The sequence below is a fragment of the Chrysoperla carnea genome, chromosome 4, assembly GCF_905475395.1.
Source record: "Chrysoperla carnea chromosome 4, inChrCarn1.1, whole genome shotgun sequence".
NCBI classification, from domain to species: Eukaryota; Metazoa; Arthropoda; class Insecta; order Neuroptera; family Chrysopidae; genus Chrysoperla; species Chrysoperla carnea.
In genome coordinates, this window is record NC_058340.1 from 75,485,067 (window position 1) to 75,588,549 (window position 103,483).

General features: G+C 28.4%; 3 protein-coding genes and 1 pseudogene across 5 annotated transcripts; 2 read left to right on the plus strand and 2 right to left on the minus strand.

Moving 5' to 3' along the window:
- Positions 1–1,986: 1,986 nt before the first annotated feature.
- Positions 1,987–3,656, plus strand: LOC123298552. The gene is made up of 3 exons (XM_044880582.1): positions 1,987–2,385; positions 2,803–2,925; positions 3,301–3,656. Exons 1-3 carry the CDS (start codon positions 2,117–2,119, stop codon positions 3,521–3,523), a joined length of 615 nt encoding a protein of 204 aa, XP_044736517.1. The 5' UTR covers positions 1,987–2,116; the 3' UTR covers positions 3,524–3,656.
- A 1,091-nt stretch (positions 3,657–4,747) lies between these two features.
- Positions 4,748–6,629, plus strand: LOC123298417. Of its 2 annotated transcripts, XM_044880413.1 has the most exons (4): positions 4,748–5,413; positions 5,812–5,934; positions 6,210–6,455; positions 6,595–6,629. In XM_044880413.1, exons 1-3 carry the CDS (start codon positions 4,896–4,898, stop codon positions 6,436–6,438), a joined length of 870 nt encoding a protein of 289 aa, XP_044736348.1. In that variant the 5' UTR covers positions 4,748–4,895; the 3' UTR covers positions 6,439–6,455; positions 6,595–6,629. The 2 variants fall into 2 exon arrangements, with proteins under 2 accessions (XP_044736348.1, XP_044736347.1); XM_044880412.1 differs by lacking the exon at positions 6,595–6,629 and having other exon boundaries at positions 6,210–6,552.
- A 2,392-nt stretch (positions 6,630–9,021) lies between these two features.
- On the minus strand, positions 9,022–64,155 carry LOC123298157 (zinc transporter ZIP1-like). 2 transcript variants are annotated; one of them, XM_044880073.1, is made up of 2 exons: positions 17,009–18,204; positions 9,022–9,997 (listed from the first exon to the last, which is right to left on the minus strand). In XM_044880073.1, the coding sequence occupies exons 1-2, from the start codon at positions 18,141–18,143 to the stop codon at positions 9,900–9,902; spliced, it is 1,233 nt and encodes a 410-aa protein (XP_044736008.1). In that variant the 5' UTR covers positions 18,144–18,204; the 3' UTR covers positions 9,022–9,899. The 2 variants fall into 2 exon arrangements, with proteins under 2 accessions (XP_044736008.1, XP_044736009.1); XM_044880074.1 differs by lacking the exon at positions 17,009–18,204 and adding an exon at positions 63,015–64,155 and having other exon boundaries at positions 9,660–9,997.
- On the minus strand, positions 55,506–55,686 carry LOC123299380 (annotated as a pseudogene).
- Positions 64,156–103,483: the final 39,328 nt, after the last annotated feature.

Genomic DNA, 103,483 nt, shown 5'->3' on the forward strand with positions numbered 1-103,483 from the left:
GCGCCAAATTCTACTACTAAACAGACCACAGACGTAAAGAGACAAACAAATGAAATAAAAAAAGCAGCTTGATATTTTTCCAAAAATAAATTTAAGTCCAAAACAAAACAAGTGAAGCTGAAGTCTTTTTGATACTTATGGATATATTTTTTGTAATTTAATATTTAAATAAAAAAAAAAGTATAATAGTCGTTAGTAATATATTTTTGACATTTTTGTAACCATTTTGTAAAAATATATATTAAAACTTATTAATAATAATGAAACGAACAAAAAAAAAACAACCTAGGATCTGTTTTAGGTTTAATTTCACATTTAAATGCTAGAGGGTGTGATTCGAAAACATACAATTTCCTGTGACATGTAGTATGTCGCTAGAATGTTTTTTTAAAGTCTTTTGGAAATGTTGATTCTTTTAAATTTGGAAAGGAAGGGGGCCAGGTATACAGCTATGCAAGGAAGGTACTATTCGGGTATTAAATTTTGTGCAAACAAATGGAAAACCATAGGTAGGATCATGATAAAATTAGACAAGGTATGTTCGATGGAGGTCGAGTTTTGATTCAGTTTGCGCACGTACCCAGTCGACTCCATCTTAACTTGTTCCTCCTTTCTTTTTATGAGACAACTCGACATTGCAAATATGTAAACAAAACATTGCGAAATAGATCAAATTATATGAGGATAGAAATTTGACACATGAATAAAATTTCGATGCGAAATAAAACCCAAAACAGATCTATTTATATTTTGTGATATTTGAAAAGAAAATACTCCAACTTTTATTTATAAAATTAAATTAATAATAAATATTTATATTTTTTTTTGAAAATCACAAAATACTTGAAAAGATTTTTTTCTAAAAAGCCAAAAAAGAAAACTTTTAGAATATTTTTTGTTGACTGATATTTGAGTAGTCTCGTCTGAATGGACGTTGTGATCTTTTTTAATTAAAGTAAACTTTTTGTAATTTATAAACAGACTGTATTTATTATATTATAAATATTAATCATCACATCATCTTACAGACTTATATAAGTCAATGTTTACAGACTTATATAATCAATAAGTCTGTGTTTCATTCTCATCATATCTTATGTATAAACTGGCTAATCATTGTTTATAATTTTTTTTTGTTTTTAGTTTAATATTTTGATTTCTTTAATAATTTGTCGTTTGCTCAAACATGATTGTAGGTACCAGACCAGCTTTAGATATTTCTAAATAAAAATAAATATAAGCTTTTTGTATGTTCAATTAAATGGATCTCATCTCAATAGTTTTTAAATAAAGAACTTAATGCAAATTTTTGGGTTAAATCGTTTATCATTTACCATTTTCAATCTCTCTAAATCCAAAATTTTCAACATGCTAAAATGTATTCAACAGTAGCAGATTTATGGTAATATATCGGACACTAGCATCAATAGACATCCGGGAGTTCCATTTGCGAGCTGCAAGTTGCTCCTCAAAGAGGAGATCTTAAAAAAGGTCAATCTTAGATGTAGGGAGGAACGTACTTGTGTTACTACAAGATAGATATAAGTACAATCGTAGGCGTACCGAAGATCTTATATCACTTCCAAGGACCTCTATTAGCAAAATTATTGCGGCTTCTACAGGACTATGGCTAAGTGGCAGGCACGCTGAATGCCTGGACCTGACAGTGTATCATGATTATTGCAGGAGCTGTCACAGTGAGAAGGAGGAGGAAACGATGTCTCATCTTGCCTGTCATTGCCCAGCTCTTGCCACGAGAAGGTAAACTCACTTGAGCCAGCTTTTCTTTGACGATCTCTCCGATCTGAAATCCGTTGACGTTGAAGTTTAACCTCACAAAAACATTTTTTATTTAAAACATTATTTCGAAAAGAACATTAAACATCGGACTAACAATGGAATAATTCGTATATAATAATGTCAGATTATCCAAGTGGTCGTGATTAAACATACTTGAGAGTCACAGTGACTTGTGACATACCCGCTTATGTCACATAATGTAACTCCGCTAGTTTATCAAAATTGTATCACGTTTTTTTATTTAAATCGTTTAAATGGAGGGTTTTATTTTTAGTTTACGTTTAAAATAAACATTTTAAAATTATTTAAATGAATTATGGCAAGAAAAGGTGACAAAGGTTCAAAATTTGTCAATTATGGGGATGAAATCGACTATGATGGTACAACAAAACCAGCAACCAGAAAGGGTTCACCGTCAGCAAAAACACAAAGTACATATAATGGAGAGACGACTAATGGTTATGGCCCCATACGTCCAACCAAAAATAAATTTATTTTAAAGTTTTATGAAATTGCTAGCTTACAAGGACGTGTCTCATATTTTCTACTCTCGTTTTATATAATCAATCCAAGACATTATGACAGGTACATGAAATATGGTCAATTTTTTGTTAATCTTCGGAGAAATATTTGCCTTACGAGAAAGGTGTTCGTTAAAAACAATTTTCATTCCCTTGTTTTAATTTTGGATACATTTTTTTGGATTACGATTTGGGAATACGATTGGGGCATTGTTACACTAGATATCCTCAATTGCGAATTGTAATGCCAATACGAATGGTAACGAAAAATTAAGGAACAAAAACTGCCGGAACCGAGGTTTTAGTTCGTTGTCTTCCTATTTCAAGCATAAGTGCGCCTAATGCCTTACCTAAGTAATGCCTTTAAATTTACACATTCAAGCACTCTTGGTTGATCTTTATTGGAGCAGCCACGTTTTACGAATCTTGTTTCCCAAAAATTTTCCAGGAATTAATAGTTGCTTGTATTATTTGATTCTAGTTGGTTTGGTGATACCATTCTATATCCATATTTATTGGCAAACTGTGTTTATGGTTATATTTTTGTAATATTTACTCGAATTCATTTTATGACCATGCCAATACTTCCCAGAATGCTATGGAGGTAAGTTATTCATGTCACCTAAAATTTGTTTTGTTTAAAATAGAACACTCTGTAATTGAGGCGAGTTTGGCCCAAAAATAACGAAAATCGCATTCATTTAAACGCGAAGCTAAATAATTTTAAGTTATTGGATTAGCAATTCCTCGGATTTAATCTGATTCTGGGTAAGCTTAAGGGAGTTCTTTCGCCGCACAACTTTTTAGTGCACAATTTACTTCCAGCCAGCGAAACTACCTCAAACGACCTTAAAAGAAAATTAAATAAGTAAAAAATGAAAAAGTCCCAAGCTTTGAAAATTTCCGTATTTGTTCTTTAACACTATAATCATGAGTAGAGTATTTAAACAATTAACTATATTGCTGCTTTTTATGTTAGTTTTATGGGTTCAATGATGTTTACTTATTCATCATTATTAACTTTTGAATGGATTGCCAGACATTGGGGTGCAAAATCACCAAATCGTAAAGTATACATTGCAACACTTTTGAGCTTTCTATATGGACGTGTTTATGCTGGAGCATTCTTATCATATTTAAGTTTTGTTGATAACAAATTATTATCATTTGTGCGTCGAGTTTATGGGCCAGGATTTGATTAACATCTGTTTGGATTAAAGTGTGTCTTTTTGGATCTAATTGAACCAAAACTTCTCATTCGTTAAGAATGTAACCTATTGTAATACTTCAATAATTCTACGCTAGATGGTACTGTTTTCTTTTTCAGATTGTGCATGTGCATAAGAGTATTTCAATTTAAAAATAATCAATTTTGGAATTATAAAATAATGTAAAAAAAGCCTTAAAATAAATTTATTAAAATTTTGTAATATTTTTTTAATACTTTTCGCTAAACTTTGAGCATAGTTTAGCCTGGCAAATTTTTATTTTCGTTAAGAGAATCATTTGATATGATAAAAGTAAAACCTACCGTAATTAATTTTCGAAAATGTGAAATGTTTTAAATTTTACTGATTATTTCTAAAAAACTCAGAAAGTCTTGCTCTTACTTTATTTTGCTAACTAAATTTTCATAAAATCTCTGAAAAAGTCTTCTAGGAGAACTATATTTTCGGAAGAATATTTCTTCCGAAAGAGTCTCAATTTATTAATTACCATTAATTATCATTGATTAGGATTCAAAGTTTCATTATTATTGTATAAATTGATTTTTTACGTCAAATAAAGTTAAATATATATATCATTGATTAATAATTTATTTGATATTTTCAGACTTTTTCAGAAATAGTTTTACTTCACACATATTCTTTTTCTGAATTTCAAACATAATTCGAGGATAATGATTATATATATATATATATATATATATATATATATATATATATATATATATATATATATATATATATATATATATATATAATTTCCGACAACTTTGGTTTGAAAAAATTTGTTATAAAGTCAATTAGTTTCAAGGTATTGATAATTAGCATATATTTATTTGGCCACTTTTTCCCAATTTTCGGTAAAATGGCTGAGATATCACAATTTCCGACAATTTTTGTTTGAAACTTTTTTTCATAAAGTCGTTGATGGTTTCCGACATATTGGTCAAAAATCGTTTTTTTTTTTAAATGTATAAATAGCGTTAATTATCGCAACTCCAGCACTTCCGAGACTGCGCGTTAGTAGGGTCTACTAAAATCAGATGCCAAAATCTTTCTTTTTTTTAGTTTTTTTTTTCTTTGCCTTTGAATCAGTCCACGAAAAACATTATTTTGAGCGGACTAGTATGTCTTTCTCTATTTTATCTAAGTGATCTTTATTAAACAAATTTGTATATTCACAGTTACCTGTGACATAAATTCCACTTGTCAAAAATTTTTTTTGGTCAATAATGCATCGGTTTATCAAAATTTTTATGTGTTTCTTTATCAATTAAATGGAAATGGGTTTTACAACAATCATTTTTAGTCGTTCACAATAACAAGTTAGAAATTTTAATTTCCAACCATGGCCGACGAACCTGACGCGGAAGAGGATGTTTATGATGTAGAGGAAACTGACGATCTTGGGGCTGATGAAGAAACAGAGCCAACAACTCCTACACCGCCACCTAGGCCACCAAAACAACCGGTTTATGGGACTCCAACTCCTATGGGCTATAATCAACCACCCCCGGGAGCCTATATTCAACAACCACTTCCACAGGGATATGGCCAACAACCTCAAATATATGTTCAACCAACTTCTTATAATACATCTACTGTTGTGAACTCACCAAAATCCCGCCCACGTTATGTTAATAAGTCTGTGGAGACTGAAGGAATTGAAGACGATGATAGCAGTAAGGGATCTATGATTTCAGCATGGAATTCAATGCCACGAACTTCGGTCGATGGTTCATTAGTTCATTTGCATCCAGTTCGTAATGGATTTCTAGTAAAGTTTTATCCAATTGCTACGTTACAAGGACGCGTTTCATACTTCTTAATGTCCATTTACGTTATCAATCAAGCTGTATATGACAGGTAAACTTAACAAGCCATACATTGTTTACATCTTCCATCTTTCTAAGCTTTTATAGACAAGTCCCTTTGTCCGAAAAGTTGGTCAGGACTCTTTAAAAACCATTTCTAGCCATTTTTTTTGCATCTTGTATAGCGAATTTTCGGAAAAATGGTCTTTAGTTAAATCGGCCATTCTGTAATAGATAAAAATGTCCTAGAGAAACGATTCGCAGCTTAAATTCTTTGTAAAGGATTGTCTTATCATGTGCGGCAAGAGAAAATGTTTTTTTGTTATCACTTTGTAACCTTAAATAAAAATCAGTAAATCAGGCAAATTTTTAGTTACTTACATATTTGACGAAAAATGACGTTTTCGAAATCATTCTGAAAGTTAGCTAATTTTGAATATTTGATTTTAGTTGGTTTGGTGGAACAGTTCTTTATCCATATTTATTCGCAAACATGGTTTATGGATATACTTTCATTTTATGTACACGAGTTCACTTTTTAACGATGGCAGTTCCACCCAGATTAATATGGAGGTATTTAAATATTAATTTTCATCTTGAAAGAATTTTGGAAAATATTTTGCATGTCATTCTGAACAAATGTCTCAATGGACACAAATCTCGCCAACAACAGATACTGTAAGAATGTTCATCTGTAACTTTGGCAGAGACCAATTCAATTCTGTCATCCCTGATAAAAATCCTTGATAAACGGTGAAAATTATCCCAGACACAGTGTTCTGGGATCCTTTATTTTCTAAGATTTCAACTGTAGAAGTTCCAATGCTGAATTTTTCCTTTTAAAATAGCTTTTTAGGATCGCTGATGTTCAGTTTTGCGTCATGTATTACATTCCAATGGATTGCTGACAATTGGGGTGGAAAATCACCGTATCCACGTGTATTGATTGCAACCATTTTAAGTGTTTTGTATGGACGAATGTACGCAGGCGCATTGCTATCATATCTCAACTATGTTGATAAGAAAATGTTATCTTTGATTCGACGAATTTATGGGCCTTATATATTCGATATTTGAGAATATAATTATTTCTAGTAAATATTTTTTTTTGTACTAATTTAATTGCGGGAAATACTTATCTATGAGCCATACTTGGATCATATACGGGGTGCTTTTCTTAGTTGACATATGTCAACTTAAAAAAGATCCCTGTATATTTGAAAATATTTCTAGGATTTATGGACCATATATTTAAAAATATTTCCAGGAAGTGAATGGAAAGATATTTCCCTTTTTTCTTCAAATGTTTGGAGAGAGGACTAGATTAAACGTGAAATTAACCAATGTTGATCTATAGTTTAGGGTTAAGGTTGACCATTTTTAATTCAAAAGAAAACCAAACGAAAAAATTGGAAAATTTTATTTTAAAAATATTATTTAATACTTAAAATGTAAATAAAATAATAATTTGATATAAAATGTTTAACTATAAAATAATAACTAATTATTTAAAAAAATTGTTCTTTTAATTTTCATTTAGGCTCAGTTGCACAACTAACCTTGATCTCAGGTTAAATATTTAACAATTGGATTTAATCGACATCGTTTGAAAAGTTCTCTATTTTTTATGTTTATTCACACTTGGATCTTAATATTCTCGATTCTTTCGAAAATCTTTCAGAAAATTCTAGTTAACATCAGCTTGAATTATTTCTTAAGAATTATTATGTTGTAGTGTATTATTTGTTTGCTTTTTCGCTAAAATAATCCTTCAAGGAAAAATGAAGACTGGTCATAAAAATGCAAGCTGGTATATTAAAGGGTCGGATTTAGGCTTCCTAGTTCTGCCATAATTCTAAATCCCTGATCTTTTTTTATCTTTTCATCGTCGATTAAACGTTGCAATCGCTGGTGGTGAAGCCGATTCTTAATTCATTTTCTAAGCACACGAAAGATATGTACTTGTGACACCAAACACTCAATGGTCCTATAAATATAATTTTGTGATATCCATTGACTGTGTCTTCAATCTACGTGTCATGCGCAAACTGAACCTTAACTAATATAGCAGCAAATTTAAAAAAAAATTCGTTTATTAACTAATCTTTGTTTTTATAATAAATTTTATATGGCACTTTCAAATAAAATAGGACTTGATTTTTAAAATTTTCAAATTAATGAATCTCATTTTTAGATTAAAGCCCCAAATGGCACTTTAAAAATTTCAAATCATCTATTGGTACAAAAGATGGTATAAGGTCGATTTTTATCCATCTGGTAAGCAGATGAGACATATTTTTTATGAAATTTTCAACATCTTTGTGCATGATTCCTGGTGGGGTCATTTCACCCGAAAAATTTTAGCATGTGCTTGTAGTCTATATCATTATTTTGAAAAATTTACAAAAACCTATTTTGAAATCATTTTGTAAAAACCTGATCTAGTTTGATTCATTTCTTTAATCAAAGCTCAAATAAACTCTGAGTATTTTTTTGTTTTTAAAACAACAATTACATACATTATATACACAATCAACAAAAAAAGCTTTAAACAAATAATGGGAAAGCCAGGCCAAAAAAAAATTCGTTGAATTTAATAAAGCTGATCATTTGAGGTTTGGTTATAGTAGTTGTGTAGACACACATACTGCGGTCAGTCAAGCGAACGATAGAACAGGAGTCATATTTATGCTATCGAAACGAAAAACTTATATACAAATTGTATATTGCATATAAATAACAGTTATGACTGTCAGTCAGTTAGGTGTTAGAACAGAGCTGGTCAGTCAGCCCTTATGTATGTTCATTAAATAAATAAGATTCAGTTATAATTGCCGTGGTAGTTCATTGAATTTATTAAAGCTGAAAATTGTTATGCAGGTTGTATATTGCATATAGATAACGGTTATGAAAGTCAGTCAGTTGAATGTTAAAACAGGGCTGGTCAGTCAGTCCTTATGTATGTAGTACACAACTACTAAAACCAATCCTCAAATGATCAGCTTTAGTAAATTCAACGAATTTTTTTTGGCTTGGCTCTTAATCCAAAAGCTATAGCGTTATAAAATGAATTATAGTTTGAACCATTCTACAAAAATAGGATTAATATCAGAGTGGTTTTCGTATTTTTTACTTTCCAATTACTTTTTGAGGCAATTATTTTGCGATACAATAATACTAATGATTAATTTTAGGTCTTTAAGTATTGGTCTTGTGGAAATAGTTGTTTGGAGACATTTAAAATAATTTCTATATTTTGTTCAATGGAAAGCTTGTGATAAAAATGATTTATTTATAATACATGGTTTCGAAAATGATAGCCAAAAACATCTTTTTTTTTGTAGAATAATCCACTTTACAAAAATAGTTAACAATTAACTTGATTCCGGTGGTTAGTTTTTTTTCTCTTTTAATTAAAATGCTGCCACAATTTTTTATTTATTTTTGCTTGTAATTACAGTGAAACCTAGATTATTTGACTGTGAATTGTCAAGTATAAAAAATATATCAAAATAATGTCGAATTATCGAGGTTTTACTGTATAATAATAATATATTAATATTTTTAAATTTAATTTAAAATTAATTTTATTAATAACTATATCACATTTTGTTTTTTTTTTTTTATAATCACTAATTTTTTGAATTCACAGTGATTTTATTTGAAAAAAAAAAAAGTTTAAAAAAAATTAAATAACTACAAACGTTTTAATTTTCGTTGTTAATAATACTACCACATAGTTCTCGGATTATTAATATTTATAACAATATAACTATTATTTGGAAAATAAGGGGCCTATATACATTTATAAATTGAATAGGATCTCTTTTTCTAAAGGTTCACCTCTTTGTTTGACCTCGTTCTTCAAAATTTCATTTTTGTGTCGTGGGACACCCGCTAGGACCTATGTTCCTTTTATTATAAATTAGATATTATTGAATAACAAGCATAATGAAGGAACGAAATTTATCGATTAATGACTGAAGGATCGTAAACGATACGATTTTTTTGTTATAAGTTTTACGATGTCGATTTACATTTACGAACAAATAACTTCCAATTATAGTATAAAAAACTTAAAATTTTTGTTCTGCCTTTATTGTTAGAGACCCTATTAAAAATTTTTAACAAGTTAATATTACCTTTTTTCCAAGTATAACCTAAAATATCTTTTATTGGCACTAAGTGCATAAAATTTTTGTGTTTTAAACGTTGATAGTAATTAACCACAGTCTTGTAAGGTTTCCTTTTGCAAAAAAAATTATTGCATCAAAGATTTTTTTTTATTATAAAGACAAAAACAACATTTAAATGACGTCACGTATAATATCCTATCCAAATTTTAGATAGTACCAAAGTATACAGATATTGTTGAAATTAAAGAAGCTTAGTTAATTATTCATTTTTTCGAGTTAATTATTTAAAATTCTAACTATTTCGTATCGAATACTGGCGTCATAAAATGTTGTTATATCTTTAAAAAAAAAGAACCATAAATTTTAAGGGTATTTTTTTGATATTCTCCGTCAAGAACATTTTCATTGATGCGGATGCGCCATGTGTTCTGATGATGTTAAATTTGTTGCGTTGATAATATGATCAGCATCTCCATGACTATGACTGTGTTCATGTCCGGCTGTAACAAAACATAAAAATATTATTAATAAAATATATCTGGTTTAACAGTAAAATGATGTACGATCCGTTTAAAAAAACGCCTTCAATAATTATTATACAGTGTGTTCATTTTTCAAAGTATCCACCCTTAATAACTTTTCAATTTCAAAGTCGAGGTGGGGGGGGGGTTGAAGGGATGCAATCTAGAATTTTCTAGGCACCAATTTTGAACTTCCACGTCGATATCTAAATCGATGTGCTTGCAGTCAAAACAATAATCATATCAGCAGATCAAGAGTCATTAAAGATGGATACCTTCCATCTTCTGTGCAATCTTATTCTCTAGGTACCATGTTTAAACTTCCCCCCTCGATATCTAAATTAACGTGTTTTCACTCAAAACAATATTGAAATCAAGTCAAGAGTTATTAAGGGTGGATACTTTAGAATGAACACACTGTATTAAAATTCTCTCAGACACTATCAAAATATAATTTTTTTCAGTTTGTTGCATTTTTTTGAACGGGACACTATAATTATTATTGATTGGGCTTTATGTTGTGCATTCTTAATGATTATTAACAGGATATCATTAAATTTTGTTTGGTAAAGGTTTACTTTCTAATAAAAAAGTAAAATCTAGTATTGTTTATTCAACTACAGTTCAACTTCTTTAAACTGTGTTTTTTTAACATCGATTTGTTTTTATTATGTATATGTAAGTGAGTAGTTTCTTCATCAAAAATAACTTTTAACTTTTTCGTTAAGTTCTAACACAAAGCTTGCATGTATCACAGTTTTTTACGTCAAAGTTAAAGTTAAAAATATATGAGAGTTATATATAATAAAATTTTATAAGAGGTTGTACTGTATTCGATATTTCTAGTAGAAAAAATTTAATTTATAAAAATATTTCAATGACGTCCTTTGTACAATCCTGTGCCTGTCTGATTACCGTTCAGCTGCAGCGTTGGTGTAAACAGGCTTTCTTATATTTTGTCCTAAATTTAGACAAAAACGTTTATTGATTTAATTTTCAATAATTATTTTTCCAATAATTACACAAACTATTGTTTATTATATATTCCAAAAAATTTTTAGTTAATTTTCCTTAGAAAATTTAATAAAAGTAGTTCGACCCGTAGGGCCTGTGGCTAAAATAAGCTAGAGAAACACTTGTTTTTTTGTAAAGTTTATTCGCTTTTTAGAAAAAGTTGATTTAGGGTCATGAAAAAACGTTTTAGATTTGGGGAGTGTTACGAAAAAAAATCAATGATTTATGATTTAAGTGATACAAGTTTATTACATTATAAATTTCATAAAAACGAGTGAAAAAGGAAAAAACCTTGAACTCTAAAAAAGAAAACAAGTTTTTCAAGAGGTAAATACATCACACAGGTGGTAATTTTTTTTTTATGGTCCAACGAGGGACAATTTTTAAACAGAAATTTTTAGTTTTTAGTTAATAAATCAATGTTCTAAAAATATAACATTTGATTTTAATTTTTTTTAGTTATTTTATATGCTTAGTTACACGTGATGAATACAAATCATGATGGAAATGGCCTTTAATAATCAGCCCAATAACTTTCTGATTCAATCCGTGACAGTAAAATTGCACTTACACGGATTTCGAAATTTCGCATATGAATTAATACTAGTTCACGATAGGTACAATATGGACTAGAAGTTCCAGAGTTTATCCTGGCAGAAATATTTTTTATATTTTTAATAAAATTACAAGTATTTTACAATTTCATGGAAATTAATTTGTAAGAGACCATTTTATTACAAATTTTATCTATTTTAAAGAAAATTTGCTGTGATAGCTCTTATCGTTGCAGAAAGGTCTGTCACACCGATTTGTTTCTACCGATCCTACTTCTGCTAAAAATTATATTCAAGGTTTCCTTCCAATTGTTATCGTAAAAATACGTCAGACAAAAGTTTCAGATTATGAAATTGTTTACAAAAAATGTTCAGAATACTTATTTTTCTACGAATGACCATTCTTGAGGTATTGCGACCTTTGATCAAAACCAAAAATACCATTTTTTCAATCAAAAATACAGTGTGATTAAACTTCTTTCGCCATAATAGATTGAGGAATATGCCTGTTGGGGAAACTATGTTTAAATATTGCGCCAAGTACACTACCTCATGGGTGGTGTGGAAATGTGTACAATAAACTATAAAACTTTTCCAACTTTTCGAATCACGATGTCTCAGGAATGGCGACTATTCATCGAGAAAAAAAAGTTTTCTCTTTGCTAGAAGTCAACTTGACTTTTGGCCATTCCAAATAGTTTAGATTCTAAATGGAGCAACTTTGTAATACAGGAAAGTTTAGTTCAGTCTCAATTCCTGACCATTTAAAGGTATCCAGTGTATTTCGATTCGATATAATTATTTTAATATTATATTTTTGCTAATTAATTTTTTGTAATAAAATTTAATTATTCAATTAAATATATTTTTACTTAATAAATAATGAATTATATAATATGGAAAAAAGTTATTATTATTATTATTTCCAAGAAACTTAATGGTTTATAAATTTCATATTTTAATAGATATTAATTTAAATCTGACACATTCATATGAATTCTATAATCAGTTCTATTGATAAAAGGTTAGTAATCAGGTGGTCTAAATTGGAACTACTGAAACAGCGGTTCAGTTCCTGTTTTAATAGTACAAATTTTTATCGCCAGTTGGCGAGTTGCAAAAAATTGGATTTCTGTATAGGAAACAAAAAAGGCTGTAAATTTTGCAAAATTTAAAAAACTCTCGACAAATTTTTCGGGTACGGAACCCTAAACTAGCATTTGAAACATATCTAAGAACACTCCCCATTAAATTACCTTTTTCCTTAAAGCCTTTTCCAAAATATAGTTTTTTTCCAATTTATAGTTTTTTCGGGTACGGAACTCCTAAACTCACAATTGAACATAGCTAAGAACATTCTCCATTAAATTGCCCATAAAAAAAAATCAAAATCGGTTCATCTGTTTAGACGCTAAGACGCCACAGACAGACAGACACAAATAGCGGTCAAACTTGTTTTAGTTCGGGGTTTAAAAAGCAAATCTAATGCGACTCGAAAAATATTCAAATTTCTGTTTCTGGTTACCCTCTTTTTTTGCTTTAAGCCAAGAGAGCTTAGAAATAACTGTGATTTCAAATTTTTAAGAAATAATTTCGAGGCACTTTGTTTCTCATAACACGAGACACTCTAATTTCTCATAAGTATAGGTAAATTTTTCGTGCTCAATAAAAATTTGAAATTTGATTTTGAACTGACATAATAAAATAGGTAACTGGGTAAAAATTTTTAAAATTTATAGATTTTTAACTAGTTTTAAATATTTTTTAAAATTTCGTAAATTAAAATTCATAAAAATTTTATTTAAAAATAGTATTGAAAAAATTTATCATAAATTAAAGTTTTACAATAAAAATTCTTTTTTAATAATCAATTTGAAAAAAAAAAAAACAACAAATTTTTAAAACATGAACTTGAAAAAATGCAAATGTCATAATAGAAAATTTAATGCAAGCGCTGAATCTCTATCTTATCTGAAAAATCAAAAAAATCTTGTAATTTCCCAAAAAAATGGAATTTTTCGATAACGGTTTTATTATATAAGTTTTTTCGATCGTAAAAAATCAATTTAACGATATAACGTAATAAAAAATAGTTTTTGAAATTAAACTTTTTTATATTGATTTCTAATCCAATATTGCTTATGGTTAAGCGCCTAGACTATTAATAACAAATTTTAATCACATTTAAAATATAATTAATTATAATTTAATGCCATTTTGTATTCAAAGAATTTTCTAAGGGAAAATATTTTAATTTAAATAATAGATAGCAACATTCTTTGAATAATTTTACTAATTTTTGAATAAAACCGGAATTGTAAATGTAAAATAGATCCGTTTTGATTCAGCAACAGAAAATTTTAAATTTATTTAACGATTTTTTGTGACCATTTTTAAGATCCACCCAGTCTCCAAAAGAGTTTTGTCTTTAAATTAATTTTAATTATTGTTGATCGATAAAGTAGGTTGTTTATTTTATTAATTGTAATTAATAACAACAAAATTTGTAAATAATTAAAGTTAATTATAAAAACAATAAAATTATTTAATATTTCAAATTTTCTTTTGATTATGGGAGGAACTGTAGAAATTTTTATATGTTTTTAATTTTAAGTGAGATAATTATGTAAAAGTCCTAATAAAAAGCCAAAAAAACCATCGTAATCATTTCAAATTTTTGAGTTTTTTTAAAATTTTTCAAAAGCGATACTTGACTGTCCAGAGTATAAAAAACTATTAAAAATAATAAAAAATATTTTGACTGGGTTGGGATTCGAACGCAGGTTTCCTGAGTGGCAAACCAGCACTAACAGCTCTGATCTATCAAGCGTGAAATCAGATTGGATATTTAGGAGTGACGTTCACCCGATTTCAATACTTTTTCGTCATCTCAAAAGTGCTCAAACGAGCCTAAAACGGTTTCACTTCAAAAAGTTCATAATAACCAAAGTATTTTAAAAACTTTTATTTTTTAAATATTAATTTTTAATATTTGCATTTTAAAATTTTATAACCAAAAATTTTAAAAATTGAAAAGTTGAAAATGAAAAAAAATGAAAAATTTTATAGGCCCATTAGATTGGGAAAATTTCTAAAAATAATCCGATTTAATAAACGAGAAGAATTGAGCGTGATATCTTCCAGAAAAATAAGAGCATTCCTATTTATTTGAACGCATTAATTTATATTCGAATTAAATTTTGATACATAAAAATGACCCCCGAAGAGCACAAGTCAAGCCCCATGTGACTTTAATCTTTCATCTCACGTGTCTACATTTATAAGTTGACACCTGTTGCGTAAAAAAAAAATCGATTAAATAAATGTGAGAATTGACATTTAATGGCCCAAAACTGATTAAATTACTTGATTTAATGAATCAATGATCCTAAAAAAAATATTAAAGACAGCTTATGTAACTACATAAGTTTTTAAATTAAATATACTGGATTTGGAAATACTGGAAAATCTTCTTGCCTATGGTTTCGAAAATTTATGACTAATATATTTAATACGAACAAGTGGTCAGTCGGAAGGATTTAATTATCTTATTTATTAGTTAAGTGAAAAAAGTGGTTGAATAAATTAAAATTTTTAACTGAAAAAAAAAGTTGGCGGACAGCAGTCTACCACAAAAATTTTTATCGTTTCATTTTTTTATAATTACGTGAGATAAAGATGATGTTACTATCCAAGATTCATTGTGAAGGTTGATTACCTTGGCCGACGATTTTTTTTGTTTTTTGTTACAAAATTTATTGATTATTCTGCTTTTATCAGAACATTATGACCAATAAATTATTATAAATTTGAATAAAAAAAATTTTTATATTTTTAAAGTGAATGATCACAGTATCTGATGGGTATCAATTATTACCCGACTGCGCCACACAAAAGATTGGTAATGTGTTTACCAGCTTATGTATGCATGTATGTATGTTTGTTTCTTTGCCTAGAGACCAAAGGCGAAAGCCAATTTTCATGATTCTTCCGTTAATCGGTTCGTCTTATAATTTCGTCTGTGCTATTAAAGACAGAGATGTGGATATGTGCATGCTATTAAGGAGTTTTTTAACTTAGAAACTGGATCCATATCTTTTTATACAGCTCAAAACTTGTATTGTAGCTTCTAAAAAGGTTGTCCAATTTGATTCTTTCCAGCGAGATTAGATTTTAAAAATATAAAAAAATTTATCTAATTAGCCTTTTTCCTCTGAAGATTAAAAAAAGATCCTCTAGATGACAGGGTATATTTGCACCTCCCCTAGTGCTGACATCTAGCGGATCTTTTTTTTAATCTTCACAGGAAAAGGCCTGGAATTATTAATTATTGTATGTCCGGATTTAATGATAATATGATAATGTTTATAGTTTGTCTTATGTAGTTAGTTAAAAATTTTTATTAGTATTATTTAAAAAATATAGTGCTTTATTTAGACTTTTTACTCAGAAGATTAAAAAAAGATCCGCTAGATGGCAACACTATGGGAAGGGGGTACAAATATATCCTGCCATCTAGAGGATCTTTTTTTAATCTTCAGAGGAAAAGGCTAATTCCATATTTTTAATATGGGTTATTATTTTTTTGGTATCTATTTAATATTTTATTTAAATTCATGAAAATTATCACAACAAATTAAATTTTCTAAATATTATATGAATAAAAGATACATTTCAAGGACTTCAAAAAATCTGAAATTAGTCAATAAAATTTATTTTAATTAATTAAATATATTTTGACAAAAAAGAACTTGTTAATTTTGTTTTATTTTAAATTAAAAACTTTAAAATAAAATAAAAAGATTAAAAGATTAAAATTGATAAATGCCATAATTAATTAGTTAATTATTTTTCTTTTTTTTAAAAGAAACTTTAAAAACTGGAAATTAATTAAGTACTAAAAATTTTTTATATTTAGTACCTAATTTCATTTTATTTTTTCCAAAAAAATAAGATAATAGCAAAAATCCTTAATCAGAGATCTTAGCAAAAACCCTTAAGCAGAGATTTGTTTAGATTTTAAACGAATCTTGATCATGCTAATTAAAAATTTAGCAACATTTACAACGAGTTATTTAACATAACGACAAAATGTCAAAATAATTTTAATGATTAATTTTAAAGTACATAATAATTTAATTAGATCATTGATTCGTTGACCTGACCTCAGACCTGGGCTAATGGACTGTCTAAAAATATTTGATTTATATGGCTCATAAAAAAAATCACAACAGATCAAATTGATTAATTACATTTTATGTAATTAATTAATAAAATTTAACTGAAGATCAGATCATTAACCGAATAAAAAACAAATTGATTTATAGTACTTAATAAAAGTTATGCAAAGAAACCGGTTTGGATGACATTAAAACCTTTAATGATCTAATAAATTTTTACACCTGATTGAAGAAACACTTACTCATGAATTGAAGTAAGAACATAACGGTAAATCCTAAAATGATAGCCATTAATTGCCATATCCCTTCATGATCGTTGCTCCGTTCGCGAGCCAAAACTTCAAAGAATACCACATACAACAAGGTTCCAGCAGCCATGCCTTGTAACACAGTTGCCACAACAACTTCATCGCGTGCTTCACTTGTTTCACTTAACGCAATCCCAATACCAATTCCAATTGGTGTCACTATTGCAAACGTTCCCAAATAAAGTACCATCAATGTGAACTTTGTTTTGGACGTCACTAATTCAACACCAACACAAAATGCGATTACTAATTTATGTGTAGCAATTGCTGCAAACAAGTACCAAACTTTGGTACGATTTGTTTCCAAACCAACTGCCAAACCTTCGAAGATCGCATGGAATGATAATGCCAAAACTGCTAATAATCCATGAAATGAATTTTTCATGGAATCCTCGATAATATGAGTATGCTCATGTTTCGATTGTTTTTCGCTCATTATAATCTCTGTGGATTTCATTAGATTACCACCACCATTTAATCCGGTCGTAAATTCATCCGGTCTATTGAGTGTGACCAATGATGGTCTGGAATGTTGAACAATTATTTGTGGTTCGTTGTTATTTGCTTTCGAACAGCGTCGAAGAGAAATACTTCGCTGTAACACTTCGTCATTTTCGTTGCTGCATCGTTTTTCCAAACACATATGAACAACCTCCTCTATTAAATACACAAAAAAGAATCCAGTACAAAATACAAGTTCCGCTATTGGAATTCCAGTACCGAATGTTGGAATTTTTTGTTGTTTTTCTAATTTCGCAAAACTTTCCCGTACCTCCGGTTGTAAATGTAAGAAAGTTGTAAACAATAAGACACCCCCACCAAAACATAACATTAACGAGATCAATAAATTATTTTTATGCGGATTACGTGTATGCGATAAATCGAAATATTTTTCAAGTCTTACGGGGAATATTCCTACAGTAAATGAACTTAAACCTAGTACAGTCATTGCGATTATTTTTGCCACTAATACTCCATGATTTTCATCTGTATATGTTTGATTGGCGGTAAAAAATGTTGATTGTGTATCGTTATACACAAAATTTATATTTGACGACGTCACCTCCATTGTTCGTGTTTCGATGAATATTATTTTAAATTTTTAAAAATAAACACTTTTATTGTTACACTATTTTGTTAATTCATTCTGTAACGGAAAATAAGCGTTTTTTTATAGTCTAGTCGTAATGTGCGTATAGTCTAGCCGACAAGTTCAAATTGGTGAAATATGGAAATAATGGTCATAAAAATAAGTGTGATAGCTCGTTGGATTCGGAATGATGCCTAGAAAAATGTTTCAGAAGCATTATTCAGCAAGAAAAAAAGAAGATATTACGTTTTTCGCCAATATTTCATAAAAAATTAATATTTAAACAATTTTTGGACGTGAACTTTTGTAATTTTTTGAGCTGAACAATTTGAACTTGTTGAGTAAACTAGTTACATAATAAAGTGAATTATATTTTCGGATAATAATTAAATTTTTGTTGGCTGAATAATTTTATGTTTTTGTAATTTATTTGTAAATTAAATTTTAATTAAGTGAAAACAATTGGCATTTAATCGAACAAATAAATTAATATTTTACCTTTTTGTAAAAACAATCGATTGTTATGTCAAATTTATTGTCGATAATTAAAATTTCAAAATTTAAAAAGAATTTTCAATCAAATATATGAATTTTTGAAATTTAATTAAAAATCGATTACCGTTTTATTTTAATTTAAAGAATTCAAATTAATTACTTTATTGCTTTGCCTTTATACAAAACTAGATTGATACTCGCCCGCTTCACTGGGCTTAAAAGTAAAAACCACCGCTTTACAGCTTCCACCGTCTCTTGATATACACAGTTTTCAATTTTTTTAAATGTAAAATAGTCATAATTCATTGAGTATATCAGAATAGTTAGCCATGATTTGTTTGACATTTACTATTTAAAATTTTTACAAAATTCTTTAATTTATGATTTAAAATGATGATCATCAATCTGCTCCATCTATAATCATCATTTTGAACCATAAATTAAAGATTTCTATAAAAATTAAAAAAATGGTAAATGTCAAATTGAATTTGTATTTTTATTTTTTTTTTGATATATCTTTATAAATTATAGTTCATGTGTTATTCTGATATATCAGATTGCTGTACAGTTTAATTAAAAACCATTTGCTAGTTTTCTATCTATTAAATTTTGGCTTCATTTTTGGGGATCACTTCATTTTTGGGGATCACTTCATTTTTGGGGATATAGATATGCGTCGAAAGATATTCAAGGTCAAAGATATATTGAATAAAAATTGTAGAGCATAAAATTTGTGACAAATTTTATTTGAAACATTTTTTCATGAACTGAACCGTTTTTGAGATAATGAGCGCCATAACTGATGCTGACTGACTGACTAGTCTATACAAATTCTAAGGGACTTCTAGACATGTTCGGGAAATGCGACTTTCGGCATTCGACGCCAAATTGCTAGAAACCTACGGGAAAATCGGAAAACTTCATTTTTTCATTGCAACGCTAATATGAAACGCAAGAGAGAGTATCTATTAACTGGAAAACTTGGAACATTTTAAATTATTCTTGAAAATCATTTTAGATCAATCTGAAACATTCTGTCCAATTTGATGCAGCCTTCAAAAAAATTGCGATGAATGAGAATCAATCATATTTTCAAACTCTCTTAGTCGGCTTAGTTTTTTTTTGTCTTAATTAACGTGAGTTAAAAATTAATGGTGTTAATGTAAATGAATGCTGTGAAATTGATATTGAACACAATTGAATAATGGAAGTAATTGAATTGATGTGTTGTAATAATTAAATTGATTGTTAATAAAGGCCATTACATTACAGTCAGCTCAGCTGATGAGATACGAATTCAAATGGATACAATAATTATTAATTAAAATGTCCCCCTTGTTTTTTTATTTATTTCTCGTAAATAATTTTCAATTAATAACTCTATAACAGCTATCGTCGTGTCGTATCGTATTCTATCAAAATGGAGATCATGCAAATAAAAAACATCCGTTTTTAAATCATTTTTTACAGAAACATTAACGACTTTACAGCATCCATTTATTACTTCCATATAAATATAAAATAAAAACTATTATAGATATTATCAACCTTTATAAAAGCGTTCATTAAATTTCTTTTGAAAAAATAATTTTGTATTTACTTTTTGATAAAATTTGATTTTAGAACTTAACAGAAATAAAACTTTATCAGGAAATAACACAATAAATAATGTTTTCATTATTTTTGTATAGTCTATGTCATTAAAATCATCATCATATAAAACATTCTAATAATAAGTCTTATTTAAATAAATAATACTTAGAAGATTTTTTAACTGATGTGATTTTTATGACATAGAGTATACATGTATATGAGTATGCCTGACTCACACTATGTATTTAATATCATATGTAAATACAGTGCAACCTCGATATAACGAATCTGAAGGGAACCAGTAAATATTCGTTATATCAAGTAATTCGTTAAAGTGAGGTTTGTTATATTGAGGTTAAGTTGGTCTAAAATTCGTTATAAAGAGGAAAAAAGTGTCGGAACCTCTCGCGACATGAATTACATACTATGGAGTATACTAACTGTCATATATTGGTGGGACTTTATACGTTATTTAAAGGTTTTGAATTGAAGAATTTCGTTATATAGAGGTATTTAAATTTTTTATGTAGTTGAAAATTCGTTATAAAGAGGCTGTTCGCAAAAAATATTCGTAATGTAGAGGTATATTTTATATTGACTCTTATGGACAATTCAAGGGGATTGCGAAAAATTTGTTAAATCGAGGAATTCGTTATATTGAGGTTCGTTATATTAAGGTTGCACTGTATTTATTTTAATTTGATTCTTGTATTAGAAAACCTAATTGTTATAAAAAATGAAACTATCCAAAAATATAATTCACTTTAATTACACCCAAAACGATTTAAAACTGGAATTGGAATCAATTTATTTCCAATAATATGGATTGGTGATTTTTTAGGCAGATTTTAAGGTCTTATAAATTATGACAGAAGTATATAGGTTGGACTATTTATTTAGTTTTTCCATTGTTTTCTGATTTTTCGGTCAGTGTTTTTTTATTTTCGGGATTTATTTGCAACTAATTTCCCTGGACGTTAAAACACTGAGCAAAAGCGATATTGAGAGAGCCCATCATATCAGGTTATGGGCCCAGTAAACTAATTGCTTCGTCAGCTTTAAATTGTTAAATATCTTGTATTTTTCTTATTCTTATAGGAAGGTAATCGGTTCCCCGACTCTATCGACTTTTCCTGAACTCAGCTAAACGAGACACGTCCGTAACCCGACAATTTGTTATTTTCAAAGACATGCAGCTTTATTAAGTGTCTGATCAAAGTCGACAGTGTCGCGGGAATCAATTATCTTCTTATTAAAATCAGAAAATAAACAGATATTCATCGATTTTAAGATTTCGAGGAAATTAAAAATTTTCCGGATGCACGAAAAAACTCTGACACAAATTTTTGGCTTGTTGTAAATAATTTTCTCTAGTACTTTCTTTTACAAACCCAATGAAAATAATTTGATTAACAAAAATATTCCATCGGAAATTTTGTTGAGAAACAAAAAAACACAACAAAGAAATTTATATCACAACACTTAAAAAAAAAACTAGGTTATTCGGGTTCATTAAACTACTAGACCCAGTACGGCACACGGTCCGGTCTTTACCAATCCGGTTTTTCTACACATAAACACTAAAAAAATGTGCGTTTTTTTTCTGTAAACAAATAATACTTTTACTCGCATTGATAAAAAAAATTTCTCTATTATAATTTATACACGCACAAAGTTAGATTGCAGTGCGTCGGTTGCAGCTTCTCAAACAAGCACAGATTTTTTGAGGCTACGAATAAAAATACACGTTGTATACTTTGTAACTACTGTTTAAATACTAAATGTTTTTATTTTCAAAAGAATTCTAATCAAAAATTTAATTAAAATTTTTTTTTTTTTTTTATATTGATAAAAATTATTAGAAATATTTTGTTAAATAATACAAAAGCTTGGTAATTGGAAAAATAGATAATATTGTTTTTTATAAAAATAAATTATTGTTTACATAAGTAATCAAAAGTTTCAAAAAGTCGTCATCCAAGGTATTTTGTAATAAATTTTTGTCGATAGGTTATCGAAAAATTTTCCGACAGGAAAATAATTATTTTAAAATTAATTCAAAAGTTATATGAATGAATATTTGTTGAACTTGAGTTGAGACATAGTTATTGAAATAAATACCAACGACACTCGAAATAAAAATTTGATAAGAAATTTTATTCAAAAAAATATAACTAAAAATCGTATAACAGATTTAAATTTCGCTAAATATCGATATTTTGATGGAAACGTAATCATCGTCAGTAGCTAAATTTATTCATATAACACATTATAAACATTCTTTACAAAGATAAAAATAAATATGTAATTCTTAGTATTTTTATCTTTGTAATGTGTTATATAAATAAATTTAGCTACTGACGATGGTTACGTTGCAATCGAAATATTGTTATTTAGCGATGTGTAGGTCTGTTAGAATTTTATTTCGAGTATCGTGGTATTTATTCCAATCACTTTAAAAGGTTGTTTTTACGTTTTGCATTAAAATTTTAAAATTATCCGATATAAAACTTTGTTATTTTAGACGAAGTTAAGATCATGGTCTTATACCGAGTGATCCAGCAGGGCTTTATCAAACGGTAGATAATGTTAAATAGCCGGGACACATATCGCCGGGAAAGCGTCCTTTTCTACACACAAGGTGTTGAAATTGAACAAGGACATTTTCCCAGCTGTAGAATGGAACAAAAATTCATCGTCACTTTGAAATATCCTAAAATATGAAAATAATAATAAAACAAATGAAAATATTTTGCATTACTTTCTAATAATTTTTATCACATAAACAAATTTTTCCAGCAAACGTACTTGAAATAATTGATTTTAAATAACGGTTATAGGCTTGATCGAATTAAAAAAAATGTTATTACTAAATAAAATAATCCAACCAAATAATTTGAAATACTTTTCCAATTTGGTCTATCTTAGAAAATATTGAGTATTGTTGATATTGTTGAACCCATTTTTTTAAAAGGATTTTAAGAATTATAGAAAAATCGCAGAAGGTAAAATATATTACCATTCATTTTTGAAAAAGATTTTATTTATATTTATATTATTTCATCACCTTGAACTTGGTATTTTAAATATTATTTAAATTATATTAAGAAAGTTCTTTTGTTTTATTTATTTATTTATTTTAAAACAAAACACAATCAAACACTTGCAAAAAAAAAAAAACACTAACGATATTTTAAAAAAAATAAAAATAAATGAAAAATATAAAAACAGGTGAATAACACTATTTAAAAAAAAAACAGTTGATTTTCTTAAAATAAACACATTGTTTTAATAGAAATCCAATTCTAACTGTGAAATGGAACACTACACCACGTAAACCATCTACGCGGCCAAAAAACCACACTACACGTCCTTTAATGCATCTAATTGTTTAAAGTTCTCCAATGTTTGTTTGTTTTTAATTTTAACTGAACATATAGTTCTTTTTTTTAAAGTTCTCGTTTGTTGAACGGTTTTAGTAGAGTCACACAGTCTTGTGACATGTAAAATGTAAAACTATTTTACCGACTTTTGAATATACAAGTTGTGTTGTATGCATCATTTTATTAGTATTAGTGTATAGTTACTACAACTAAACTCATGACTCCTGTATATAATATTTATTGTGGGTATATACCTTTTATGAGAGTAGGTTTTATGGTTATATTTATATAGGTGATTCATAAGTTTGTTAATAAAATCATAAATAAAATCTGAAAAGAAAGAAACAAGTCCTGTAGGTTACATAGAGATTTTTACAGTAGGGGCCTATTAAAATCTAGGCCGATTCAAATTTTCCCATTACAGGAGGTTTTCCCCGACTGTTTTAATTACTTATTTTTCTAAAGTGTTTTTATTTTTTGTGATATTTTAGTTGAAAACAATTAAAAATATCTATTAAATGATATCGATACTTATAAAAAACCTTAATTCGAAGGACAAAAATAATGTTGTTTAAATGGATATTTATTATTTATACCATGTATATATGAAATATATCAAGGTATACTAAGTTTAGTCCCAAATTTGTAACGCTTAGAAATATTGATAGTACGAACAAAATTTTGGTATAGGTGTTCATAAAATCACTTAATTACTCCAGTTCTCGGTTGTCTGTCAGTCCGTATGTCGACACGATAACTCAAAAACAGCGTGCTCAGAACGTAAAAATTGAGGCTAAGTTTAAAAATGAGCAAAATCGATCAATTGGGTCTTGAGTGCGTGTGACCCATCTTGTAAAACGCTAGAGATAGAACAAAAGTTTAAATGTTCCTTATAAAAAAATAAACAACTTTTGTTTCAAACATTTTCCAATGGGAACATCAGTTATGTGTGTGTGTGACATGTATGTATGTCTTGCTATCTAAGAATGGCTATCTCTCTTTACTTACATGACGTGAAAAAACAAACGATTGCGTAATCAACAGTATACATGGTATTTCAATAATTTACTCAGTCAATTGTTTGTTTTCACTTGTTTGTTTTTAAACTTAAAGATAAAAAAAATAATTTATTTTCCATTGATTAGAAAGAAAACTTTATCGTACAGTTCAGTACAATAAGCAATTTGTTTATTTTTTGAAAAATTATCTATAAATTGCATTTATAATTAAGTAAACAAAATACATATTATTTATTATTATAAATGCTTCTTACATAACTGCCCTTAAGTCAATATTATATATATACTTCAAATTATAGTTTTTTTTTTTTAAATTTAAATTCAAATAAATATCTACTACGTGATATTTTCAAAAAATTATGATTATGCGATTACATCACAAGTACATGTAACTGTTATCTAGTGGTATAAGAAAAACTTGAGGAAAAAGTTAATTTCAAGGCGGCTGAATTTTTATCATTTATTTTCTTATTGGAATTAAATAGTGATGAAGTACATCTCGTGCCTGAGAGCCTTTTCATTTTCTTTTTATTTAAAACCCCCGACAAATTTTTCGGATACGGAATCCTAAACTCGCACTTGAAACATTTCTAAGAACATTCTCTATTAAATTACTTTTTTCCATAGAGCCTTTTCCAAACTGGGTACGGAACCCTAATCTCGTGCTTGAAACATAGCTAAGAACATTGTTCATTATATTACCTCTCAAACGAAACAAAAATCAAAATCGGTTCATCCGTTTAGACGCTCCGATACCACAGACAGGCAGACAGACACACACACACATAGCGGTCAAACTTATAACAACCCTTCTTTTGATTCGGGGGTTAAAAATACCTTATTTTAAAATCATTTGAAGGATGTTTGAGCGTCTATGATCAAGTAATTTTGGGTAAAAATATATTTTTAACCCCCGAACTAAAAAAACGGTCTGTGGCACCGTAGCGCCTAAACTGATGAACTGATTTTGAAAAAACTATAAACTGGCGTTGATCTTTAAAATCGGCTCAGATTGAAAAAGGCTTTAAGGACATTTAATGGAAAGTGTTTTTAGATATGTTTCAAGTCGAGTTTAGGGTTCCGAACCCGAAAATTTGTCGGGGTTTTGTTAAATTTGGTAAAACTTGACGATATTAGACGAAACCTAACCTAAATTTTTAAAAATTCTTTCAGTAAAAGTCTATCTATACAAAAATTTTGAACCATAAAAAAAAAATAGTGGTGCCTTGCTCATACATCCTTAAAATTAACACTTGAACCAATATTGATTGTATTTCATCTTTCATTGTGAATATGTTTAAAGACTTCTAAATCAATCTTAACAAAATATAAATATTATAATAAAGATTGTTATATTAGATAGAACGATAATATTAACAATTAAACGAACAAAGATAGCATTATTTAGAATAGCATGAAATATAACAATTTATTGTGATAAAAATATCATATTTTATAAAGCGCTTTCACATGCATTTTATAGCACAAGCAAGTAGCAGCAGCATTTCATTTAGCGCGCACCATACCGAGAGAACGAAGTACCAAACACCGCAAACAATCTGAGTTCCAAGTACAGAAAGTCTGAGAGTACACTGTACTTTAAAAAAAACCACATTGTTGTTCCATTGACTTGTATGTAGAGTGTGGTCAATAGTGTAGCTGTTCTGGTAGTAGGTACACTAATGTTCATTTTATTGGATGAGTGCAAGTCATATGATTTGTTGTTGTACGAAACACGATTCATTGTAATGATGCTATCAAATTTATGAAGCGAAAATAAGTGCATATAGAAATTGTCCAGTTATGACATTATCTTTTAGGGCATCATCTCAAAAAGGAATGAAATGAAATCCTATATAGTCGCATCAATGGATACATGAAATAGTCAATCTTAGAAAGTCCTCAGTAACAGCTCCGATTTTAATGATCTAAAAAAAAGCCTCTTCTTTAATGTAATTTAAAATGCGGATCGATCGTCGGGACATTGATCGATCCCGAACAATGTTCCGACTGATATATCAACCCCTAGTGTAAATCGTTAATGATAGAAGTTGCGAGAGGATATTAAATTTATACTATAGGTGTCATTTGAGAAAGGATTTTTCGAAATTCATCTCGTAAAAGGCTGAAATAGATTATGAAAGTTTGTATGAAAATATATAAAAACTTTCATTTTTGATTGAGTTCACTACTTAAACGATTTTAAAATTCTTTCAACTGTAGAATGCTACATCAGTTAGCAAGGATTTTTAAAATCGGTTAAGTAGTGAACTCAAAAATGAAGGTTTGTATATATTTTCATACAAATTTTCATCCCTTATTTCACCCCTTTCTTATTTCAGGGGATGAATTTCGAAAAATCTATTCATAAATGACACCTTCAGTATAAAATCAATATCCTCTCGAAATTTCAGACTTCTATTAGAAAACCTTTAGTCTAAGAGCCCATGACAGCCAGACCTTCCTATTGTCCGTAAATATGAAAGTTTTTCTATGTGTGTCCCCAACACAGGTAAGAATGATCCCCACCCATGAAACCTGGATCGTGGTTCCTTTGGCAGGTAACAGGTAACAGAGGTGTATAAAATCTTATCTCCAATTTATTAAGTTACCAAGCTCAATAAAATAAAATAAAAAAAATTCGTAGCGCAGGAGCTGCGCTAAATAAGCGAATGCCTTCAGAGATTGAAAAATAACACATTTTTCTTAAAATCGAATATTGCATTTTTAGTTTTTCAAGAATTTTATTTCGAAAACTAAGTGCCTAGAGAAAAAATTACAAGAGTACTTTGTTGATTAAAACTGATAAAAAAATGGTCATTTTTGACATCTATTAGGTAGGATCGATAAAAATTTAAAGAAATTTTGACATCATCAGTACAAAAGCAATCTCCATTTCCTTCAGCAATTCGCCAAAAAAAGGAAACATTTAAAAAAGGCATCAAAATCGAAGCAGTTATTGAGGACTTCCTTCGATTGGCTATTTTATTTTCCCAATATGAAATGCATTTTTATCATATTTTAAATTTAAAACGACAGATGCACTCCTAAATTAATTCAATTATCTACCACTAGAGTGATTAAACGTTTGTATAAATTATTAATTATTACTAATAAATTTTTTTAATTTCCAAATAATAAGTTCATTAAACTCTTCGTAGAATAGATAAGGTAAATAAAATTTCCAAACTTTCTACAAGTAGGTAAATTTTTATCAAATCAAATTAAACACAATTAATATATAAAATTAATTATTGTACATCATATTACATATAATTAATTTTCCTTTTTATAAACATTTCTAATAAAATAAAAACACGTGACTAACTCACGTGACATATAAATTAGAAAGAAATGAAACACATATGGTTACAAAAAACACCAACATGTTATTAACCGTAACTCGAAATAATAAGTATGTAACTTTTTTATTTATTTATAAAATGCGGTTAAAATTAATGATGAATGCTGGTACAGAGTGAACCATGTATACATGTACACTGTATACGGTTGGCTTATTATTTCTTTTAATAAGTAATTTGTTTCATTTTTATGGTGAAAAAAAATTATATATTTTATTTATTTATTATCAATAAAAATATTTTTAATTGAGGTTTAATGACTTTCTATTCACAGTTATTGTACGAAACACGATTATTTACCAATTATGTCATATATATCTATATCTATATCTAAATTATTGTTTTTATTCGTTTACGCCAGAAGGAGGGTTATGATTTTATAGTGTTTGTATGTATATGCTAAACGGCTTGATGGATTTTATCTTGAGAGGTTACGTTAAATACCTCTTAATTTTGATAGTATCGCTGGCTATATCAAACGGTTCCCTATTGTCTCCTGGCGTTTTCGGGAAATTTGTTGTATAATCGGTCCAAACTTGTTACACGAGGGTTTTTGAGGTCGCTGAACATGAATATCGTGACAGAATTGGTTTCAGGTGTACTTGGTGTCCAAGAAGAACGGTATCTCCGTCGCCTTCTGGAGTTTTTGAGAAATTCGGTATATAATCAGTCCAAACTCGATACTCGGGAGTTTTTGGGGTCGCTGAAAACTAATATCGCGACAGAATTGGTCTCAAAAGTACTTGGTGCCATCAAAAAAAAAAAAAAAAATTTTAATGTTTCGAAACGTACTAATCGATGTATTATTTGAATGTGCACCTTTCTTATATTATGAAACCGAGAATATTATTCACTCTGGTCGCCAGGTAATTCGGAGATCGATTATGCCGCAATATTTGTGTTCAGCGATCCCAAAAACTCCAGGAGAAGACGGGGAAACCGTTCATACTGGGCACCAGGTATCCTGATAACAATTTTGTCGTGATATTCGTGTTCAGCGACCTCAAAAACTCCCGTGTATCAAGTTTGGAGTCATTTTCATCCCTATTAATCGAATGGTGAATTAAATATTTACGGTCAAATCAAATTAGGTCACAAAATTTCCTGACGCTCTAACGAATCGAATGCCGAAAACCGCATTAAAATCCGATTTAACAAAATCGACTAATTTTTCGAACTTTGGCCATTTTTAGTGTTTCGTTTCTTCGTCTAGTTAGAATTCGACCATTTTTCACCGTTGCCATAATAGTTTAGTTTTATTGTTCGCTCCGGTTCATTTAAGAAAGTTCATAAAAGCAACGGTAAATTATATTTTATTATTTATTGATTAACCTTGGAAATTTCAACGTAATTGGAATAAATTGGGGCAGTGCAATGATGGTTAAATGAAATGGTAACCTTAATTTAACTTATCGTGACAATGAATTATAAAATTAAAGCCTTCCAGCTACTAGGATGTGTTTAAAATTGTTTGCAACTTATAATAATCTATAATTATTATTAGATAAATGGCATGATCTATTTTTATTTTTTTCTATATAAAATAAATGACATCGTTGTTGACGCACAGACCTAAAATGTTCTTGAAATCAATTGAAGTGAATAAATAAATAATTTTAAAAATAAAAATAAGGTATATATTTATTATTTTTATTTTTTAATAAATAAATAAATGCAGTAATACAATATTAAAGCGATATGAATGAATTAATAATTTCCTTTCTAAAAAAGGATAAATACAATTTAATAATAGGTTACTTAAATAGGTACAATTCCTACTTAAGTTAATAATTCAACCTTGTAATTATAACTACTTACTAAACTGATTAAACCACAATAATTTAAGTGACATAACTATACTAAAGTCAATGTGATTATCTTTTATTAATAAGTATATGAAACACGTTGAAATATCAACTGTATTAGTTATATTAGTGTGTATGTCTGTGTGTTTGTTTGTCTGTGGCATCGTAGCGCCTGAACGGATGAACCGATTTTAATTTTTTCTTGGTTTCATATGAAAGGTAATTTAACGGAAAGTGTTCTTAGCTATGTTTCAAGTACGAGCTTAGGTTTCCGTACCCGAGAAAACTAAATAAATGGCGATGATCTTGAATATCGATTCAATTTGGAAAAGGCATGACATATAAATAATTACTATGGAAATGAATGGTCAAATAAACCTGGCTCAATTCATTTCGAAAAGTGAAATGGTAAAATAATTAAGTAATTCAAAACAATAATTCAAAAGAACAAACTCAACTCAAATATTTCAATTTCAATTAAAATATTTTCAAAAATTTGTCCCAAATAATGATAGCTCTCTAAGTATCCTTTTCATCTCACCTGATGTCCTTGACCATCACTTTGATATTGATTTAAGAAGGAGTGCTATAAGTCTAAAGTGTTTATCTGTACGTCTATGTTTTTCTCAATGGCATCGTAGTCCCTAAACGGTCGAACCAACTCGATTGAGAACATTTTATAGCAAAGTTTCAAAAAATCGGTTTACAAGGAATAAATCGCATTTGTCGGAGGTTTTTTAAATTTCTTAAATTTCACTTGTGTACAAAGTATTTAAATCTGAGGTGATGTGATGAAATTCTAGATGAAGGTTAGTGGTTAACACATTTTCTATTCTTATTTTATGAGATTTTGTGAATAGTTCTTACATGGTATATCGTCTGAAAAATTTCTTTGTATAGTCAGTCATAATATTACAGAGGACTTTAAACAGAGAACATTCAATTTAATAAATAATATTAATGATAATTAATTGATTCATTTCAAAGCAATTTCTTAACAATGATTGAAGAACGTTAACTATTATTACGCCATTGTGATAAAATTTATAAATTTTTTTATATAAAATTAACTAAAAATATTTTTTAAATTTTATAATAAAAACTGCAATTAAATTTTAATTTAATTTAATTTTTTGATTTTAATTTTATTATTATCTACATATTATCGAATATATTTATCATATAATAATATCTATTAAAATGTGTTAATTTGTTAACGAACTTTTATTTCAATAGAATTAATATTTATTGAATCATAATTAATGTAATTTAATTTTTATAACCTTGCTATATTTAAGCATTTTACTTATATATCAAAGTACACTGGTTCGAATCCCATCGTGGTCCCGTTGTAATTTTTTTTTTAAATATACAAAGTGTTAATATAAATGAGTATTGAGCAATGATTTGGCAAATTTATATTAAAGCTTTTCGACTAATTAAGAAATTTTTTAATTGAAAATAAAACTGTGAAATCAAAAATATGTAAAACTTTCATTGAACAATGAACCTTCCTTAGCCACTGATTTCTTCATGACATCCGTAATAATATACAGCCTGTATTATTATTAAACTCAAAAAATCACATGACTTCCCACTAATTGCCAATCATTTGTGTTCATTTCTGCAATATTTTTTTTATGTGAAGGGTTTTCCAATAAGAATGATATTTTTTAAGATTTGAATAAAAAACACCAACTCAACGCATATAATAGGGGAGCCCAAGAGAGCCTACATATGGAGGATTTCTTGATCCTTCCTTAGTACCTCCACCAAAAATTAGCCCTAAATATCGGTGGACGCGCGTGGGGCAGACGATCAAATTAGTAAAAACGAAATTGCGATAGGTGAATTAACTCGAGTGCGTCAGATTAAGATATGGTGGGTTAATTACATACTAAAAAATGTAAACTTCAATAATCTGAAGAAATTTTGATCGCGCTTTAGTCGAAAATAATTTATAATAAAAGCAAAGCAATATCAGTGCTTGCAGTATTTTTCTATACATGGTATTTCAACAATTAATTCAGTCAATTTTTTTTGTTTTCTCTTGTTTTTTTTTATTTATTAAAATTAAAAAAAGTATCACTCTTATTGAAAGACCTTACAGTATACACATAAAAAGAGATGAATTTCCTAATAGCTACCAGCTATTAAATAATAATAGATAGTTTTTTTTTACGCTTCTGTTTCGTAGTCAGTGTAGATGATTTTAGCAAATAGTTTCTCTATAATTGATTCATTTATTTTTATAGTTTTCATCATTATATCTCTACCATTTCGTAATACATTTATTAGAATGTGGGTCGAATCAACCAGGGAGAGAGCGGGTGAATAGGGGGTTTTTAGAAATAATAACAAACAAATATTTAAAATAAATTGTTTTGAAATCAAACAAAAAAACAACTTTGAACATTCTATTGCAATGCATTTAAATTACTATAACTATTTTCAATTTACTAGTAGTTACCCATCCGCTTCACTGGAATATTTCAACTTTAAAGACAATGACTGTCGAGTTATATAGCCTTCACCTTGTCCTCACACCCATAGCGACTTTAATTATTTGGTACGGAACCCTAATTTAAAAATAAAATGAAATACTGCCCATGATACTCTAAAAAATCTAACTTAAACTTAAAACAAGTGAAAACAAACAATTGACTGAGTTAATTGTTAAAATACCATGTATAGACAGTGTTGAATATGCAATCGTATATTTTTTTACGTCATATAAGTAAAGAAAGATAGCCAGACATACATGCATGTCATACACACATAAGTGATATTCCCATATAATACATACTATATATAATTTGCGCCTAATTTGTTCTCTCACGAGTAAGTAGTTATGTTTATGAAAAAATGTTTCAAACAAAAGTTGTTTATTTCTTTATAAGGAACATTCTTTACATTTAAACTTTTGTTCTCTCTCTAAGGGTTTACAAACGGATCTTACGGACCTATGTTGCTCATTTACGAACTCCATCTGACTTTTTTATGCCTTGAGCATGCTATAAAAATTACAGCTTGATATCTTTTTTCGTACTTAAGTTATCGTGTTGACAGACAGACGGACAGACAACCAAAAATGGACTTATAAGATTGTCTCTACCATGATTACGCACAGAGTCAATTAAAACACAAACAAAATTTAAAGTGTATATAGTGTGTCAATTTAGTGTGGTAATTAATAAAACTCATAACAAAAGGAATAAAATTTGTTTCATTTAACTTTAAAAAAGTGAGGTATTTGTAAATTTGAATATAAGTAATATTCATAAAATCAATATTTATTTTATAATTGTTTATGATGAAATAAATCATGCATCAAATCGCCTTAACCTTTTTTGTTGCCCTCTGAGTCTTTTCTTTATTTATCTATATTTTATTTATAAAATAATTAAAAAGTCATCGGAATATTATTATCAATATAATTAGTTATTGATTTGTTGCAATCAAACAAATCTTTGTACTTCATTTTTAATTCCTTTGTGTTTTTAAAATTCTTAACTATTTTTATATGGCCTGCCAATTTTTAAGTTAATTAAGTATTTCTAAATATTTCGAACAGTTTTTCGAAATAAATGTAAACATTTTTATACCATGACTGTAAATAATAAATTTTTCAAATCGGTTGGTGCCGTTTCATATTAAACTAAACAATTGCGTTTTAATTATTTAATACTTTTAAATAGATTTTTTTAAAATTAAAATAGGAAGTAATTTATTTTGTAACTAAATTCTTTAATTTCACTTTTTACACTTAATTAAAAAAATAATTTTAATAATTGATATTTCATATTCTTATTCTTTTTATTAATCTTCTTCAATTTGTTCACACTTTTTTCAATTTAGAAAATTGTGTAAAAATCATGATTTACATAATTTTTTTTATACCTATTCGTTGCGTGCAGAATCAAATTTAGCGCCACAAAAATAAATTTGCTACATCAGGCACAAGCTCTGTTTTGAGCCTCTAAGTACGATAGGTGTCGTGGGACACTCAATAGGAACTATATACCGTTCGTAACTTCTTACATTATCAATTTAGCGCTTACGTTTTGTTTAATTCTTTAAAGAATTAAATTTTATAGCTACTTTTATATATTTCTGATTAAGTAGTGAACTCAATATGTGCGCACATTACCTACATTTGGTTTGATCAGGATATTTGTTATAACCAAACATAAAATTTCTTGTATTACTTTAAATTATCTCTATTATCTTTAACTTCTGATAACTCATTTTTCACAAATCATTTTTTTTTAATGAAAAAATATAATTTTGACAGAAAAATTGACAATTTATAAAAATATTTTCGTATATCAAAATTTATGGCAAGGTGAATCGAATTGAAAAAGTTTTAGTTTCTTAGGTGACCTAGGTGAAAATGGTCGGTTTTTGGTGTCGTTGTTTTGATCTTACCTCCCAACCCGCAAACAAATCAGAACGATAATGTGCGATAAGAAACATAGTTTTCATAATTTGGTTAGGATATCAAAATTAAGGTTGTTGATCGTTGATTCTGAATTGTTTTCAAAATTAAAATATTTATTTTTCAAGGTCCTCATAATTTCAAAACGATAAAATCAAAATTATATTTGTTTTTTTTTTGTAAATTCGTTGCAATATTTTATTAATTAAAAGTTATTTAATAATCATTTTGAAAATAAATATTACACAATTACTAACATTTTTGAAATAAATTATTACATTTGAAAATAAAACTTAATAACTGTAACAAGATTTGAATTACAAAAATTATTTATTAAATTTTTATTCAAGGTTTATTGCAATTCCGTTTCTTTTGTCTTAAATCAAAATATAATCACACTAAAACAATAAAATACGTTTCAAGAACAAATAAGCAAACTAAGCTTCGACTGATTAAAGCCTTAGTGTGCCCAACTTTATTTTCAATTCTGGAAAATATTATATTAGGGAATCTTAAGCTTTCAGCTGTCACACTGTCTTTGCTTTTTTATTCTCAACAATTTACTATACAAACTTAAGTCTTGCGTCAATTTTGGGACACTCTTTTTAAGTTGACTGGGGTCATCATACATTTTATACAACGACTAGTGTGACTTTCTGAATGCGTCCAATTAAGGGTTAGTAGAAATCGATTGTATGGTGTATTGAATGCGTGACCAAGATAATTAACCGCAATCCTTCTTTAATCCCCTCTTAATTAAATAGTATTATAAATTTTAATTAATTAATTAATTTATAATTTATAATCGTTGCATAATGTTTAGTCTGTTGGTATAGCTCATTAATTTGGTATAAAAGATTTATTTTATAAACATAATTATTACATATTATTTACTTACTTACCGACCTACGTTTAATTAATTTATTAATTAAATAAACGTAATATGCTATAAAAATCATTGACTAAGTCCATAATTAAATTACATTAATTTTTAATTCTCTGTGAAAGTATAAACAAAATCAAATTATATATAACTTCCTGATATCAAGTGATTGATTTCAAAGAAAAATGAAATCGAAAATTTTGTAGTGTATGTGTATCTATCGTCGAACTTATTCACGAACAAATTATCCGATGAATTTGAAATTTGTACTGATGAAATTACAAATGGAATCGATTCTATTAAATTCGAAGTTAAATATGACTAAAGTTATACAGTTTTGAGAAGGGTAAAAATTGATCGGAAAGTTATTGGTCTAGTCTCTAACAGCTCATGAACCGGAGAAGTTTAAATAATTTATAGTACATTTAATTTAAAAAAAAATTTTTAATTCATTAATTAAATTTTATGATTACTAAAGATATTTTTGATTGAAATGATTCTGTTTCCTGAATTACCGACATTTATTTATTATAAAATTTATTATAAAAATAAGTGAAATTAACAACTAACAAAGTTAATAATGCCTTTTTTTCTTTATATTTTCTTGATTTCCCGCATTAATAATAATAATAATAATAATAATAATATGTCTTTATTCATAAGATAGTTTACAACAAAAAACTATATAAATTGAGTCAAAACAAAATTTTGGATCACATTTAAAAAAAATTCATCGACAGAATACAAACATTTATCAACTAAATACGATTTTAGTTCTTTTAAAAATATTAAGCCACTTAGATTTTTAATATTATTTGGAACTTTATTATAAAGTTTTATGACCATATTTATTGAGCCATTTTTAATTTTGGTTTTTGATGTTTTAATTTCTTTGAACTTATGTTTGTGTCTTGTTTCGTAATTGTGATTCTGTTGCTGCTCATGGAATATATAAATATTATTTTTCACAAATTTAAGGCTTTCATATACATATAGACTGTGTAAGGTTAAAATTTCAAATTTTTTAAATATAGGTCTGCAAGAAACACAACTGTTTACTCTTGCAATTGCACGTACGGCCTTTTTTTGCATTTTGAAAAGCATTTGACAGTTTGTGGAGTTACCCCACACTATGATGCCATATCTTAAAAATGGCTCAATGGAACCATGGTATATATTTATTAAATATTGCTTTGGTAAAAAAGTTCCTAGCGACCAAAGTAAATAGATATTAGAAGTAATCTTAGATATAACATGATTTACTTTGTTAAATTAAGTGACAGACCATTATCACTAGTCCAGCATTGAATTTGCTTAAGCGATGTGTTGATATATTCCTCTATCCTCTTCATATTGCTATCACTAAATATAACGGTCGCATCATCGGCGAAAACATACACGTTATTGTCTTTAAAACCATGCAATAAGGGCAAATCGTTATTATAAATTAAAAAAAGTAGAGGCCCCAACACGGAACCTTGAGGTACTCCCCGTAAAACCGTTTTAAATTCGGATAAAATTACGTTTTTCTTTAAATTTTCTTTTTGAGAAGTCCATTTTATGGTTTGTTTTCTGCTCGTTAGATACGAATTTATTAGATCAAAGACTACCCCCCTTATGCCATATGCCTCTAATTTTGAAAGAAGTAGATCGGTATTGACACAATCAAATGCTTTTGTTAAATCTAGAAAAACACCGATACTTTTGATATTTGATCATTGTTCCAAGATTTATAAATATTACGCAACATACTGTATAGTAGATGGTTTCCTGATTTACCTTTTATGAAACCAAACTGTTGAGCAGACAACAAATTATTATCCATAAAGTATTTCTCAAACTTTTTTTTTATGATTTAATAATAACATTAAAAGACGTTCCCAAACTTGAGATCATATCATATAAGTATTTACCGTTTGAAATGAATCATATTTCAAAGCCATATCATATTAAATGGCTGTCATTGGCTGTAGAAGCCACACGACAAAATCAACGCAATCATTTTCAAGGCAATTAATTCTTACTATATTTATTTTTAGCTAATGGTTGATCACCTTAAACATACCTACATTAAGGTAGTACACTCACGTACTTTCTCCTTAATTCAGAATTTTAAAAATCTTGTAGCTATGAAAGTAAAATTTGGTAACTATAGAAATGAATTTTTAAAGATTAAATGTCGGCGTGCGAAGTTTATATAATTTTTGTCGCAAGCGTTTATCTAACTTGCTTTGTATGTGGTTTAGCATATTAAGTGCAAATCGATTACGTTGCCAGGCAGATGGACAGACGGGCGGACAAACGGAAATAGACTAATTAGATGATTTTATGAACACCTATACCAAAATTTTGTACATAACATTAATATTTCTATGCGTTACAAACTTGAGACTTAAATTAGTATACCTTGATACATACTTCATTTATAACAGGGTATAAAAATACATTTTAAAGTACAAGCTTTAAAAATTTTATTAAAATAAGATACTCATAATAGCCATAATTTATTCAAATACTTAATTTTTGATTTTTACAAGTTTGATATGATGATATGATATTATCTCTATTCGGTACCGTGCTTGTACTCCTTTAAAAAAAAGTAAACTAAATAAATTGAATTTTAAAATACTGTAATTAAATCAGGAAATTTAATACTAGATAAATCTATTTAGAATTGAATTGAATTGTATTTTAATAACCTTCAAAAATTTAAAATTTATAATGCAACAATTTAATTTTAATTTTATTAAAACAAGAAAAACCCTTTCACTTTAAATTTTATTTTATTTTTATTAGACGAACAAAATGACCACAGAACTGAACCTGATTGGCTATAGCAAATTTATTCGATTTGATTGTCTTTTGTTTTTTTAATTGTATGTGGTACGTGATTCTATTGTTTTTCTTTTATGCTTTTAACAATTTTTGTTTTAAAATCATTTTCTATTGTTCAGTATTTATTATATTAATTATTAAACGGAAAAATCAAATGTAATAATAATAATTAGTTTGTATTATTAATTTTTTTTTTGTATATTGTAAATTACGGAAAAAAGTTGATTATAACAAGCCGTGGGTATGATTTAGTGCGACCCCTGAGGTCCAAACGAATAACTTCCCAGCGAAACAGTCGACCGACTCGAAAAGACTCGATCGAATTTTATGAAATTCTTTTCGGATCATATTGTAGTTAATACGCATCCATCGACACCTGATTTAAGTCGATATCATTTTTTGTTCGTGCGATATCTCTCAGGAAATAATTTTAAAAAACTCCCTCGACTTGAAACGACCCGATCAAATGTTATAAAATTCCTTTCGGATCATATTTTTATTAACACGCTTTGATCGACACTTCAACGAAGTCGATATCATTATTATGAAAGGAACATAGTTCTTACCAGGTGTCCCACGAGACCTCTCGTACTTTTATTCATTGACTGATTTGTTTAACAAAAAATTGTATTAAAATAATTGTTTATGTATGTAAACAAAGGGCTCCAGCATGGGTGTACCCGGGGAAAGTTAGGTTAAGGCAACCCTTCTTCCCTCATGACGTAGCCACACCATAGATTTTTTTGCCGTATAAGTTTATGCCAAAATACAGTTGATTTTATCAAACTTTTAGGATAAAAATTCTTAATTAACCTCTCTCTAGGCTGAAAATCCCTGTTTTGACAGCCCTTGGCAAAAAAACATTGGGTAAGCACATAAGTCTCGGCACTGCTCAATCATTCATTCAACTTACCTAACATAAAAAAAATTAACATAATAAATAACTGCAATTTTAACTACATTTATGTTAATAGAGTTGCATATACATGAAGAAATTATTCATTTTTTATAAAGATTAGTTGTAAATAAAATAAAAAATAAATTTATTTTTAGAAACAATTTGACATTTAACAAAAATATAATTAATTATCTAAAATAATTTAATAATAATTGATAATGTCAATAAAATAATTAATATCATATTTTTATGAAGTTATTTTTTTTTTCTGTTGTTAAAATTAAAAAAGAGTGTTTTTGTTACTTAAAAAATTACTGTTTTTATTTTTATTTTGAGGCCTTGAACTAAATTTATTGTAAAGTACTTAAAAATAATTATTGGTTTTATATAATCATTGAAAATGTATTTATAAATTTATTATTTTTAATATATTTTATAATTTTAAGGAGAGGTCAATGATTTTTAAATTAAATTATTTCTAGAAATTTCATGTTTCGATTAAAAATCAATTCGTATTTTTTTAGTACTTTTCGTAGATTTATCAATTGTTTTTCCAAGCGATTCATTTGGATAGAACTAATCGATTCGGTAGTAGAAAAATTGCAAGATGTATAAAACTAGCGTAAATTTTTTGCACTGTTTTTTCTACAAGTGATAAGTTTTTCCTTCGATAGTCATACAACATTCAGGAAGGCAGTTATTGAGATAACTGCATGACAAATTCATGGATCTGGAAAATTTTTAATTGCTTCACCAGCTTTAAATCAGAAAAAAATCAATGAAAATCAAAATAAAATACATTGCTTTTATAGGAAATCTCAAAAAACGACATATTTTGAAAGTTTTTGGTAATTTTTACTTGGAAAACTTTTTTATAAAAAGTAAACATATTAGAAATGATATACCAAGTGTTTTCATTGATATAAAGAATGTATGAGCAGACTAGATTTAGGGTTGAAGTTTTTTTATCTTATTTTCAATTTTGATGAGAAATTTTATTACAACTTCATGAATGTAGACGAAAAATCAGAATAAAATTTTTCGATATCTGTCTTGTTTTTTGAAATATCGAAAGCTGAATAATTAAAGAAAATTTTCAATTTTTTGAAAAGTATCTACGCCAGATATGGAAAAATTTTATTCTCTTTTTTCGTCTCTTATCATAAAGTTATAACATAATTCACCATCAAAATCGAATTCGAATCACCATCAAGTTCAGATCTTCTAAATTACAATTTTCTTGTTAATTTTATTAATAACAGGACTGGAATTTTCTTGTTTGACAATTTTTTTTTAAATAGCATGCAAATTGAAGGTCATTATTCAAGATTAGTTTAATTTTTGCTACTTCTTAATAAAAACCACCCAAAAAAAAACCCAAATGAACAATAAAAATATTTTTTCAAAGAATTAAAACAAATACCATTCATTTCATTGGCAACAGATCCGATTCATAAATTTTATATAATTATAAAAAAATCTGTTACTATCTTATTATTATTAAAATCAGTTTTGTATTTATTTTAATTATTTGTCTGTCCTTGATTTGATCAATATTATTAATAATAATTCTAATTATATTAATTAGTCCAAAAATTAATTCATTAATTCAATATCACATATATAAACACAACACAATTCAATATTTACAAATATTTTATTAATTTAATTTAATTAATAAATAATTTATTATAATTATTAATTAAATTTATGTATGCATGTGCATGTTTACTAATTTTAGCACAAATTCATAAACTTAATTAAGATGGATTAAAGCAGACGTGGATCTAGAATTAAATTTTGGTAGGTTCAAAAACAGAGACTTATTGTGGTGAAAATCTTTTCTATTTTAGTCCTTGTAGATCTACCTGGATCTTTTTGTCGTATGGGAACCCTTGTCCTAAAAAACTGTTCACATCCTTAGCTTTTTTATTTATTTTTTCCTTGTTCCAGCATAGTCAGTGTTGATTTCTTTATCACATTACACATACAAACATGTGACTCATACATAACTGATAATCAAGTATAGTACATATTATAAAATTTCCGCCTAATTGGCGCCCTCGTGGGTAAACAGTGATGTTTACGAAAAAATGTTTCAAACAAAAGTTGTTTAATTTTTGATAAGGAACATTTTTTACATTTAAACTTTTGGTCTATCTCTAACGGTTTACAAGATGGGTCCTACGGACTCAAGACCCAATTGACCTATGATGCTCATTTACGAACTTGACCTCTCTTTTTACGTCCTGAGTACGCTGTAAAAATTTCAGCTCGATATCTTTTTTCGTTTTTGAGTTATCGTGCCCATAGACGGACGGACGGGCGGACAACCGGAAATGGACTAATTAGGTGATTTTATGAACACCTATGATAAATTTTTTTTCCTAGCATCATTATTTTCAAGCGTTACAAACTTGGGACTAAACTTAATATACTATGTATATTTCATATATGCATGGTATAAAAATTAACTAACTCCACCCGTGCGACAAATTACATAATGAACAAAATTAAATTTTAATATTATTTCTCTGTTTTTTTCCTAAGTGGTACATTTTTAGACCGTGAGTCTATTTTTCGTCTGAAGTTAGGTCGATAAGCTTGAAAATGAGGGGTAAATTATGGAATTTGATAAAGAAATAAGGAATATGTATATCGCGTGGACAGGAAAAAATAAGTTAGAGAAATAATACATAAGATAGGAAAGATTTAGTTTGGGGGTGGGAGGTAAATATATCTTAAGTCAACTATGTGTTTTAGACAAAATACCATTCTTATAATGAAATTTTCTGATCAATAATTTCTTGTTTGACCCCCTCCCGTCCCCTCGACCATTAGTTGGATACGCTCTTGAGAAATAAATTAACTAAAACTTAGAAATTAAAAAAAAAAAAAATTTTAACATTTATGTTTTCTTGTTTTGTAAAAATTTTAAGATATCTTACAAAATTTATTTTGTCTTTAAAAAAACAACGAGGATAGGTACGCGAATAAGTTATGACTTACGAAAATAAATTTTCGTGGAATCATAACTATTCAGTGGTTTTTTTTCTATGATTTGATTTTAATAGGAAGAGAAACTTTTTTACACTTTGGTTATAATTATGAACACATACAAAAAAAAAACTATTTTATGTACAAAGTGATTTTAAATGGTTGATATTATAAAACGTGATCAAAGAAACCCTTTGTTAATCCTCTTTTAATTTTGTATTTTTAAAGTTATTTAAACAAAAAATATTAAAACTACATGTTGAAGTTAGGTACAATGTTGATACTTAGAATTTTGAAATTCAAAATTTTTGTCCGATGTACCCAATTTTAGTTTTCAGAGCTTTTGTACCAAAATATAAATGATAGAAGAATGAAAATTTGTAGGTATTTTGAAGTTTCTAAAATCTCTTTGTAGGTATTATTTATTTTTATAGCAGTGCGGTAGCAGGCCGCTATAATAAATATAAATTTTAATTAATTTATAAGTTTTTACCTGTATAATGAATCATTCCTACTAATTTGTTAGCTAACTACCTATAATGATTTAGTTTAGCTTAGGTTAACTATACAGGGTGATTTTTATAAAGTTTCCAACAAAAAACAATATTGGAATATAAAAAAGTTAAATTTTCTTTTTATTTTGGAGGGGGTTAAAAAAAATGTGGTTTTTTAATTTTTAACTTTAATTTTTAAAATGCAACTACCTAATTTTTGGAGCAGATTTAGATTATATGCCGCAAAAGAGTAATTCTGCCTGAAAATTTTTTTCTTATGTCTAAATTATTGCACATTATTTCAGGTGTTTTCGGGTAAAAAAATTGCACCAAGAAAATTTTCACACAATAATTGTTTGCATATTTTTTCAGTTTTTATCGAAAAGCAAGTAACTTTTGGTTACAATAGTTTTTATCCCTAAAAAAACTGTAAAATCGGGTACCGAAAATTCTAGGAAGAATATTTTTCAAATAAAAGTTGATTTTTGGGTGGCAATGAATTAGAATTTGCTTCAAAAAATAGGTATAAAAAAAACTTGCATGCATTTTTTCCTTTTCCCCGACTACTATACGGAGATTTTTTAAAAAGAAAAGAGTGGAAACTTTAAAAAAATCAGCCTGTATGTATGCATATGTATTATATGCTTGTATGCTTATTATAAAAAGATCATTGACTCCTGCATAGGTAATTAATTTGCTAGAAAAATTTCTTTTCTGTCATTCATTTTAGTTTAAGTTGTAATATATGTTAGTCTATCAATCTGCTGCTGGTTGTTTAGTAAAACCTAATCAAAAAATTTTATTGGATAACTTTCGTTTTGTTTGTTTTAAAACTTTCTCATTAAATAATTTTTGTTTTCTTTCTTCAAAATTATTACATTCAATTTTATAATTTTTTTTTTGCATAATTTTTTTTTAATTTTACCAAAAACATGTAATAATTAACAGAGTTAATTGTTTATGAACCCTGTAAACCAAACCAATAAACCGCAAGATAGTTCCTCAAACGAAAATAAAAAAAAAATCAGTTTTGTTAAAGAGATATGCAAGGATTGATTAATACTAGAGATTTCAATAAAACTTTATAAATACACTTTTTGTTTAACAAAGTTTCCAAAAATCACAAAAAATTCTTAGGTCATCAGGCTTTTTATTATTATTTTATCGTTCAAAGTCGGCTGAAAAAATGATGAATCATATACGTTATCCTTTTCAAATGGAGAGTGCGATAAAAAACTATCTAAAATACTTAGACAATCTTGTAGTTTATAATTAATACCATCAAAATATAAGGTTGTCGATGATATCAAAACAAAATTTTATTTAATTATGAGTTCATCGAAGATTCATCATTTGATGAACAAAGACGACTATAGTTAGAGTATTAATGATGGAAGAGCGATATCTATATTATCAAATTTGTAAGCATCACTTGCACACAATATATTATATATTTTTGTAGTTGCATGGTATTGTAAAGCTAAAAATAACACATTATTTGACTATTAAACATGTATTTGGTTTATATGTACGTATGGTGCAATAAACCAAAACTTATTTACAATACTGTAGGGAAATAAACAACTATAATTTTGTCAGATTTGCCATGTTTACTGAATCAATTCTATGATTGAACCTCCAATCGAAAAGTAATTTTCTAAAGAAATGTGGTAATTTTTTTGCGTTTTACAACTATCTTACAAGTTTCTTATCGTTATTCACGACACTGAAATATTTTTCCACCCTTTCGAAATGAATGATCCATTAGAAAAACAAAATTGATTTTTTCAATTTTGAGTTGCAATTGCAACTTTTTTTATGTATTCATTCCATTAAAAATTTTTAAATCTAGATTTCAGATTTTAGTTTTAAATTACCTATCTCTTACGATTTGTCATATTTTTTGTGCATCGTTAATTTAATATAAAAAATAAAATAATTATTTTACAGTTAATTAACCCTTTGTATGTCATGTGAAGTACAATAATAATGATTTAAAATTACAAAATATTTATTTTCTTTTGTATTATATTTTGTATTTACTTTTTCAATTAGAATATGAGTCATAAACAAAGTCAGATATAATAGCTAAAGTTGCTATCATTAAAGTTAAAAAATTAGCTTTGTTATTAAAAATATTTGCTCTAAAAATTTATAAATATAAAGTAATTATTCAAGGCTACATTCTACATGGAATACAATTATTTTTTACTCATATTTCAATTTTTATTTGTTTATTTTTAATTTAATTTTCATTCATTGTTTTTTTAGCGATGATAACCCGTTGATAGTCACTAATCTTTCGAAAAGTATAATTGCTGATGATCAATGTATTTTCTGGTTGTATAATTTAAGATGATTGTAAAGCTACACCTACAGTAATGTAAAAAAGTTTTGGTTTATTGCACGGTACATACATGAAACCAAATACATGCATTGTAGTCAAATAATGAGATAGTTTTAGCTTTACAATACCACGCAACTACAAAAATATATAATATATTGTGTGCAAGTGATGCTTTTAAATTTGATATTATAGATATCTCTCTTCAATCATCAATACTTTAACTATAGTCGCCTCTGTTCATCAAATGATGGATCTTCGATGAACTCATAATTAAATTAAAATTTTGTTTTGATATCATGGACAACCTTATAGTTTTATGGTATTATTATAAACTACAAGATTGTCTAAATATTTTAGATAGTTTTTTATCTGGACAGTAGACATTTCACAGAGAATATTATAGAATATAATTATTAATTTTTAATTAATTCGATGGTTTTATAATATGTAATCAATATTATATCAAAAGTATTAGGCCACGATTTACCAAGCAATAATATAAATGTGTGCTAAATTAATTCATTTTATAAAACAATATCTGCGCGGATTAGGTTTTTTTTTTTTCAAATTATAAAACAGATTAAAAGATAATAATTCTTTTGTAACAAATATTTTTAATTTTTTCGTTTAATTAAAAAATTTGAATACACGCGTGGTACGTTTTATTTAAAAAATAAATATAATATATCGCATTATTAATTAAAAATAGTATTTAAATCAATTTTTCTAAATTCATGGCTGGAATTTTTGATTGGTCACCCAACGAAACAACTGTGACAGAAGACAAAATATATTAAAAATTATATAATAATAAGATTAAAGATTAGATTAAAAACTTGTTATCTGATGATGAATTTTAATAGAATTTGAATAGAAATAATTATATAATATCAAAACAAATTAATTTATTTATAACAAATAAACAAATATCAATAAAAACCCAAGGAATATTTAATTAGGTTGATAATTTGCAAAACACAATAAAATAAACGATAAAATTTTAATTAGAATAGGATGTTTTTTTTAGGAAAGCTAGAAAAAATTTTCCCTTATTTAAAAATTTATAAATCACAGGCTATAATTAAATTAATATTGTTAAATAAATTATTATAGCAAATAAACACATTGTGAACGCATAGGCGTAGCTACGTGGGCTCGAAAATGTTTCCGTGGCTTTAATAATCCTCGATTTTTTTTGGAAATATGTTCCTTATCACATCTATGTTATCGTTCTGATTTGTTGTGCGTTCTGATTATCGGTACCTTGTTTGTTACCTAAGAAACTAAAACTTTTTCAATCGATTCAGCTTGTCATGAATTTTGCGAATATGCAAAAATATATTTATGATTTATAAAATGAGTTGTGAAATTGAGTTATCAGAAATTAACGATAATTAATTAACGATTAACGATAATAGAGACAATTTAAAGTAAGTACCAAGTCATAATAAATATCCTGACCAAACCAAATGTAATACTACACAGATATTAGGTTGACTATTAAATCAGATATATGTCTTTTTTAAACTAATATTACAATTAATAATTCATATGGTCAAAAAAAGTAAAAGTAGCTATAAAATTTAATTCTTTAATGAATAAAACAAGTATTTGACTTCTAAAATTAATACCACAAATATTCAGAAAAATATCTTGTAAAAAAGTAAGCGTTTCATTTATAATGTACGAAGATGCAAAAGGAACATAGTTCTCACCAGGCCAGCCACGACATTTCTCGTTTTTGTTTAAAAACACAATTAAATATTGGAACAAATTTTTGATGCCTTCTCTATAATTCTTTCATTAATAGTCTAGTTCACATGTACGATTTCTTCTAACTTTTTTGTATATTCTCCGAAAATTACGAAACAGGTGTCATTCGATTCGTAATTATATGTAGTATACGTAATTATATGTTAATGAACATATTGCAAAAAAAAATTTTCGATTTACTCATAAACTATGTATTTGTTTATAACAATTTTTTAAACAACAATTGTAAAAAATTTGAAAAAATTATTTTTATGTAGCTTTTAACTATAAAAAATTAAAACAATTAAAAAAATGTAAAAAAAAAATTTTTTTTCATTACTTTTTTCATTTGTTAATTTTCAAATGTTAATAACAAATTGAAAAATCAAAATTTTAAAATTTTAAAAACGGTAATTTATTTGTAAGCCTAATAAGAATAACTTCACGGAGGGAAAAAAATTCTGGGGTTTTAATTTAATAAATATCGGAGATTTTATGTTAACATTCTGTATAGAAAAAATCGTTAGTTAACAATTACATAACTAATGGAAAAATTGGGAAAAAAATTTGTAAACCACGGTTTATTGTTTATTCATGTATCTCAAAACTACATTAATTTTTTTAATTATTAATATTCATATTTTATATGTTTAAATAATTTTTTTTGATAGTAGGTCTCAGAGACAGAACGCGCGCGAGAGCCAGACTTGCCGTATTTTGCGCTATTTTCAAGGCTCTGTAAAAATTATAAATATTAGAGATACAATTTTGGCAGTCGGAACTTTATTTTAGGAAATTTTTTCATCTCTTTGGATCTTTTTTCAGACTCAGATTTTTCACTTAATTGTTTATAACTTTTACAATTTTTTTCAGCGCCATTTCGGATTTTTCAGTAAACTTTCTACATATAATTACGAATCGAATGACACCTGTTTCGTAATTTTCGGAGAATATACAAAAAAGTTAGAAAAAATCGTACATGTGAACTAGACTATAAGTTCATTTTAGTGACGCCTATGTTTTTACCATAAAATTTGAAAAAATTTACTAAAACTTTGAAATTATTAAAAAAACTGCAGGAAACACTGTTGCATAAAATTTTATGATACAATGATTTTCTTCTAATCCTGAATGCATGGAATATTATTTGAATAATCTACATTTGACCTAATAACCTAAAACGGTTGTTTATATTTACATCTATATACCATAAAAAGAGGTCTAAAACAGAAGTAGTAGTGTAATTCCATGTGTATTATTTATCAAAGCTTATTTTTTATCTTGCATCTGAATAAATCATGTAGAAGAAACTGTATTATTCATAGAAATAGCTAGGTAGATAAATTACTACACAACTGTTTTTTCTGTACCCTAGTGTACACACTTTTTACACTTAGTGTCTTAGTGATTTATATTCTGTGTACTACACCGGAGCACAAAGAACAAATTTTGTGAATCATTTCTGCTTGCATTTTTTAGTATTAATATTACATATTTTCATATAAAAATTCATAGACATATAGCGCATTACTAGACAGCTTACAAGATTCTGACGCCTTTGTTTGAATTGATGAAGGAATTAATTTTGCAAGAAACAGAATTTGATATCCATGATAATTTTTTGTATAACAAGAACTTATGAAAATTATACAATTTAAACTGATCATTTTTGTTCGATTTAACGGACTCTTAAGGGCGTTCCTCGTATATGATCAAAACATCACGTATCCTTAGGATCATCTTTAAATTATGTATATGCACGCATTCTCATTAATGTCCTTAATGAGACAATTTCTACACAATATTACATCAAGTATGTAATTTGTATTACATAAAAAATTACGGGAATAGATATGAAATTTAATTATTATATAATTTTTCTGTTTTTTGTAATTTTAAGAATGTTTTTTTTTCATAAAGTAATACATATTCTTTTCTTTACGAAGAAAAGGAGCGCCGTAGAAATTGCCTATCTTGCTTAAGAAGTATTTTTTACCAATTTCTCAGAAAATACTTAACTTAGAAAAAATCAAAAAATACTAGGCTCTTAGGAATTCAAATAGATTCAATTGTATCAAATTATAAAACGATTGTATTTTTTTTTCGCGGAATTAAAAACCAAAAATATGGTTTTTTGCGTTTTTCTCGAAAAATTTAGGGTTACTCGAAAATGTTAAAAAATGATAAAAATAAAAGTTCTAGATTTTTTTACTGTCTAGAACAATTACATTTAACTTTTATTTGATAGGACGAGTATTTACGCCGCAAATTGCAAAAAATCGTTTGCCACACCTCTTCATCGGCAAATATTCAGCTGTTTTTTACCCAACATTTGTAACCCCTTTATCAACCCTTTCCTACTAAGCTTGCCCTGTAACGAATTATTTTGTAAATTGACTGCTTTTTCAGTTAGTACGCTTAGCTAGTCTATATGTGTGTAATCTGTCTAATGCATAAAATAAATTTTACAAATTTATACAAAATGGAGAAAAAAAAATTTTTTTCCGATTTATAAAATAATAATTTTATGTTTATTTTAAATTGCTTAAAGGGAAATCCTATATTTATTTTTCATACATTTTAATATTGATTATATCTACAAGAAAATTTTATGATGTGATGAAGAAAATTTGTGCGATATGTGTTTATTATTAAAAATAATATAAACAAACAAATATTATTTAAAACTGTATTAAAATGAATAATATTTTAATTACGTAAAATTATGTTGTAATGAGAAATTATAATAAATAAATAAATTAAAATTTATTTATTTATTTTATTTGATTATTTAAACAATTATATTATTTATTTTAATTTATTTAAATTATAATTTTATTCTTCACATATTTTAATGTATAATATTTATTTATTTTTTTAAAAACATACATGCACGTGATTGAAATTGTTTTGTTTTTTTAATTTCCTTAATTATTTCAGGAAATAGATAAGATAGAAAGAAAAAAAACTAAGCAAAAAGTTTTATGGTCACTGATTTTAACTTTTCATTCTCATATTAGCAAAAATAAATAAAAATAAGAAACAATGGTAATTGAGTATTTTATCAGTTTAGTATTTTTATACCATGCATGTGAAATATATCAAGGTATACTAAGTTTAGTCCCAAGTTTGTAACGCTTAAAAATATTGATGCTATGAACAAAATTTTGGTATAGCTGTTCATAAACTCACTTAATTAGTCCATTTCCGGTTGTCTGTCTGTCCGTCTGACAACACGATAACTCAAAAACGAAAAAAGATATTAAGTTGAAATTTTTACAGCGTGCTCAGGGCGTAAAGAGTAAGGTCGAGTTCGTAAATGAGCAGCGTAGGTTTATTGAGTCCTTGGTCCGTAGGACCCATCTTGTAAACCGGTAGAGATACAACAAAAGTTTAAATGTAAAAAATGTTCCTTAAAAAAAATAACATTTTTTCGAAAACATCACTTTTTACCCGTGAGGCCGCAAATTATGTTCGAATGATTGTATAATATGTTTTATATGGGATTATCAGCCATGTGTGTGTGACATGTATACTCAATGTCAGAAAAAATGCTCGTTTTAAAACATTCTAAGTGTTACTATTATAACATAACATATGATGAGTACGCTTAGAATGTTTTAACTGTGCCTTTTTTTCTGACAGTGAGTATATATATGGCTGGCTATCTCTCTTTACTTATATGACATGAAAAAACAAACAAATCCGTAATCAACACTGTTTATACATGGTATTTCAACAATTAACTCAGTCACTTGTTTGTCCTTAGTTTAAAAATGTATGAGCACGGTAGTGGGGTCGTATCTTTGGATTATTTATCTAGACTTCGAAAACTTTATTCTAGTTTTCGAAATAAAAATTTATGAAAAATTAAAAATGCAATATTAAGAAAAGTGTCTTAATTTTTCAATCTCTGAGAGAAATCGCTTAGCTGACGCAGCTCCTGCGTTACCAATTTTTTTGGATAAATATTTCCTGTATTTTAAAGTGCAAATCTTAATCACAAGTTTATCAAATTTCTTTTTATACCGTGATTATTATTTATTAAGTACAGATAAATATTAAAAATCGTGTATCGATTGAATTCGATCAGTCAGCCAGTAATAGTCGTTTAAAGTAAATCCGGTTTTCAAAAAAACAAAAACAATTTAAAGAGACAAACGTTGAGTGATTGTTTAACAACAGCAAATTCGTGGAATTACGATTGAATTTAAAAAAAAACCGCAAGAATTAAAACAGAGAAGTTTACAATTTAATACCAATAATTCTAAGAAATGATTTTCAACAAAAATGTTCCACAAATCAAAGCTGTTTGAAAGGTAACAAACAAGCAAACAGTGCTAGTGCTGGTGCTCGTGCGAGCAGTTAGCGATTCTTGACAATTTATTATATTGATTTGCTTACTATTAAAATGTTCACGTATGTGTTTTTTTAACTGTAATTGACAGCGGTTTTTATCGACTACAACTGCTTACTTATAGGTATTTCAATACGATTTACTAGGCCGGTTAAAAGGACACTGAAAACGTGTGCAATTTGAATTCTTCATTTTATATATCTAAATCTATATTTTATATACCTTGACTTATATCAAATCTAATCGAATAATATTATAATCTATTAATTGAATCCGGGTTTTTAAGCACTTTGGTTTGTAACTTTGTAGCCCTAGTTTTCTTAGAGTCAACAAGGAATTATAAAATGGTAATTCTAGTATCAATTTTTGAAAAATTTGAATTATTTGTCTTAAAAATTAAATTAATTAAAGATAATAAAAACTATTTGGACTATTATTGGATTGGACTATTAACGAAGTCATAAATAATTATATACCATGTATATATGTAATATATATCAAGGTATACTAAGTTTAGTCCCAAGTTTGTAACGCTTAAAATATCGAGGGTACATATCGATGGTCGAGTTCGTTAATGAGCAACATGGGTCAATTGGATCTCATCTTTTAAACCGTTAGAGATAGAACAAAAGTTTAAATTAAAAAATGTTTCTTATAAAAAAATAAACAACTTTTGTTTGAAATATCTTTGATTAAACAGCCCTTTTTACCCGTGAGGGCGTCTCCAAAATACTTTCAAATATTCCGAAATTTTTGAAAGTATTTTCGGGAATTTTCTTTTGTTTTTCTAGAATGTTTCACAAAACCACTAGTTAAAGTTAATCTGAAAATTTTCAACACACTTTTTTTATAGTTTTGGAAAAAATGGACACTAAAGTATTTTCTTAAGTTGCGTCCTCACGGTTAAACAGTGATATTTACGAAAGAATGATTGGAATAAAAGTGTTTAATTTTTTTATAAGGAATAACTTTTATATTTAAACTTTTGTTCTATCTCCAATGGTTTACAAGATGGATACTTTTTTATTTGATTGAATTAGCAACAAAACTCCATTTTAAAATTGGCATATCTCGGGCAATTTTGAAGCTAGAAAGTCGAAAAAAAAAACAAAAATGCGCTATAATACTTCAGCTAGAACTTTTTTTAAATTTGATACACAATTTTTATTTTTTTTTTATTTGTAAAAAATTGATTAAAACCTTCAACTACCCCTTAAAGTGTTAAGCGCGCTCCTGAGAGATGGACTTTTTGGTACAAAGCTATTACAACCTAATAAACAACTGTGCAAAATTTCAAAGATGCATCAATTTTTTCTTTATTACCATGATGTTCTATTTAATTTTGTTGTGTGGTAATATTATTATAAATTGATATGGTTTTTAAATGCTTCTAGTCAATAGTTAAAAAACATTGAAGAATGTTGCATTGCATTGAATATATTTGAAGCATAAAATATGTCATCATAAGCTTAAAACTCTTTCATATGTCACACGTTTATGATAAAAATGTAATTTAAAGAGTGCAATAATAATGTTGTCACCTTTTTTAATGATTTAATTTTATTTTTTTTGTTTCAGTTTAATGCACTTAAAATATTTATATAAATTACTGAATCAGTGACTAAAACTAACTAACTATAACTACATGAACTAAGTGACTTCATTTGCATAATATTTTTATTATTTTAGTAGTTATAGTAATTTAAAGCAATATCATATAGAAATAATAAATATATGCTGCTGCAATCATTTTCAAGAGATCATTTAGTTCTGTCTGCATCCGTTGTACTATTATGTTTGTTAGTTCATTATTTATTTAGTTTGTTAAAAACAATTGTTTTAAATTTAATAAAAAACAATGAGTACCTACCTAATGTTTAACAAATTTTATTATTATTCTTATTATTTAAAATGGATTATCATAACAAATTTATTAATCCGGTCACTGATCAGAGTTATTCATCAATTACATAGAGGTGATTTTACAAATACAATATTTCAAAAGACAAATTCAACTTCAAATTAAAAACAAGTGAAAACAAACAATTGACTGAGTTAATAGTTGAAATACCATGTATAGACAGTCACATTACGCCCATATAATATACATACTATATAATTTGCGCTCTCACGAGTAAACAGTGATGTTTACGAAAAAATGTTTCAAACGAAAGTTGTTTATTTTTTTACAAAGAACATTTTTTGTGCTTAAACTTTTGTTCTATCTCTAACGGTTTAGAAGATGGGTCCCAACGAACCCAAGATCAAATTGACTTATCTTGCCCATTTACGACCTCACTTTTTATGTCCGGAGCACGCTGTCGTGAGCACTCAACTTGATATCATTTTTCGTTTTTGAGTTATCGTGTTGGCAGACAGACGGACAGACAACCAAAAATGGACTAATTAAGTGATTTTATGAACACCTTAACCAAAATTTTGTTCGTAACATGAATATTTTTAAGCGTTACAAACTTGGGACTAAACTTAATATACTATGATATATTTCATATATACATGGTATACAAATTCGTAGCGCAGAAGCTGCGTTAGCTAAACGAATTCAATCAGAGATTGAAAAAATAACTAAAATTTCCGAAGTTTTAACTGGATCCAACCTCAAAATTTAAAGTATAAGTCTCAAATATTCGAAAGAATTCGTAGTCGATATTTTCAAGCTATTTCGTTCACAACATTCAATCATATAAAGCACAATTTATACTTCTAAAAGCTGTTTTGCCGTAGCTTGAAAGTGTAAAAATAACAAGAGAACAAATTATTTATTTTGCATTTTATAAATAAGTGTGACGTCCTGTATTTGAAGAAGTTGAACAATCTTATGTTAAAAATTGAATTTCCTTTTTAAAATTACTTGAATGAATTAAATAATTTCCTCTTTTAATACTGATACTGATTACTTATATTACAAACAATAATAAATACCTACACTTAGGCAGCAGTTTAATTTTTTTGTACTTAATTTTAAGTAAACTTAATTAAGAGTTAAGACAACCATTTTGAAACAGTATACGCATCAATAATTTACGGTTGTTTTTAAAGTAAGAAATCTTCAAGGATATTTATTTATTATTTAACTTTCTAAATGTGTATGAATCATACGGTATATCGTTTAAAAGGGTAATACCGCATGATTCATGTGTATTCGCTCCGAGCGTGAATTTCGTTTCCATGACAACGATACACTACTTTAATTATAGAATTAATGGATGCATATATAATTGTGTGGATTGCATTGAAAACTTACATTTAAAATTTAATATTCTTGTTTCACAAATTTAAATAAATAATTACGATAATTAACATTTGAAAAATAATATTTGTACAATTTGATTTCTTATTTTCACAATTTTTAATGCATTAAGTTTAATTAATTAGTGTTTTTCAATCATTTTAATTTGACAGTTTCTATATCATTAACATGTAAAGAATTGCAAATTAGTCATAACAGCCCACTTTATCTCCAAAATTTTTCACTTAAAGCGCTGGCATCGATTTTATTATCCCTACCATGACTACGCACACAACGAATACAATGTTTATAGCTTGGCACAATTGTTTGTTTTTTAATTATGGTGACGGGAAAGCGAAGACAAATATTATTAATATCAATGACACTGGCTTTATTGGAAAGATAATTTTATGCAATTAATATTTCATTATGACTTCGGTCATGTGGCTGCCAAGGCTGCCACGTAGATGTCACAGTCTGGGTGGCCAATTTTCACATACTTTTTGCAGAAACTGTAGTCGTATTTCGTCAATAATAGGGGTATTCTACTATTTTTGAAAAAGTACTTCAAAATTTGATGACGTAATATGGGTATCACTACACGAAATAACACAAATAAGTTTGACAGATATATTCATAGACATCTGATTATAATAAATATAAATACTTATTATCTATGTATACATTATACCCAGCTGTCTACACTGAACTAATTGATGGTCTATGACTCATACCGCTATGACAACACAGCAGGGTTTTAGGTCACGTGATATACAGTTTAAAAATTACGATTTTTAATTTTAATATTTTAAAAGAAAAATGTGCTTTTATGACTCGAAATCAGAATATTTAAGTATATTTTTACATAAATTTTAACCTTTTCCAAATTTCATAACTTATTTTTGACTAACGATAATACCCTATTTTCACATATTTTTGCAGAAACTGAGGTCGTATTTCGTCAATAATTGTTAAGTTTGGTATTTTAAGTTATTTCGATGCCGTAAATTGAAACTGAAACCAAAGATATGAAATTTGATTTTTCAATTAAATCATCCTTTTACCCATGTAGGAAAGTACGGCGGGCCCAGGCTTGGCCCAGGCTTGGTCCAACTATGTAGAACTCTGGGCCAGACTTGTAAGCCAGACTTGGCCCAGGCTTGGGTAAAGTCTGGAATGATAATGCTGGCCCAAGACTGGTTACCCCGACTGGCCCACGCCTGGTTGGCAGGGCTGGGCCATAGTTAAGTTTTAAGTCTGGCCCATGCCTGGTTGGCAGGGCTGGGCCATAGTTAAGTTTTAGGTCTGGCCCATGCCTGATTGGCAGGGCTGGGCCACAGTTAAGTTTTAGGTCTGGCCCATGCCTAGTTGACAGGGCTGGGCCATAGTTAAGTTTTAAGATTATTTTATGAAGAATCCTATTTTGTGATTTATTTGACAGGGACAATCCCAGCTGTACTGCAACACTGAGTCAACCCGCGGTAGAAGAGGAGCAAGCTCCTAACAAACTACCATGTTCCAAATAATAGTTTAATATACTGGTCTCGCAATGCGAGACGTAACAGATATTAAGCTGACAAGAACAGATCTTAGCTCATTGAGCCGAGAAACGATAACATTGTACCGGTAAAAATATGTTTATATACACCTTACTAGAACATCTTATTAGTGAGAGGTTTTAAAAATAAATATTACTTTGTAAAAAGGATAGTGACTAAAAGACAGAGAAGGAGGAAGTTATATTTCCCTTGCTTCGAATATATAAATATGGCAAACCAATGTTGGCTCAAGACTGGGCTCCCTTGCGTTGGCCGTTCTATGGCAAACCAATGTTGGCCCTGGCTTGGATAATCATTGGATTGGCCAAGGCTAGGATGCCTAGTCTTGGCCCAAGACTGGGCTCCCTTTCGTTGGCCTTTCTATGGCAAACCAATGTTGGCCCAGGCTTGGATAATCATTGGATTGGCCAAGGCTAGGATGTCTAGTCTTGGCCCAAGACTGGGCTCCCTTGCGTTGGCCGTTCTATGGCAAACCAATGTTGGCCCAGGCTTGGATAATCATTGGATTGGCCAAGGCTAGGATGTATAGTCTTGGCCCAAGACTGGGCTCCCTTGCGTTGGCCGTTCTATGGCAAACCAATGTTGGCCCAGGCTTGGATAATCTTTGGATTGGCCAAGGCAAGGATGCCTAGTCTGGGCCCAAGACTGGGCTCCCTTGCGTTGGCCGTTCTATGGCAAACCAATGTTGGCCCAGGCTTGGATAATCATTGGATCGGCCAAGGCTGGGCAACCCAGCCTTGTCCCAGGCTCGGGCAATCGTTGGGTCGGCCAAGGCTAATTATTTCATCTTGGCTCAAGCATGGGCCAATATCGGGGCGCCAAAGCTGGGCTCCCCAGTACTGGACCAGGCTAGGCCCCGTCGTTCAACTATGGCGGTTCCTACATGGGTATACGTCTTTTGTGAAAAATTCATATCGATTCTTTGAAAGATTTAGAAGAAATTAACTATCAAAGTCAGTGGTTTTACCAAAACCACTTTTAAGTTACCAGTTTTAAGCACAATAGAATCAAATCTTTCCGGCGATTTCCAAAAATTTCATTTAACACTCTTGAAGATTTTTTTGGCTAAATTCTCAAATTTGTAAAAATAAGAATTTTTGTTTTAATGATAATTAACAACAATTTCTTACATTTTTGTGAATGCATATACAAAAAAATGAATAGAAATTACGTAAAATTCTAAAATTAAATTACCGTTAAATAATTTTTTTTTTTGTGTGACTAATTAAAACGAGTGTCTCCATAAATCTTTCAATCAAGGTCATTGAACAAAAAACAAAACCAAAAAAAAGATTCATTAAAATATCATATTTAATAATCTTATAATTAGAATCATTAAAAAATAATACTTTTATTGTCGATAGAGATGGTACCTAATTAAGCTACTAAAATTAATTTTTTATATTAATTATCCAAATTGTTAACCTTGCATGTTGTTAAAAATATCGTAATTTATATCAAATTTGACATAATTTATTTTTGTGGCAATTTTTAGAGAAAGTTAAAAAGAAATTGTCTTTTTTTTTATTTTACATTCAATGGTGAACAAATTTTTATTTGTTTTAATGACAATTTAAATTGTTCAATTGTTATTTATAATTCGATTTGAAAAGTTCGAGTTCAAACAATTTATTACGAAGTTTGTCAATTTGCATTGCTTAATAGATATACAATTCGATTGCTATACAATTCTCGTTTGATAAATAATTTCGTCTCCTACTTCTATGAGTATGAGAGAGTACATATACCTTAAGCAATGTGGATAAGAAAGATACTATTATATATTTGCTTTTATGTGTTTGTAACTTTGCTCAGCGGCAGTTTAATGCATTTGGTCCCTGAACTGTAGTTGAGTATGTTTTTACATGTATTATGAGTTGGTTAAATAATACAGACACACAAGCATGCATACAAACAAACATATAATAGTATCTTTCTTATACATATTGCTTAATGTATATATATCCTCTCTCATACACATGGATGTAGCATGTGAAATGATTTACCAAACTTTCTGTATATGATGCAAAAGATGGCAAAGTTTTCGAAAGTATATTTTAAGACACCTGAATTTCGAGTATTTTTTCAATGTTTGAATTAATGGATGAAGTACTAAGCACACTGGATCTGTACTAGGAAAGCAACCTAATTTCTCGCTGGCAATTTAAAATTACACTTTTTTAAATTATTAGAATAATATTTGGCGTGGTGTTAGCAAAATTGTCTGGCAATTATAATTTATAATTGCTGAAAGGTCATAAAACATGATATAAAAAAAAATTGTCTTTAATTGATTTTAAAATTAGCAATTTTTATAGCTTTTTATCTGCTCGAAACAATAATGAATCGTAATTGAAATGAAAAGGTCTATGAAATCAACTTTTTTGTGACGTTGCCACTACTAATACCAAGAGGCCTAATAAATTTTTGTGTGATATTCAAATTAGAAAATAATTGAAAAACAAATGTATAAAAGATTTTTCCCAACTTTAGAAACAAGTGGAAATGTTTCATTTCCAGTAATTGTAATGATAAATTTAATTCTTCTTCGTAAATTGAACCATATTTTGATTGACAAGTGCATATGGGGTTAGTTAATTGTCCATGATCCTTTAATATATCTTATATAAAAATTAGAAATAATCGTGCAGTGGTAGGTAATAATTGATATGCATAACATATTACACGGATAAATCGTGATATGTTATAAATAACATTTAATTTAAAATGTTTCTCTATAAAACACAAAATAGAATCACGATTAACGTTTTGCAAGACGTGCTTTAAATCTATAAACATTTTTTTATAAATGATTAAAAATATAAAAAATTTCGAAAATTTTTTTTATATTTTAGATTATCAGGGGAAGTTTTTATTCAATATTTCATAACGATTATGTTAATTATTGTGACACATTCCTGATATCTATTCTATTTTTGTTAAAGGGAATTTTTTGTTTTAATCACCATAAAAGCAAATATTATTGCGTTACCAATTTTTATTATGAAAAAAAAGTTTTTACATTTATTTCAACATTTTTTGTGTACTTTATAAGTCAAAGTCTCTCATATACGATACTTTTAATAACTTTTGTTATATTAACTTTGTACCACTTATCAAATAAGAGTGAGACTATACACTTCAACTGAAAACTCACATTACGTATTTTCATTTGAACAAATAGAAAGAAACTTTCTGCTGTGCCTAAAGCGCTTAAAGAAGTTTTCACTTCAAAAACTATCAGAAAAATTAAAAAATAATTTAGTCAACAAAAACTTTCTTGAAGAAAAAAACATAAAGAAAGCTCTTGTACAATCATTTGCAAGTTTTTTTAAAAATTTGTTTTAAGTTAAAAAGTGCGCAATTTAATTGGATCCACCTGCAAGTGAAGTAGAAGAATCTTCTAAATAATTTAAATTTAAAATTTAATAATTCTTGTGATGATAGTTTGTTTAGGCTGAATTACATAAATTAAAGAATTATAATCAAAAGTGTAATCTCATGTTTTATGATAATTTTATTGAAAATTAATTCATCATTGATTGTGAGGTGCTTTTCACCTTTATCTAATCCACTGTTGGTCTTCCTTGGGTTAATTACCAAAATCTATTTAAGTATCCCTCCATATACAAGTGTGTCGCATTTAAGATGAAGACATCCTCTCATATTTTATTTATTTAGAGGAATATCGATTTGAAATTTTGCACAGTCATACATGCTGTTTGGTCACACTTTTTAAGATACTTAACCGAAATCAGAACTTTAAATTCAGCCTTCTACAAATTGACAAATAGGGCCGATTCTTAATATTTTGTCTAGCATCAGAGATGGTTAGAGAGGCTGAGTTTAAATTTCTGATTTCGGTTAAGTATCTTAAAAAATGTGACAAATCACCCTGCATAACTGTCCAAAATTTATAATGGATAATCCTATAAATAACGAAAATATGAGAGTGTCTTCATCTTAAATACGACACACTATCACATAATTAGCTTAGCTCTGACTACGATCACCAGTTAGTAAATATTTGAGATGTATGCAGAATTATTAACTTTGTACATGGAAGTCATATGGAGATTATAAAATTTTTTTATGCAATTTTAAATTGCGTAAAAACTGATGATTTAAAATCATATTAGCAGATCATTATGCATTCAATTCTTAATAAATCTATAATAATTTTAATTATTTTAATTTATGTAAAAATGGATGGAAAAATCGGTGAAAGTTTGACGACAAATTTTATGTTTTTTTCTACAATTAAATTTTTTTTTACTTTCTAACTCTTTTATTGATAACTGAGAGTCGCAACTCCGTCAACTGGCGATAATAATTCGTACTAATTAAAACAAAAAGTGGACACGTTTTCGGTAGATTCAATTTAGACTACCAGATGGCAATACTTGAACTTGATTATTTTTATTGGTCAAATTAAAATCAAATAAACCCCACCGACTGTCGATAACAATTCGTAGTTCTAGTTTAGACAACTAGGTTACCTAATTAGTGTTTTCCAAGTGCATAAACAAAATAAAAATTCGTAGAAATTAATACCCGTTCTACGAATGGAATTCTGACCACACCTAATAATATTTACTTAATTTAAAATACTTAACGACCAAAATAGAAAAAAAAATGTTTATCGGATTAATTGAATAAAAATGAATAATACGATTTATTTGATAAAAGCATGCATACATTGTAGTGAATGAAATATTAATTAACTTAAGGATTTGAAAACATTATTTTTAAAATTTTACTTCAAAAATAAATTCCGTCGTATAAATATTTTATTATAAAGCTTAAGTTAATATAAAGCTTAGGTCAGTTTAAGTGTTAAATACATTATTTTAAAATGTAACGCAAAATATCACTTGAGATTTAACTGATTTACATCGAAAAAAATACTCGAAGCCACCATTTTTATAACTTTATTGTGTGCCATAAACTTTATTGTGTGTCTCTTTATCCAAGTCCGCATTGCTCATAGAGGAGGAAGTGAGACGGGTGGGGATACGACTCTTATTTATCTCGGTTTCTCTAATAGTAATGAAATATGTAGAAAAAAAATCTCTGTCTTAATCGTATTTTTGGTTATCACTGGTTAGGTTGTCACTGTCTTACTCGTACGTTAGTTACAGAAGTATGCGAGACTTCTCGAAGTTACGTTTGCCCATGCCTGCTCTAAATTTGAGAGTGTCGAGTATTAGGGGATATAGTATGGTTCGAGTATTACAGGAGTGTTCGAGTCTTAGGCATAGGTATTCTTATGGACATATAATGTGTATAAGAAAGATAATACAATTTTTGTTTTTGTGTATTATTTACGTATTGTCATCGTTTGTCTGTGTATTGACTTTTAATAATAAAGATTTTGAATTAAAACTTGTAAATCTCCACTATTAAAAGTCAATACAGGCAAATTGGCACCTGGTGTCCAGATTAAACGCTTCTTCGTCGTCTCCAGGAGTTTTGAGGCAGAATCCTGTCACGAATCCTGCTTGTACTGATAATATGACGAATTTCTCGAAAACTCTAAAAGGCGAGGGGGATATCGTTCATCCTCTGCACGAAGTACCTCTGAGACCGATTCTTTTGCAATATTCGTGTTCAGCGATCCGAAAAACCCCCGCGTAACTAGTTTGAAATTATTGTCTTCACTATTAACCGAATAACATAAAATAATTATAAAATTCATTTTAATTATGCTAATTGCATATTTTTTAATTTCTTATAAATCAAATTAAATCACAAAGTTTCCCGACTTTCTAACGAATCGAATGCCGTATTCAAAATTTGCATTTCAACAAATTCATTGCATCGGTTCTTGGACTATTCCATATTTTGCAAATGTCAGCGAAATTAATTATAAATATTGCATTTGCGATAACACAATAATTTTTTTTTTTTTTTTGGAATAAACAAATATTTTTGCTGCAACGATTAATAAATTGATGAGGCTTATAAACTGCTTATGTTTGCAAATAAATTCAGTTTAGTTTGAGTAAATACAAACAAGTTTTTTTTTTGACTATAGACTTGATTTTTAAAGATTATATAATTTTTATTTAAAAAAAATTAATTCTAATTTATCAATAATTTATAATTTAGATTATACCAAATATTAGAAATTTATTTGAGTGGCTGTCTATTGAAATGAAGAAAACCAGGGGCGTAGTACGTTCATTTTACAAAAAGTTCTGGGGGGGGGGTTAAAACCCAAACCCTGGGTTTCTATCTACTGATAGAATTTTCATACACTAGGAACACTTTCTGTAAGTGAAAACTGTGAAAATTTTAAATTCTATTCAATTTTTTAAAACTTGCCATCTTTTAGTAAATTCATTCAAAATCACGTCTTAAATTCACAAAGTTTATTGGTGTAGTAAAAAGGTGCCTGAAGTAAATAAGACCCAGAGTGATATATTATTCAAATTTGAAATTTCGCGGTAAAACAATGACATCACACTGCACTATTTACGCGCAATCTCTCGCGCCACCATATTGTCAGTGTCCAACGAGCTTTGTTAAACATGTTATTGTATAGTTTTATAATTTTTCGTCCTAAGAAACGGTAAGTTTTACAATATATGCCGTGTACAAAAAATTTAAATCGAGTATTTCTCAAAATGATTACTCCGGTTAAAAGTCATTTTACAAATTTTCCAAGATAACATTTTTCAATTAATGGAAATTGATAAATTCATGACGTCATAAAAAAAGATAAAAAAAGAACAAAATTTTGATAAACTGTTTTTCTAAATATTTTGCAATAGTAAAATGATTTATAAACTTTTATAGTAAAAAAAGTTAAAAAAAAACTAATGACTCTTATCATAAATTTGTTATCATTCAATAATTTAGTGAATTATCATCAAATTTAAGATTAGTTTATCCATAGACTTAAGTAATATATCTCTTATTGTATTAGGTACACATTAAGTTTAAATGAGTATTCCAATATTTTTATGTTGATGGTTTCAACTGAATTAAAGTGAAGCGTCTCTTTGTCGCGTTTCAATAATTTTGTCTCAAGTTTAAAGATTAGGGAATTTGTTGTCCAAATTTTTTCTGATTCTTAATTCTTATATTGTCTAAATTTTTTTTCTGATTTTTAAATAAAAAACGTTTTTTTAGTGAAAATTTTAATTAATAATAAAAAAAATTCGAGTTTTTTTTGGGCTTAGAAAGTAGATCATTTCATTTATTTTTTTGAGATTTTGATATGTATAAACTCTGAGAAATTTTCTTCAAATGAGTAAAAATTGGAAAATTTAGCAAATCTCTCATCATGCGACTAAAGATTACCGAATGGTTGACGAGAGTGCTGACGGGTTAACTATAAATTTTAAATAATAAGAGAAACAAAAAATTGGTACTTACTCAAAAATTGCAAAGCAAACATAACCATAAAACCAACTAAAATCGCCAAGAATTGTCTAAAACCTTGTCGTTCAACTTGTAATACTTCGAAGAACACCACATACAAAAGTGTACCAGTGGCTAAGCCTTGTAGGATCATTGATGCAATATCAGTAACATGGTCTGGATCTTCCGTAATACTTAATCCAATACCAATTCCAATACCCAAAGGACTGACCACAGCAAATACGAACACATACAAAACAGTTAATGAGATTCGAGTTTTCGTTGCAATTAATTCGACGCCCACACAGAATGCAATCACTAATTTGTGTGCTGAAACCGCGGCAAACATATACCAAACATTTGATGTGGATTTCTCTAAACCAACGGCTAAACCTTCGAACAATTCATGCACTGACAACGCCAAAACAACCAATAATCCACGTAAATTGGTAACAAATGGATCTTCATTCGATGAGGTTGGTAAAATCATGTGACTGTGCCCGATATGTTTTTGATCCAAAGTTGGACAATGTTGATCGATTGGTATTTTAATTGCAACCCCGGTTTCTGGATTCAATAAATCGGTTGTAGACATGGTAGTCGGAGTTGTTTCATTTTTCATTTGTGAGCGTCGAATCGAAATGCTACGTTGAAACACGGATGTTAACTCCGAATCACAAACATGATGTTCCCGATAATGTAAATATAAATGAACCAGCTCTTCCACGAAATAAATGATAAAGAAACCGGCACACATTAAAAATTCACCTAAATGAAAACGAAATTCGGGGAAATTTTCAACATGTTCTTGTAACTCTTCGATACTTTCATTGACTTCCGGTAGTAAGTGTTGGAATGTGGTGCACAATAAGACACCACCGCCAAACGATAACAATAATGATACAAATTTATGTGATTTAACATCACTGATTTGTTGCCATTTAAATACTTTCGATAATTTGATTGGTAACAAGCCCATAAACATTGAACTTAAAAATAATGTAAACATTGCGGTAATTTTTGCAATCATAACACCTTCTTCGGCATCTTCGGCATGTAATATATGGACATCAGAATGCGTATGGAAATCCATTTTTGGTACTCACTTTAATTTTTTTTGGATTATTTACTTTTAAAAACACTTTTCACTTTTAATATTAAAATCGATTGTTTTTTGTTTATTATTTTATAAAATTCATTTGTCTTTTGTTTTTTTAAATATTTTATTTAATTTTAAAATTTGTTAATATTTTGTTTAAATAAATTTTAAAATAAAATCCATTAGTGTTGGTGTTTTTAATTAAAAAACACAAAAAAACAACGCGGTTTTATTAAAATTGATAAAATTGAAATAAAGTGAAACTGTTTTTAAAGGCAAAACACTTTTGTTTTATTATTATTTCAATTGTTTAAAGTGATGTTTATTTGTTTTGTTGTTTTTTGTTCATGTGATAGATAAAAACAACTCTCAGTCTGTGCCGTGTTGTGGTGTTGCTTCAAACAAACACAAACTAAAAACTGATTCTGACTGACTTGACTGACTTGACGGTGGACTGTTGGACGTTTAATGAAACAATTTTACCTTTCTCACCTGTATTTATATATAAAATAAGCATTTAAACACTGCAGAGCTGTTTACTTATATATATCTAGAATAGATGCTTATTGTTAGTCCAATCAATATGTTGAAGAGTATGCAAAATTTCATAATAATAGTGATAGGATTCGAGTAGAATTTTGTGACTCGAATCACCCGAGTTTTATTAAGTCACTCGAATTGTGTTCGAGTTTTCGACTTGAGTCACTCGAGTAGGTTTATTACATCACTCGAATCGTACTGATTTTTTCGAGTAAATCGAGCTAGTTATTTACACTCTTTGGTATTCGATTTTCCCACAATTCCTACACGCATAACCAATAATAATAATAATAGCCTAGTATTATCCCAAATATTGGGCAAGGGCCTCCTCTTATGACAACCATTCTTGCCTGTTGAACGCTCTTCTTATCCAAGGACCACCTGCAAACTTTACCAGTTCATTCCTGTAAAAATAAACGCAGAAATAATAAGAAGAGAATTAGGGAGAAGTTTCTAGTGGAAGAAAATTAGAAGGAAATTGCTACCAATTCAATATCTCATAGTTGGAATAATGAGAAGAAACTTCACAATATTCATACTGGTAGGAAGACTCTCGAGTCGTACAAGAATTTTCGACTCGAATCACTTGATTAAGTTTATTACGTCAATCGAGTTGTACTCGAGTTTTCGAGTAACTCGCTAGCTATTTATACTCCTCGGAATATACTCGGTCGTATCGAGTTGACTCGGTAACTCGAGTGTAAATGAACTCGAGTCAAATTAGTTTTCATTCAAGTATTTTTTTGACAAATTCACTCGCATCACTCGAATAACAACAGGTCGCGAGATGCATCACAAACTTATGATCATATTTCAAAAGACAATTTCACATCAAATATTAGAATCCCTCTAAAAACATTTGAATCTTACTTCGATAATTCTCAATCACTTTTACTTCGAAAAATAACGATTAGCTATTGTTCAAATTCGAAAAGCGAAAACTAGAAAACTCGATTGTTAAAGATTTTTTCGATATATTTTGAAATTTCAAGTAATTACATATTTTTTTAATTTTGGCTACGCAAATTGAATTTTAACTTATTTTTGGCTATAAATTGCAGTACAAAATTAAGTATTCAAACTCAAATTCGAACAACGCAAAGTAGAAAACTCGATTGTTGAAGATTTTTCAAGTATATAAACAAATTAAATATTAAAATCGAAAGATCATTATTTCAGGTCGAGTTAATCAAATCAAAAAATCTTTCTGGGAATTTTTTCTCCATATTTTCATAACTTTCTTATTTTGGTTACGAGTTTTTGCAAATTTAGCAATACGCTTAGACAGGTTGATTGAACTAACAAAGCAGTGCACACAATATTCTAAAGTCTCTGGTATAGGTCGTTTATACTCAGACTTAATATTTTATTTAGCCATTTAAAGGTTGTTTGCTCATTTAAAAAAAAAACGTTTATGGCGTGGCGTGGTTTTTAGGCCTCTTAAGGTACTTCAATCGTCGTACAAAACGATTTAAATGGGCAACCTTTGTATACAAACAATCCATAGACTTGTTGCATTCTTAAAAAGAAGCCGTAGTAGATATGGTCTTAAAACGAAAAACCAATAATTTTCTGATTCTGAGAAAATGAATATATTTGATTTATTATCTGGCATCATTTGAGCACTTTACTTTTTCTTTACTGTACGAGTTATAAGGCTTGAAATACTCAAGGCTTTTTTTGGCTTTCTTTTATAAAGGATAAAAATAACTTTAACAAAAGTTGCAGATTTTGATGTGGGGCATCATGTTCCGACATCAGATAGGACCTAATTCTCCGGGTTGTTTTAATGGTCAATTTAGATCCTAAAAGTTAAGAGATAGAATAATACTTTAAATCAGAAAGTTTATCCTCATAAAAAAACTGAAATTTTTCATTTAAAACCTTTTTTTCGAAAATCTTTATTGCATTTAATCGAAAGTTAATACGCTAGGAACAGAAAAATGCATCCGATTGTTGTGTCCATGACTTTAACCTGAAATTCTAGTTTCAAGTCACAAGACCTTGATCTTCAAATAATCTTGAAAATTTACCTGGACGAATGAACTTTGATTGTCTTTGGCAATTTTTATCTAAAAAGGTATAAATGAATGCAATAATAATTAGCAAGCATGTAATTAGAAAAAAAATATGACCTGCCCAGAATCAAGACGAGTTTTTTTCAATATGCAACTAAATTTACCCATTTTCTTACTTTACTCGTAAGTGCCGGACATAAACGATATCGTTTTGAAAAAAGAACAATATGCACTTTCTATTGAAAAATTATTATTAAGCGATCGAACCCCCTTAATCTTTTACTAAAGAGAAATAAAAACAATTATCGTTGTATAGATAGATACGTATCTTGTTATATCGTTGCATATCTTGCGAAATTCTCAACAATTATATAATTCAAAAAACCCAAAAACTATTAAGCGTATACAGCATGTTAATGGTTCAGTATACGAACCCAGTGCTATATAAGAATCAGAATAAGGGATAACCGTGGTGTCGAATTAGCCATATTAAACTTAAAAATGTAAAACTATACTTGATACCATGATAAAATTTGAAAGTGAAATTAAAATTGGTTAATAAACGAAGAAGTTATAAGCATTCAAAGGTTGTCGATCTCTTTTTAGCAAAACAAAGTTTTATATGTAATCTGTAAGGCGATACCCGTGTATGACGTCACTAGTTTGTATCTTCTCTCTTTGTTTAATTAGGAATTGTAAACGTTCTTATCTTGCATACTAGTAAAGATTTTAAAAACCAACTTCAAGTAAGAATTCTTCATCTGAAATGATAAAAAAATTTAGTCCGATCTCCTATTGTTTGGTTTTTTTAATTTGTTCATGCATAACAAGAGTCTTTTATGATTTTTAGCAAGGCCAGACTTAAAAACCGCAAGAAGAGTTATTAAATATTAACATATTTAAAAAAAACGTATTCAGTACAAGGATTGTTTACATAAAATATAAAATAAACAATTTTAGGCAAATTGTCAAAACAAGTCATATTTTCCGGAAAATGTAGACATATGTACTATATAGAAGGTATGTACTGTATAAACCGTTTTAAGTTACCTAAAATACGATTTATGATATTATACAAGGTGGACCATTTCTATCTACTCTGGCTCATAGCTAGTTTTGTAGTTAACCAATCAAAAAATAACTTTAGCAAAAACTGCAAAGTTTGATGGAGGACATCATGTTCTGACATCAGATTAGACTTAGTTCTCCGGGTTGCTTTAAGAGCCAATTTAAATCCAGTGGCCTTTTTAATCTAAATGAACTGAAATCAAGGAACTTTTATGAATTATTTTGTTATTAAAAATGAAAAGACAAAAATCTTATTGCAATAAAAGTCAAATATTAAATGTGGGGGAAATATGACCTTAGTGCTAAGGAATATTTATTGAAGGTCTTCATCGGTGAAATATCTCTATCGGTTAAAAAATAATCAAACTTTTAAAAATTGAATTCACGTAACAACTAGATTCCTTAATGCAATTAAGGAATCTAGTTCAATATATATCTTGAATATGTATAAAGTTAAGTTTACTGGATGAAAAAGAATTGGGTTAAATTTTACGCTGTTCTTATTTACATAATGTACATTTCATACAATCTTTTCTTTTTTTTTTAAAAGGTTTTCTCTTTTTAACCACGTAGGTGTTTAGTACACTTTTTTAGTGGTGTACAACATTGAGTGTAAAATAAATGCACTGTAAATAATGGTCCCTTGAATAATAATAAAAAAACGCGCAACTTTACACTGTACACTTGGTGTAAAATTGTACACACTGCGGCAAAGTGTACCTACACTTTCATAATAAAGGTATTTATACATAAGAAAAAATGTACACACTTGTGCATCGAAACAACTGAGAATGTAGATATTTGTTAAGACCAGTCTACGAAAAAGACAGTTTTAGAATAGCATTTATGGCCAAAATGTATTTAAGATAGTATAGCAGAATCGAGACGGGAAACAGTTGTCGTTTGTTGTTTTTAGCCACAGGTTACTGTATTGGAATTCCTCACGGGTCGAGCTAGAATTTTAGTCAGACAAGACCTTTGCAACAACACCCCAACAACAACTTAAAGAATACAGTATCCTTTTCCTTTGCACAAGATGTACTTACCAATTAAATAGCCTACTTTTTATACTATGTATATGAAATATATCAAGGTATAGTAAGTTTAGTCCCAAGTTTGTAACGCTTAAAAATATTGATGCTATGATCAAAATGTTGGTATGTGTTCATAAAATCACCTAATTAGTCCATTAGTCTGTCTGTCTATTGGTGTCCGACCGAAGCTTCGGCTTCGGCTTCGGCCACCTTCGGCCAAAAAAACCACCTTCGGTCAAACAAACTGAATTCAGGCCGAAGCCGAAGCTTTGGCCGAAGGTTCTTAGCAAACGTCGGAATTGAACGAATTGTTCTAAATGTTATTATTTTGAAATAAATTACAAGGAAATTTTTTTAATTATCTTTAGATTGACTTCTAGATCAACTTCTCAAGATCATAACCTCTAAATCAACTTCTAGAGATCAACTTTAATATTAAAGTTTTGAAATCATGTTTTTAAACCTTCGGCTTCGGCTCGGCTTCGGCTTCGGCCGAAGGTTGTGGCGATAGCCGACTAATCGGCTTCGGCTTCGGCCAAAAATCGACCTTCGGTCGGACACTACTGTCTATCATCACGAGAACTCAAAAACGAAAAAAGATATCAAGTTGGAATTTTTACATCGTGCTTCGGTCGTAAAAAGTGAGGGCGAGTTTGCAAACCGTTAGAGATAGAACAAAAGTGTAAGAAATGTTCCTTATAAAAAATAAACAACTTTAGTTTGAAACAATTTTTTGAAAACATCACTGTTTACCCGTGGGAATATCAGTCATGTGTGTGTGACATGTATGTATGGCTGACTATCTCTCTTTACTGACATGACGTGACAAAGCAAACGATTCCGTTATCAACACAGTCTGTACATGGTATTTCAACAATTAACTCAGTCAATTGTTTGTTTTCATTTGTTGAAAATAAAAATATAAACTAGTTAACATGGGTTAGTAGTATTGGTTGTTTGACGTCATACGATCATAAGCAAATTTCCCAAATAACGTGGTATGGTCAGTTTTCATGCCAATGTACCTTATCGTGGTTTATTCGTAACATATACATTCCATCTGTGAACTAAAGATATCATTTTATGAACATAAACAGGATAAAAGATAAAATAATCCCTGGAGGATAAAACCCACATTTAGTAATGTTTTACTATTACGTAGGTTTTAGTTATGGCCTATATATATAAAAGAAGAACAAAGTAAAGTAAAAACGACTTCCTAGAATATAAAATTTTAACTCATGTGACTTTCTTGTGAATTTATTTGATAAATTTAATATAATGTTAGTAAACAAACAAACTATAATATTTAAAGTAAACCAGTAAAAGATTATTCTTCTGTTCTATAATGACTTATTAGAGCGGTTTAAAAGCTTAATTAAGAATTAATATCATATTAAATTTCTTGAATTATTTGAAGATTAGCTGGGAAAACTTATTTGAACAGGGCCGTGAGTTTTCAAGGAAGAATAGGGGATTGGACTTTTTTATCACTTCAGGTGAAGAATTCTCACTGGACGTACAGAAAAGTGAGGTTGGTTTTTAAAAGTCTTTACTTGTAAAATCTTTGATGTAATAATCTGCGTGAATTTGTTGTTAAATTTTGATATTGTTGACAAATTTTGACAGAATGCTCAAATGATTTCAGGATCCTAGAAAAAAAATCATAACATTCCCAAAAAAAATGCTATTCTAGCATATACAGGGTGAATCATTTTGGTTAATAACTCGTTTTGTATTCAACGGGATTGCTGTAATAGTCAATTTATATCCTTAAAAGTAAGAGATAGAATAACACTTTAAATTAGAAAGTTGATCCTCATAAAAAAACCAAATTTTTTTTATTTAAAACTTTTTTTCTAAATTCGTTAGCTTTCAGAAGAAATGCAATCGGAGGAAGTATCAAACAATTGCCTTTACAATTCCTTAACACCATAAGATTTTTAACCACAAAACAAACACAAAGAAATTGTAAAATTTGTTACAGCTTCCTAAAATCTAAATTTTATTATCTAAATGTTAAAAAATTTAGTATATAATTATGAACTTGGATAGCCCAAAGATATCTCCCAAGAAATTAAAAGTGAAATGTTTACATATTTTGTGAGGCTAATGGAACTTATTTTGTTTGACAACATATTTTTAGTTCATGAAATTCATAATAATTGGTTTGGAATATCAAAAGCTGTAATTTGATTTGCAGGATGAAATTTCAATAAAAGTTCCAAATTTTTTAATTTTAACTTATAATATTCCAAACTATTGGAAGAATTGTAAGCTATCTAAAACTTTCAACTTAATTGAACGTTTGCTAGAAAATATTGTGGGCTAAAACAGAACAAATACTGTAAGGAATAAAACGCCTATGATGATGCTAGTACCAGCAAGTGAATTGAACAGGTGTGCTTTTATTTCTTTATTCACAGAGAACATACCGTGAATAATCTATGAGTTTAACTCATGAATTTGCTAATGGATATTATCTATCTATAATAATAAAATTTTTAACGAGTTAGTACAAAATTGATTGAGAGAAATTTCTATCATATTTTAATAGTTGAAAAAATGATCCTTCAAAGTCAATCAAATAACCACCCACAAGCCAATTTTAGAGATTACTCCTTAAGAATCAGTTTTCATATAAGGTATGAAAAAAATATGTACAGAATTTAGTGATCGAATGAAATCGTTTCGTTTTTGGCAACCTATCGGACGCATTTTTCACTTCTTAGTAATGCATGTGTATAACTTATATACTTGTATGCTGTTGACAAAGCATCTATTGTTTGAAACTGACAATAACCTGGAGTACATAGTACACTAAGGAGTGTCGTCATGCATCGGAAAAAGTTTTTTTTTCTGAATGTATTTTCAACATTTTCTAGATAAGATTCAAATCTAAGATAAATTTACTCTTAAAGATCTTAGCAATTAAAGAGGTCATAATTCAAATCACGTACAGATTATTAATTTTCTAATTAAAATGAATAAAAATTTTCAAACACAAAGCATTTACCTTGATAAGTTTCTTTTATTTGTCAAAGAAGGAAATTATAAGTATAAAAAGTACCGATTATCGATTGGGATCATAAAACAAATCTTTTTATCTAAAATAAAATAACCATAAAATTATCACGTTTTTTCTTCATTTTTGTTGTTGTTGTTATTTGCAATTGTTTTTTGTTTACATAAAATGCATAAATTTTTAGAAAAAAACAAATATGATGAATAATTGTCATTAGTAATCTTTAATTGAGTTGGTACAAACTTGATTGAGAAATATTTATATTTTATGATTTAATATTTGAGTTCTGAGAAAAATGTAGCGCTTACTTTTTTATTTACGAGATATTTTCCTGAAAATTTAAGATATTAATTTTGGAAGTCAAATACTTGTACATACATATAAACCTAATACATGCTTTGTAGTCAAGTAAGGAGTTATTTTTAGCTTTACAATACCACGCAACTACAAAAATATATAATATATTGTGTGCAAGTGAGGCTTATAAATTTGATAATATAGATATCGCTCTTCAATCATCAATACTCTAACTATAGTCGTCTGTGTTCATCAAATGATTGATCTTCGATGAACTCATTTAAATTAAAATTTTGTTTTGATATCATCAATAACTTTATATTTTTATGACATTATTATAAACTACAAGATTGTCTAAATATTTTAGATAGTTTTTTATCACACTCTCTAGATTTTTTATTATAGAAATATCCAATTGAAAAGGGTAACCTATAGGATTCATCATTTTTTCAGCCAACTTTGAACGATAAAATAATAAAAAGCCCGATGACCTAGGAATTTTTTGTGATTTTTGGAAACTTTGTTAATCAAAAAATGTATTTATAAAGTTTTATTGAAATCCCTATTATTATTAAATCCTTGCATATCTCCTTAAGTTTGAAAAAATTAGCACCCGAAATACCTTAAAACTCGCAAAAGGTTCCATAAACGAGAGAAAAATAAATTTTTAAGAAATAAAATAGTTATTTGTAAAGAAAAAAGTTCTAGAATGCACTCATTGTGTATTTATTAATATTTATCGTTTATTTGTCGTTGATTAAGTCAATTATTTTTGTTTTTTTCCAAAAACAACTAGGTAGCACCTCAGGAATATCATAAAATATGTTTCAAGGTTCAAGTAATTAATTTAAACAAAATAATCTTTGTACTAACGGATTATAAAATATTCGTTTAACGTAGATAAATAATACATTTGTACAGAATTATCATACATATATATGATAATAGATTTTAAATGTCTGTTATCTGAATAAATAATTAAATTAATGAGTTACTAAGGTAGTGTTCACTGTAAAAATCATATTAGAATTATGATTCAGTCAATATAGACGAAAAAAAGGCCGGACCTGGAAAAAATTATAATAGTGACTCTGAGGTTATAGATCGTTAGGGGGGCATGTAAATAACTTTAAAAAAAATTAAGAGAATTTTTCGTTCCACTGTTTTTGAGAAAATCCAAAAAAATGGGAAAAAAAAATTTGGAATGCGTTTTTCTCGGAATCTATTGGTTTAAGGGAAAAGTTTTTCAAATAAAAAATGTCATTGGAGCAACGTCATACGAGTTAAATTACAAAAAGTAGGTGGCGTTAAAGTATCAAAAAAAGGGTTTTTCACGATTTTCATTAAGAAAAAATGATGTTTTTGTAAAAGTGTAAATGAGAAAGTTGTTTGACTCAAAATTAGCTTCAACTTTTATTTAAACAATTTTTATGAAAAACTTACCGTTTCCGAGCTATAGTAAAACAATGTATGTTTAAAATAAACCAAGAAAATAAAAAGGAAATCAAGTACTCCTTTTCAAAATTTTAAAAAACTTAACTTTCAGATTTTTTAGCAAGCTGTATTTCAAAAACGGTAAGTTTTACAAAAAAATTGTTTAAGTAAAAGTTGAATCTAATTTTGAGTCAAACAACTTTTTCATTTACACTTTTACAAAAAAATCATTTTTTCTTAATGAAAACCATGGAAAAACCCTTTTTTTGATACTTTAACGCCACCTACTTTTTGTAATTTAACTCGTATGACGTTGCTCCAATGACATAAAATGTAGCTGACAGTGTCTTCTACATTTTTTATTTGAAAAACTTTACCCTTAAATCAATAGATTCCGAGAAAAACGCATTCCAAATTTTTTTTCCCATTTTTTTGGATTTTCTCAAAAACAGCGGAACGAAAAATTCTCTTAATTTTTTTTTAAGTTATTTACATGCCCCCCTAACGATCTATAACCTCAGAGTCACTATTGTAATTTTTTCCAGTCAAAATACCAGATTTACTGTACCATTATTACATTTTTTTTTATTATTTTTAATAAAGAAATGAATCTATTGATTATTGATTGATAATATTAAAATTTATCAATCTACTTTACTAAGAATTATGTAAAACAATTAACTATTCATTGTTCAATTTGTTCACCACTTTAAATAGTTTTTAATTTATTTCAATAACAAGATATTTGTTAAATTTTGAATAAAAAAACTAGTTGTGTTTTATTTTGTAGCTGAAACATATAAGTTAATAGCTTAATACCCGTACGCTTCGCTGGGCTTAATGGTAAAGATTGGTAAAGACCACCGCGTTGTAGACTTCAAATTCCCTTGCTCTCACTTATCCCCCTTCCATAACACTCGGAATAGGGGTAGGGATTGTTTTACACAGGTAAAATATATGTACACGTTAGTTTTCAATTTTTCTTAAATGTAAAATAGTCATAAATCATTGAGTGTATCAAAACAGATGGCCATGAATTGTATTTTTACCATTTTTACATTTTAACGTTTTACAGAAATCTATAATTTATAGTTCAAAATGATACTTATGACAAATGTCAGACTATATTTTATTATATTATTATTATTATTTTTTTAAATATGTTTTTATAAATTATAGCTCATGTGTTACTCTGTTGTATAAGCTATATTAGAGTTTCAATTAAATCCATTCAGCAGATTTTGCGTGAAAACGTCACAAACAAACAATCAAACAACCTTACTTTCATATTCATAATATAATAGAGATATTGTAGCCCAAATAACTTGAAAATATAGTTCACGATTGCAATAGGGTAGTTTCTCAAAAAGTGAATGTACGAGCACTTGAGACTTCTGTTTCGAATTTTATTTATAAGTTCTGTTAGAACTTAGTAAAATTAGACGAAAATTAAGAGCAAAATAATACTAAATCTAATTATGAATTTAGTATATTTACGGTTAAATCAATTTAGGTCCGAAAATTCGTTGACGCTCTAACGATTCGAATGTCGAAAGAAAATCGCATTCAAATCCGATTTACTGTTCCAATTTTTCGAACTTTATTGCTTTGTTTCTGCGGCTATAAGTATATAATACAAAAACAGTTAATAATTTGTTTACAGTAAAGTACAGAGTTTTTGCGGTAAAATTTTTATAAAACATCATGTATCTAAGTAAGAGCTAAGTTTGTTTTTAAAGGTTACTCTTAAAATTAAAATCCTTTCACTGAGGTATATTTGTTGATGAATATATTAATTTCAATGACATGTTTCGTATAACGCTATAAATATTGCGTCGTTACTAACTTGTTTGATTATGAATAAAAATAATTCAATAAAAATAATATATTTTTATTCATAAATGCATACATACATAATTAATCAACGAACAATTATTATATATAGAAAATAATCGTATAACGAGTGATGATGCTAAGCTAAGTGATGCTAAGCTCATTAACATATCTATAAAACTATTAATTATTGTATTTTTAATAAACATGTTTTTTATCTAAAATTATATTTATTTACTGCGCTATTCATTTTCATTATATATTCGTTAATGCTTTGATTATCTTCAAGGATATTCCTTGCAAAATATTTTTAAAATTTTGTATTACAAAGGGATAAGGATACAATAGATGTTATTGATATATAATAATTTGATCATGGTCGATCTCGATCGTAAACATAAACACTCTACTTAACTTAACCCGCCAGCACTCGTGTTACCATCATCTTATCTATTTTCTAGCTAATACTCAAAGCCGACAGTAAACTGTGATATATGGCATAAGTTTTTATATGTATGCATCTTGTATGTTATCGCCATAAAGTTGCAAAATTCAATATTTTTAATAACACAGGCAAATTTGATTCGATCTTATTGGAATTTTTTTTGAAACTCACTAATTTTGGGTCATTCTTTTCAGCTGCAATATCATTTTTTCGCTAGTTATCGCTTACGTGCTTCATTCCAGGACAAGGACTCCAAATTCTTGAAACCTATTAGAGCTAGGTTAATTTTGATCACAAATTTATTTAATAAGGCTCATCGCCTAAGGACTATAATTATTATATGAGAATACAAGTGTTTAATATTTTTCCTTTATATTTAATTATAAGTTCATTTATAAAACTAGAACTTGACAAGAGTGATTACGCAACGAAAACGATACTTATGAATCAGAAGTGTATCTAATCAAAATTAAAAGGTATTCAAATAATAAATTATTATCAATTCGTTATACGAATTCTTTTTGCTAAACGAATTATCAACTAAGTTCTTAATCCATTGTAGCCTCTTTAACATTCCATACAATTTACGTCATTTATTGTTGCTAATTCGAAATTATTTGAAAAAATTGGTCACCTCACAATATGTTTCATGTGAGTCATGGGTAAAAAAAGAGGGAAAAATGAATAGTTTTACAAATAGTTCAAATAGTGTAAATCTTGTATTCATTAGCATGTTCTCCTTATACCAAATATTACAATTGGAACCTAAATAGACCAAAAAAGATGTTTTAACGTGTTTGTAAGGTAAGATTTATTAAGATATTTTTTAAACTGTTCAAAGGAGTTTGTTAATAAGAAGTTTAATTTAGTTTGTTTTTTTTAATTCGATCATACAAAAATAGCCTATATAAAAGTCTTCAACTTTAGTACTATTTGAGAAATTAGCCATCTGTTAATCATTTAATTTACCGTAATAATTACGAAAAAAGTATTTAAAAAAACTTTTAACATAAAGAAAACCGACTTCAAAAGAAAAACTTTTCCAAAACAAATTAATATGCACTAAAAAGTTAAAAAATAACGATACTGTAGTTAAAATTTTTGTTATTTTTGGAGTCGGTGTCATACAATATCATTTTTTGAAATCTGATCACTTTTCGAAAACAAGGTCGATGTAACTATTTTTAGTCATATTTTCCCAAATAGGCAATTTGAATGCGGTAAATGTAAGAAAATGCTCTAAAATACCTTAAACTAGGCAATTTATATGACTTAAATGTAAAAAAATGTTCTAAAAATATCGAAAAAGCGTCAAGCGAAATATCGAAAAGTTGACGAGCAGCAAAAACAAGAAAAATCATTTAAAATTAAATTGGAGCTATTATTTATGCAGTAACAATTATTATTTTAATATTTTTTGTATGTTTTATATTTTTGAATAAGATATTACAATTAATTTGTTTTTTATTTATAATAAGGCCCGACTCTTGGTTTCTTGTTGAACTAAAAAAAGTTCAACAAGAAGTTTTAAGTTTTACCACTAAAGTAAAATCACATTTTTAAAGTTAACATAAAAAGATAAAGTAGAAATTAAAATTCAAATGGTAAAATTTAAATGATTACAAAAACAAAATACATCTAGCTGCCATCTCTGGTAAATATATTAAACAAACCTTAATTTCGATGGTGGTGGTAAACTATGGTAAATCTATGGTAAACATACTGAACTAACTATTAATTTCGATGGCGATGCCATCTATGGGAAACTCATTAAACTAACTATTAATTTCGCCGGTGGTGCCATCTATGGTAAACATGCTGAACTAACTATTAATTTTAATGTTGGTGTTATCTATAGTAAACTCATTGAACTAACTATTAATTTCACCGGTGGTACCATCTATGGTAAACACATTGAACTAACCCCGATGCTAGTGTCACCCTTTTTTTCTTCAAATTCTTAACTATTTTTATTAATAGTAATAAAATCGAATGGAATGGAATTATGCCTTGTAACTTATATTCTCCTAATGTTAAAAAAATTTAATATTTTTTGGCTGAATTTAGTATTTAAAAAGTGACATGTGAAAATGGAAAATTGGCTATATCTCGAGAACGGTTGGTTTTAGGGCAAAAAGGACGAAAATTTTTAGCCCCTCCTGAACTTCTTGCTTAGAGAGGTTTTCCAAATAACATCGATTATGAATTTTCGGGAAATTTGTGAAAATGGAAAATTTTGTTAAATATTGGGTGATTTTTTTTTCATTTTTTGTGTTTATTGGCCAAAACGACTTAAATTTTATAATATTTGTATTAGGAGAACATCATGATAGGTGAGTACACTTAGATTTACAGAAACAGATTTACATTTTCTTCTTTATTTGCACATAAGGTGCAAATAATTCGCAATGTAAACGAAACGAAACGAACAAATAGTGAAAGTTTTATTTATTTTTGACAAAAGTAAAAAAACATCAGTTTTTGTAAAATTGTATTAGGACAACATGATGTTCAAATTTTTAAAATTATTTACCCATCATTTTTCATAAACTTTCCTTAATAACTTCACTTACCTTATAGCTGATAACTTACCAATAATTGAAGTAATATTTAGTTTAAAACGTCGCGTAGATTTTGTTTTCTATTCCCGAAATCGGGGTGTTAAAATGAGTAATGGTAGGAAAATGCGATACAGCTTGGGAAATGGATTTGTGTAATAAAATAGATAAAAATAAAATTTTAAAACTTTTCATTTTAAATTTGTTTTATAAAAGCAATTTACAAAATAGCACATTTGATATAAAAAAGTATATATATATTTATTAATTGAGCATACAAAAAAGCAAGCAAAATAAGTATTTTTTTAATATTTTGTAATAGGAGAATATGTTATAAAAAAAATGGGATAAATATATAACATATTCTCCTATTACAAAATTTCAAATTTTAGTCTTAATAGGAGAATATGAGTGAGATAAACTATATGACATGTTCTCCTATTAAAAAGTTTCAAATTTTAGCATAACCAAGCCATTTTTGTACATTTTTTAATATTTTGTAACAGGAGAACATACGATTTTAAAAAATGAGATATATTTATGATTATTTAAATTTCCACCCCCTGACAGAATAATGATTTATAACGTAAGTATAACTTACGTTATTTATTACAAGAGGGCGGGGTATATAGATTATTTAAACAATAAAAAAGTGGAAAATTTTTAACATCAAGAAAAATTCATTCAATCAAAAAGTAAAAACTTAATCTCCACCAAGATACGAACCAGCATACCTTGAATTCACAGGCAAGTGCTGTATCCACACAACTACCCGGCTTATATATAATTTACTTAATACTTACCTTTACTAAATAATTAATTAGTTACTGATTTTGTTCTGAAAGGAAAAATGGGTTAGAAAAAAATAAAACTTAATTTAAATTATTTAACGATTTTTATATATTTATTAATTTAGAAATAATGAAAACGTTATCCCGAAAATTAATTTTAAACTGTATAAAATTACCATTATTATTCATTCATATTTATTTTAGATGAAATATGTACAAATATATCAAATAAATTATCGTTTTTATTAATTTTTCTGGTTTAATTATTATTATTTAATATTATACCTACCTTAATCTTTTATCCTTTACATCGATTTCAGGAATATCAAACAGAACCTACATTTATTGAAAAAAGGTGAGTAAAAGGTAAGTATATTATTAAAGAGAATTGAAAAAAATACACTCGAACCAGGACTCGAACCCGGACTTCTTGGATTCATGTCAAGCGCCCTACCAATTAGGCTATTCGAGTTCTAGACACGAATGAAATTTTCAAACTCAATGATTTTTTTTTTTTTTTTTTAATTTGTTTATCCACTTATTTATTATTTTTACTTATTGTTGTTGTTTACATTTAATCATGCACACGATATTTACATCATGGTCTATTCGACTAATTTTGATATATAATATGTTACACATTCGTAAACTAAATATTGCTAAATATTTAAATAATGTTAATACATTATTGTATTAAAACCACTGAAATATAGAGATACTGGAAAGCTCACTGCCTATAGCGCCCTACGAGTGGTAAGCGAGGACGGTGCAGCATGATTCGGGCGGGTATACATGTTTCTTTCTAACTCTTCTGCTCATGCGCATTGATAAAGAAAGTATGTGACATACATACATACGAGAAAGACATGTATACCCGTCATTTCCTTTCTCTGTCTCCTCGCTCCTAGCGAGCTAGAGAGCGTTCCAGTATCTTTATATTTTAGTGATTAAAACACTGCTAAACTGTACCAGCGCCATCCTACATTTTGAAGGTACAGCTTACTTGACGAATTAAAATAGTTCGTTACCTGCTTCAAGTCCCTTTCTTGTTGACTCCAACAGGGTTATATTTTATTTAGCACCGTCAGAGGGGGTATAAATTTTATGTACTACTTATTCGTTAGATGGCAATGCAATTTCCTCCTCTTGAAAATTATTCAAGGGAGAGCTGTGGCAAAACAATTTAATTTTTTAATTCGGCTTTACAGAAGTCTAAGAACGGCTAAAGCTTTTATATTACCTATTTGGCTGAAAATGGTATTGCGAAAGAATACAGATACTGTATTCTTTGATATTGCCACTCTTATTCTTTTTGAGAAATTAGCCATCTGTTATTTGTTTAATTAATTATAATTATTAAGAATATAGAAATCGTTTTCATCAAATGAATTAAAGGTAACTGTATTGCTTCAAGAGATTATTGATATCTCGTGATAATAGATGGCTTAATCATTGTTGATATTACTACATCCCTTATTTTGACATAAAATGCGCAGATTATCCCTTGTAAGTCTTCACATGTTCTCATCCCCTTTTTTTTAATGTTATTATTTTATAAAAATAAACATAAACAATCGTCTTTTTGTAAAATATGTGATTAAAAAAATTTATTTATTCTTTTTTAAATGTAATAAAATTAAGTTTTTACAACAATAACAACAATTATTTAATAATCAATTAAATGTAAGTGGCGAACATAAATAATTGGTTTTGTTGATTTCAAAAAAAAGACAAATAATTAAATATTCACAATGTCTTTGTTATTTTTAAGATAGTGTTTCTAGCTAATCGATGAAATTCTAAAAAGGTTTTGTGCTTTAATTATTTCAAAACTATGCGAGTGTAAGAGATAACAGCATGTATTTGTTCAGTGAATCATAATTTGGAGGTTACCAAGCCGAAATTTAATTCAATGTCTTGAACGATTTCATGTTGGGTAATCGAATTTTTTGTTTTTCGATGATACCATACGATATGAATACAGTTATGAAATGTTTTATGTTGCAAAGTCGGGTTCTGCTACATAGGCATGACGCAACATACTCATCTGAGAAGAAAAATTATTTGAAGAATCTTATTCGATTTTCAAGTACCTTACGAACGAAAACATACAAAATAACATGCTTCAGCATCTCTGATAAAAAAAGTCCGATTCAATTCCGATTCAAATTTTCAATTAATTTCGATTTAATCCAATAGAACCCAATATAAAATTTCCAATTCGATCCCATTCATGATTTGGAACCAATGAGATATTTACGTTAAGTAATATCGGATTGAATCGGATTTTGTACCTCCATTACCGTGCTCATACATCCTTAACTCGTACAATTTTTATTAATTTATAATTCGACAAAAAACCCCGACTTTGTTACATAAAACATTTCATAAGAAAAAACTGGATCTATTATAGCTTAAGGTTTCAATTCAGATACTTAAAAAATCATTTACACATCCAAAATAATATCGTACCTTGAACTATAATAATAATACTTGATTGTCATCAACCAACTCCCGGTTTGTTTACGCAATTTTTGCGTTTTAATTTTGCTAAAAAAACAAAAAAACAATTGATTCAGTAATGACTTGAGACATGACATGTTTATTATTAATGATTTTTAATTTTACATTTACAAGAATAAAAAAAAAACTGAGTGTTTTTTTAAAGTTAAACTTAGAACTTGACTTTCATGGCTCACGGCAATTAATGAATATTTTCAGTAAATTATTTAAAAAAATCGATTTTTTAAACTTATATGATTTAAAGTGCGTAAGAAATTTAAATTGAACAGAATAATTTATTTTAAAAAAATCTACCCATTTATTTATACAGTGTGTCCAAAAATAAACGCAGACAGACTATAACTGTCGAGAGTTCTTCCACAATATGGTTAGCTGACCATTTTATTTATGGTTAATATACAATTAAACACCTATCAGAAATTTTCAAGTTTAAAAAATATATTGCTACTTATTTATTTATTGTACATACATTAGGGCTGACTGACCAGCTCCCTTCTCATATTTAACTGGCTGACAATCATAACTGTTTCGTTTTGATATGTCTGACTCCTGTTCTACCGTTCGCTTGACTGACCGTAGTATGTGTGTGTACACAACTACTATAACCAATCCTTAAATGATCAGCAGGCTTTCCCATTATAATACAAAACATCAATAACTAGATCTCACTTAAAAACATAGGATTCGTATCATGTTTCTAGAAATTAATTCTGCATACTTGTATAAATTACGTTTGTTTGAATAAAGACCCTAATCCTTTTTGAAACTACCATGCCCATTTCTTATTTGATGTAAAAAGTGTAGAATTTAATGATAAATAAATTAAAAATATAATTTTTTTAAACAAGAAAATGATTATGTAATATTATTATATCAAATTGAGGACAGTAAATACCGGAAATGTAATAAATTCATTTAGAATATTCTAGAATCTTTTTGTTGGTATATATAATAATAATAAATTCATGAAGTGAGTGCACTCACATACTCATACAGTCAGATGAGAGTAATTATTGTTCATGAGATTTAAGGAATTTTCATTATACTTTAACTTAAAACATCCCCACTAAACCACATCGGTCTGGTACCAGCTGATACTTATGGATATTGCAAAAAAAATATATACAACAATTTATTTGCAAGAAGTGAGATGATGTAGGTAACTGATGAATTTTAAAAATTAAATATCAGTCAGTTAGTCATAGCTTTCACATTTTGTTTATTTAGTTCGGGCGCCAGGTGGAGTTTCGTGTCCAATTGAGGTCGCCAGATTAACACCCGTTTTTTATTTATATTTTTTTTACTTAACCCCTCAACACACGTAAACCGTTCGGTAATATTTAGTCGCGTGATGAGAGATCTGCTCACGCATTCTACACGTGCGACGAATATTTCGTGCGTAACCTCTACATAGAGATTCTTGTTAAAACTCTGATAGAGTACAGACGTATTAATTTCTGCTCTTCAACAATAACAAGATATATATTCTTATATTAAAAAACAAAATTTTATTAAAAACAACACAAAATTATATACGATAGTTATATAAACGAATTTTTGTTTGTGTTTGAATTGACACCTTTTTATATACCGGGTGAGTCGATACATATAATAGCTGTTTTTTTTTTTTTTTTTAATTAATTAATTTATTTTAATTTTCATTTTTAATTTAAAAATATAATTTGATATTAATTAATACTAGTCATTTCAATATTACATCATCAACTGATAGGAGGTGGCTGAGGATGATCCTTCTCCAGGCCCTTCTCAGAGGGGTCTGGATAACCCTCCTCTCGATCCTGCTGTCCCCGCAAATATAGATAAGATACCCATCCCACCCAGTGAACATATCCCCCCCAAAGAAAAACCCATTTATAAATACGCGGCCAACTCATTGGGGCCTTTTAAAATATTTGTAGAGTCTAAAGAACAAAATTTGGGTAGATTACACCCATTAGCAGTTGGGCGTATATTATTTAATAATAATATACCAGACATAGTAAAGGTTGATAATTTGGGACGCAATAGGATTTGCGTCCAATTTAAATCTCGAACATCCGCAAACCAATTCCTCGACAATCCCGTGCTAAAAAAAGAAAACCTTCGCGCATATGTCCCCACCCATTGTGTCACTCGAGTGGGTATTGTTAAAGATATCGACGAGAATATTGATGAACAAACATTACTTGATCATATTAAGAACAATAAAAATTCTAACACCTTAAAAGTTCATCGTATGACAAGAAAAATTATATCTATCGAAGGCGAAATTTCCTATAAACCATCGACCACTATCCAAGTTACCTTTGAAGGCACAATCCTCCCTGATTATATCACCCTGTTTTACTGCTCCCGTCCTGTAGAAATGTACACTTTTCCCGTTACCCAATGTTATAATTGTTGTCGGTTTGGACACATCACAAAAAATTGTAAGAGTTCCCCACGTTGTGCCAAATGTTCCAGTCCCCACAAGTCCGCCGACTGTACAACTGATCCCTCTCTACCCAAAGTGTGCATTAGTTGCAACGGAGACCATTCGGCCACTTACAAAAATTGTCCAGAATACAAAAGGCAACTTGCAATTAAGCAAATAATGGCTTCAAATGGCCTAACTTACTTCGAAGCCAGTGGTCAAGTCCCAAAAATTTTAAGCAGCGCCACCCCCTCCAATTCAATAAATGTCTCTTCAAGACCTCAACAATTTCCCTTGCTATCGAATGACACATCTCCGAACGCCACGACTAAATCTACAATCCGACGGACGTATTCCAAAGCTGCTAACACGACATCTGCCGCTCCTATCCTCAAGAGACGTAAAGAAGCATCCCCACCTACAAGCCCTATTGCGGCCCAAATTAACAACCTTCTGAATAGCCCTAATGGTAGGTCCAATTCACCCATAGCTTATAATTTTCCATCATCCTCTACTTCTAATATACCCTCCCCCAATAATCCATTCTTTGCTACACTTATTTCCGTTTTAAACTCTTTTGATCTAGACCCAGCTACTAAAACCAATATTGTTCAAACTATAATTCATAAATTCCATCATGGATCAGATGTCCAAAGAGCTCAAACTGCTCCAATGGAACATCCGCAGTCTCAATCAAAATAAACCCAATTTAGCCCTTATTTTATTTTGTTATCCCATTGATGTTGTATTGCTTAGTGAAACTTGGTTGAAACCTAATTTACCATCAAAATTTCGTGGATATCAAATTTTCCGAAATGATAGATATGATGGTTATGGTGGCACTGCGATTCTTGTAAGGAGGGGTGTTCCGGCTCGGTCCATTCCGATTGATTCGGATAACCCTTTCTTCCAGGTAATCGCGGTGAGAGTTGCTGGCATATCTATAGTTTCCATTTATAATAATTCATCTCAAAATATTTTATCCTCTGAAGAACTCAACCTGTTGTTTCAGAATGTTCCCGAACCTATAATAATTGCCGGTGATCTAAATTACCATCATCCTCTATGGGGCTGCGCTGCATCTGATAGGGGAGGTGATATTTTGACGGAATTCATGGATTCCAAAAATTTGGTTTGCATGAATGACGGATCGCCGACAACTATTCCTTCACCTCAACAAAGATCATCTGCTATTGACATTACCTTTTGCTCCCCTCACCTTAGTTTAATTTCCTATTGGAATATCCTAAATGATAGCTATGGTAGCGATCATTTTCCTATCTTAATAACCATAAATCATCAACACAATCTTCACCTACCCAAACACTTTCCGCGAAGACAGTGCGAGAGGGCAGATTGGGATTTGTACTCTCGTACTGTTGACGCTTCCCTTCCATCCTACTCATCTGAAATTAATCCCTTGGAATGGTATTCAGTTTTTCACCAAACTATTACTTCTGCTGGTGATCAGGCCATTCCATATTCCAAACCCCCTAAAAAACCTATTTCTCCCACACCCTGGTGGGATAACGAATGCAAAAATCAAGTTCAAGCAAGGAAGGAGGCCTTGAAATCTCTTAAGGATAATTTTACCCCGGAGAGATTCTTCACTTTTAGAAGGCTCCAAGCATTAACCAGGCGTCTATTTAAAGAGAAAAAGCGAAATTCCTGGAAGATTTTCTGTGAAAGTCTTTCCAGGAACACGCCTATCAAAGAGATCTGGAATAAGGTCAAGATCTATAGAAGGGCAATAAACCCATATCCCCCTACTCCTGATAATCAAACCTGGCCCCTAGTCTTTCTACAAAACTTAACTCCGGATTTTGTTCCAATCCCTATAGAAATCCCGTTGATCCAGAACGATCATCCATTGGATTGTCCGTTTGAAACCTATGAATTAGAGGAAGTCTTGTCTGGTCTGGTGGATGCGTCCCCTGGTCCAGATAATATTTCTTATAGCATGTTGAAAAACATATCTGACAACGCCAAAACATCATTTTTGTCAGCACTAAATCAACTGTTTATGCATTCATCTGTTCCAAACGAATGGAGACACACAATGATCGTTCCAATCCTGAAACCTAATAAAGATCCTAATACACATGAATCCTATCGACCAATTGCGTTAGCTTCGTGTGTATCGAAAGTTATGGAACACCTGGTAAAAAACAGGTTAGAGTGGTGGTGCGAATACAACAACATAATCCCACCGTACTCACGAGGCTTTCGTAAGAAATCCTCTACTCTTGATAACCTGTCTATACTCATGACCGATGTTCAGATTGCTCTCTCCGAAAATGGATACCTGGTTTGTTGCTTTATAGACGTGAAAGGAGCATTTGACAATGTTGATATTAACACCTTAATCAACATCCTCACGTCTTTGTCTGCTCCTCCTAGACTAATATCGTTCATTTATAACTTTCTGAAAGCTCGTTATCTCACTGTAAAGTACCAAAATCATTTATCTGGCCCTAGAACTGCATTCTTAGGCTTGCCGCAGGGTGCAGTTTTAAGTCCCCTCCTTTTCAATATCTACACCACTGGTCTACAAATCGTAAATCAGCCTCCTATCCAGCTCCTGCAATACGCAGATGATTTTGTCCTTTATACGTCTTCCAAATCCCTACAAACAGCTATAGATAATGTTTCAAATGCTTTGTCCACATTACAAAATCATTTATTATCTATCAATTTGGAAATATCAGCTATAAAAAGTTCAGCTATCGTTTTCACTAGGCATAGGTGCAATGTTGAATCCATTCCTTTTCTCAATTCATTTATCACCTGTCAAGCATCCTCAAAATTCCTAGGAGTCATTTTTGATGAAAAACTGAAATGGAGTTCACATGTTGACCATGTTGTAAGTAAATGTACTCCACGAATCAACATCCTTCGTGCTCTCACCAAAGTTTGGTGGGGAGCCGACCAAAGTACATTGCTTACAATATATAAGCAGACTATTCGGAGTTTCATCGATTATGGCTCCTTTCTTTTATGCCCATTATCTAACTCACGATCTTCAAAGCTAGATAAAGTCCAATTCCAATCCTTACGCATTGCCCTTGGACAAATGCGTTCCTGCCCCACTAATTCCCTACTAATTGAGGCAGCGGATGCCCCATTAATCGTCCGTCGTCTGTATTTAGCAAAAAAATATTTCCTAAACCAATATTCTTCCTTATCCCACCCTTTAATTCCTAAACTTATCCAGTTTAACAACCTGTGTCTAAACTCCCCCTATTGGAGAAACAAAGAACTTCCATTCCTTGTGGTGGCTTATCGTGTCTTTGCGATAATTCCCATTTACCAATCGCTGTCTCCACCCTTTTTCTCCTTTGAGTTTCTATCCCGGTACACAAAAATCCCGGTGTTTATTGATTGTGGGCTTGGCAAGAAGGATGCTGTTTATGGTTCATTTTTTGTCAATTCCACATTTAATAATTACCTCAACGCCATTCTACCTAATTATACCTACATCTTTACAGACGCCTCCAAGTTAACTGCAGATTCACGTGTGGGAGTTGCATTTCATTGTACTACCAACGCACATTCTGCTTCTTTTAGTATATCTGAATTTTTTTCCATCTTTACAGCAGAATGTGTCGCTATTTTAGAAGCTCTCTCATACGTGGAGTCGTATAACATAAAAAAAGCAGCTATTGTATCGGACTCACTGAGCTCACTTTCCCTTCTAAAACAAAATTCCATCTCTTCTAAAACTCCATCTATTATAGTATTGATTAAAAACACCGTACTTAATCTAATTCAAAATCGTTTCTCCGTTGCCTTTGTGTGGTGTCCATCACACATTGGTATACGTGGGAACGAGTTTGTTGATATGTTGGCTAGGGATGCAGTTCAAAATGGTGTACATGACAGCTCACCACCACCAGCACAAGATCTCTGGGCTGTCTGTAAGAAGTCTATGTTGAATGATTGGAACCGAATATGGAGCACATCGACAAAAGGGCGCAAATTGTTTGACCTGCAGCCCACACCAGCACTCCAAACATGGTTCCATGAATGGGATGTGGGCAGGAAAAATATCACAATAATTGGTCGCCTAAGAACGGGGCACAACAGTTTACCCGCCCATCTACAAAGAATAAATATTGTTCCTAACGCTAATTGTAGATGTGGCTATGAATATTGTGACATCAATCATATTACCTTCGCCTGCCCACTCTATAATCAACATAGACCTATACTTCTAAGCTCCTTAGCCCGTATGGGTGTTTTTGGTCCTTATTATATGCCCCATCTCCTATCCTTAAACAATTTTGAAATCCTCTCTGCAATTTGCACATTCCTTAACAAGACCCAACTCCCAATTTAAACACAAACAATTAATTTCTAAACATTCCGACTGTAATGCCACCATAACATTTCTCTATTGTAAACATTTCCGCGGCCCCCAACCTATGTTTTTATTGTCATCTACCTTTGTTTAAAGTCTCGACGGGTCCCGACGACGAAAATCCTTCTAATTCCTTATGTGTCCTCGTGTAACAATTTATAAGTATAAAATAAGAATTGCGCTTTTTTTTACATCACCCTTTTTTTTTTTTTTTTTACCTTTTTTCGTCTCTTTTTTTTTTTTTTGTGTGTGTGTCAAAACTTGAAACCAATCTGTCCTAAACTTTATGAATTAATGCAGTACTTTATTTATTGTTTTTTTTTTAGGACTGCCGAAAATAATTTCTTTTTGTTTTAATATATGTATTTTTTATTTATTTTTTGCATTGTAAATTAAATGTACCATTGTTAATGGCTGTATAGCAGTAGCTAAAGCCAGTTTTAAATAAAAAAAAAAAAAACTCTACATAATTTCATACAAGTTTATTTTTTAATACACTAACCAATTAAAAATAGTTTGATTACGTGATTATTGAGTGATTTTTGAGAGTGAAAATATTAGAGCAGAGAAATAATTAAGAGAGTTTAATTCATTTTAACTAATATCACCATATTTCTGTCACAAGTTTTTTTAAATTTACTGATTACGACTTATATTAAACTAACGAAAGTACACGAACAGGCCCGTAAATTTCCACATTACTTTCGTGATGAGAGAATAATTCATAATTCGAAAATACTGCTCCCACAACCGGCCATATTGATTAGATAACCTTTGTTTCAGGGGTTGCATCCAAGGTAACTAGGCAACATGACAGACTGTAGGAGTAGTATAAATCTCATATCTTCTATCGAAGTGAGTACATCATACTTTCAAATTAAGTGTTGCCAATTGAAAATCTGTCTAAAAGTTGGTAGATCTAGTCTTTCTTTCTTTAGCGCAATCCGCCGTGGTGTCCTTTTGTCGGTTTCAGTCATCCTGACCCAAAACTAGGGCTTCTACCTAATATTTTGATTAAACAATTAAGAATTGTTTTTCGGTAGTGTTTAATCAATGAAATCTATTTGGTAAGTGTTAAATCTACTTAAAAGTTGATAGAGTTGGCAACATTGAATCAATACTTTTGACAACTGCAGTTTGCTGTTTCGTAATTATTCCACAAGTATATAAATCGAATTAATTCATTCTCTATGGTAATTTATTTTATTTCATAACTATATTTTATTTGAACTTAATGCAATTTGTCAAATATTGGCAAATAATATAAATTTCTTGTCAAACTATAAATAAAAGATTAATATCTTTGACTTAAATAAGTCGTCCATGACATAATTAAAATAAACACAGATGGCATCACAATCTAATTTAAGTATCATAGATAATATTAGAAATAAAAATAAATATAATTTATGGATACCGTCACGATCAGACTAATAAAATAGATTGTTGCAATAATGTACGATACAACAATCTATTTGATTCCATCGAATGTTTGTTGAAATAAAGAATAAGAAGAGGTAAGATATTGCTGTTTACCACTTAAATAATAATAAAGAGAGTAGAGAGGTAAAATTATTTCATATTTTAATACAAATTTTATTTTAAAAAAAATTAAAAAATGTCTTTTTATTTATAATAAAAAAAATATTTGTAACACGATTCATTATAGCTAGGTACTGTGCGACTGATTGATTGTTAAACTTTCGTTTAACTTTTAACTCTTTGACTAATTTTGATTGTATCATTTGAAAGTTTGTTTTTTATATAAATAATTGTTATATTGTTTCTGTTTGTTTGTTGACACAGTTTATGAGACATTCATTTTATTGTTCTTTTTGTGTTTTTTTTTTTAAGTGTTTGTTTTTATACGACATTTAGTTTGTGTTTTGTGCATGTTTTTATGGGAAATTAGAAAAAAATTCAAATAGTAAGTCTAATTTATTTTTAAAGCTTTAGGTAGTATCTCGCTGATGATCGGATCAACTGACACTGAAAGGTTTACCCGAAATACAAGCCTATTCCTATGTTTTTTTGACCCAAAAATCCCGATTGTGGATCAATTACGATTCTGTTTCAAAAAACCGCAATTATAAAGCTCACTAGTTGAAGGTACCTACAAATTTTCATGTCCTTATCTTTTATATTTCTGGAGAAAATGGATACCAAAGTTTTGCCCTATTTGGCCTCTCATGAGAAAACAAAGATGTTTACGAAAAATTGTTTCAATCAAAAGTTGTTTATTTTTTTTATAAGGAACATTTTTTTCATTTAAACTTTTGTTCTATCACTAACGGTTTAACATAAGCAAAACTCAAAACTTTATCTGTGGGTTGGCTTTAATTGTTTCAAATTTAATATACTTTAAAAATAATAGCAGCAACAAATGTCAAAAGCTCATAGTTTATGAAGTGAATTGCAAAAACTAAAAAAGTCCGAAAATTTTGCAGTTTTTTACGAATTACGCAGGTAGCACAACTTTTTTTATTTACAAAACGTAGTCCCCACATCGCGTTTTGTGATTTCAATGTAGAATTTGACTAGCGTATTATGAAAAAGACCGATATCTCGAGTAAGTCATTTCTATGGTTTTTACTTCCGTATAATATATTTTTTATCATTTTAAGTAAAGTGTTACTCGAGATATATTTTATTCCCTAAACTTTTCATCCATGAAGTGGATAATAATTTTAAGGAATTTCTATCAGAAAATACAGTTTGCGAAAAAAAATAGCTAAGGGACGAGTGGGATATCATTATAAATCGATTCTTTGAGTCGTAAAACAACCTGTCAGACTCTGCACTAAAATAAATAACGATATCAAATTATTTGTTCACCCACTACAATTGTTCCGATTTATAATAAATATAATAAATCAGTCATTTATTAATTATTATTAATATGTTATGACTGACATGATGACATTATGACAATGACATAACGTATAAATATGTATCAGATAACTATATGTGTTAAAGCTCTATTAACATTGTACTTACTTTTTTTTTAAAAACAATAGTAATATTATTATCATATTAATAATAATTTATTTGTTATCAATTTAAAAACTATAAACGGTATTTTGTTGAGATATCAACAATTATTATTTATGGCGAATTTAATTAAAAGAAAATGTAGCTATTGTATGTACAAGTTATGTCGATGCAATAAATAAATATTCATTTATCCTAAATTCAATTTAATTCAATTTTATCCATTATTATTTTAATAATACAAATATTGTACAGAACATGTCATAAAAAATAATAAGGAAAATGAAAGAGGAGGAAGATATGCAGCCATGGTTGGGTTTTGTTAGAAACAATCTCGGGATTTATATAAACTAAACGATTTTGCCAATTGATTCAGTTAAAAATGTTTAATCCTTTTATACAATGATAATGTACTATTAATTATCAATTTAACTAAGAAATCAAATATATATGAAATAAAAATTCTTAGAAATAGAGCACATATAAAATAAATTAACAAAAATCTATCCATTATACAATTTGCAAAGTAATTTTTAATTTAACAACAACAAATTTTTATCTACAAAATGCAAATACAAGAAAATAGTATTTGCTGGAAATTGGAGCTCTTTGTTAAGCTTCTTTTAAATGTATATTTTATTCAAAAATTTAAAAACAATTCATTATTTTGCTAAAGGAAATTCCCTATGTCTACACAGCATCTGCGTTTCGAATGTTTTTTTAAAAAATAGTTTTAAACAATTAGTCATTTCAGCTGCCAATCATATTTTCAAGGCACTTGAAATAAAATTTTATTTTTTTAAATGCAAATTACTTTAAACGATTGTTTTTATTGAGCTATTAATTATTGCGTTGATAAACAAAATTTTTAAAATGAAAAATTTTCCAAAAATTTTCCTTGTCTATTGCTCATAGCAGCCTGAAGAATGATTGATTACCTTACAGATATTAAAATAATTTTTTGTACACTCATTTGCAAAAAATTTCGCCACATTAGAATTAACAAAAGAAATGCCGTAATTTTTGATATCTTTGCGAAAAATGATACGTTCTTGATCGTATACAACTCAATCGAAATCGAATCGAATCGAGAAAATGGTAGACAAAAATTTATTAGATATTTTTACGATCTTAAAAAGTGAACGCCAAGTGCAAAAATTATTTTGCATGAAAATTGATATTGCCATTGGCAAGCTTATTATTTTCTCTAGAAAAAGGTTGCCGTACGAGCTTTTTTTAATAGGTTTATAACTGTCAAAACGAAATTGACATAAAAGGTTAGGCCAAAAACCCGACTTCGATTCGTTAGAGCACCAGGGAATTTTGTGACCTAAATTGATCTATAATAAATTAAAAATATGCAATTTTCATAATCAATATGCATTTTATAATTTCATTTTTAATTAACCGTAAATATACTAAATTCACAATTCGGTTTATAGTGATGAAAATGATTCAAAAAGCTGAACACGAATATCGCGTCAGAATAGTATCCTCGTTGTCTTCTGTAGTTTTCGAGAAATTCGTTATATATTCGGTCTATTCGATCTCGTTATTCGGGTGTTTTTGGAATTGCTGAACACTAATATCGCGACAAAATTGATCTCCAAGGTACTTGGTGCCAGAATCTGTCGCGTTATTCGTGTTCAGCGACCCCAAAAACCCATGAGTAACAAGTTTGGAATCATTTTCATCACTATTAATCGAGTTATGAATTTGGTATATTTACGGTTAATTTAAAATGAAATTATACAAGTGAAATTTACAAAATTTAAAAAATCCTCGACAAATTTTTCGGCTTCGGAACCCTAAACTCGCATTTGAAACATATCTAAGAGAACTCTCCATTAAATTGATTTTTTCCTGAAAACATTTTCAAAACGTTTTGGAAGATCATCGCCCATTTTTCGGGTACGGAACCCTAAATTACCTTTCAAACAAAACCAAAAAATTCAAAATCGGTTCATTCCGTTTAGGCGATACGATGCCACAGACAGACAGACACACACATAGCGGTTTTTTCTAATATGTAATTATTTTTTTATATTTTTATTGATTAATGAATAATTTGCTAAAATCTGATAAATAAAATTAATTAATGAGAATAATATAATCAATATTAATAAGTCCCCACTACATGTGAACTCTAATGCAGACAGTAAACTCAACATCTTATATTACTAACTACATATTATATAAATAATATATACTTAAGTAGCATATTATAACTTTTTTATATTAATAAAAAACGTTTGTTTTTTTGTAAACAAATAGATAGATCCATATTAAAATAATTAATATATGAATATATAATAAAAATAGTTGACATTCACACAGTTCTAAGTATACTCTACTAAACTACACTATACTGAACACTGAACACTGGCAGTGACGCCTGAGCCTCATGTCCAATTGACTTAAGTATACACACAAGTGACTTAACTATAATTCACTTCAATTCAATATATTATTGTTTTTTATTTATTTTATTGTTTTATGACTCTTATGCACATCAATAAAACAATTTATTTTAATTTTGTTCAAAAAAAACTTTAAATTATAATAATTTTTGAAAAATGATTGAAAATAAAAATAATTAATATTTTTTAATTTTTAATAATTTTTTTTTAAAAGTGTGAATTGAAAATTTTTGTATTTAATCGCAAGTTGTAAACGGATAGTGGAATATTGTTAATTTTTTGTAAAAACTTATAGTTGAATATTGCAAAAATAAAAGGACTAATAATTTGTGTTGTGTTTAATTTCAAAATCGAATACTTTTTTTTCGAATTAAAAAAAATTATGTGAATTGTCTAATTTTCAACAAATTTAAAAAAGGTAATTAAATTTAATTTTTTTATTTATTTAAAAATGTGCTTTTTAATAAATATTTTTCATTAATACGAATTAATATTTATTGATATTTATCCTAATTGAAAAAAAGGTGATTTATGCGATTTCAATTGCACACGATTTTTTGTGTTGTTTTAATCGATCAACGGTTTTATGTCTCAATTTTTTTATTTTTTACAATTATTTGGATCGAAAAGTTATGAAAATCTAGTAGAATTTTCTATTAGAACAGCACAAAAAAATAAATATTTCAAAAACTACGAATCTGATCATAAAATGTATCCAATTTTTGAATTTATTTAATTATAATTTCCTGATATATACAGTTTTATCGAAATTAAAGACAAACAAAATTTTTCTGAATTTTCTGAAATTTTGAAAAAATAATTGAAAAAGCCACAAATGACAATTTTTTGCGGACTTGGTCGAGTATTTTCTGTGATATCGCCTGAAATGTATTTTGAAAAAATTTTTGGCGGTAATCTTAATTGAATATAGCATAAGTTCAGTGGCTGACAGCACTTTAATAGTTGTGCAAGTGTAGACAGCCTAGAGACTGGCTGGTTAGAATGTGATTTCCAAAGGATGTATGAGCGTGTTTAAACAATATTTTTTTTTTGTGATTTCTCCATAAGGGCAATGTATTTTATATCCATTTTCAAAGATATTTTTCCCAAAAATTTGTTTGAATACCTAAGCTAAAATTTTAACCACATATTCTTCGAGTAGTGATTACCTATCAAAAACTTTTGAGCCTTTAAATCAAACAATGTTATCATACTCACATCCTTAAGCAACTTTGTTTTTTGTCTAAATTTTGAAATCCTAGGAAAATCCATCTGCCAAACTGTAAATTATCTTATTTTTAGGTTTATTTATAAATTTTTCCTAGGAAAATTTTAAGTACGTGATAAATAAACTTGTTTTCATCTGATAAAAATTTAATTTTTTGAATCGTTTATTTACCGGTTTATCAAAGAAAATAGCTTGATTTAGACGCGTATGTTTAGAAAAAAAAGAATATTATTATTATTGATTTGAAATTATTTTGGTTAAGATAATTAAATTAATTACTGGAATTAAATTTAGGATACAAATAAAAAATTAGTTCAAACACATTATAAAAGATAACAAAATGAGAACTCTATAGATTATGTAAATTTAAATCGTCCCAATTCTTTTTTAATCTATGTGACACTGACGACACGTCTCGAGTCAATGGTTTTAACGTCTCCATTCTCACTTGTATGGTCGAAATAGTTTTATTTTTAATTTTAATAGTTTTAAATTGATTTTAATCATTCAAATATCAAAGTCTGATTGATGAATAATATTGTTGATTAATAAATTTGTTATTAGTAATTTATTTATTAAAAAATAAATAAATATATGAGTATAAATAAATTATTAAAAGCAATATCAATCCGGATTCAACATAAATTGGAAAGTTTTATTTTTTGAGCATTTTTTATTTATTATTCTACATTTAAATGTTAAAAAACTATAAAATGAGCTGAATAAGTTCAATTGGGAAAATTATTTCCTTTTTTGTAAACTCTATTATAAATTGTTACAACTTATTACAAATTTTTATATTTTATTGAATTATTTGTGAAACTTTAAACAATTTTTTTTTATGATTTAAATAAAAAAAGTGTTATTATACGTTATATAATTGAATCAAATATTTTCCCTAAATTTCATTCATTTGAAATGAACATTTATTTCAAGGACAAACTAAAAATTAATTTTAGAATAGAAAAAAAAAAAGTTAAACTTTCCATAAATATGTTGACAATCAAGTCCTCCACGCTTCCTAATGAGTAATGAACTTTAACAAAAAAAAAAAAAAATTCACCTTTGCCATCAAATTTTCAATAAACTTTTATTTATTCTTAAATTTTAAATAATTTTGTAAATAATATTTTAGAAATAATAAAAATTTAAATTTAAATAAAATGAATTAAAATTCTAAAAAACTTATATAATATTATAATTTAGAATATATTTCAATTTGACAAATATTATTCTAAAAATTCCCCAAAACAGATTGTATACACCCTAGTCTCTGCTCTTCAAATGTGGTGGTTTTGGATTTAAGATGGGCGTTAATGTAAATTACAGATAATTCGTTGCACGTAGAACACGGACTTCGAAATTTCGCATATGAATCAATAGTATTTAACGATAGGTACAATATGGTCTCGGTGTGCTAGGGTTTATCTTAGCAGAAATATTTTTTGCCAGAATTTTTTTATTTTTTACTTGTATGAAAGATATTTTGGTCAAGTTTTAAGCTGTCACACTTCTGTGGCAGACCTTTCTGTCACGATAAGAACTGCCACACCAAATTTTTTTGAAAATAGATAAAATTTGCAATAAAATGGTCTCTTACAAAATAATTTCCATGAGAGTGCAAAATATTTGTAATTATTATTAAAATTGTAAAAATGAAAAAAAAATATTTCTGCCAGAATAAACTCTAGCACACCTAGTCCATATTGTACCATTAATATGCGAAATTTCGAAATCCGTCTAAGTGCCGTTTTACTGTCACAGGCTCCAGGGCTATCTATTATTTAAATTAAATTAAGTAGTGGGCGTTTAGAAGTATGGTTGCCAAAACTATTTGAATGATTTGAATAAAAAAATTTGTTATTAAAAAGTATATGATTTAGTTTTGATTAGAATTAAAAATAATTTATAATAAATTAAAGGTGAACAACATTTAATAGATATTTTATAATTTATATAAAAAAAAAGATGTTTGCCTTAAAATTGTATTTGGAGTTTGTTTGTGAGTATTGTTATCAATTGTTTTTTTCATATCTATTTATCAATTTCCTCATACACATATCTATAATTATCACGTCATTATATTTCATTTCCTATAAAAAAAAAAAAAACAAATCAAATTTTTATTTTAACCAAGTCTCGACGCAGTGACACATGTGACCTTTTAGTTTATAATTCGTAGAATTAATTAGTAAACAAAAAATCCGTTGATGATTTAGAAAATATTTTTATGGAATTTTTGTGTGATTTAATTAAGCATTTTTTTTCAAGTTTATTCCTATCTTTCGAATATTTTATACCAAAATTATTGGATAGTTTTCGACCGTTCATACACGGTAAGAAATTTATTGCCGATTTCACTGTAAATAGAGCCATAGTTATGTATCTTACATTAATATTATACACCGATTGTAAGCTATCTCCTTAGCCATATAAAATATATGAAGTAAGAAGAGTTTTTATGGACGTTCTTATGTATAAAACTAAGAAGGAATGTGTTCTGTTTGTTATGGTTATGTGTTACTGTATGTACATGAATACACATATACAATTTTTCTTTGTTTTATACATAAGAACGTCTGTTAGAACATTTTTGGTTCATATTATACAAATGGTTAACGATATGGTTTACAAATTGTAGAGTATTATCAGATACTTTTTTCATATCTGTCTCATACCACCATTGTAATAAATGTCATGCATTTCTTGCCGTGTAGTCTATAAAATAGAAGATTTCGTGCGAGTTAAATTACCTTATAAATTGAGTTTTAGCAAATTCCGAATATTTATTTTTATTTTATCGAGTTTTCCTAATAATCGAGAAAAATTGACCCGATTAGACCCGATTTTTGGAGTCAAAATTTAATTTAAGTGTGATTTATAATTTATATGAATCTGTATGCGTTTATTTGGAAAATTTGGAATAAGAATGAACTTTTGGAATAACCAGGAATACCGATTTGGACGAAAATACAGGATGAAGACACCATGGCACGATGGTATCTAGTTTTTATAAAATAAAATTGAAAGTAGAACAACATATTGAATGTTAATTTTGAAAATAAATTGAATAGTAAATAGAATAAAATTCAGAGCAAACATAAAATAAATCATAAAATGAAATAATTATTAATTTTATAGATAAACTCTGTGTAATGTGACCCAAATACAAACAAGCAAGCATACATGCATGCATGATGACCTAGAGAAGGTCTTTTTAGAATAGAAAGTGTTTATTGTGCATTTTTTATAATAAAATGTTAAGATCCTTTATTTATTATCATCACTTTTACTAAGAAACATGTCAATCATTCATCCATCCCACTTCAATCAGGCTTATCAATATAAATAGACTTGGGGATACTGACAAAAAAATTAAAATCATTTGTTACAAGTATGGTTATCCTTAAAAGGTCAAATTTACGTGATTATTGTTATATAAGATGCTGATTGCTAGAATGTTTTCGAACGGCGATTAAAAGAATTTGTTACCTAGACGGTAAAATGCGTCCGGATTCTAATCTGAACGAAACTCACATTAATTCCTCTACAAAAATGTATAGTACTCCAGTAATTTCATCCAAGTTCACTTCGAAATATAATTATCAAGGTATACTAATTTTAGTCTCCAGTTTGTAACGATTAGAAATATTTATGATATGAAAAAAAAAATTTTGGTATAGATGTTCATAAAATCACCTAATTAGTCGATTTCCGATTGTCCGTTTAAAATTAAAACGTGATTCATAATCACGGCCGATAATTTGATATTCATAGACTTTTGCTTAATAGTCGGTATCGCCCTAAAATATATAACAATTCTGACAAAATTAATCAGTTTTGTAATTTTATCGATAATATATAAACAGCATTAAGATCTAATTTGCATAACGAAAAGACAATCGTTAATTAAATCGTTTTAATTTTTTCGTAGTAAATATGATTGAGAATTATCGAAGTTGGCTATAAATAAATTTTGGATGGACTTCAGTGTCGAGATCAAAATCCCGATTCATTTTTCTGGCTAGAGAATGGTCTAAGACTCTAAGATGCTTTACTTTATTTGTAACAGCTTTGCGATATTATGACTATGCGTTTAGAACCGTCGGAACGCTCTTACCATAATTTTTTTTACTCACAATTTAATTTTATGTAAGTATCTCCAAGACTATAAAATTTGTATGTTATCAATATTAAAACCACAATAATTATATTGTTGTTAATTATAATAATAATAAATTTTGTTATCAATTAGAACTATTTAATGCACATGTTTTGATCGAACGTTAACTATAATCTAAAATTATACCCACATAACATGCATACAATTAAGTATAACCTTTGTACATCGAAGTTTAATGACAGTTTGATTCAATTTAGCCGGTACAAGCAAATGCAAAAATTTGTTTCAATACATGTGTAGATCATTATCTAAATTGATCTTTCTTTCAGGTCAGAAAACCCTTCTGTACTCTAGAAAAATTTAAAATATTGAAAAATATTATTTTTCATGGAATTTGTTCAGTTTAGTTTAGTTTTGGTTTTCTGCCTCATTCTGAGAATTACCGGATTGAGTTGTCATGAAATTAAGTAAATTAATTTCACTAATATGAAGCTGTTAGTCAATTTTTAACTAACTCCGTATTAAATTTCATATACATATACGTGAGTAATAAACGCGACGCCGTACAAGGAAGACCGTAATTGATAAGGGACAAGTGAAAACAAACAATTGATTGAGTTAATTGTTTGAAATACCATATATAGACAGTGTTGATTACTCTGTCACATTACACATACAAATATTATGTCACACATATATAACTGATATTCCCATATAATACATACTATACAATTTGCGCTGTCACGGGTAAACAGCGATGTTTACGAAAAAATGTTTTCAACAAAAGTTGTTTATTTTTTTATAAGGAACATTTTTACATTAAACTTTTGTTCTATCTCCAACGGTTTACAAGATGGATCCTACAGACCCAAGACCCAATTGACCTAAACTGCTCATTTACAAACTCGACCTCACGTTTTACGTCCTAAGCACGCTATAAAAATTTCTGGTTGATATCTAGTTTCGTTTTTGAGTAAACGTGATGATAGACAGACAGACGACAGACAGGCAGACAACCAGAAATAGGCTAATTAGGTAGTTTTATGAACACCTACAACAAAATTTTGTTCATAGTATCAATATTTTTAAGCATTACAAACTTGGGACTAAACTTAGTATACCTTGATATATTTCATATATTTACATGGTATAAAAAACGAACATAATTTATTTAAAAAACTGAAGCTAAGAGGGATTTTTCCCATCAATTAGAAATTATCAAACCAAGTAAAAAGCTTAGAAATATTGATGATACAAACAAAATTTTGGTAAAGATGTGTCGGCAAAGATGTTCATAAAATAACCTTATTAGTAGATTGCCGCCTGTCTGTCCGACCGTCATACGATAACTCAAAAATGAAAAGAGATATCAAGCTGAAATTTTTATGCTTCGATTACAATCGCTTTCATTTTAATCATTTTTGCAAAAATGAGAACTGAAAGTATAATTACATAAGTATAATTACATAAGTATAATTACATAAATTTTTTGATTATGATAAATGGCTTATATTGATGATATCAAGTTACAAACAAGAGGGAAGAAGCTTTGGTCCAGGCGGGTAACTAAATCTTGACCAGCACCTCTCGGTACGTCCATGGTTATAAACAAATACCGAGTTAGCAATTATTATACAAAGTACGTTAAGTAAGTAATAAGTTATTACGTTACTTAAAAATTGATTAACGTACTTAGATGGATGCTATGATTGATACTAGCTACTTAAACTACCAAAGTGCATTAGTCCAACTTTAATAAATTGTTTACGATTTAAAATTTATACATTTTTTTATTAAAATTAATAATGATATTATTATTATTATTAATAAAATTAATGATTTTTTAATTATTAATATTGGTAAATATTGTTTAATTTAGTTAATTCAAGGTCTCGGTAAACTGAGCTTACCTACTTTACTTCATTAACTTAGTGTATACCTATTTGCTTGACGTCACAAAATCATGTGCGTACCGTATTGAGGAAGGGGGGGGCACGTTGATCAGGGCAAATGCTCTCATACGAACTTGGATTTATGATTGATTAGTTGGCTATGTTTGCGTTTTGAATATATTAAATTTTTAGACTTAAAAATTCTGATTTGCAAAAGCTAGGTACGACAATACACATAATTATTTGTTCTGTACATGAGTTTTATTTCAAGCAGTTGCCATAGAAACGACACACTACTTTATTAATTTAATTGTATGGATGGACATGTAAGTCTATGGATTGTATACATATATGGGTCGCTCATTTTCACAATTTCTAATGCAACAAGTTTAATTATTTGTTATTTTTCAATAATTTTAATTTCTCACTTACTATATCATCTTACTATATAATTTATAAAATTGAAAATTATTCATATTCAGTTTTCTGTATCGCCACAATTATCCACTAGAAGCGCTGGTGCCGTTCTGATACTCCCTATCATAACCACGCACGGAGTTGCAATAGTTAATTAATTTGTCTAATGGATGTTCAAAATGACTATTGTAAATGATTGATTAAAAATTATTTCAGACACTGTGATCTTTACATATTCTTTCGTCCGTCGGTCGATAAATTATATCGACCGACGCGACGGACGATATAATATATTAACATTTAGACACTTAACTATGGATTCAAGAACACTTGATAATAGTGGCTAATTTTCATGGATACCTAAGCTGAAATTTTAAGCACATATTCTTTGAGTAGAAATCTACCTACCTATAAAAAAAGCCTCTAAATCAAACATTGTTTTGATGCTTAAGATTTATAAAAATTCGTTATGGCTTGACCGTGGTCATTTGTAGACATAGCTGCTGCGCATTGTTTTTTGATAGATCCTAACATAATATAAGCGGGTTGGAATCAGAGATCAAATTTTGTTAATCTTATAAAAAAATATAAAACATTATTTGTCAAAAAAAAAAAATTTTTTTTTGATGCTGTGAAACCGGTTGGAGTTGTAAAAATCAATAAATTAGCCACGAGTTACATATTTCTCTGGGAAATAATAACGATTAGCTAATTTACACAGATGATGACTATGTAATAAATATTTATAATAAAAAAAAAATTGATTTGGGCAGGGTAAATTTGAAATTTTAATCGAAAAATTTTTGTTCGATCGGAAATTTTTAAATGTTTGCATTGGAAAAAATTTATTACATTTCATGTAGATCCCAAAAATCACAAGTCAAACGGATAAAATATATAAATTTATGAATTTTTCTAAGGAAAATTTTTATACCATGCATATATGAAATATACATAGTATATTAAGTTTAGTCCCAAGTTTGTAACGCTTAAAAATAATGATGCTAGGAAAAAAATTTTGTCATACCTGTTCATAAAATCACCTAATTAGTCCATTTCCGGTTGTCCGTCCGTCCGTCCGTCTGTGGACACGATAACTCAAAAACGAAAAAAGATATTGAGCTGAAATTTTTACAGCGTACTCAGGACGTAAAAAGTGAGGTTAAGTTCGTAAATGAGCATCATAGGTCAATTGGGTCTTGGGTCCGTAGGATCCATCTCGTAAACCGTTAGAGATAGAACACAAGTTTAAATGTAAAAAATGTTCCTTATAAAAAAATAAAAAACTTTTGTTTGAAACATTTTTTTGTAAACATCACTGTTTACCCACGAGGGTGTTAATTAGGTGCAAATTTTATAGTATGTATTAATATAGGAATATCAGTTGTGTGTGTGTCTATTTAAAAGTGAATATCTTTTGTTATTTACGTGACGTCAAAAAAACAAACGATTGCGCATCAACACTGTCTATACATTTTTGTATGTGTTATGTGATAAAGAAATCAACACTGATTATGCATGGTATTTCAACAATTAACTCAGTCAATTGTTTCTTTTCACTTGTTTTGAAATAATGTAAAATGAGAATTGAAGAAGCTGTGGTGAATTTGTAGAATCATTTAGAAAATTTAAATATGGGCTTTATGATCCTCTGTGCCTTTTTTACCCCTCGTACCTTATTACTAATTATTATTGAAAAAATGAAAATAATTGTTAAAATAATTATTTATTATTTATTATTTATTATCAATTACTAATTATTTTTATATATGCCTACATTATACATATTTCTTTTTTTTTTTATTAATTTATACTCATTATATCTAATTAGTTTTACTTATTTTTATTATAATTTTTTTTTTTACCATTTAATTAGCTTCTTATAACATTAATTACAATCAAAAAGTTTTGATTAGTTGCTAATCATCACCATTTTTCATATTTTTATGCTAATTTTATACAATATAGTTTGTAT

What these genes read in the sequence shown, in the direction of transcription:
- LOC123298552 (XM_044880582.1), top strand. Translation starts at nt 2,117, where the DNA reads ATGGCAAGAAAAGGTGACAAAGGTTCAAAATTTGTCAATTATGGGGAT. An exon ending in AATCCAAGACATTATGACAG is followed by an intron (nt 2,386 to 2,802) that starts GTACATGAAATA and finishes ATTTGATTCTAG; the next exon opens with TTGGTTTGGTGATACCATTC. An exon ending in CTTCCCAGAATGCTATGGAG is followed by an intron (nt 2,926 to 3,300) that starts GTAAGTTATTCA and finishes TTTTTATGTTAG; the next exon opens with TTTTATGGGTTCAATGATGT.
- LOC123298417 (XM_044880413.1), top strand. Translation starts at nt 4,896, where the DNA reads ATGGCCGACGAACCTGACGCGGAAGAGGATGTTTATGATGTAGAGGAA. An exon ending in AATCAAGCTGTATATGACAG is followed by an intron (nt 5,414 to 5,811) that starts GTAAACTTAACA and finishes ATTTGATTTTAG; the next exon opens with TTGGTTTGGTGGAACAGTTC. An exon ending in CCACCCAGATTAATATGGAG is followed by an intron (nt 5,935 to 6,209) that starts GTATTTAAATAT and finishes CTTTTAAAATAG; the next exon opens with CTTTTTAGGATCGCTGATGT.
- LOC123298157 (XM_044880073.1), bottom strand. Translation starts at nt 18,143, where the DNA reads ATGGAGGTGACGTCGTCAAATATAAATTTTGTGTATAACGATACACAA. An exon ending in GTTCTTACTTCAATTCATGA is followed by an intron (nt 9,998 to 17,008) that starts GTAAGTGTTTCT and finishes GTTTTGTTACAG; the next exon opens with CCGGACATGAACACAGTCAT.